This window comes from Zophobas morio, unplaced genomic scaffold, assembly GCF_036711695.1.
Source record: "Zophobas morio isolate AGI-343-1 ecotype UQ-CSIRO unplaced genomic scaffold, CSIRO_AGI_Zmor_V1 ptg000021l, whole genome shotgun sequence".
NCBI lineage: Eukaryota > Metazoa > Arthropoda > Insecta > Coleoptera > Tenebrionidae > Zophobas > Zophobas morio.
In genome coordinates, this window is record NW_026972126.1 from 5143439 (window position 1) to 5287617 (window position 144179).

At 32.7% G+C, this 144179-nt stretch overlaps 4 protein-coding genes across 4 annotated transcripts; 3 read left to right on the plus strand and 1 right to left on the minus strand.

The window, feature by feature from the left end:
- Positions 1 to 18766: 18766 nt before the first annotated feature.
- On the minus strand, positions 18767 to 94507 carry LOC135132998 (homeobox protein unc-4-like). Its single transcript, XM_064061218.1, has 3 exons — positions 93834 to 94507; positions 49480 to 49670; positions 18767 to 19790 (listed from the first exon to the last, which is right to left on the minus strand). The coding sequence occupies exons 1-3, from the start codon at positions 94078 to 94080 to the stop codon at positions 19341 to 19343; spliced, it is 888 nt and encodes a 295-aa protein (XP_063917288.1). The 5' UTR covers positions 94081 to 94507; the 3' UTR covers positions 18767 to 19340.
- A 16442-nt stretch (positions 94508 to 110949) lies between these two features.
- LOC135131617 (uncharacterized) lies at positions 110950 to 111537 on the plus strand. Its single transcript, XM_064059428.1, has 2 exons — positions 110950 to 111016; positions 111071 to 111537. Exons 1-2 carry the CDS (start codon positions 110950 to 110952, stop codon positions 111535 to 111537), a joined length of 534 nt encoding a protein of 177 aa, XP_063915498.1.
- A 197-nt stretch (positions 111538 to 111734) lies between these two features.
- Positions 111735 to 112480, plus strand: LOC135132472 (uncharacterized). The gene is made up of 2 exons (XM_064060583.1): positions 111735 to 111859; positions 111911 to 112480. Exons 1-2 carry the CDS (start codon positions 111796 to 111798, stop codon positions 112414 to 112416), a joined length of 570 nt encoding a protein of 189 aa, XP_063916653.1. The 5' UTR covers positions 111735 to 111795; the 3' UTR covers positions 112417 to 112480.
- A 15042-nt stretch (positions 112481 to 127522) lies between these two features.
- Positions 127523 to 128189, plus strand: LOC135132817 (uncharacterized). The gene is made up of 2 exons (XM_064061018.1): positions 127523 to 127622; positions 127675 to 128189. The coding sequence occupies exons 1-2, from the start codon at positions 127559 to 127561 to the stop codon at positions 128169 to 128171; spliced, it is 561 nt and encodes a 186-aa protein (XP_063917088.1). The 5' UTR covers positions 127523 to 127558; the 3' UTR covers positions 128172 to 128189.
- Positions 128190 to 144179: the final 15990 nt, after the last annotated feature.

The following is a 144179-nucleotide window of genomic DNA, read 5'->3' on the forward strand; positions in this document are numbered from 1 at the left end:
AAAAAGTTTCGGAAGTAACTGTAGCGGTTGCCACTTCCACTCGTTGTTGAAGCTCTTCGACAGTTTCTGGACACAGCTGATTTCCATAAACTAACTGTTTCACCCAACCCCATAGACAAAATTAAAACACAGATTGAGATCTGGTGAATGCGGAGGCCAAGCTACTGTGCCGTTTCTACTAGTTGGAAAAATGGTTATTTAACCATTCAGTTACTGGCCTATCAAAATGTGGTGGTGTTCCATCATGCAAGTACCACATGCGAACTTGTTCACCTAGAGGCACTTCCACATCTAGTTGCTCTTCCAACACCAGTATCATGTCGACACGTTCTGAACTGGATAAATTTACCATTGTCAAAGACGTTAATCGAACACACGACGGCAACCAACTGTTACATGACTTACCCTTATAAAGTTTTTGCACGTTGCTTATCAGTGCGCCGCTTTTATGGTTCTTAATCCTAGTCGTTTGGCGCCATTGATTGAATACTTAGTAGTTAGGGTAGGTCATGAAACACTACCAGTCAGTGGCGTGGGTGTACAACAATTTATATTACATTTCAAATATGTTTTCTAGACATTGCTACCACTTAAGAACGTCAACTTTACACAGTGCAATAAATCTTATTGTGAGCTATTTATATTTTATTTTTTATTGTACACATTTCGAAATCATCCTGTATTTAACTACATTTTTTGGTCAGTCCAACTAGATTTTCTTGATAACGTGATTAAACTGTACATTCTAGTGTGCACAGAATTGGTGAATGGATCCAGATTGCTGGAGGACTAAATTTAAAGTAACTGTGCTCCAAATTTGTGTTCGTTAGGCTCCAAATTCATTTTTTTATACCCTCGTAAGAAAATATTTATAGAGGTCTGAAATTTGTTTGTTGTTCTGGAAACATCTTTCTTCATTATGTCATGGAAAAGTGAATATCTCGGTGGATAACTGACCACTTAATTATTCCAAAAGATTATGTCAATAGTGAAACACGGAATGTGCTGACTACTTTCATTAGATTTGTATTTTTTTATCATCATCTCCCTCAACATTGTTATCATTATCTAACGTTATATTGTTATGTCGTACCTGAATTTAATATCGTTACACAGTAATTTCTGTTATTATAAAAGATCCTATTAAATAATTTTACATTTCAGTTAAGTAGAGTAAGTTAATGACAAGTAAATGTTCTTAACGAAAACTATAGTTCAGAATCTTTTTATTATTATTATTATTATTAGTATACTGCCCCTACAGACGAATCCAATTACAGGGACAGAAATATTTGCACTACGTATAGTTGTCACAAAAATTAGATATTTCACCTTAATATGGTCATCTTAATGTCACGGTTGCTGCAGTTAAACAAATCTATATGATTTTGATATAAGTTGTAATTACGGCACACGGTGAAAATAGGAGAGAACTTTTGTAAATTAATACGCGCAGTTGGTAAATAGAATGTATCATTATTTCTAATATGTAATCTTGGCACATGGAAGTCGAGTTCTGCCAATAAACTACTACAATCAATCGAGCCAGTAACTAATTTGTGTAGAAATATTAGTGATGAAGCAACTCTCCTTTGCTCCAGACTTTCTACGTTAAACATATCAAGCAGTGTTTCATGAGGGTAACCTCTGTAATGACTAAAGCTCAAGAAAAACAAAAATTTCAGAAATCGTCTCTGGATCTTTTCCAGAGCCACCGCATGGATGTTATAGCCAGGCGACCATATTATGCTTGCAAATTCTAACTTTGATCGAACAAATGAAAAATATAGAGACTTCATTGTTTCATAGTCCTGAAATTGTCTACAATTCCGTATAATAAACCCCAGATTTTTTAGTGCACTTGACATTATTTGCTCATAGTGGTAAATAAACGTCACTTTAACGTCGAATGTTACTCCAAGATCTCTAATAACATTTTTTCTGCAAATCTGGATATTATCAATACCATAGTCGAAAATTAAAACTTTTGATTTTAGTAAAAAAGTAACTACATTACATTTAGCAGAGTTAATTGAGAGGCCACATTGTTTACTTCTGTCACAAACTAACTGTAGATCGGCTTGCAATTTTAACTGATCTTCCCTGCTAGTAATTTTTCTAAATAATTTCATGTCGTCCGCATACAATAATGCCGGTGAAGTTAAATTATCTGTAATACCATTTACAAAAAGATTGAAGAATAGAGGCCCAAGAACAGATCCTTGTGGTATGCCGGACGTAACGTTAATTTCTGCTGACTCATAACCACTGCACATAACACGTTGTTTTCTTCCCGTTAGATAAGTAGCAAAAAATATTATTAAGTTGTCAGAAAAACCAAAAGAGCTTAATTTGTCAGGTAATTTGTAGTGGTCCAGTCTGTCGAACGCCTTCGAGAAATCTATGTAAATAGTGTCCACTTGGGTTCCTGCGTCAATATTTTCTGTCACGAATTGTGTGAACATACATAAGTTAGTTTCAACAGAACGGCTCTTGACAAAACCATGCTGAAGTGGAGAATTATAGGAATTAACATGGTTCATAATGACTGGATCCGGACCTGAATGAATTTATTTTTAATTTTACGTAATGCTTTATAAACTTCTTCGCTAAAGTGATTTGTATTAAGAATATTAGGGGTAATAATTTTTTACTGTGGTTTCATATTATTAAAATCAGATTCAATATATGATTCCTGAAAGAACGATGCCAACGTGTTCACAATAGGTTTAGCACCCAATAGCTCTGTATTTTGATATGTCATAATTTTTGGAAAATAGTTCTCTTGTCTTATACTCTGTATAAATGACCAGAAATGAGATGGATCAGTTTTTATTTTATTTTCGATGTTATAGTCTCTATGAGATTTACAGATTTCATTTTTTATTTGAAGTCTTAAGGTTTTGAACTCATTGTAAACATTTTGATCTCTGTGATGCTTATACTTTTTCCACAACTTAAACTTTTTTTGTAGTCCCAGGCTGCATGATTTTCGTCGATAATGAGATCTGCATTTTTTGTTTTAAAGTTGATGCAGTTTATACATTTCAAATTTTCAGCAGAACATTCACCAACTACATGCTCATTTGCACAACGTGGACAACAGATTTTGTTTTTACAATTCGTTGATGAGTGGTTATATCCATTGCAGATATCAGGACCTACTAAACAATATCCAACAGCAACAGCCTTTTTATAAGGAGACATGTCAACTTCGATTACAGCCTGGAAAGATTTCTCTTTTTTTTTACCGGATAAAACTTTAACATTTCATATTCTGTAGTGTCATTATCAAAAATAAACTCATTTTGTTTCACAAGGTAGGATAATACATCTTCTTTTTGAATAGTGTCTGAGATTCCAACAATTCTTATACGAGGTTGGATCTTTTTAACTTCGCGCACATTATAATTCTGTGAGAGCTTTTCTTTAGCAATTTCATTAAATTTGGATACGTCTTCACAACCAAGTAACAAACCGCCATCTTTGAGATTTTTAACTTTGCCTATAACTAACGACGATTCAATGGGATTTACATTATTCAGTATATCACTCTTTGTTTTAGATACATTTTGGGTTTTATCTTTAGGCTTCACTATTACTTTGTTCTGCGAATTTTTTGTAATACATTCGGCGTAAGTTGTTTTAACATTCAGCACTTCCTGATTATGTTCTGACTCCTGCGTATTATTTTTTTCTATGCTTTTACTTAATTTTGAAATTTCAGACTGCTGTTGTAAATTTTGAGTACTTAGTTTTTGAACCTCATTTACCAATTCAGCAACTTGTTCTTTTAATGGCACTACTTGACATTGTACTATGGCTTCGACTAATTTAGTAAACTGATCAACAGGTAAATTAATATTATTATGTTTGAGATCTTCAGAATTACCATCTTTAGTCGTGACATCAACGCCAGCGGCATTTTGCATAGTGTTGTTACTTTTACAGAAGTTACAGACCCAGGTTGAAAGTTTATCTTGCTCTATCAGTTTTTCGTAGGCTTCGTCGGCAAAACCACTACATGTCAGATGAAAGTTTGATTTACATTTTTTGCAGGATCTGTATGATTCGAGGCGTACATTAACATTCCTGTTACATTTTGCACATTTCACAGGCATTTTTATGTCTATACTTTTTAATCACCGTAATGAGTTGTAAAACAATGCTGCAATCACACTGTTCCCCCGAAGGGGGACCCTGGTGGAGCGTTATTTATAGCACGATTTTACAAAAAGTCTGCGAGCGTTACCAAGAAAAAGTATGATAACGTACAGGTGGTATCTACTTAAATGTTAAAAGAAAACGCGAATTTACTACTGATATGAGTAAGTATCGTGATTTTTAAATTTAATAATAAATTTGTACTTATCTTATGTTTGCACACAATAACTGGAAACACAACCGTACTACACCGTATCTCGAAACTTTTTCTAATATTATTTTATACACGATACCGTACGTTTAAAGAAAAAAATGTAAATTTACTCTAATAGAAATCCTTAGTTTCTGAAACAAAATGCTTTAAAGTACAACCACTAGGTGAAACTTTATGACTTGTTACCTTACACCTTAAATTACTAAAAAAATAAAACCTTAACATGCTTCCGTCAAAATTCCGCCTGTCCCCCCATAAACCCGTGATTATGAATTTCAACTTCTAACATTATGCACGCCCTGCAGTACCTCAAGTTACATGATTTAAGGCGGAAATGCGAAGGATTGCGTGCCACAATGGGTCAGTAAGCTTATAGATTCTGCTCAGGGCGCCGTCAACACTAAACAATGACCCCCATAAGGTACTAAAATGAATGGAAATGACGCCCGCAATTGAGTCATTAGCTCCGCAATCGGAACCGGTGAAAATCTGATAGTGAAAATCGACCATGCATTCACGCGACTGCACTTTTCAATTTTTCTATTATTTTATCATTTAGACACGTGATTATTTTGTAACGACAAAATAATGCGACCGAACAGTGTAATCGTCACATGGCAGCCACTGCCCACAAGATTACAATCGTGCAACAAATCGCGTTTGCGTAAACTAACATTAATTAAAACAAATGGAATGACTGTATCAATTAAGTGTACGATAACCACTTCCATACCATCGGTTTAGAAGGAAATTGCACCCATGCCGCCGTCCTATTAATTTTTAATGAGTACTAGTTTTATATTTTAATAATTGTAAGAATTTTAAGACTGCATGTTATTGCAACGTTTTAATAATCGTTATTATTGTTCATGAAGGAATTATTCTAATGGGGTAGCCGTGGTTGCAATTTGTGGAGTAAAATCTAATCAGTGTTTATGGTTTTGAAGAAGTTAAGCTTCGCTGCTAGCCGGTGGACTTATCTGGTAATCGCCCCAAAGAAAAAACTAGTTCCATTCCCCCTCCTTTTTTTATTATCATAATTACAGATAATTACAGTGTTCACTGTTGTTGCAGACATCATTTACATGTCGTTGTGGCAGTAGGTAAATTATCAATCTAAGGAATTGCGTGATGATTAGTTGGAATTACAAAAAAAGAATTTGTTATACAATACGGACGCATAACAACTCGAAGATAATCTCAGCTGTTCTTTAAATCAGCCATATAATAATTCAATTATCTTTAAATAACACAGAAGTCAGGAAAATGGAAATACATTGTTGCGTGCTAGCCAGTCTGACATCAACTATTCCAACTATACAGTCACGGAGGGATATTGAAAACGTCGGCTGGATAATTGACGAAAAATTGGACGGGGCGCCACTGGAGATTCGAACGTACAACATAATTCTATTTCGTGTTTTTTAAATTCTGACGAATTAATTATACTCTGAGATTAGGTTGCATGCTGGCGGTTCTTTTTTTTTCAGAAGAGTGTTTACATGCATGACTAAGTAAACACAAGACCAAATTTTCATAAAAAAGTGCAAATTACGGTTTTAAATATACCTGAAAGTTCTTTAATGGGTTTATAAATTTGCATTTTTTTGTATATATTAGGAGTATTTGTTTTCACGATGAAAATAATAAGCATTTTTTTGTAGTAGGAATTAATGTGATCAAGTTCTATCAATAGATACACGACAGACAGATCAAAACAGAAAACCTGCAATATCGTATTGTGTAAGGTTTCTCATGCTAAAATACAATATTTTATTCGTTAGCTATATATTTTATGTGTACATACATATTTTTGTAGCGTGTTCTCACTGTTGCTATATCAACGAACATGCATTATTCCAATTTTCTTGAATTTTTTTGCCAACAAAAGAGTTCACAAAATTCGCAATCGGGTTATTTTTAAAATCTGTGTCACAATATTTTTCGGAAGGATAAATGATAAATACATAGAAGTATGCACTTTGTCGTATTATCAACTAAAAAAACTTTTAATATACACAAAATTTTACAATTTTTAAACATCTCTATTTGAGTTGTTCAAATAGAACACCTTGTATTTTATTATTGCATCTAATTAGTCTATTTCTTGTTCTCATTATTTTAATATGTTGATGTGTCGCTTTAAAAAAACTTTGATATTCAACTTTTGTCGTATTTAAAGAGATTGTAGGAAAAAAGTGGAGAATTTAAGTTGATTAGGTACTTACTACAAAAATTTACAATTTTAGACATGTTTTAAGTTTCTTGTTGTCGAAATAAGTCTACACTTACTAAAAAAAAAGGCAAATGTAGCCCCGCCCACCCGCCCTATCTCAATTGTGATGATTTTTTTTATTCGTCGTTAGCCATGGGAACGATACATTTTGCCTTTTTGTTTTAATATATGTAGACTTCTTTTCACAACATGCAACTTAAAACATGGTTAAAATGGAAAACCTGTACAAGGAAATGTAGATTTTGCAATAATTACAAAATCCATGTTTCCTTGCAAAAATCATTTTAACCATGTTTTAAGTTTCTTGTTATGAAAAACTGGCTATGCACATTAAGAAAAACAAGACAAAATATACCACCGCCCAGCCGCCTTATCTCAATTCTGACGATTATTTTTACAAAGAAATAAATGTAGTAGGTAATTAAAAAAAAACCAAAAGAGAAGCCCCACCCATCTGTCTCGATCTCAACCGTGATGAATTTTTCATTCGTTGTCAGACCGAGGGGCGGAGCCTAATTGCAAAATAGATACTTTCCTATAAAAATGTACCATTTTAAACATGTTTTATATCTATTTAAAATATGAGGGTTTCGGTGAACAGGTGATTAAATGGCTTAATATTTGTGGATCTCATTATCTCTATCAAAATTTGATTTTCGTGGAATTAGTGCTGTAAACCAGAAAAATGTCCCCCTACTTCAGGGGATTTTCCTTCAAGTTGGCAGCACTGCACATTACTGCAATTTGATTAGTTGAAAACCCAACGTCAACGGCAATGTAACGGCGAAAGTTAGAATCTGGTCATCTCGAACGTCATCCCAACGGCGTGCCAACTTTCAACAGCAACGTCAACGGATGATACAACATTAAATGTTACGAAAATATCATTTATTGCTGTGTAACGATGGTCTAGTTCTCCGTAAAATCTGTCAAGACATTATTTTTACTTTACACGCATAAGCGAACGAAGTATTATAATCAAGTACGTCGGCTGACTCTCTACTTTTACATTTTCTCGGCCTTTCATGACCCGTAGATTACGAAGAAATGGATCTTCCGCTTCCGTCTGTCTGTCTGTCTGGCTGTCCGTCTGTCTGCTGTGCCGATTTTTTTTAAATGTTTTTTCAGAATGATTCTTGGTGTCACCCCTTGTTGCTTGGTACACGGGGTGGACCGCCCCCACCGCCGCCACTGAAGAAAGGCTTCCTTAATGTTCTTAAAATTCTGGTAAAACAATAACCTTCCAGTTTTACATCTCAGAATTGATGTATTTATTTTGATTAAAAACTGGATCATATCACTGTAAAAAAAATATAAAATTTTTACTGGAAGATAGCGTGCAGTGATGTCATTGATGACACCAATTTTCAACGTGTTCAATCTTTTAAGTTAGATATTCGGCCATCCGCGAAATTAGTGCTAAGCCGGTCCTGGTTAAAAGAAGCGTGCCGCTCAAACACAACAACGAAGCGTTATCAAAGTTGGGATGGTGTCATAAATTTGCATCTAATAAAGCTGCATTATTCGTTGACAAGAATGGAGGAGTCAAAGTCGTAAAATATCTATTTTCGTGGATAGCCTATACTGTTTTGTATTTAACTTGACATTGACAGATGTGGGTGTATGCACAAATATTTGCATTTTATGAGTACCTATATAACCTTTTTGTTTTTTATTTCATTCATTTATTTGTTTGAGTCTTCGTTTCAGTTAATAGCTTATAAAATATTTACATAATATAATTTAATTAGATATTAAAAAACAACTGTATTATGTAAAAAAACGGCTACCGAAACAGAAATTTTGGAACAAAGTAAATCAAAATAAACTTTTATCACCCAATTCATTAATGTTACGACCTCGACTACAAGTCCGTAGCATGATAGCGGTCAATTTTCGGCAAAAAAATGAGGGAAAATATATTAGTGACCAGTCATGCGATGTTAAGTGTCGAATCTTATTATTTTGTGCGTGTAGCGTCGTGTTTTTGGAAATTTTTTCGTAATTACAGGTTACGTTGTCGGAAAATTGTAGCTTTGCTTTTTTCTGATTTAAAATGATCCACGTGATGACACGTATTTATTATTTCAATTTTTACGCAATCTCTCGTTAGCGTCAAAACTCGTGTGTTGATAGAAATTCATAATTATCGTTATTAGGACAAGCTAAAATTAAAGTATCATCCTAGAATTTGCTCACTTTTTCGTAATATCATTACACCTTTACAGATTCTGCCAGTACATTGCTTTTTAACAAAAATTGTGGAAAGTGACAAAAAGTAGGTAGTTTATTAACAACTAATCGGTGTTTAAAAAGTTTTACCATCGTTTGGAATTACATTAGCTGCATAATTATCAGTTAAGTTATTAACAGGATTTTTCAGTTTAATTTTAATGTATATTAGTAAGAGGAAGTAAAATTATTAAAAAAAATACTCCAGTTAAATTACTTATTCCATCTATTTCAATTATGCATTACGGAATTGCTAAAATAATGTTAAATTTATAGAGCCTTTATCACAAGAATCCTATACATTTTTTTCTTATTTGATTTATTCTTTTTTCAGCTATCGTGAAAAATTTCGTAAAGCTGTCTCACTCTGTATATAAAGTTGTAGTCGTCAAGGTCGTAACGTTAATGAATTGGGTGATAAAAGTTTATTTTGATTTATTCGGTTCCAAAATTTCGTCTTCGGTAGCCGGTTTTTTATGCATAATATATTTTTTTATAATTCCGTCTTCCAACTAGGTGTCAGACACGCTGTATTAAAAATAATTACTCAATAAAAGTCCGGGTATTCAGACGAGTTCATAAACAAAATGAGTTTATTACCGGTTGTTAAATTGATAATCCCGTCGTGAAATTATTATTATCGAAAATAATGAATTTTTTCGTGAGGTGAAATTTAATTTGCCTGAAACAAAAACTGGACCCTTGACAAAAGAAAAATTTAATAGTTTTTTGGATGATAAATTGGAACGGTGATTGAAATATAGGCGAGTTAATGAGATAAGCCCAGTAGGCAACCGCGACTTGATTACCAGCATAACTTAATTATCGCATCTTACGTTGCACAAGCACCACAAAGCAAACACCGACATTAAAAGCTTCCAAATTAAAATTCACTTGGACGTGATTGAAATTAATTAAAATCCCACAATCGGCTGCTGGGTAAAAAAGCACGGCGGACTGATAGAAAAATAAATAGTCCTTCTCCACGCCGAATTAAGGTGAATGATGGGCCATTGGGTCAGCTTTCTACGAGGTAGAGGGTCACTGTGACCAAAAATCGACCGAAGACGAGCGGAGCGAATATCGAACAATCGCAGCTGCAAAAATTGGCCAATTTTGCAATAATCGGCGTAATTTGTTCAGGATATACGGCTAATTTTGTGTAATTTGACACTTTGAGGGAGATAAATTCGAAAAATAATTAAATCAATTTTATATTACGCTTATGGTCGGAGAAAATGATTAATAAATATTTGTGTTTTGCGTCAAATGGGTACAATCATTTTCACAGTCATAAGTTTATTCATAGCTAGATATCATATTGTACTGATTACACAAACCAAAACAATTGTACATACACTGATAGAAATTAATTTTAAGCTGTGTGTCATCGAAAGTAATGCTTATTAATCCAAGTGATTTTAAAATAATTTCTACATATAATTTATGAAGTTGCAAAAATAGTGTATGACTAATATTTCTAAAAAAAAACATGTGTACACTTTTTCCGCTTGTGGTGGTACTTATTATTATTAATTAATATTTTAAAACAAAATTTACTAAATAGCTTCTAGAAGTGATGTCACCAACTGTTTGATGGAAATATCGTGTGATATGAATCATCTTTCTTCAAAATCAGGGAAACTACCGAGAGAGAGCAATAAAAATAGGAGTAGCATCAAAGACAGCCATCGATATTTGAAGATTTGTCTTTGATAGATAGAATTTTCTTTGCACGTTTGCGGTGAAAATGCAACAATCAAAGATAAACTTTAAAAAATCCAAGACTTTCTTGCTTACTGATTAAAGAAAATTGTTCCAATGCTCTAATCTAATAAAATTTTAATTATAATAATTTGAGAATTTGTACTTTCACAACTTTTGAGATGCTGTAAAACCATCAATGGTGATAATACCATCCAGAAAAATAACACGTACCTATCTCAAAGTGTATAAACTAAGTTACGTCGTTGAAGAAACCGTGAGTTTTTGTAATTTTAATGTCATTACTTTACACAGAACTATATCATTATATTATTTCTAGAAATACGAAACTTAAAAATGCAATATAAGCATTTTCTGTGGACAAAGTATAATAAACCTATCAAAGAAAATCGCTTAAGTTAGGAGAACTTGATGTTTAAATGTCACGTGAGTGGAACATTAACAATTATAAAACCTGTAACAAAAGGTTACAATTATTATACATGTATCACCGAGTCCTAAATAACGCAACATGTGACAAATGTAGTGTTTCCATGTTTTACGTGTTAAAATTTGTGGAAATAACGTGTCATGTTTCTGTTTAATAAGAGTGAAAACGATTATTTAAACAAAATTTTACACTGTAGGTAACAAACGTCTGATATGATTTTCTATTTCTAATCAGTTGAAATAGCGTGTAATTAAAAGCGTTGTTATCACGATTAGACCTCGTAACTCAAAGATCGATAACTTTGATTTGCTAATTTACTGTTTTAAAGATGGTGCCATAAATTTAATTTAATGTTCTTATTACAAACAGGTAGCAGATAATTTGGTTAAGATATAACAGTTCATCAACTCTTCCAACACATTTGATATTTTACACCAGATGTAAATATGTTGTAAGAACTTTGAAATGTAGAAAAACAGTTCAAAGTTCTAATTTAATCTTTTTCGCTCATGATTCAACTTAGATATACCTACTTCTTGCAATAAAGATGAACGCATCTTAAAAACATTCTTGAAGACATCTCATGGTCAACTTCTCACCTGGTTTGTTGCAAATAACCTTTCGCCTAATAAATCTAAGATTGTATCTGATCTTTTCAGTTGAAAGAATATCACATATTTATTAACCGTTCGACAGTTAAATTTCTAGGTGTGCTTACTGATTTTGTATGGAAAATTTTTTACTTCTTCCAGAGAAAAATAATAGACTTCCGTAGTCTCGAAGAAACAGTTGTCATCTTGAATTCTCTAGTGATAGCTCTGCTAATTTTATTATTGGGATATAACAGTTGTCAAAACATTGTCTTATAAGTAAACAGTGTTTGCATGTTTGTTATAACAAAAGTAAATTTATTTTTGAGTGTGTTGCGAAATTTATTGATGTTTGTGTGTGTCGTCGTCATTCAGATCAAAAAATTTTGTGGAACATGTCACCAAAAATTATTTTCGTTTCTACATTTTTCAGTACAACCACCGATTCAATAATAATTCACTGTTGTATAAAAATGTAACTGTGTTTTGCTTCTCCGTTACGAGTTTTGTTATGAAGTAAGAAAGCATGGTGATTAGCAAATGTAACGTTATTTAATCTTTGGTAACGTTGCAAACATTGACAAATATAAAATTTATTAGTTTATATTAAGATAACGAAAGAATAAAAGTTGGTTCCAAAGAACGACATGATGTGTTTGTCCAAAAAAATTAAAAATATGGCTACATATACAACAGACTGATCTCACAATAACTTTTATTTTATGATTTTTAGAAACAAACTGATATTTAGAATGCAGGGCAAGACTTTTCTGAAAGTAAGCTTTACCAAAGCTATTAAAGTAAATTACTTGTTCAACTCACTATTTAGATGTCATATGAGTGGAATATTAAACAATTTTAAAACCTCCAACGGAAGTTCATAATCATATGTATATCGTAAGTACTAAATAACGCAACATGTCACCAGCTACATAGCTTTAATGTTTTACGTGTGACAATTAGTGAAAATAACGTGCTATTAAATAATGTTAGTTTCATAATACTGATATGTGGTTTAAGAATGGTGTCAACAAAACCAGCGCCTTCGAATTTGGCGATTTTTATTAAGTACATTTTTCGACAGAAGGTTGATTACTGTTTAAAACAAAAGATAGTTGTTTAACGAACAAGTTGGTTAATGAAGGCGATTAACGATCGAGGCATTTTAATTACACGAGCGACCGAAGGGAGCTAGTGGAATTAAAAATCGCTGAGATGGTTACTCGCCATTAGTCAACGTGTTACAAAATTTTTCCGACGATCGCCAAAACATTCAAAATTCAAATCACAACATGCATTTTTCGTATGCTTTTTCGTACTTGTTCTTCGATTTTTTGGGTATGAGATTTGTTGTCGCAATGTATCAGTCACTATTTATACCCATTTTATTTTAATTAACACTAAAAAACACTGACACTTTTCGACTATTTCTTGTCGAAAATCGACGTAAATTTATTGCAAAATTTCCTGCTATCTTTCTAGTGAGATTTGAAGTTCGTAAATAGCAAAATACCAACATCTTTTATACCACAAAAATTAAAATATTTAAAATAATGTTTTATTTAATACGCAAATTGATTACATTTACGTATAAATTAATTTGATGTACAGCAGTTTTAAGTGATGTTTTAAGACCAAAATTTCAGACATTCATACAGCATGTCATGTAATGCCATTTAGTGGATAAGTATACACTACCAGACAAAAAACCCGAACACATGATTTTTTTGTGATTAACTGCAATTAGTCAAACTTTTGTAAAAAATAGTCCAAAAAGCAAAACATTAATGTATTCATTAACAGAGAGCAAAACTTTATTCTAAAACATGTGGAAACAAAAAAAAAGTAAAAAAAAATTGTAACACTAAAGATTAGCCTAAAATTATAAATATTCAAGTGTCCGGGTTTTTTGTTTGGGAGTGTATTTTCACTTATTTAACTATTTCATATACTAAATCAGTCTATTACACTTTAGTTTAAAATATTTTGAAAAAGACCAGTGCTAGCACAGATTTTTTAATTAAGTTATTAAATAATATACACGTATTTGAAATTTAGTAGATATTTCTGTAGCTAAAAAGCTTGAAGTAAGAGTAGTGCAGGAATAAATGCATTACCTATGTGTATACTTGGTATAAGATATTTTAAATTAAAACAAATTTAAGCAACTATTTATTATTTTCGAAAATAAATAATAATAAAAGTTAGGTACTCTACTTTGGCAACTAAAAAAGTCCGATAAGCCACATACGAGCAAAAAGTAACAAATCCGTCCACTAGGTACATATTTAAAACACAGAAAGCTGGTAGCATGCATATCAACCTTTTGAAATGCGGGTACACAATTTGATTGATGAGTTAAAGATGATTATTATTATCAATTTTTTTTTTCACAACCGCACATCCAATAATATATAGATACGTGTTACGTCTCTTAAAATATCAATGAAAGTCTCTCGTTTTGCCACAAACACTTTTTTTTACCAATAAATCGGGGGTGGCTCTTTCTAAATTTTTCACTAAAATTTTACCGTCGTGACACAGAGGACGATTTTTTATTAAATATTCAACCGAATTCATTATTACCCGCGATTGAGTTACTGCTGCTGAGCATTGTCGGAAGGGGACCGGGTTCGAATGAAATGCCGCGGCTAGACGCATAGTTTCCATGGTAACGGTGTAAACAAAACGTCTAAATCAGCCATGATTCCATCTCCGTCTCCCGCTTTTATCAGTATTTCATCAGCAATAACATACCATATATCCAAGACACAACATCTTTAGATGTAAGTGGATGTAAGTTTTGATAGTTATGTATGACACAAATTTTCGGATAATTTTTTAAATATTGAAAATTACTATTTTGCTATGTCCAGTGGGTTTACAGACGTTGTGCCCCCCGGCACCAGCCGCCCTTGACATTAACTATTTTTTTGTCTTTTTTATGTGTATATTAAATTAACATGAAAAATACAACACCCACAAAGAATTTAGTTGCAAGCATCAAAGTTTTCGTGTAATAAAAAAAAAATAGTTGAGCAAATGATTAGAATGTCAAAGAAAAAAATTTGAAAAAATGTTAAATGTTAAAATTCAGTAGTCCTGGGAAAAATCGATAATAGAAAGAAAACAATACAAAAACAAAATATCATGTTGATGAGTTGTAGATTTTAATTAATGCTGTTTTTTTCAAATCTTTCTTGAAATCCATTCAACTGACAAAAAACTGCCCAAAAGTCAATATATGTTTCAGTATTGACAAAATTTGGTGGAAATTCATTTTAAAAGTCACTGATCACGAATTGGTAGCCACATTTAAATTAATCAAAATGGCGGAATCCAATACGGCATACTTTTCATTAAAAAAGTGTTTATTCTGAACAGCGGTCCTTCCTTATTCTTTTTATTAAGTTTTACCGCAAGACCAAACAGAACTGTGAATCCAAATCGTTTAATGGTCACACAAAGTCATAATTATGAACGGAATATAGATTTGTATTAAGTGTGAAGAGATATTTAATTTTAAATTAATATTTTGCTATAGAAACAAAAATTAAACTCAAAACTTTCGTAACAGAAATCACTCACATTAGGAAAGCAACAGTTCTATTACGTCTTAATAATAACACAGGGGAACAAAAAAAATCAAATTTTATGCGGTATTAGCTTTGATTGTACTTTCAGTTACTGCTATTGTTGTAGTAATCTGTTGTGTGATCAGAACATTTGAATTGACTCTAGTTCGCAAGATATAGCTCTTCACGAAAATTCATCCAAAAATGTTATTTTCAAACATTTTCCATCAAATCTTTCTTTATTACAGCTTTATCTTAGCGGTCAAAAATTTGTAGGAGAATCATAAAACAATAGAGTATCGCCATTGCGTTGCCAATATCCTAGACAAATATTTGAAAAATTAGGAATTAACATGAGCATTAAAAATTCATTTGTTGCTTAGCCATTTGGACCCATTTCCTAACAGTCTTAGCGAGTCCAACTAATAGCAGTGAAAATGTTTTCACCACTACATAAGGGTAGTGGAAGAAAGGTACTGAGGCCAATGGAAGCGCAAATGATGACAGATTACTGTTGAACTTCAAAAACAAATTGTCTTAATTCGAAATATTGAAGAAAACCCTACAAAAAACATGTTTTTCTCTTTTATTTTTATTTTTGATTAATAATAATGTATACCTAATATATATTAGCAGTTTGGTTTGAAAATAACAGCCTTAAAATAAATTTCATATATTTATTACGTATCTGAGGTCGTATAATGAAGATCCATTTATCTCAAAAACTAGAGTCATTATCTCAAAAACTAGAGTCAATTCGGCAAATCTAATATTTTTTTCGTATTCAGCAGACTTTAAATACCCAAAATCGACTCTCAAAGTGGTTACCGCAGATCCACTGTTCCCCGGTGTAATGAATTAATTAAATCTTCCTCGGTTGTTCGAACTCAAGAGGTTGAAGTAGAGAAGAAAAACTTTATTCAATCATTTTTTTTCCTAGTAAATCATGATTCCAGTTTTGTTGCTCCATTTCCATATTTTTACCATTTTGGCACATACATTTCAAAAGATTTATCCAATTTGTTTGATATTTTTTTTAAATATTTTTTGATGTTCAGCTGCGACAACACAGTGTTTTGAATAGTGATACTTCAGGTTTTTTTCGAAATTTTTAAATGTGTTCAATATAATAATGTCGTGCTTATAGACTCCAGCGCATTATAACAATTTTATTTTACAAAGAAAAGTATTCATAATTAATTGCTTTTTCTCCCAAAAATTGACATTTTGCGAACCCATTTTTATATGTATTTTTTCGAATTCAATCGAGAAATAAGTACATATTTTTCTGACTAGTACGTAAAATAGAGATTTTGCGGACTAATCATTGCTGTTTTTAGGAGAAAAAATGTTGTTTGTAATTCTAACACATATCTAAAAAAGTTTTTTCGGCCTAATCTACTATTCCGGACTCGGCTATGCCTCGTCTCTTAAAGCAAAAATGGTATTTTAGGTACTTGTAAGAAAAATAACTATTTACATACTGTAAACAACTTACCTTAAAGATGAACGAACTGATGTTACCAAAATTAAAATTAAAATTAAAACGTTATAAAAAAAATAGATTTAGATAGATTTAACTGTTTTTTTTAGATTCATAAAATGATACTCAAGCCAGCCCCAGGCATATTAAAGTAGGTCCATATACTGACGTTCCAAAATATTGCTTGCGAGATTATGTCATAATCTCATCAAACCTTCTACTGCCATAGTCATTATAAAACGGATTTTTTTTTTAAATCCACTTTCTAAATGACATTTTTTTTTGGTTCAAGTGCTAAAACAAACCTTCGAAGTGTCAACAAATATAAATTTTGTAAAATCGCCACACCAGTTCTCCAGCGATCTTGAAGATTATTTTGTTTTTAAATTATTTATTTTGTATAAGTGAACACTAAAATCCAGTAAAATGGTGTTTTTGTGAAACTGATTTTTTATTATTTTTTTTTTATATATATTTTATATATCGGACGATAAACATAATTTGTAATCGAGATCTCCTAGGAATTCAACCTGTATGTCTTCTGTGCAATGATATATTTAAGGTTGTGTCTAAATCTATGTCACAGAAATTTTTTTTATCAAAATTAATCTTATAAACCTAATATCTGAAATAGATGCCGAAGAAGGCAAGAAACAAAAATATTTATAAATTGATTTTTTCTTTTTATTTAAATTTTACGTCAATTATTTATGAATCAGTTTGGCTGTACCTTTAACAACTGTCACATGAAACGTCCCTTCTGACCTGAATTTTCTATTTTTTTTTTTTTTGTTATAAATAAATAAATAATCTTTACATTGGTAACAGTTATTTTCAGAACTTTATTTGTCTTTTTGAGTATTCGTTCCAAAATACTATTTCCATTGAAGCAGAAAATGTTATAATTCAAGCGGCTTGGGATGAATTCCGGGAAGAATTTCCCAACAACTATGTTTATTTGTCAACGCGTTATAAGAATATGTGATACAAATTTCCGAGGAACGTCGCCTCTACAAAGAAACGAAGGCGAGGCAAGTTCAAAATAAGGAAACTCTAGAAAATATTCGCAATGTTAAATAGGTAATGGAAGAGACTCCTCCAGCATCCATACAATATTTAGCGCAGCAAGTGGAATTATCCTATGGAACTTGTCCAGCAATATTGACGAAAGATTTAGCACTCTTTCCTTATCGAGCAACGTGTGTGCAAGAATTACATTAAGCCGAATTTCGAGCTAACGTGTGTATTGCCGGTGGTTTCTTGACACAATTAATGACCGGTTTCTCAAAATTTCAGAATATCCGCATATTTATGTTAAGACTCCCTTTCAGTCTCAAAAAATGGGTATTTGGGTTGCAGCTAGTTAACAAGATGATAATTCATGTGGCTAACTGGATTATTTATTGTAATTCTCTTCAAGGTAACCTTACTGCGGCTAGATATAAGCCAACAATTTTGGTAGATCTTTTAACAAAACTTCACGACAATAAAATGGAAGTAAGTAGATTATTTTCAACAAGACCGGGCAACAGTGCATTCAGCTAAAACTACAGTAGCACTGTTACTAGTATTTTTTGACAACCGGATCATTAGTCGAAATACAGAGAATATTTAACCCAACATACCTATAAGATCTTGACTCTAGACTTTTTTGTCGCCATATTTAAAATCAGAAATTTTCGAACACATGTCAATAATTTGGAAGAATTAAGGTTGAAAATGACAAAAAAATTAACGACATAAACAATAATGTAGAGATGCTGAGGCATGTGATCGATAGAGTTAAAACGAAGGGCAGACTTATGATTGGAACAAAATTGGCAATATTTTGTACTCTACTACTGTAATTTAATTTCATTTACTTAATAAAATTCATTGATCTTGTACCAAGTTCCCTTGTAACTTCACATTTCTTTTATTAAAATTCTTGCTAAAAAGTGTTCACAATTTTTGCTTTTACATTATTTGCCATTTTTTGACTTTTATCATGCCTCCATAACAAATTATGTTGTTCACCCGATCTCACGACACCTGAAAGAAATAAAACTCAGACAATTCGAATAAATAATATATTTATCATCATACTTAATAGTTAATTTGATATATTAGTACTGCAGATCACTGAATAGGAATACATTTAAAGCTTGATAACAATATTATTCACTTCCATTTGATTTTTAGCGTTTGATATTCGTTGTTAATGAAATCTTTCTATTATTCGAAAAATGCTAAAAATAATGCAATGACTATTTCATATTTCAAGTAACAGCGTATAAAGTGGCAATAACAATATTGTTACCGAGTTTATGGTACATGAACTTAACTAAAACAGGACGACATGCACGAAGAGTTCAATTCTATTCTAAACAATTTGAACTTGCTGGATGTATTGCTGTACTATGTGTTGTTTATTACTAGTATTAACGAATACAGTACTGGAATGTCTGGGACGTTTATACACAGGGTTCTCATTTAAACTATATTTACAATTTCTTCATCAATAAATATGAGTCATCTTCGCCAAAATTCCGCCATTTCGTCTGAAAACAAGCGTACGTTTGATATGTGTTACAGTCGAAAAAATTGAAACTGTCAACGTCACGTGATCTAGAAATGCCGGAACTCGCCGAAGCCGCCTATCACTAACAATATAAAACATTATTGCACAAGGTTTATGCGATCGTCCGATCTTCAGGTGTTCAGTAGCGACTCTATACTGAACGGGTTAAGTCTTCGATTCTTGTCGTCGTTGGCGGCGGTCAGATCCACCCCCGACTCCGGGACAGAGGAGAACATCCCCTGTTCCCCACAAGAGTAGCTTTCTGATTCTGCGCCCGAGTCCCCCACTACGTCTATATCGCTATCACTATCCAAGCCCTCCGCGCCCCTCTGGGCCAGGTACTCCCGTTTGAGGGCCACGAGGTCGACGGCGATGCCCTTGGCACGCAGCTTCCTCGCCTGCCGTTCGAGAGCTTTTTGGAGCTTTTTCCTGCGACGCGCCCTCTCGCGCGCTCGCAGTTCGGCAGGAGGTATGGGCTCGCCAGAGCAGGACTGGGGGTGAGCGTTGTGAGCGGGTCGACCGGGGCCCTTTTTCGTATGCTCCTTTTTGCGCCATTTCGCACGTCGGTTTTGAAACCACACCTGCAAAGAAAAATGTACGGCTTAAACTATAATAATAAATAACAGTTTAGTTAGATATTTGCACGAAATGGGGGATGCTATATTCAGTAGGAAAATAACAGTTTTCAATAAAATTAAACTGCATGCGCAACAGTTGGCAGCATTCTTTTAATAATTTTACGATGGATTTTATGGATTTTATTCTAAACTAAAAGAAACATTCAGATAATCATATATGTATTTATAATATGTCAACCAACTAAGTTATCTTTTTTACAGATTTTTTGTTTGACTGTATTGTATTTTTGTTCTTTTATTGATTATCTCGTCTGTTTCATGTTCTCACATGTTTTATTATCCTTATTCTTATTATTAAAAAAAAAAGTGGGGAGCAGAGACAGACATCTATGCTCCATCAAAATGGAATTTAATTAATGTACCTTTCGGCCTAATTTGTTGTGAAGCCTATTACGATTCATCGCATTTACGATTTCATTACCACATAAATTGTTGGAATCTTCTTTTATCTCATAACACTGTATGTTTATTTCCCCTATAACACCCAAAATACAAAATCACAAAAAACACCAAGTTGAAACGGAATTACAAAGGACAGGGTGTTCAAAATCTTCATGAAAGTTAGCTCAGTAAGCAAATAGTTTTGACGAAATTATACTAGATGGGTCTGATATGTGGACGATGAAAACAACGGTCCCAATACACAACTCTGCGGGAACCCAGGCACAACCACCGGTTTAGAGGGTAACGAATCGCCTACTCTGATATAAAAAACACCTTAAAATTTGTAATATACATATATATGTACAATACTTTTAACACCATATTAGAGATACACCGTCACACTATTGATTAAGTTCAAGTGCAGAAACACGACTTATCCTTTTAAAATTACTTAAAAAATCACTAATTATAAAACATATTTTTAAAAACTGTAGTAAATTATCTTAGTGAGTAGTTACGCGCCATAAATTGTTAATGATTTAATTTCAAAGCCCGAACCTTTCATCACATTTTTAATTAATTCACTTTAATGTTCTATTACTCTCTTCATAGTTGAATTAAAATTTAATTAGTAATTTTACCAGTAATATACATGCATATTACGGTCTGGCATTTTTTCATAAGAAAACCCATTCAGTTCTCTTCAGAAATCGGCTTATTGCAACACTGAAAACAAGATAACTAGATAAATTATCTAGATAATGTCATGAAGCAGAACTCTGAAAATCGAAAAATGTGGTAGACAGATCAAATTAACGTCTATTCCCTGACGTTCGAGATTTACACCTTACCATCAGATAATTATCTTAATTAGCGTTAACCGATCATTTTAACTCCTGGCTTTAGAAGACTGCAAGGATGTTGCATTTTTTACCGCCATTTGGTGGAGATCGTCTGACATTTAATCTTTCGTGGTTTTCAATTATAATTCCACTGAAGGTAGTACAGGTATGTAATTAAAAAATTAAATCTAACTGTTTTTTCGCATAATTAACGTTTTTGTTCTTACCAAATGAGTTCATATAACGTTTATATTTTTTAGAGGTAGCTAGATGTTTGCAGAACGACGAAAAGTGGTTTTAGTAAGGTATTTCAAAAGCAAAAAAAAAAAATTGAAAAATTAACTGTGGACTAAAACTGTGTATTTTATTAGTTACTAAAGTTTGAAATATGTTTATGCCACGTTGTGCAATTGCGATTAAATAGAGGTCTGAATTTGTCATTGTTTCCTCAGTTTCCAGGAAATTTGTCACTCGAAGTTTCGAGCATACACAGAATGAGCTTGCAAGAATCCGAGAGGCTCTGATATATTTCTAGAAAAATAAAGACCACAAATAATCCAGTTTGTGAAGGACGTATATACTTCCTATTTTAGATAATTGATTTAATAATTAATTGCCGTAGTTGTGTAAAAAGTTTTAAATTGTGTGAAAATTGTGACAAATTAGCCACGTACTTTGCAACTTCATATTACTTAGTGTACAACATATTGCCTCTGTTAATTTAAACGACTTGAAGATTCAAGTGTTGTTACTAAAATTTCAGTTATTAACAATGTTGCCAGTTATGTATCTAATTTTAATGATTAAGAAAAAAGGAACAGTCTGATTACCATGAATTTTTCCAAATTCGGGTGGAAAAGCACGCGGAGTTTCAAATTTTTATAGATTCAAAAACTGTGTGTTTATGAATTCTAGCAATATTTACCACTGACGGTCAACTTTGGTTTCAAAACTGAACAGCAGATCGTGCAAGATGAAATAAAGCTCGGATAATATGCAAAATGCATATTCTGCATATTTAACAATTTTTTTTGCATTTAATGCATACTTACATGTTAAGTGCAATTTTAAACATATTTTAAAATTTTTGCTGCATTTTCGTGGTAATTGGTGAAAATCTGAGCCGGATTTTGTAATAATAAATAGTTCTACAAATGTATTTAACGAGGGGTTGGAAGAGATGGAAAACCTAGAATGGACTTGTAATTATTTTATTATTCGATTTCCAAATTCATTCATCATTCGCCTACGAACTTGGCAGCAGAGCAGATGATCTGACAAAATTAACGGATAATTTATACACGGTTGCCCAAATAAAACGAAACAGACGGGATCGTAGGCGCTGTCCTTGAAATGCTCGAACAGGTCGATTTTTGTTTTGTTTTGATGTTTTGTATGTTAAATGCTACTCCTATTTAAATTTTATAAAATAACATACTCCTGTAGTTGTGTTTTATGAATCCGCTTTGAATTTTTACCCTATAGGCATCCAAATTTTCGGCAAATATTGTACTGTACTGTATAACAACCTTTTACACTAGTGTAAGGGCAATTCACAGCACACTCGAATGGCGCAGGCGTTAGAACGTCGCCCTAATAACCCGAAACCGATCCTCCATAAAAAAATCGCCAAATCAAATTTTATCTGTTTTCTCCGAAGCTGAAGCTAATGTCACGGACAAGGCAAGCTGTCTAAATGCCCTTAAACTAATTTTTTTCTCATGGGTATTATAAAATATGCAAAGAATTAAAGAAAATGTAAAATACCGGCCGAAAATTTTGAAGAAATTAAATCAGCATTTATTTGTCATGTCATTCTCAACGTTAATGATTTTTTTAATGTCAATTTTGACTTAATTTAAAAAAATTGCAAACTTCTTTCGTAACTTCGAAAGAGTTAATAAAAGAAGAATAAGTTTTATGAGTAGACTTGTTGCAATTTTTAGCGCAAAAAATGTAACTGTAGCAAAAATTATGTGTGTATGCCAAGCGCGAAATGTTTTCTCCACTTCCGAAATACTGACTGAGGTCGCCGATTGAGTAACTTTCTTTCGCATGCGACAACAAATCTCCTTGCCCTCTAGGTACACAAAGAGCTTTTGTGAAATATTTCATTAGTTTCACGCTCAATTGAGAAACATTGGAAACTGTAGTCAACAATTCTTGATACAAGATTCACCTTGACTAAGAACTATTTTTTTTATTTTTCTGTCAAAGACAGGGAAGTAAGTTTCGGCGGGAAAGTCAAACAGTAGCGGCGTCAGTCAGCTCATATTCACTTGAAGGTGTGTTGATGTGTGCCAACAACATTACAACCAATTTAATGCCACCGCTGTATGCAAATGAGTATTACACAGGTGCAGAGTACTATAGGTGTTCGACTAGCAATTGATGAGGCAGGTAAAACGGGAGCAGCGAGTTGGTAACGAGTGAGCGAATTTATTCGTCCAATAAAGTAATCATCGCTTTTATGCAGCACATATGAAGTCATCAACCTTAGCACAATCAATTTATATGTATATCATGCAATTATAATAAACTACTACCGTGATACTAGAGATGATAGCGCCAAAATGAACCCTAGGGCGCTGTGTAAACGGCTCAGGCTACACCAGGCTAGCCACTACACGCCAGTAAGACATACAGCCAACATCACGCCCCCAAATTACCATGTTAATTATAGTGGTGTGCCTTTGGGGTGCTAGCTAGCGTGACGCAGAGCAATATTGGCCAAACTGAGGCTAATTTTCATTAATTCGTGTGGCCGCGTCTCGTTTTCTCTTTTATTTTATCGCGCTTCACGCTAATGGGCCAGATAAAGACGTGGCATTCACGTGTGGAACAAAACACCGACGAGCTTTAATATTGGCTAAACTGGCAGCTGTACGTTTTGTTCGTGAGAGATATTTGAGCCTTCACTGACAGGGTTTAACTTTAACCGTGATTTACGGCCAAAGTACCAACAATTAATTCTTTGCTCGTTATCTGATCGTGGGCTGAAATATTAATTGGGCTTATCTTGATAACAATTAGCACGTTTAACTCGGCTGCCATTACCAACAACTTCTTATCGACAATGTTTCCAACTTTTACAGCAGATAACAGCTAGGCTTCGCTACTTCTTCCTCTCACATCCGCTCAGACGAGACCAGTTTATAAATCGATAAGCTCAAATTTTTACTTTGTTGTACATTCACCACTTTCAAGACATAGAAGTTGACTCAAGAAATTATGATATAAAAACATCTAAACAGTGTTATAGGAAGAGAATTTTCACCTAATTTTCTAGCGAATAGAAACATACCACAAGCTCCATGTAACATTATAAAAGATGGTGATTTTTTGGGAGAGCCAACAAGGTTTCTACTTTGACGTACGTATTTTTTTGCTATTTTGCGAAAATTTTGAAAGTTTAGTCTCTTATTTCAGTAGGCTAGTGCACTTCATCTAAGATATTTCAATGCTGACAACGTAAAATTAAGTCTTTAATCCGAAAACACTTGCCAGAACTACATTTCAAAAAGGTTTTTTTACATCCCGAGCAGAAACTAAGCGAAGTAGTTGACGGGATTATTTTGATGAATTAACTTTACGTTTTATCGACGTTTCAGGGCTTGTAAAATACGAAAATGTTCGTATCTCGTTTCCGCCTAGTTGGTGCCTGTTGTCTCCTTCTTGGAGATTGTATCTATTATAGACTAATAATAATAATGTATAAAACCACATAATTACGCATTATATTTAGAGATTTTCTTGTAGGTGCTAAAACTTTTAAAATTTGTCTATATGTTCTCATTACATATAACATCATTTCCTATTTTTTTAAATAAGTATGTCCTTAAATCTCATTAGAAATTTGTAGTGTCAAATGTTCCCGTACTTGAACGTTAACAGCGTATTTACATTTTCAACCTTATACATGCGAATTGTCTTACAATACTAGATATTATTTGTAAAATTTTATAGTTTATTCTAAAAGCTACACCTTGGCCAGGCATTATTAGCATTATTAGATGATTTCTAAACGTCGATTACAAACGATATTTATTGATAGCCTCTGTAACGTTGATCATATCTTGTCAAAAATATATTTTAAACATAAATATTGTATCCGTTAAACAATATACCTTGTTTATGGTTTGATAATGTATTTCTACTTTCCAAGGCAAACGAAGGAATGCAATACGTAAGTATATAGGGTTTCTCGAACGAATGGCTATTTTCATGAAAAATTAGGTCTCTGATATCCTTCTGCATAACAGTCGTCTGTCTATTTATTGTCTGTCTGTCTGTCGCCTGTCTGTGATGATTTTTATTATGTTGATAATTTTCGAAACTACTAGACCGACTGTTGTCAAATTTTATACGTCCGATGTCGTGTAGATAGTAAAATGATAACCAACATTTTTCTAATCATTCTCACTAACACTTTAGTGAAGTCATTTCAAAATTGTATCGTAACTATTATTGAAATTTGGTAAAATAAAATAATCTTGTTCTGATGGTTTATAAATTCGTATTGACTTTTTCCCTTGTGCCTTCAAATGTTGGTAAAAAAATCTAATATGAATAATAAACTTTAATATTAGTAAGTGTATTGAGTAGTGTGCTCTGCTCGGAACGCGATGGTCCTGGGTTTGAATACTTTTTGCGGATTTTTTTTATAATTTCGGGACTTAAGCTAAGCAACTATTGTAATAGGGTCCATACGACGAATGACTACTTCCATGTTCTCGATGTTTCATTTATCGTCTTAGATCTGTCTATCTGTGTCGACACACATTAGATTGTTGTCAAATTTTATATGTGTGTTAAGAATATCGTGAATATGGTCAAACGCTAACCAAAATGTGTCTGATCATTCCCACCAATGATGTGATTGATGTGATGACGTTCCCTCAAAATTTTTCCTAGCAAATAATATTTCAATTTTGTAAAATAACATACTTGATGTCTATGAATCCGTCTTGAGGTGTTGCCCGAAGTACCCAAAGTTTCGCAAAAAAAAGCATTTTTATTTTAGGATGAATGGAACTACAAAAAATATTTTCTTATTAAATATGTATTATTTTTCAAAAAAGTGGTAATTATTGAATTGTATTTCAGGAACGTGGAAATCTCTCTCTACCTAAATAACCTTATCTCAATTTTTTGTTATTTTTTAAACACTGATTTTCACAAGATTTAACTGCAACTTTAGTCTTCACTATTAAATCTTAGAAGATGTTCTGAGATCCTTGGGATACTTTTAACAGATTTATATGTATAAGTGTAGCAGTTCGTGTAATTCTCCATGGTCAAGGAGATTGTTCAACCATTGTTGGCCTAAATGAGATTAACAGGGCTATAAAATTTCATTAATATACAAAAGTGACGTCTTTACGATCCATATTTTTGTCTTCAGGTGTTTTCAACTTTGTAAATGAAGGATAAAAATAATACAGAATAACAAAAATTGAAAAGCTATTCGCTTAATTTTTTTATACATATTGAAAGTTAGAGCTGACGATATATATCAAGTGCAAGTATACAGTGTACATATATGCGCTTATGACGATTCATTAGTTAACAATTCATTTATATCTCAAATTTATGCACAGCGACAGTAAGGAAGTGATACGATAAACGTTTAGCGACTTACAGGCAGTTCAAAATGTGCTGCAGATTCTGAAATTTGCCCTTATTTGCCCTTATTTTCTTTTCGTTTATACAATATATTGTTATAATAAGTGCAAAAAACTAGAGTTACTACTTATTAAAGTTTCTTTGGTTTTACCGACGAACTTGAATGAAATTGAACTGTACAAGCCTTTTCAAAATGTAAATAAATTTCAAGGACCACAACTTCCCACTGTAGTTAGTTAAGATCATAACCAACATAAAATGTTAATAGATTTTAAAAATAATCCTATTGCGATCTTTATTTGTGAATCTTTCCATGGCCAAAAAATTTGAAGAAAATTTTAATAACGTGGCAATGTCTCATTCGAATTTCAAAAAAAAAACTGCAGCTACAAAACTTAAGGAGAGATTAATGAGAATGTGTAAAAATATGTAGGGTGTTTCATTAAAAAAAAACTAAGTTGTGTGTTATGCGTTTGCCTTAAAACCAGAACACTCAGTATATTCTAAAATAATTTCAGAGTATAGTACTCAAAGAAGCGTGCAACTTTCGTTTCTGATTTTTTTATATCCCTAAAATTAATGAGATATCGAGGACCGCGTGCTTGGTGACTCATTCTGTATATGTTCGACTCTTGCTTTTAAAAAATCTTCTTATCGTTAATGATCAATTTATTTCCATATTTTCTGTAAGTGTTTTGTCTAAGATTTTCTTGATCACTGACAATACATACTAATACAATTTTATGGCATAATTTGCTTTATTTTTGGATGACTAGTTTTATCAAATATAATAAAGTAGTTGGAGTAGCTGTTTTAACGAAAATCACAGGAGGTATTATTGGTTACAAATGCGGCCCTTTGCTGTCCTAAGCAGATGGTTTCTGACAGTCTTATAGTTTCCCTAGTTCTAATTCGATTTTATGATGTGTAAAAGTTAGCTTCATAGTCATAAATAAGGATTTAATCATGCCGTTACCAGTATACAGCAGTAAACTATTGTTAAGGAAATTAAGTTTTATACGATCATAAAACCGAATTAAAACTGGGGAAACTATACTAGCATTATTTAAGGTTTTAGAGTTTTGTTGTTCGGTTCTTTGACTTAAGTTGTTTCTTTCACTTAAGCTGTAAAATTTAGTAGCATATATTTTTAGTGATCGCATTATACTTTATGAAAAATTTCCAGGATTTTATTAAAAATTGAACCCAACAAAAGTAGAACACATTTGCTTACCCTGAAGTAAGTTTTATTTTGAGAAATTCACGAAATAAACAAACATCATAAGAATTTATAATACCCTGACCGCAAAAGAAAATTTGCTACTCGGAAATATTTTGCACAACCACTTTAAAAATTATTCATTTAGCTAGTGATTGTTATGTTATTAACGAAACATTAATTCTTGACACAGGAAGCTGAAATTAGCTAAACAGAAGGACCAGCTAAATACAGAATTAAATTTAATTTAAGACACTAACAGAAACAGTGTGAAATTTTAGGGGCGGTTTTTTTACTGGTCAGTAGGTATAGATAAATTAGTAAGTAGTTATGTATCTATACTGTGCTAGCACTATATCTATATAGGCGGCTTTTTTGATTAGTTAAAAAATAAAAATAAAATATCCTAATTTTTTGGAGTAGCTGGATATTTATTTGCGTAAATATGTTTGTTAGGATAATTTGAAATTTAAAAATAATAAAAATATAATTATTAAAATATAGTTAAATTAAATGAGAGCTATATCGCTTCTATTAACAGAATCATGTTTTGTGGGTTTGAACCGTGTCAGTCTTAAAAACTTAAAAATACTTTCTGCGTTTCGCTCACTTTTGTAAACTCCTTCAGGAAGTCAAGGGCAAGAAAAGCAAAAAGTTCGAGGGAGAAGAGAACGATGCTTGCGGTAAATCTCTTCTCTCCAAGAGGGATAAACGTCAAAACGTGTCAAAATTGATAAATCCAACCCGAAAAACGTTTTTCTGTTATTAATTCTCGGCGTGAAAGGCATATTTGCTGCTTTATTATTGCGAATTTTAAAATTATAAGTGTTAAAAACGCAAAGTGTCTTTAAAGGAACAATTTTAAGCTTATTATTATCCGGAAAATGATCGCAGCAGATGCGACCTAATAAGTAGTACACATGTAATTTAAATTCATAAACAATTAAGAGAAATTATACTTTGCTACTTTGCTAAAAAACTTAATAATAGTGTTGAAGTGTGTCCGAATAATACCGGCACTATTTTGTGTATATTTAAAATAATTTGAAAACCGTAATGAAAGTTGTTTTGTTATTTTTTTTATTTAATATATAGACTACCGAAAAACAGCACGTATATCTATTTTGGTCATCTGACATTTGGCTAATTCTTTCTTTCAGTAATTTTAACGCATCTGTTCTTATTTAGTGCTTACGGCCATTTATTAAAAAGAAATTTATATTATAAATTTAAAATATACGAAGGTTAGTGTGCCCAAACAAATACGATGTACGAAACCTGTTTAAAAAATATTGCACAAAATTTAAAAAATTGTACAAATGATTTTTTTCTATAATTCTGTTTGTTGCAAGTTCTCATTTACAACAAAATTTATTTAATAAATCAATGCGTTTTTTTTTATTTTATAAACTAGCGATTTATTGCTGCACATTAGTAAAGAATTCAGTAAGTAAATAAGAATTTTATATCTTGTTATCAACTGTGCGAGCAATGAGAAAAGCAAATTCAAATGGACGACAAAAAATGTTTTTAAGTAAACACAATCGGAATTTAAAATATTTTCATTTATAACTACAATAATTTCTGTAAACATTTATTTTTAAATGAAAAATATGTTTGTTTAGCATTATTCTGTGACGTTCGATGTTGATAGATTCAGCGGCGACTAAGCGGCGCTGTTTTACATATAACAAAATCACTGATGGCGGTAAATTGGCACGACAACACTATTATGTGTGAAAAATAGTTTGCTATATGAATAAAGTCTCTCAAGATATTTACATACAATTTCCTTACAATGAGTAGCGCATAATATGATTACGATGCTTAAGTATGACAAGTACAATATAATTAAAAAGTGAAACAGGGAGTCAAACGTATGTACACAAATAAGTATAGGGGAGAACGTATTGTTAAAAGATTATTGATTTTATTATTATCCCTCAATGACCGGCATTCAGGCAAGATTTTTATCAGTGCGAACACTAAGATCAGTTTATTATTACATATTAATTTTGTAGTAGCTATTTAAATAAAACAGTATATGATAAAATTTACCATTGTGAATCGTGAATCTAGACAATCATCAAATTAACGCTGAACACGATACCAAATAATACAAACAATACTGCCAACCATAAATCTGTCACGTAGGTAACCAGGCGATATTTGGATAACAATGATTTTATCGCTGAGGTCAAATTGTTGTATTTTTGTAATAAACGCGTACCTCTAATTGGCTAATATGACCATCAAATGATAACGCTGTGAAATGTAAAGTAGTTCTCATGTCACTAAAGAAAAGGGCGTAGCAAAAAGAAACAGCGTAGTAGGAAAATTACGTAGTTCCTCAAGCATTTTTTGAAGTTTTTCATAGCTAATTTATACTCATATATCACTATAAATAATGATTTTAGCATTTACTTAAATTAGAAACTTATATTTTGGCTTTGTCAATTTATTTTAGATATTAATCCATTACTTTGTTGTAAAGCCGGAACTTCTTTTCATAAAAAAATATCATAATTAAAGCTGCTGTAACATGCAGTATTGTCACCAAAAAGATGTCGTTCAGCAAAATTAATTGGGGCATTACGTGGACCAAAAAGTACGGAAATAGAATTTGCTTTAAAATAAGGGTAAAGTCATCGGGAAAGATAAATGTAAAGAGGTAAAGTTTTCCGATAAACGTACTGAACTTCGCTGATGCCGGAATTTTCCGGCTATTTTAGATCGTTATCGAACTTTCAGGATTGAATTTTGCGACCGTATTATTAGGGAATGCCGCCGCCTTACAAGAAATTAATTTAGATAAAGTCATTAAAATTGATAAATCTAATTTACATATCCGTAAATTCGTAGGTACGACCGAATTTCTCTATAACTTAATAGGAAAATAATTACAGAGTGCGAGGCGGCAGTGTGTTACAAAAACCATGTTAATAAGAGCTCTTGTAACATTATTAAGTGAGTTACAAACGAGAATAATGGAGAAATAATAACTCATTTAAAATCCATTCCGTAAACTTGCACACGGAAAATTGTGATAAAAATGCAAATAGCATTGACGGTCTTTTCGATTTGTGGTTTATTATTCTATTTTTCGCGGTGTCCCGATAGAAATCTTCGATTTTATTAAAGTGTGGAGATTTTACGACCCACCATAAGTTTGCTGTATGCTTGGATGATGAAAACACATTTCGTTAGAAATACTTGTCAGGCTACAATCTCATGCTTATGGTACTAAGAAATCTTTATTTTATTGGAACGAAATTGTTGAATATTGTGTTCAACTGTTCAGTAAAGAAAATATCCAGAGATGAGTACACATATTTGCTTAGCGCACTTACTTATTTGGTGCACGATTTCAAAATCCTGTGTTCTCGTATAAATAACGGGTTTAGGATTATGATATATAGGTATGATGGATTGTTTGTGGCTACATGCACAACTAGGCGTGAAGTACATATACTAAGTAGAGTTGTTTTTGATGCAAATGAGATGTGTAAAAACAGTGCCTAAAATTGCGTTACATTTTGTGAATAGAAATGTTTATTTAATTTTGTAAGAAAAAAACGTACCTATATTTCGGTTATTTGTAAGTGAAGACATTTAGAGCAAAATAGGCAAATAGCACAGTGACCGAAACGTCAAGTAGGGTGGAAATTTTGGACAGTAGGTACTAGCTATATTCAAAAATCCACTTCAAACAAAACAATTGGTTCGAAACGCTTTGTTGGTGTTCTAAACACATCAATTGTTGAATAAATTTCACTAACAGTTATGAACCTCCAATCAAACAGTGAAAATGAAGAAGTCACTAATTTCCAATCAACAAGTAATAACTAATCAGCTCAGTTCGTAGTTTCAAGTTTGAAATAACTGTAATTGTTATGTTTATTTAAATAAAAATTATTGTCTCTTATTGATGTTCAAATATTTCCTGTTACCCACGCGACTTTAAACCACTAGTGTTTTAAAAGCCTATAATTATGCACGCATCTGCATGTTTTAATCTACGATTATGATGCAGGTATAAAAAAAATAACTATTATGTTAGTAAAAACTAAAAGGTTACTATTTACTGAATTAACAGTAAGAAGAAGTTCATTACGTAACTTCAGCTGAAATTATCGAAAAAAGCTCTAATTACTGTATCACAAAAAAGTCACAGAAAGTGATATAATAAATTTCTATTAAGTCAAGTCATTTTTAAAACTTGAATTGCTCTTTTCCTTCTTGTGCGTAACCCAAGGGAGTACTATGATAGGATTTATTTGGCGAATGATTAATTTCATGTTTTCTCATCATTTTTACTTTTAGACTTCTAGATTTTTCTGAAAAATTCAAAATTCTACAACGTTTTACAAGTTAAATTAAAAACCACAAAACCGACTGCTCTGACAACTTGCAAACAATAAAAATCAGAATTTATGAGCTGTTTATTTTCAGTAATAACTTAATGTTATCTCAAAAATTATTAGGTAGGTCCCACCTAAATTCCGCAAAATATTGTGGACCCTAAATTTCTGATTAATCCAATAAAATTCACAGAATCAAATTTTATAATTTTTTTTATAAACTGGATTTGAGTGACTGGTTCAGGGGGGAGGGAGCTTTTCTCTAATTAACTTCGAACCAATTACTATGTATGTATGTTATATACATTTTTATTTTCTTCAGGTATTGTATTGTTACGATTGATCGGTGAACAAAATCGGCGTGGATTAAACTCAACAACTTATTTCTTAATAACTCAAATTTACACCACTGATTACACAGCGATTATGTACAAAATAAATACGGCGCAACTTCACTGGGTTTTCTCGATACTCGTTGAACTAGACTCGACTGAATAATCCTCGTTCCCGAAGATGGCCTCTATTTACTTCCGTTTTCAGGTTTTTCCGTAGCGAACGCCATTCTGCCACGTGATCGTATATACTAGAACCCATAAGCGTCCTTTTTGAGAGTAAAATAGCATAGCATTTTTCAAGCAAAATGGTAAACCAGAAGTTTTAAGTATTTTGTGCAACCATTTGATCTTTTCTTACGGTTAAGAAACAAATATTCTGCTGCTATACACACATGATAGTATGTATAGTAAAAATGTGTTACTCTGCTTAATGTGATCACAACGCATAATAAAAAAGTTCAAACTGAAAGTAATTTAAAAAATATAGGTAAGTATTTAACTTCTCATATTATGTAACAACAGTAAAAATGTGGACTTCTGCCAGGAACCAATTATATTTTTTTAAATTTTTTATGACAAATTCAAAATCCATATGGCAAAATTGAAAAATATTAATTTCTTTTATTATAAATCTGTGGGATGTTTCGTCTCAAATGATCGGCTTAATTGATTCAACAAGTGTTAATACTTAAAAACCCCAGACACAACAAATTATCCCTTAAAAAGTCTGAAATTAATAAGAGAGTCGTTGTGACCGTTAACGCGCTATGCCGACCTTCACGCGATTCAAACCTGACTCTTATATCGTTTGTGTTATGACCTGATGATCATGAAATGAATGAAGTGATTAATTGTTATTATTATCAAACAAGCAGCATCCCGATTAAACCAGTTCCAAACAAAAAAAAAAAAACGCATTGAAATCGGTTCATCCCTTTGAGAACTATGCCATCACAATTACTTACTTTTCTGATTATTTTTAATTACAAAAGGCGATACCCATTTTTGTTGTAAGCCTGAAAGCATTCTTCCATTCTTTTCTTCAAAAGCAAAATGATTTTCAGTACTCCAAACTCCATAATTTATTGAATTTAGATGAAACCATGCTTCATCAGAGAAGAATGACAAATCTAAAGTTCCGTTGTCGTTCATGTTGTTGTCAATATTTAGCTAGTTAAATTCATGAACTGACGTACTTTATAGGGATACAAAGGTATGTGATGTTCTTTTTAAAATTTTCTAAGTGTAGAGATAATTTCTTCAAATATTTTTGAGGATTTATTTCATCCTTTCCTCAACGACGTCTTCACTAATTGGAAGTCTTCCTGGTGCCTATCGTTCAGAAAAATTTCCAGTGCTGTTGAGTCGGTCCACTATTCTTTTTATGTGATTGTTTAAAGACTACTCCTCGATATTTAAATCAGAAAATGTGGCCAGAAATTCGTCCTCACAAACTTGAACAGAATATACCCAGTCCTCGGTCACATTTAATATCCTATTTTGATAGTAAGACAGAATAATAAACGCATTTTGTTCTACACAGTGTACCCCATCTTAACCTAGAAGAGATTTTTTTAATCTTATCGTACCCATTAATTCGTTTCTAATTGCGTTGATCGCTGTTATGCAATTGTTGCAGTTTTAATAAAAAATGGGTTTTACTCAATTAATTTATAAAAAGTGGATTTAGTAATTGACATCTCATATTCTGACAGGAAAACAAACTATCCAGTTGCACAGTACTGGATAGCACTGTATCAACACTACAGACAGAAATTTCGCTACAACTGCAATGTACTCGAATTAATAATTGTGGCACGTCTTCTCATCTGAATACTCTTTCTTTTCCAACTAGGTAATAAAGCTACGTACTCGTTTCCATACACAATTTTAAAAGTGATCACATCCTCTGAACAAAGATCTCATCTCCTATTTGTCACTAGAGGCCGCTCCAACTTGTCAGTTGTCATATATATATGGTCCTATGATTTTTCAGCACACATTGCAAAAATCAATGTAAATATACTAACTCCCTTTTTAGGTGTAATTCACATTCTTTAGGAAATGTGTAAAATAAAGGATCGCAAACTATCACGTTCGTCGTCTTAGAGGGATTCATCCGGATTTCAAAGCGTCCTTCTTTCAAACGGGAAAATTAAACCAAACCCAAGATTTATCCGAAGATCTTCCATCTCCTCCTGCAGTCAGATTGGAGCTGTTACCACTCGTATACAATATTATATTTAATTCATATATCGTGTATTCGCTTTACAGGTTACAAAGCTTTTGAAACATGTGGTCTCTATTTGGAGACACCAGAAAATGTAAGAGAAAATCAGATTTTCTTGTGTTTTCTTTTCTTGCAAATTTTATACCAGAGTTTTCTATTAATCCACTAAGTACATGGATCAGCCAGACCTTATACGGAGTGGGAACTGACGCTAACGCATCTGCATGCAGCGACTTCCGTACTTGCTCGCAAAGCTTACTGTGTTCAAATCTTACAAAATTGTAGTATCGGCATCTTGTATCCAAATTGAATTCTTCAATTCTATTGTGGATTCTGTTTTAGTACGACAGGTATACCGTTTTTTGTTATACCTTATACCTTAGTAACCAATTCTATCTAGATTGTAGATGCATATGGTTTCATACCTGCGATAATATTATCTTAAACGTTTACCTAGTGCGATTAAGAAAGAGTGTTCGGATGAGAAGACCTATCACATTTAAATATATAGGTCAAAGGATTTTATGACGTTCGACTTTAAGTGTGCTAATCTTCTCATCCGAAGACTCGGTTTCCAACCTTCCCAACAAGCCCTTCGAATATTGTTGCAGATTTACTTTAAAGTTAACGACAATGATAGGTTGGGGCGCCCTCTGGTGACAAATAGGAGATGAGATCGTTGTTCAAAGGGTGTGATCACTTTAAAAATTATGCGTGGAAAGGAGTACCTAGCATTACTACCTAGTTAGACAAACAAGAGTGTTCGGATGAGAAGACTAACACAATCAAGGTCGAACGTCATAAAATCGTTTGACTTGTTTAATTTTGTGTTTTGTGCATGATTGATAGTGATGACACAATGTGTTTCTTATATTGGACAAGTAATATAAAAAACGATAACCGAAATACAAAGTGACAGGTTATTACAGGGACAAGTTTCAACATTACTACTATAAGCGGGTATGTACACAGGGAAATGTGTAAATCATTTTGACACCATTTCTTCTCTAGTTATAAAAGGCACGTATTGAACGATTAATTTGCATCCAAATTTTATAAAACCTTTATTAGAACGACCTGTGGCCTGTGGATACTTAATTTAAAAATATTAGAGAATTATTTAACCAATCAAAATCAAAGTAAAATGATGATCTCACTTAGTGCCAAGTAAATTAAAAGTAAATATTAATTTTTTTGATATTTCAGTATTAACTAGTCAAATTTAATGGACAATTTTTGAGTGTGCCATCATAATAACCATGCAGTTTTGTCATTCAAAAAAAAAACAATTACTTTACTTTGTTGTAATTTTTATGTCTACCTTGTTGAGAAAGCCCCATCAGCTTATCATCACTTTATCACTCACAGTAATAGGTTAAGAGAAAAAATTCATCGCTGCGTGCTCATATCAATTTTATGTAAAAGACCGTGTTTCCTGTTATTCGTAGTTTGATTGCGTTAAATCCCTGGCCGACACTTGGCGAACGATTTGAATAATACGAGGCTGTTGGGGCTAAATCTGCGCGGCCATCAATTTAAAAACAATAGACATATCGGCGAGCTTATGGTGGCTGGAACGGCGGTCAATATAGCGAGTTTAGTGTGTATCAGAGTGTAATCTTGCGGGTTCGCGATCGATCTCCTGGGAGGAAACCTCTTCTTCACCCTCTTTCAACCTTGCTGACCTCAGATCGTACGCTATTGGCTGTCCGGACTCGATATTTTCAGAAACATGTGCTGTTTACACCCTGCTCGGTTTTGTCTTTCGGTGAAAATGTTTGTCGTAGGGGTTGCGAACAGTCATTTGAGGTATAGGGATTATTTTGCTCTGTTGGAATGGTAAGCAGTTAAGGGAAATGTTTATAGACATGTAATATAAAATAACAGGAAAAAATGGGAATAAGAGTAGTAAAATTGTGCTTGATTTTGGATGTTACAACAATGTACTCTATCTTTCTCCTTATATTCTTATTGGACTTCAGCATGTTCTCACATCAGGAAAGAAGTTAAGTATAAAATACAAACACATTTTTTCTTACACCTATGTAGAAAATTATTCGTTGTATTATGTGCAATGATACGCATGACTGGAGCAAAATCTCATTAACAGTTGTAGGAAAAGTATAGTGTATTCGCAGAATTACCGTACGGTATTTATTTTCTTTTTACTTTGTATAAAAAACGGTTTTTATCAAACGTATGAGGCGGTCCTTTGCTATATTTTAATAGATTAAGAAATAAAATTGGAATGTTTCGCCCATTAATCGTACCTAACGTTTGGATGTTATGGGAATTTACCTAGGTGCGTTACGTTGAATAAGTAAATATAATACAATTAGTTGAGCGAGGATTTTTCATTAGTTGCAATGTTTACTACATGATTGATAATATAAAATCCCCCTTCGCTAAAATTATGTCATTAGTGTCATTCGTAACCTCTCATTTAAGTCATCGCTTTTGCTGTTCTAAAGTTTTTCAAGTGTGAATAAGAGTAATTCTCGTTGATCCCAACTCAAAACAACAAAAGACTCGTTTTGAAGAATATCTGGTCAAATACCCTGATTTGCAAATTCAAGAATCATCGTTAGAGGCTCACATTACAGATGTAATCAACAGATATTGGTCGAATTGGCAGTGTCAACAAAGGGAAATCTCCTGGAAAACCTTCAGTATCTGCGGAAGTTGTTAATAATTTGAGACGACTCGAGCAGAATCCGCAAACATCTTTGAAAAGATTAGCTTAGCAATCAGGAGGTTCAAAGCATTGACGAAAGAATGTTAGAGAACATTTTTTAAATTAAACAGAAAGTGTACCTGTTCCGGCTCGAAGACCAATGTTCGAAACATTGGTCTTCGAGCCGGAACAGTACCCGACACAAAATGGTAAACATTTTCAGCATTTAATGTGATGTTTAACCACAATAAATTTGTTTCTATTATTGTAATGAATTAGTTTTGTTTTTTAATAAAATATGAAGAATTTAGGCAAACAGTTATATAGATGCCTGTGGTGTTTGTCGTGAGTCCTTGGGCATTTAGTAATAAAGTGATAGGCGACAGACGTTCATGACCTACTTCTAAATTACAATTCTACAAACCAGAAGGCAATCATGAACGAGTAGTGTCAAGTCAGTCTACAAATTTTAATTTCTTGCTGGAAAAAGAAAGACTAATACCACCAAAAATCGTTTAGTATTAGTATAAGTAACGAAATTTTTCGATATGCTTTGTGTTTTTTTAATTCTTTAATTTTTCGATTTCACAGTAATGTAGTGACATTTTCAGCATTCCATTGCAAGGCTCTTCTGTAACTCTAAATTATGTACCGCAAAAATGAAGAATAAAATACGAAAAATCGTATGAAAATGATAAATTTGTTGAACAGTACAAATTAAAGTGATTATTGTACATGCAATCAAAATCTTACTTATTTGTCATTTGGATTTAAGCAAATAACTCGTTGTTTATTCTAAAAGGCAATTCCTTGGTATCAACTAAGGAAGTCGAAAACGTTTTCAAGAGCAAATATTTTAACAGGTATGATTTTTACGACTGAATGTAACCTGTAATGTTAATTTTGGGTACTTTTCTATTTATTTTGATAGTAGAAAGTACTTCCACAAAATGGCTAGCAAATAGGTCGTTACATTATAGGTGATATCGATATAATACTGGCCCGCTGTTTAAAATAACACTTCAAAACATAAAAACAAAACAAAAAATATAATACACACTTTTTATGGCCATAATAACACAGAAAAGCCTGCACAGAATTTGAGGATTGTTGGAAAATATATGACTCGTAAACCATTTAATTTAGCGTCATGTCGATTTTTCGCTAGTTTAAACTTCCTTTCCTATTCCTCTCACGGTTACAGTTTTCCGCACCTTTGCAAAACAAAATACCTATTGACAAATTGTTTCATTTTGTTATAACAAAGAAATGTAGAGCAGGTTTTCACGAAAATTATTAAAAACATTTTTCTTTATAAGTTACTTCACGGACTCTATGACTGTTCCTACTTACTTTCTAAAATCTCTCTACAGGTTAATTTTTTTTTTTTCAATGATGGTCAACAGGCAATAGACAAATTTGGCGAACACTTGGAGCAAATGTGTTTTTCATATTCCTATATCACGTACAAACGTTGCGGTTACTTCACCACTAATTGAATTGCTAACTGCAGAAAGGGGACATGTCCCATTTTTTACCACAATAACATTCGTACATAATCGTGTTCTAGAGGTCTAAACACATCTTTACTGCAAAAACGGGCCATGTTTAATGATTTAGCTCGGGGCTACAAGCGGATGAAATTTACGGTTACATCAGAAAAGGGATATGTCCAGGAGATATCGACTTTCTGCACTAAACACCGTGGTCTCAACGTCTTAAAGACTAAGAGCTGAAAGATTCTACACAGTACCTGAATACATTCAAATAATCTCTGCAGCATCAAAGAATCCTCAGAAATTTTCAATTGTTGAGGTTCCTAGAGATATGATTTATGATTTTAAAAGCTGGTGGTGAAGATTTTACAAAAAGACATGCCTAAGTAATGAGTCTTACGGGAAGCGCGTACCACGCAGTCAGAAAAAGTCATTTGCGATTGCTTCTTTTCATCAGATAACTATTTCCTCACCTAGCGAAGCTGTTTGTCGAGAGCTGATAAACGGTTTACTCACAGACACTTTTAGATTGAGAAATACAGAAAAGAATTTGGCTTTTCCTACAACACAAGCGTATCCCGAAAAACTAGCCATCAGCCAGAAGAAAATGACGGATATAACAAACACTTTACGATTTATCCCAGACGCTTATAACGCATTTTGGCAGGAGATTGCTACTTGGCCAACTGTAGAACAGGAGCGCGATAATGATTAAGTTTTTTAGTCAGATATACATATAACATGTTTGTGTAAAATTATAACTGAAATAAAGCTGTTTTTTGTGTTTTTTTTACTTTTTTTTCATTTTACTGCAAAAAGGGGATATGTCCAAGTGTCAAATTTGACAGCCAAATTGACCCAAAAAAGAAAACATGCATTTAACCAACACTCGTTGATAACTGAGAACATAGAGAACCGACAATTGAAAACGGGGATCGGAAACAAGTAGTTGTAAAAATCTGAGACGTTTTATTCATTTCCTCAACATTTTGAAAAATGTGATATATCCCCTTTCTGCAGTTAGCAATTCAATTACTCAGATGGTACGGAATTATGCTGACGTAGACGTTTCAGTGATATCTTTTCCTTCAGTCTTGCTGATATTCATAATTATTTTAAAAGGTCTTCTAACTAATAGTGCTATATTCCATATTCGGCAATTAGGAAAATGATTGAATTATTTACTTTTTTTCTATTATACATGTGAGTTTTTAGTTAAGTTACTTTTAAGACAAAATGTAGGGAGATACGTATGCGACTGGAAAGTTCGAAAAGCATAGATACAGTTTGGTCCCAAATTAGATAGGTACTAGTCCTTTTATTTGAAGAAAACGGAGTTTTCGGTAGTATCAAAGTGCTTTCAGAATAGTTCGCTGCTATTGTGTCTAAATTGAGTGTACCTAAAGCTACGTGTCCACTTGAGAGTAACAGTCACGAGAGTTCTGACGTTGATTTCATTTAAATTAAAAACAAACGACGAAATCAGCTGTTGTTTGTTCAACACTCATGAAAAAAAAAAATGCAATTTGTTATTAAATTTACTTAACAGGTGAAAATAAAGTTAGATAAACAGTTGGAAATAATGTCCATTCTCCCGTAGACACAAACTGACACGTCTTTTGGAGCGTAACTGTTAAACAAAAGCAGCTAGGATATTTTTTCGATGTCATGTGCTGCAGATTCCTCAAAGAATGCGAGTCCAATGATTCGCCTCACTGTGCGCCATACACCAATTTTAACAAGATATAGTAGTGTTTCAGGAAAGACATGTCGATTTTCGGCACTCAAACTCTTCATATTTTGCGAATTAACATAACCACAATATAAAGTTCTCAACTGTGATTCAAACTGACACAAACTCTGTACCTATTTGAGAGATGAAACGAACATTCACCTGAGAAGAATGTTAAATCCACCAAGATATCATCAGCCGACAAAAGTTCGTGATAGGCATGGAGTTTGTACCCAAAAAGGAAATTTTCTTTCAAAATTTCATCGTATGAACCCAAGGACAATTCAACTTATTCATACAATGAAGTTGGTGGGTTATTTTTCATGCGTTGTTGAACATCTTCTAGGACTTTATTGGTACACAGTGTTGGTCGTTTGGCACCTTTTTTGCGGTGGAAATACTCGCACAACGTTTCTAACAACGTTGTAAAAATCAGAAACGAGAAAATTAAAGTCTGGAAATTTTTGGTCTGACTCCCAATTGCAAGTCTATTTCGAAGGTACGAAATGTTTTATGTTCTACAGAGAAAACTGTTTTGCACTTTTGTTTTTAAAATATTCTGGAGTTTGGCGTTTCAAATACCAGAGCGGCTAATCAAAGACAATCAAAACCTGTCAATTTACGCACAGATCACTTTTTGGATAAATCAAGAGTGAGAATAAGACTAGTCACTACCCTAACTACCATCTTCTTAATTGAGAAATGTCTAGATTTTGTGTTCTATCTAAAAATTTATCGCTATTAACAGACCCTCTAATTAATAACATTTATTGATTCGGTGATCTGTGCCAGTTTCTGGAAATACTAAAATTTTTTAAAGGCAATTCTAGATTTAACTCAATCTATTTACTAAACAACTGAGCTACTTTAATAGAATCACATCTTTCGATAATAATTAAGAATTATTCTATGCTCCACCATTGATTAAATACATATAGATAGACCCATGCTATTGTTTGGAGCGAACAGGCCAACGGCCGGCGAACAAGAGATGGCGCACCAACAGTCGGCCGTCAAACGTCGGCGAAAAGCTTGGACACTAATCGCGCGCGTAGATAACTCAAATCACAGCAACAATACATTTAATAAAGCTACCACTCGATAGAGGGCGACGAAAAAATGTGTAAAAATCTCATAGTTATCAGTTATAATATATTAAGTGCATCGCAATGTTATCGATAATTTTGAGCAACAATAACTCGAATGCTTGTTGCATTGAAAACGCACGAGTGCTTTAGCACGAGTGCATTTTTCTTAGGCAACAAGCATGAGAGATTATTGTTGTTCAAAATTATCGATTTCATTGTGATGCACGCAATATATTCAACAGATTATTGCAAGAACAAACATTTTAAAAATAATTTTATAATGATTTACGAAGTAGTTTGGTGTGCGATACTATGGCGACGCAAGTAAATAAGAACAGCCATTTTGCAAAATTTGTGTGGGTTTAAAAAACCATGTCCAATTTTCGTTTTGGTCGTAACACGCCAAAAGAAATTGATGATTCTATTACAAACATTACGCCGCTAAATACGAAGAACTCACGAAATTCAATCTGGAGGCAATTTGAGAAGTTTTGCGGTGAACGCAAATATGTTTTTGATGGAAACACTTCCACGGAAAAACTAGCATTCATCCTCAAAGATTGGGGGTACAATATGAAAAAAGTCGATGGTAATGACTACAAAGAAGCAGTAATAAAAACGATGTGGAATGTAACGGCAAAGCAGTTGCAAGAACTGTATTTCAATAAATTTGGTATAAAGTTTGATCCTTTTGTTGACCTGGAATTCAAGGGTAGTAGAAATGCACGCGACGCAAAACGCCGGAACCTACAAATACAACCGGAAAAACGCAAAACTAGTTCCTCAATTTTGACTCTAGAAGAATACAACAAGATTCTAAAGATTTATAACGAAGACACGCCAGATGGTTTACAGAAAATGTTTTTTTATGTGGCTGGATTAGAATTAGCTTGGAGGGGATGTGAAGGTGTTAACGTTACTATCAAACATTTTAAGGAAGAAAGTGATAATTGTGGTTTGCCTACGGGGCGAATAGAATACAATTGTATTTTTTCCAAAACAGCTCAAGGAGGTAGCCATAAATTAACAGACAGCAAATGGCTTGCAACAAACACCACAGATCCTAGAATTTGCCCTGTTAGGTAATTAAATACTTTGTACAGTTGTTTTGACGTTTTTAAAATCACAGACTTCGTGCTAACGACAAATTAAATTCGTCATTTAGGCCGAATCGCCCTGTATATATGTATATAATACATTTGACAAAACTAATTCCTTCAGAACTGTAATATAAAAATTAAATTATGAAATGGTAACACACGATAAACATCGAGTTATTAATAAAGTGACGCTCACTCAGCTTTCGATGAAACCATGTTCATTATCATTAATACATATAAATATTAATGAAAATTGTCAAATTCTGAAAAACAGTAATACACGTAAAAGATAAATAGGTTGGGTCGTATAGGACATTGTTATCTAAAAGTACTAGACAATGTTGAAAACCAGGCAAACAATTTCAGAATCGTAACATCTGAGTGACTACCTGAAAATTACGCGGGAAACACTACCATAAATTCATCTTTCTCTCTGTTGCATTCGTAGGAAGTTCACAATAATAACTACAAAATATTTATTTTCGTTTACAGCTACAAGTACAAATTATGACTACAGTTAGGATTTTTATCGAAAGACGTACCACCTAATACAATTTTAATTTTTTCCTATTGTCATCCTGCTCCTCCAAACAAAAGTTTGCCCAACAAATATTGTGATGTAATTATGGTATTTGTATGTAATGCTCACTGTTCAAGTAAACCGAACGTCAAAAATTTTGAACTGTAAATTTTATCATTTAGGAAAGCCAGTGCGCATTTAATTCTTTATCCTATTTTTCGCTTCATTCTTAAGTACAAGCCAGGTAAGAACTGAAGTAGGTAAGAATTATCAATGAGACCGGCGGTCCTTCAGCAGCTCGTAAATGAAGAGATTTGTAATAAAGTTTCCTAGAACAGCCTGTCTCTTCAATGAAAATTTTAGTTTGTTAACGTAATTAAGTAGGTAGGTAAAATTTTAAACCGGATCCATATTTTTACTATGAAATGTGGGTACAATATGCTATATTCCTTTCTCGCTGCAAGACAGAACAAATAGATGAATAGTTTTTAAAACTGTTCCATTTTTCCACTGTTTATATTCTTGTGTCGAAGTGAAACACTAAAAAGCCGAAAGTCCGGAGATAAAAGAGTGAGTTTTAAAACACATAAAAACGACTTCTTTTTGGAAAAGCTTATTTACTTAAATATTGTTCTGTAACGTCCCGCGACGTGAAATGGAGTTTCTTAATGTACAAAAGTATGTTGGATAATAACCGAAAAATTTTCTTGGTTAAAATTAAAGGAAACACAATTATTATTTGAAATTAAAATAAATAATATCAAGAACTTGTGCTATGTATGAAAAATATTCATTTTAAATAAGTAAACTATGTCAATAAACCATAAAACCACAACAATCTTTTTTTTTGCAGAAATTATATTTCAATAAATTTTCAGTAGCGAGTTATCGATATACTTAATTGCATTTACAATATAAAATGTGAAAGAAAATGTCTTATTTTTTAGTTTATGCGGCATATGTTACCCGTTTTTTAAGACATATATGAATGGATATGTTTTGTCTTTAGTATATATCTGTCCGTCTCTAGACTAATAAATTTTAGTTTAAACATTTGATGCTGATTTGCACGAATAAACAAATTAAAACATTAGCCAAACAGCGGTTGCTAACGATGTCAGAAAAAGTGACTTGATTTGAACTTTTTCCAAAATAGTAATTATTTTATCTAACAAAAAAAATATGTTGAGAGTATGAAATAAAATCCATAACGACATACCTCCGATAACTCTTTTCGCAGAACTCGTTTCTAAATTAAAAACTCGGCTCCCTACGGTCGCCTCGTCCTGAAACATCTCACTCTTTCTATAAAATTTGAGTTACCGGACCGTATTTATAATAATGTTAGCACTAACAAGTATTTAAAATAACAAGTACTTAATAATTTGTTTGTTTTATTTATTTTTATTCATTATAATAATCCCATTTCTTTATCAGAAACTTTTAAACGAAATAAATCCTACTTGGCTAGAAATAACGGCAAATTTGTGTTAGGCTCATCTGGCAACGTTGCAAATTATTTAAATGATAACTATGAGATTTTTACACATTTTTTCGTCGCCCTCTATCGAGTGGTAGCTTTATTAAATGTATTGTTGCTGTGATTTGAGTTATCTACGCGCGCGATTGGTGTCCAAGCTTTTCGCCGGCGTTTGACGGCCGACTGTTGGTGCGCCATCTCTTGTTCGCCGGCCGTTGGCCTGTTCGCTCCAAACAATAGCATGGGTCTATCTATATGTATTTAATCAATGGCTCCACCAAATCTAATAACTTATTCGCAACTAAAATGTTCTTACAAAAACATGATGCGTGTTTAATGTTGTCTCTAAATCTACAGCGACTTCTTTTATCACTTTGAGCATGCTTTGTTTGCTATAGTTAAAAATTTATCTCCAAATTAAACGATATAAGGATCCTGAACGCTTGAACCGGTTAAACGTTTTTTTCGCATGACCCTGAGTTCTGAAATAAATCTGACGTTGTTTTAGTGATGATACTACGAATATGCTTTTAATTACAAGGTTTTTTTTGTAGACATATTTTACAAAGATTTATTGTACCTATGCATGTGTTACAGTTTATTATGCTGTATGGTTTGCCACGAAATTTTTGTTGTCACATCGTCTTTGATAATTGATGTTTTGTAATATGTAATACTTGACACAAAGATTGATATACTGTAATTGCAGCACGTCGTCACTTGCATAAAGAATCTTGAGGCAGAATTAAAGAGTTTTATTTACAAGCAAGATTTGTTGCGCTTATTTACTAATCTAAGTTGACGTTTCAATAACTCATACTTTGCTATTAATTTTATACAAAGCTATAACTCATTTTGAAGTATCATAAGGGCTACATATAAATAGCTTCTTGAATTTTGTCCTTTTGCATGGTGTCTTGATCCCGTTTAGACACCGTCCTACTATTTCGTAACTAATGGTAAAAACGCCACTTTCAGTCAAGTAGGTAGTCCTTGTAATGTCAAACCACAACCTTGTTTACCACCTGTGGCGGCAACCCTGCTGTTTTCCACAAGTTTGTTCACTACTAAATTTTTTCTAGCCAGAAACAAAACACTATAATGCTTGTGAATCAAATCAGTCCAATCAGTCTTGTGGATGAACAGAGGTATCGAAAAAATACTAAACAAATGAAGGTAAGGAGAGCTTAAATCTAACAGCAGTGTGCTTTAAAAGATCTGGGTTACACAAATTTTTGTCAAATCCACAATTTTATGTAAAGACTTACGTATGTATGAAGCGATAACGTTGCTTTCTTTTTTTATATCTTAGACTGAAATTAGGCACTGATTGATTTGGGCAAGGGAGATAAAAAGCGCATCTAGTACGAAGGATATTGTTCTACTTAATTTTGATTTTCTTTGTTCTCTGGTTTAATACCCAATATTGGTGGTCTTTCTCAAGTGTAAACGGTAAATTTCTTTATATTAATAACATCTCGAATTTATTTTACGTTTTGGTGACGAACTTTTCTGGTTTATTTGTAATCGACGTCGATGATACCCATAATTTGCATGTTTGATTCGGGAGCTAGTTGTTACTTTTAACCTGAACGACTGTCGCTATCATCTGCTTTCGGAATTGAGTCGTTCTTTGAGGAGGGTGTTGAAATTTTAGAGTCTGTCAAATACGTGGCGTTCACTTTTGATTTGGGTCTTCTCCTGTGTTGGATAGAACCTCTTCGTTTTCACTGGGGATAGCAGCTATGACCGGCCCCCGAAAGTATCCCGTCTGGAGCCATTGGGTTACAAGTGTTTAAAAATCGGGCGTTACAGACTTCACCATTCGTAATTAATAATTATAATCATTAATCAGAGTGCAATATTAATTCATCTACAGTCCTTATATCACAAGTGGAAAACTTATAAATGTCAGATTATCAAAGTGAATGAGCTTGTGTCTTTAGATTGTTTGCATATTTTTTAGAAAACTATACAGGGTGAACAAAAAATTATGGATGAGCTGGATATTACGTTGTTAAGAAAGCTCTGAAGAACTCCCAAAAAATGGTTAAAAAATTCCCTGCACCAAACTTTTGAAATATGAAACTTCAAAGTTGAAGAATTAACTTGGTAATTTTGATGATTTGTTTTAATGGACTGGATGTCTAATATACAGTTAGATAATTAGGATACCACCGACAACGTTATTTTTTACTATTGGCAGATACCACAAATTAGGGTCAGGAATTTTTTTAACCTTTTAACATTACCATCTGATTTCACGGTATTTTTAATGTTATTCGTTATACCCTCAGCAATAGTTTTATACAAAATTATATTAGATTGTAAAAAAAAATCCAATCGGCTCTATGCAGACAATTGTTGCGACTTCTAATGCATAGTATGACAAGTTACTAAGCAACGAAATTAATAATTTATAATTAGTTGAACAAAAGACCACACTAAACTGAACCCCGTGTCATCTACACTGGTTTACCGTAAAAACACCACAATATTACTAGAGTTTTTGGTATTTAAACCTTATTTCAAGGCTAGTCAAATGGTAGGTATACTACTCTAGTTACAGCTACTCTGAATTCTAATCTTAGTCAAATTAGTGTAGTGCGCATAAGTCAGATTTTATGTTTTCTCGACGTTTCGTAGTTGTTAGAATATGAACAAATAGGTTTCTGATTTTTTAAATTTTAGGTAAGTATATTTTTACACTTATATCAAAAAATTGTTTGATCATCCTCATCCACATTTTGATGACGTCGTCTCAAAATTTTGCAGGATTTGATAATCCATTTCTATTTTTAACTTTATTTATGTAGGTTTGGAAAGAAAAACATAGTTTATAACTTTCTATCAATATATGTATATCTGATATAAAAAATCGATTTTTGAAGTATTATTTAATTAAACTTTTTTTTGAAGTCACATGTCCATCGCATCAGTATATAAGTTAGTATTAGTTATTTTGTTATACAAGGTGATTTCGAAATGTGTGCATTAAAAAAGATGGGGAATAGCCCACAATAAGATTTATTGAACTGTTTAAAGTTCATGTTCCTAAGAAATAGAAAAATTATTTGAAATTAAATATAAATAGTTGAACAGACCACTGGTAGTGTTCCTTGATCTACAATAATGATCATGATACCTTCAATCCTCAAACTTACGATCGTGGCCGTGATAGGACCCAAAGAATACTGCAAACTGAAGAACAAATTTTGGAAGGCGTGGAAGAAGAACCCGACATCAGCACTCGCTGACTTGCAACTGAAGTTGGAGTTTTGCAGTTTCTAGTGCATCCTACATTAAAAGAACAAGGTCTACATCCATACCACGTTCAAAAATTGCAAGCTTTGGAGTGTGTTGATTTTCCACGTCGTGTAATTTACTGCGAATGGTTGCTACAGCAATGTCGTGAACAGTTCGGCAAGAAGTACGATTTCAACGACGGTTTTCTATAAATGTGTGGGCCCGTAACGTTAAAGACCGCTTAGTTGGACCTTATGGTTTACCAAACAGACTAAACGTGGCACAGTATTTCGAGTTTTTAAACCATGTGTAGCTAGAGGTGGAAGTGTCTCGAGGTGAAAGAGTTCGCATGTCGTAATTGCACGATGAAGCACCACCACATTGTGCTAGGCCACTAACTGAATGGTTAAATAATTACCAATCCAACCTCCAACCTCCAACTAGTGGATTGGTAGAAACAGCCCAGTACTTGGCCTCCTCGTTCACGCGATCTCAATCCATGTGATTTTTGTCTGTGGTGTTGGATGGAACAGTTAATTTATAGAGATTAACAGTGTCCAGAAACTATCGAAGAGCTTCCACAACGAGGGGAAGTGGCAGCAGCTACAGTTCGTGAAATTCCCGGATTTTTTTTTTGTATCCGTGCAAACATGTTGCGACGTGCTGAAGCCTGTATTGCTAGTTAAGGACAACATCTTCAAGATTTATTGTAAAAAGGTAGTAGCATTGTAAATTGATTTTATTTTTGTTCTCATAAACAATGTGGAATCGTTGTGGCAAGGACCAAACATCCGTCAGAATAGAAATTCACAATGAAGCATTACCAAAAATTGGTCCTTCTCAGGACCACCATTTGTTTCTATAACAACTAATAATTTTTCACATTGATCTTTAACGACGAATGAATACATGAATGAACGAATAATCAGCAAAAAGTCGCTTTTACATCGTGTTTGCATCATTTTTATTGGAACGTTCTTCCACCCACTGTTTAAAAGGTAGATCAGTGGCATCGCATCGAGGGTGGTGCATGGGGCCATAGTTACAATTATTGCATATATTTAGAAATCACCCTGTATAAGAAAAGCATTATAAGTTTTAAAAATACGTAAATTTGGCTCGTAACCTTTATTGTTATGATTGTTATTTTACATAACCTTTCAACGTGTCATTAAACTGAACTTTTATCGCTGCCAATATCGCACTGTAGGAAAGCTATTACCACATACCTAAGTAAAATATATGCCCTCGAATGTTTTACATTTTAATTCTGTTTAATATATAAAAAAAAAACACTTACAGCCACCCTGCTTTCCTTTAAGTCTAATCTCATCGCAAGCGCTTCCCTCATAAAAACGTCAGGATAATGGCTTGCTAAAAAGGCTCTTTCTAATTCTTCTAATTGCCAACTATTAAAATTCGTCCTACTCCTCCTCCTCTTCGAGGCGGCACTCTCCGAATCCGCTCCTTCTCCACTGCTTCCAGCGCCACCTGCAATCAACCAAAAAGATCAAAATCAATACGATGCTCATATGTAAATTTCAATGAAACACATACAATGAAATTACCCCGGATTTATTTGCTTCTGTTCGTGAAGTTATGACACGGAATTGGATAAACCGGACGATCAATGATTACGGTCTACACCATTTATAATTTGTTGTTGTCGAATTGAATCGGTTTCAATTGTCTGCTGATTTATAGGATTCGCTGTGTAACTCGGCGTTTCATTGGCCGACGGATATACAGTAATGCCAACTGAACGGACAAATCACCATGTTTAGCTGCTAATGCCGGCCTTTATCAATTTGTAACGATTACAGTTAGCACCGTATCATTAACGCCGCTAATAGTTTGTTTAGTTTGATCGTTTTTATGTGATGCAATTGTTGAGCTCGTATTTGCATTTTCCGCTCTAATGGCACCCAATTTCGGGTTTTTTTAACAGTTAAAAAGGTGAAGAGCCGCATTGTAGTTAAAATACAGAACGATGAGATCGAGCTGAAAAACTGAAAACTCAGTAAACTGAAAAAGTAACTTATTCAATTTAGATAAGTTTTAAAATTCTGTTGCAGTTTGAGTGCCTCGAGTCAACAAGTAGCAAATTTAATTTGTGAGTAGGAGACTTTTTGGAAATACTGATTTTTATGACGAAGTTTAGAATTATTACAAAGTTAAATTGCTTGTGGCGTGAAGGCACACCTTTTGAATGGTAACTAATCAATTGCCGTTTTTTAAAAGTCACAAGATTGCGTGCATTTGTTAAAGAACTGATGGTAATGACAAGTTTAAAATGCAGAAAAGAAATACGTAGTTATTTTGCCACCAGAAGCATGCTTATTATTCATGTTCAGGTTAAAATAAGGTAAACTAGTCGTCAGACAAGAATTTTAGAAATTAAAAATGACGTTTATTAATATTAATTTCTACAAATAGTTTTTTTATTTATGGATATCGTATGGACTTTTCTTGTATCATAAATTACAATAATTCAATATTTTCCTCATACTATACGTTGTTATAAAATTTTAAGAAAGATTAATTTATTAAATAACGACGCTCAATAAAAATTGATTTACTCCTCCTAGAAAACTTACGGTAAATTTTGTTTTTTTAAATTTGTTGTTTATATGACATTAATAAATGCCAAACCATTTATCACTTTTTCGTAAATTGATTACCCACAACTAAGGACATCTGCATTCTAGATACAACAATGCCGGATTTTCTCGTTACGGATAAATCCGTTCAGTCATTTTTTTTTTCTTGTCTATTCATTTCTCATCGATTTAACATTACCATATTTCATGAAATCTAAAGTTTTTTATTTTCATTTGTAGCGCTCTAGTAGACGCACTGTAAAACTTATGTACATTCTCACGTATTTTTATTTTTTGTATATAGAGATTTAATTTTGTTTGCGTTCGCATTAACCGAGTTGAAATCTTTTTCTTAAAGCAAAAGCATATACAGGTAAATAGAGCCGACGGGGTAAATCAGAGGCTTACAGTTGAAAAACTTTTGGAGCAGACAAACCGGAGAAATACAGATTCTCCCATCACTTCCGGCCAGAGAGAAAATAATTACTTTTTTAAACATATAAATTCGAAATTGTCATGATTAATATCACAAACAATATCCAATCTTTAATTCTTTAAATGGGACGTACCTACGTCTACGTACTAGCATTTTGTTTGAGTAATGCACTTTTTCTTCACCTTTTTTTCGTATTAGGAACTAGAGTTCATTAATTAATCATAATTATGAAGACATTTACCTCGAATTATAAGAGCTTTTTCATATAATTTACAACTTCTAATAAATTCACTCTAAACCGCAGTTCATAATAGCTGCTTACCCTGCGATGTGAATTCAGGATTTATGGGCTAACATCTGCTAATAGGGGTACTGGTTGTAGCTTTGAGTTCTTGGATCATTTTACTGGTGAATGCATACAAATTTTTCATTTCTTTAAAAGGCCAGAATTTATTATATATGGTCGTTTTCCGGGTTGGGACCGTGTTAATTGAGTTTTTGAGCTCAACGTTTCGCACACTTTGTAAGTGGCATCTTCAGGAGCAGGGTTGACAAATTAGGAATAAGTCAAAATGAGCGAAACTCTTAAGTATTTTATTAATTAAATCAAGAACGGCTCATTTAATTTTTCCGAAAATTTGGAAATACAATACTGTTATCATTAGGACTACACTGTACCCATCTCAAGTGATATACCTAAGTGTCGTTGCAAAAATATTGTTGAGGTCATCACAAAATTTTTTAAGGAAAACTCATTTGAAACGCTTCTTTACATTTATATTAACGTTCTATATAGGTACATATCTTTATTTTAACTTATAAGGGTTCTCATAAAAAAATAAAATTCGCATAATACATTTTATAATTTTTCGAAAAAGCTGGATTTGTTTTATATAGTACTTCGGGGGCGAGGAAAGTCTGCCAAAATAACCTTCGACCAATTTCTATTATTCCGTTTTGTTGATCTGTAATATACTTGAGCTAGCATATTGACAATATAATCTCCCAAAATGTTTGCCGCCTCGTCAAAACATACCCATAAATATTGATTTGCCAAATTCCTTTGTATTGGGTTCGTTGTTTTTGAGTAACATTTGAGTACGCAATTTTTCAGCAGAAGATTCATCAGTTGTGTCTCTTAATGCGTTTTTCAAGAAATTGTTTAAATCTTAAATAATTCATTTTTGATAAAGGAATATTAGCGTAATAAAACGTATATTATTCTTCTTTTTATGGAGATTTTAATGTTACATAACAAATGTTGCAGAACATATCTGCATCATTGACTATAGAAAGGCAATCATGGCCATCTGTCCATGTTCGCAGTGTAATTCGATGTTTGTGGATTTTGTCGTCCAAAAATCTAACTAAAAGAACATTAACTGCTGCAGCTGAAAGAAAAAAGAACGCTCAATCTCAATCCTCAGAGTTGTAATTATAAAATTAGAAAATATACAGAGCCTTATGTTTATATGTATAGACGCAATATAACATTTTGAAATAAGTAGCGACTTATGTTTTATAGATAAAACATAGCTTGATATTCAAAGTACTGTAATAAGTTGGTAGATCTTTAAAACGTGAACTTCCCTCCAATAATAATTAAAGGGTAATTTTAAACGCTGGATCAAAAAACAGCTGGTACGCGAGACCACAGTGCTGCTATCAACAAAAAACCACTGAAAATGCCCACTAGATTACCACTAGAAAAAGAAAAGGAGCAATTGATGGAGGTTACATTAACACAAACTTCCAAAATCAATACGTTACCGACAATCTAGTGGACTAATGGGTTGTACAAACTATATTAAACTTATCTTCGAAACAATTCTGTTCCAGAGCAGTGATTTGATGTGTCTTTCGTCTCATACTAGACGACACAACAATAATTCGAGGTTTAGTAAACAAGCAGTTGGAATAGTTGGAAAGATAACACTATAAATTTGGCGAAAATTTCACGATTAATGTATACAAATATTTAGCAGACCATCCCTTATCAGTAACATAGCTGCATCGCTTTATTATTTCAAATTTGATTTAATTCGCAAAAATTGTGTCATTTTTAAGAGGAGGAATAATACAGCATGTTATTTGGTAATTAATCCTGTACCTACATATAGGTACTTGCAGAAATCCTAGTTAATAGATTTGACCACATTAAGATAATTTGTAAAACAGAACCTTTTGTGACGAATTTTTGTTGGTCACGGATGTCAAAAATAGAATTTCTTTGCTTGACAGATTAGACACACTGGGCATAACAAAAATTGCAAATAGTGGTTAAAGTGTAACGATTAGTATCACCGAGTTTTAAAACGCATAATTTACAAAATGTTCTTTTATGAACTCTTTTCGTCTAATTTTGCACCTAGTAAGTGTAACAAATGTGAAGTATCGTTTAATTTAAAGCAACCTTAAAAATAAAAGCTCATTTCAGATTTCAATTTTGAAATATTCCTAAACTACTTATTAAATTATTGGAATTACACTAAATGCATTAACACTAAATAAAAATTTAGTTATATTATTATAATTATCCCGCAACACCGAAAAATATCAGCACACTGCAATTTCAGTAGCAGCTGTCACTTTCTCGGTCTAGACACGAAAATGATAGTATAGATTTTGAGAAAGTCGGTATTTTTCGTTGTTGTGGGGACAACAATGTGTCTGAGTTAATATTTGTTAACACTGAAGCTGCGTTTTAAGTTAATTTAGAAAAATCCGGCCAGAATAACTCTAAATACATCAATAATTATATATACTATACGATGAATATTTGTTAAAATCTGTTTCTAAAGTTACTTTAATTACTAAAACAATTATTGGCCAGACCAAATGTACTTATTTTCTATCCTATATGATAATTTATTTCAAACATAATATCAACAATACTAATGTGCAAGTAAGTATAAAAGTTTACAGAAAATGTATCGATTCAAAAAACGAAGTAACAAATATTTATTGAAAACAGAAAAAAATGTATGTGTTTTATCTTAATAAATGTTCGATATGACCCCCTTGAACCTCTTGACACAAGTAAAACTATAGTGTGGCTGTTTTCGTGCCCGAGTTAACGTTTCCGCATCAATATTAGCACAAACATCTACTCTTTGATATAAATCGTCCAGTGTGTGGCGTTGTGTCGCATACACTTTGGAATTTATGTAACCCCAATGAAAATATTCATTGGTGTTAAATCCGGTGAACGAGCAGGCCATTCAGAAGGATCGTGGTGGGCTATCCATGTGGTGTTATATCGGTTATTATATTAGAAATTGTCACATTAGCGTAATGCAAGGGAGTGCCGATACCGTCTTGTTAAAAAACAATCTCACTGTCAAATTCCTCTGGATGATTTTCAACAATTTCTACATTTAATGGATCGATGATTGGTTCTAGCCAAATGTTCACTCATAAATAAGGGCCCAATAATGTGGTTTCCAGCCCACACGTTAAATTTTTGCGGTAACTACTATCGTTCTCTTGAATTCAGTGGGGATTTTGACCTGACCAGTAGGTTTTGTTTGAAAGCATTACCATGTAAAAAGAAGGTAGCCTCATCGCTAAATCAAACGTGTTGTAAATATGATGGTCCGATTCTACTCTTCTGAAAGTTCATGTACATACTATAATCATTTTCTAAGGGTGGAATTTAATTTTCTTAAAAGTTCTGAATTGTAGTTTTTGAGACGTCACATGTTTTAACAATATTTTGTACAGTCTGCGTCGGATTGACTGGCACCTCATCAAGAATTTGAATTTGCATCGTGTAAAATTGGGGATTTACTAGATCTTTTCTTTTCGTCCATGCTTCTAATGTCCATGAATTTACTTACAAGATTGTATAGTCGTGGAAATATCCCTGTTCAAAACACTTAGACTGTGATGGCTGTGACCAAAAGTATGTGCTTTCTTGTATGTTACGGATAACTTGCTATGGTAACATATCAATGCAAATTGTAGAAGTTCAGAATTAATTGAATAATATAAGTTTTATTCTTTAATTAGATATTAATTTTTAACACAACTCTAAATCATCAACACTAGTGTCATCATCTTCGCTATCACTACCATCTGAAACGGAATTACTAACATTGATAATGACTTGATTTGTTTCACAGTGGTCCAGAATCTTTTTCGTTTGCCATGCCGACTCTATGATACTTTCCGTGTGCTTAATGTAATTTTCCCAGTGTATATTGGGAAGTTGGTTTATGACATTTTTTCAAGTTGTCAGTACATCAACAGGAGAAGCATTAGTTTTTGGAATACTTTAATCATACTTTCGTTTGCATTCCGACCATACCATTTCAATTGCATCAAAATGACAGTAGTATAGCGGAAGTCGTAGGACACAATTTCCATGTTCTTGTCTAACACTTTCGAGGAATTTCTTTCCACAAATAAAGCAGAAATAATCAAAACTAAAATAAACACCATAAGTCTACTGTAGTAAGTTGCATTATCCATTATAATAAGAGACAGTTCCGGAAGATTGGATATTAATTGCCCTTTAAACCACTTTTCAAAATTTTCCTGGTTCGTGTTACCATGATAATCGCCAAATTTTGTTTTTGCCTTGACACGTTCCTTCAGCACAATTTGCCTCACTGACATTAAATCTATGTATACGATTTACTTCGGTTTTTATGTTTTTTATTTTTTTGTACTCTGCATCACTCGAACCTCTATTTTTTTATAAATTATATAAAGATTTTTCAGAATTTTTAACATTTCGGTTGCCAGTTCTGTTTTTTTTTTTTTCTTAAATTACACATCATGGTTTCTTTCTAGATAATCCAACACATTTAATATAACTTTTTTTGTTTGATCACAAAATTGTTTTATTTTTCAGATTTAAGTAGAGTAATAAAACGTTAAATAAACCAAAGATTCTATTTGTTAAAAATAATTATGATGACAATTTTCAAAATTCGACATAGAATTTCTACGACATAATCAAAATTTGCGAATCTTTTGTCCCACGCAAAGTGCAGAAGCTAGAAAGAGAACAAATTTTACTATTTCTATCGGACGTAGCAAAACGTTAATTTTGGTATTAATTCAATAGCACACAAGTTACACCTTTATTCTTTTTCACCCACACACGTACCCTGAAAACTAGTGATGACTCATTCGTAGTCTAGAAACCTTAAACAACGTAGTCAACTATAAGCTTTATTCATATAAGTGATACGTTGCCTTGAAAAAAATGTACATAATTTGAAAATATTTTAGAGATATATTTTTCGATGCCAGTTTGAAAGAATTAGTTATATTTAGCGTCGAATTCCTTTCTGTTAATTCCTGTTATAACTCTGAGCTTGAAGCGCCTTCATTATTAGACGACACGACCCCATTGACCGAAGGAGTGTAAGGTCAAAAGCTAAACGCCACGTTGCAAGCTTTGCACGTGCGTTTCAGACACTTTAAGCGTTCGAAAACGAAGAAAACTTAGTTGCATTTTAGCATAATTAACTCAACAGAGTGCTGAATTTATTATTCAATTAATAAGCAATAAACTCGATCAGATAAAAGCCATACAATTTCCTTTTATATTTTCGATTTCAGATAAGCGTGCATGTCGAATGCGTATAATTCCATATTTCGTTGACCATTTCTGCGAATTGTAATATGATATATAGATTCAATTCGTCTCGGAAAATAGAATTTTCCAGATAAGTATAGTAAAGGGATCGCGAGGGAATTTCAGCTTTGTGTAGTGTATGATTACAGGAACCAGATTGCGGACTACCGATTTGATTTATTCAATTTTTGGAATTGCCGTCTAGCCAGACGCTGATATATGGTCAAGATAAACTTCTGCTCAGTTATATACGAAATAGAAATGTGCTTATATTGCCCGGGGAATATATGAGACAACAAGATGGAGTTATGAAATTATGGGGCCTAGACGTTAAATTAAAACTTTTGGACTTGTTTCCCATCTAGACGCGTCTTGCTGATTTATCACCACTGCAACGCGAAACTTTTCAACACACTTGTTTTAGAGGCGAGGGGGGTGGAAAAGCGAGACCTTAAAACGAATAGTTTCTCTTAAATCTTCTAAATTACTTTGCTGTAGTTGTGAAGATAAAATGCAAATGTAACGCCACTTATTAATACTTCCAACATAATATAACGTACTTATTTGTGGTTCCAAAAATTGTCAATCTGTTTTCTGGACTTGGTCCATTGGTCGAATCTTTGAAAACATTAAATACTCAATTGCCTGTCAAATATGAGTCTTGCTGTACCCTACAACCCTGTTAAATGTCCGTCGTTGTGTAATAACATTAAAATTATTTGTAGTGTTTCAAATTGCAACAGTAGCTCTAGCTTTAATTTTGTCAGTATAATTGTTCTGCTTTATTTCAGTAGTGGCAATTCTAGTCCAGTATGAATTCTGCCCTTGTCAAACTTCTTTACTTATTACACATCTACTTTCTGACTTAGTTAGTTGCACGTTTGTTTCTATTTGCATGGATTTTGAAACTGGAATTTAAAAAGGGACAGCTAAAATTTATGCAAAGTTTACAATAGATGCTCTTATCAATTTGGACTGGAGTTTAAGATAAGAGATTAAAGCACTCTGGGTACAGTGTAACAAGATATGACCTTGGACAAAAGTTGATGATCGCACCAATTTTGCAACAACAACATTGTTAGCAAGACGATAAACCTCTATACACAAAACAAATAATAATTGTGATGCGAAACACTTAGCTAACAAGTTAGTTTACAATTTACCGTGACCAAAAATAAAACGCAGTCTATACTTTCCTCTTTAAAGAATGATTCATTAACAGAGTCAAGTTCTATGAAATGTTTAGGTCATACTCTACCGATCAGCTTGAACTTTGCGGTATTCCAGTCAAAAAAACAACATATTGTACAATTAGTGCCACTCTAACTTTTTGTTACACTAATTGTAATAGATATAATAAACTATGGTATAATTCTGTGGGGTAATTTAAATTCTAGTTTAGCATCACGAGTTTTTCTCATCCAACAAGAAGCAGTCAGAATTATCTTAAAAATTACCAATCAAAAAACCCATTGGAAACGATCGTTTGAAACATTAAAAATTGCAATGTCGGATTGAGGACATGGGGGTCCACCGGGAAATTTGCAAAGTGGGACCTTATATGGTATTAGACATAGATGTTGTTTGGGTATTATTATCATTGCTATTATTATTATCAGTTCTGCCAATGACATTGGCGTTTTGAAAAAATGATGTTGTTTTTGGAATTTTAATGACACTACCAAGAATAACAAAACTAGTAAAAAAATTATGGGAAGTTTTGACAGAACTTCTCTCGCCCTTGAAGTAGAGTCCGACAAATTCCGTTTCTTTAAAAAGTTACAAAATTAGATTTTACGATTTTCGTTTTGTGATAATTGTTAGCGTCTATAGGGTGACGTAATTAACATCCTCGCAACATATGAATATTTAAAGCAGATAACCAACGGGTAAAAATGTAGACATCCTCAATTTCTCAGTATATGCTTAACTTCGACTGTTTATATTTATGCTTATTGTAAAATATTGTTAAACAATGTTAATTTTTTTTCCAAAAATCTGATTGCTAAGGGTAAAAACTCAACACGGATTCATAAATCAGACATGCGAGGATATGTTATGTTGTAAAATTTAAAAAGCATTTGTTTGGCAGAATTCTAAGATGACGTCATCATATTTTGGGAAGGCCTTAAACGAACAAATTTTAATTAACGATTTGTCAACTTTCCTATAACCTTCAATATTTTTGCAATATTTCAGTACATTCGCTTTTACAATTTTAAAGTTAAATTGTAAAATACATTCTGAATTTTTTCTCAAACATCTCGTTGTCAGGGTAAAAACTTAACACGGATTCTAAATTTCACACTTGTTCTGTAAAATTGTAAAATGACGTCATCATTTTTTAGGAGGGGATAAACGAAAAAAATTTTACTAACCATTTACCACGCTTACGATAGACTTAAAAAGCTTATAAAGTAATTGTAAAATGTTATACATTTTTTATTTTTTCCCCAAAAATTTGGATGTCTAGGGTGAAAACTCGACACGGATTCATAAATCAGACATGCAGGAGTACCTATGCAATCCTGTAAAATTAAATGTATATAATAGCAAAAAAAGGACAAATTAATACTCCTAGTAAGTAAAATGGTACATTTGACCCCACATTTTTTTAAATTTTTTGTGTAACAATCTCAAAGTCTGTGGTTTCTATATGGATCCGCAGGAATCATGGTTAAAATCTTTAGAAATCCACAGCTTAAAAAAAATTATTTTAAAAATTGGAAGAAATGTTAAAAATGCATTAAAAAAATTTCACGACAAAAATTGACTTCTTGATTTTATAAAAAAGCAATACAAGATCTACCGTGAGGTACCGAGCGTGCTCTTTTGTCCTATTCTTAACCCTCCTCCTGAAGATGCCACTTACGAAAGTGTGCGAAACGTTGAGCCCAAAAACTCAATTAACACGCTTCCAACCCGGAAACGATCATGTATTGATTCCGAAGGTGGAAGCCTCCGAAATTATTAATAAAAAATCTTCAACGTCAAAATTGATGGTTGCTTAAAAAATGATACAGTACCTTGAAATACATGAAAAAACAGATAAAAAAAAAGTTGAATAAATGAAAAAAAATGGGTAAAACGTATCATTTTACATTCTACTAAATTCAATTTAGAAATTTCATCAAAAACGTCGGGTAATCGAATTCGAGTTCTTCAGATGAGAATTGGGTTTGAAATAACAAACAATGTTTTTGAAATCACCAAAATTTATACATATTTGGTAAATAAGTATAAATTAAAGTATATTTATTCGGCAAAATTGTAAAATAATGCCATTATTGTTTTAGAGGAGATAAACCAAAAACAATTTGATTAACGATTTATCATGCTTACGATAACCTTAAAACGTTTGTAAAATTTCGGAGCATTCGGTTTTGCAGTTTCAAAGTTAAATTGCAAGATGTTGAAATTTTGTTTTTTTTTTCTCAAAAACTCTGAATGTCTAGGATCAAGACTCAACAGGGGCTCACAAAACACATGTGCAGGAGTACTTTATTTTATAAAATTTAAATGATATTTACTACTCTGCATTATTATTATTATTATTATGAGACCTGCTATACGCCCCTACCCCCATTATCATTCTAAATTATATAAATGTTTCCTGGAGGAACTGGTGACCTTCTATGTTCCACCTGTGTTGGATTTATATGTAGAGGTTTTCTAATAAAACTGTACACCTGTCAAAATTTACTTTCATGTAGGTACCATATGTAGAAGTTGCCTGGAGGTGTGTGCTGTGTGTTTAATTGTTTTTTACCACCCCAGATTTACAACCGCATCCGTTAGTTCTGTACTAACGAAAAACAAAAAAATACAAAACCATGATAATTGATAAATAACAAATTCAATCTTTTATCTAAACTAAAAAAACAAGTGCGAAATAAGATCAAAACTACCAAGAACATGTTTTGAAGTTAATGCCGTATCGATAATTTACCGCACCAGTGAAATATTTTTGAAATCCTATCCTTAAAAAAAAAACGAAAACCTTACTGATGCCACCGGTTACGACTAAGTTTTTATTTTGTCAATTTCGAAATCAAAGGTTAGATCCAAACAAAAGGGACGGCAGATTTACTGTCGTAGAATAAGAGGTCTTTTATTCTAACCATTAAATGATTAAATAATTGTACACGAATGTTATAGGAGTATTACTGATCTGGTGGTTTAAGTTTTGAGTACTGCAGTGTTATTTTTAACGAAAAGTCGACAACATGTGTATTACAAGCATTTTAACATTACGAATGTCGCCCTTTGAAACAAAACTGCCAGCAAGTTATATTCTCGAAAAGCCCCAGATGGTAAGAAAGCTTGTGTCTACTGTATCTCATTTTCAATAAACTCCACAATATTTTTTTTTCTGTTTCTAGAGTTTTGTAAGCTGAAAACACTGATGAAAACCGCGTTCCAAAATTGCCATAAATAATTGAAAACTGATTTTCAAAGATAGGTACGTGATGAAAAATTATAAAAACGTTTAATATAAAGAAATAAGACAATAAGTCAAAAAGAAGTCAGTACATCTGATGATGATAAAAAAATTGTTGCTAGTAGCAGGTGAACAACAACTGATTTTATTAAAAACGTTAAATATCGAGTGACATTCAGTCCAATTTTATTTGAAGAAAATGAACTATACTCGTAATTTCGAACCACGCAAGTAGGTTATCATTAACATGAAAAGAAAGCGGTTTCAAAAAAGTACCTATATGTAGGTATATATATTTCATATATACCACAAATAAATACAGAATGATTTGTTTCTTCCGAGAAATATGTATTTACACTTTTTTCAACAATTGTACAAAATTTCTAGAGTATGATAGGCGTAAACATGGAAACAAGCGTCAAGCAGTGTATCCGATATAACAATAACAGAGAGTTTATAAATGTGATATTACACCATATTACTTCTGAAAATATTTCGCTGTGCCGCTCATTTACTGAAATCGCAAAAAAAGCACAAAAAACTTAAAATAATGCTATGGGACTAGTAATAATCTAAGTGATTACTAACACAGCCTGACTAACCGTTTAAACATCGGCCTAACGACCCTGTTTTTAAATACCTTTACGAAACAAAGACGCTGGCTTTCAATTCAACAAACTACACCTTTTGATGAAGCCATTACACGGCACTCATATTTTTTGTACAAACGCCTCAAAGGTACGCTGAGGCTATATTAAAATCCAATTTACTGCTGATTACACATAATTTCAGCCGGCTTCACATTTAGACATGTTTATAACATTATAAGCGAGAATATAACTTAATATTTCAATGCATAAATTTATTCGCAGCAGACATCTGCAAATTGACTCAAACAAATTTACGATGGAGTAGATGTAATTCGGAATTACACGTGATCGATTCCCATAAAAATCAGTCAAGTGAAAAGACACACGAATACCCTCTGGAGACAGAGGTGGAAATTTCACCGTTTTTGCTAGTCATATTTTTTCTTTATTCGAACCTTGACATTTTGCATTTATATTTCGTATCGATTTAATTGATAATAATTTTGTATTATATACGACTTACTTTCTCTAGTGTGGTTTGAAATCAAATCTAGAAAGCAATTATGCAAATCGACGATAAAGATCGACGCTAATTTATTAATATTTCGCTTTGGTGGATAAGATAAGAAAACGATTGTGAAACTTGTGACAAATGGATTCCAGATAATTGTTTACACATTAACGTTTAAAAACTGTGTCAGACTGATTAATGACGCAAATAATTTCCCTTATAAAGTTATTAAAATTTAAATCACTGTATTTTCAAGGTGTGTTATAATTTATACATTATAATAATTTATAAAAATCAAGATAAATTTACGATTTGAGGCACGACATGCAATGGAAATTATTTTCTTAGTAAAGAACAAGTGGACATCATTTAAAAATAGATTGGACAAAAGTGCAAATTTCCTCGAAAATAATTCTAAATATAAGTATATATTAATATAGGTACACTATGCTATGTCCATGGATGAAATAGGTGACACTGAAAAGTTCTATATAACAACGTGCCATCCCAACAATTTTAACTCTAGCATTTATACCTACAAACCGACTTTGAAAATCAATATTAAGTTTTATAGCACTTCAATATCTTAACTAATAAAACAGCTCTGTGCTGTAAAAAGAAAATAGAGAATCTCGGTACGCAACGCTTATCATCAATTAATGGAATTAACGTCAAGTCACCTTAATTAATACTTCATGTGAGCGAAATTCCGTGAGCATGAAGGTTTATCGACAAGTTGTTGCCCGAGTTAAAAAAATATTCAATAGCGCTAAAGGCGTTCCGAGAATTTGGTACAATCGATTTATCATCAAAATATTAATAAGCGTCTGAATTTACCATAACACCGGCCATACACGTATGTACTTTCAATGTTTTATTTAAAATCACCTCCAGTTTTTTCGCATTTAGCGTTATTAATCGTTTAAATTTTTTATTCAATGTGCGTCTCCGAAATTTCGTAAACCTAAAGTTGTTCCACAACACATAAAAACTTGAACGATCACCATCATTATTGAAACTGCACGGTTAGTTTATATCAATTTCGTCAATCTCAAACACTTAATAATAAGATACAAGCCACTCTGAGGATGTTATTACCATAACATCTCTATTATGAAAGAGGTGTGCATGTGCTCAGATCTGTATTCAAATAACAGCAGTCCTTTTTTCTTCACGCAAGTCACTCTTAATGTTCACTAATGTCGTTTAAATGAGGAATCTGTTGTTATTTTAATCACATTCGCCATAAAAAGAATAAAAGTTCGCATTTAAATATTATCAAGAAATAATTACAACGTGGTCGTAAAGCTTGAAGAAACAAGAAAAACTTAACTTGAATTATGCCTTGAATACATAATTATAACGAGATGGAATCGCTGTAAATTGATTCGGAATCCAGCGTCTGAAAAATAACGTAAAAAATATGCTAAATTATTTATCGTCTTCTCAAAGTAGCTCTTGAATTTTTCATTACAGTTTTGAATTATTGATAAGTGTACAAATTTTTTTTCGATCTAATTGATTTTGGAGGATAGCGTTTTATCCAAGCCGCTACTGAATTAATAAGCAGGAGCGCTCGTTGCAAATTTTTTCACGGTAAACACGTTTCCGAATAATTAAATACACGTACAAACACTTCATCAATAACAGCAAACAGGCTGTTTAGCTGTGGAATCGCTCCATACCCCTCTGATTCTCCCACAAAATAATTGCTTATATTTATTTGGCCATATTTTAATCGTAAATGTATGTATGAATGAATGTATTGCCTTGCTTGTTACTATGTTGAAGAATGACCAACGCAGAATTTACTATTTTCAAGTATAGTAAATCGGCCAGAATTATTTTTGTAACTCATTAATTATATTTTAAAGTATGTTGAATATTCCAACAAAGTTAATGTTTAATTGTTTCTATATATCAAGTTTCAAAGGCGGCAATACCACTTTTCAAATAATTAAATCTACCAAGAAACACTCCATCAATAACAGCACAACAAGCTATTTAACCGCAGAACGCCAACACTCTCCGCCCTGAAAGAACAAGCCCCTGATGCTTTCAGAAATCCCAAGTTACATTTTTATTTCCTGATGATTTATATTGGTATTAGGCCACTCTACGCTAACCTTCTGATTTGTTCTATACAATAATAATAGAGTCTGGCTGGTAAATGGGACCCGGGGGGGTGATAGCTCAACTGGGGGACGAAGCCCTCACTCAATTTACCGCTACATTATAGCAGCGCGTTGGTTAAAACCAACCTCGAGGGTGCATGTCATTAGTACTCGCAGGATTTCGATGGTAAATGAACAGGAATCAAGAGGCTCCGGTTTGTTGTTTACACTGCGATTATCATTTAGTCCACCCCTGTCGAAATGGAATTACGGCAGGGTCAATCTATTTTTCTGCTACTGTGATTTGAAACAATCACTCTTCGCGGAAAACGCAATCAATTTTTTACGATTTAAATCTAAATTCTACTTCTACATAATTTTGTAACTCTAGAGACTACTAATATCATTACTGAACTGCAAAAGCTGAAATCGTTATTTGTTATTTCAGATTAGTACCTTTTTAAATCGTTTTTATTTTCCCTCGGTGTTTCTCACCTAGAACATAGAAATAGGTTTTTGTTTATGACGAAGATGCTTTTACCTGTGTTTTAGTAATTTACCCAAGGTATTTATCACTGCTTTTTTAATAAAAATTTCGTTTCATTGAGATAGGTATCAAATCTATCACTCGAACTTAATTATCGGTTGCCTATATATTAGATAGGAAATATATCGATAGAACTTAGGAATGACTGATGTTTCTGACGAACGATGAGCAGACATCGATCACAACAACGAGGCGGCAAAATTCACTAAATTTCAAAGTCAACTTGATGCAGGATCTTCTATAATCACCTGGTAATCACACACGGGTGTTCAATTTAAAAAGTAATCAAGTTGGCTTTGACTTTTTTTGAATATTATGAAGGTTTGAATAATACAACTTTACAAATTTTGCTATACTAAAAGTACCGCCAGTGGCGGCGTAGCGTGGTTTGGCACTCAGGGCGATTTTCTATTGAGCACCCCCCATATACCATAATAAAATAACAAAATACTAAACGTGCTTACGGGTCTTTATTTTGCCGAATTGTTCTATGACATTATCAAAATTTACTTTCCTCTCTTTTTCAATTGATAAAATGAAAATATTGTTTAGTCGCGCTTAGCTCATTGTGGACCTTAAGCATGATTTTATCAATTTTAATTTTGAAAAGCTTCTTTCACATGAAGCCACCAAACCACAAATGGTTAAAAAATCTTAGACCCAAGGCTAAACTCGGAATAGAATAGTGTAGTCCAGTGAACCGCTTCTTGGGAAGAACTGCTGGCGGCTTCCAAGGGGCGCCTCAGTCGTAAAATTTCCAAAATTATGTCCTCTGCAAAAAATTCATCGTAGATTTGTGTCAGATTTGGAACTATTCCATGAACATCTTTTTTTGATGACGTTGGCAGTGGGATTTATAAATTTACTGTTGACATTGCTGTTCCCGCTGACGTTGCTTTTAGAGTTGAAAATTGTCATCTATAAACTCCGTTGCCAAGTTGCCCTTGATAGTAACTAGTAGCCGTATTTAAAAAGAGGTTGTAGAAAAAAGTGGAGGATTTAAGTTGACTACTACAAAAATTTACCATTTTAGACATGTTTTAAATTTCTTGTTTTCGAAATAACTATACATACTAATAAAAAAGGCAAAATCTAGCCCCGCCCACCCACCCTATCTCAATTATTTAAGGGGACGGAGCTTAAGTGCAAAATACTTATTTCTTTACAAGAAATTAAAAACATGTTTTTGAGTATCGTATGGTTTAACGAATACCATGTACATTAACAAAAAAATAAAGCCAACGATTAGGCCCCACTAATACCCGCCCCGATCTCAATTCTCATTTTTTGTATTTTTTTTTTATATTTTGCCTTTTTTCTTAATATACCTAGTAATCTTTGAATAACATGATACTTAGAAACATGTTTTTAGCTTCGTGTAAAGAAATAAGTATTGTGCAGTTAAGCTCCGTCCTCTTTGCTCACAGCGGTTAATAAAAATCACAGTAGAGATAGGGCGGGTGGGCGGGCTTACATTTTGCGTTTTTGTTTTAATATGTGTAGACTTTTTTTCACAACCTGAAACTTAAAACATGTTTAAAATGGAAAATTTGTACAAGGAAATATCGATATTGCAATTAGACTCCGTCCGATAGTTGCAAAATCCATATTTCCTTGCAAAAAACAAATTTAACCATGTTTTAAGTTTCTTGTTATGAAAAGATGGCTGTGCATATTGAGAAAAAAAGGTCAAATTAAGCCCCGCCCACCCACCCTGTCTGAAGATTCTTTTTTATTCGTCGTAAGCCGAGGGGTGGAGCTTAATTGTAAAATCCTTATTTTTCTACGAGAAATTACCATGAAAAATATGTTCTTAAGTAATCGTGTTATACAAAGAAAACTAAATGTATTAATTAAAAAAGAAAACCAAAAGAGAAGCCCCACCCATCCGTTTCGATCTTAACGGTGATGGGTTTTTCATTCGTTGTCAGATCGAGGGGCGGAGCGTAATCTGAAAATCGATATTTCCCTATACAAATTTACCAATTTAAACATGTTTTAAGTTTCTTGTTGTGAAAAGATGAATACGCATATTAAGAAAAAAAGGCAAAATGTAAGTCTGGCCCACCCGCCCTATCCCAATTGTGACGATATTTTTATCCCTAATAACCCAAGCGGAGGAGCTTAGGGTAAATGTGTACAAGAGTACGCACTTAGTGTAAAACTGTCAACAACTTTTTAATTTTTTTGGATAGACAAATTTTATTATATAGGTTCGTTATATACATGTTTAGAGATCAGATATATTTAATTGTACGCCCCAACACCACTATATTTTAAGAGTAATTTCAATTTTTGTCAAGATGTGTAAATGCGCACTCTTAGACAGTTCATTGCACAAGAGTGCGCATTTGAACGCTTATGAGTACGCATTACATTTTATGAAAAAATATTTGTTTCTAAGGTGAAAATAAATGGGAATAAGTGACTACAGACTACACATAAAACGGGAGACCTATTTCTTCGTACTCTAGGGGTTTTGAAAAGACGAGAAAACCGTAAAAATAGAGAGTCGGTCGACGGACTCGATTACAACACCCTCAGGAAGTAAAAATAAAAAAAAAATCACCATAACCACCATCACACAACTTGAGAAGCAGTACAAAGTAGTAGAGTTAAATAATTCATTATCGTATGATATGTATCTCCAAGACTATTAGACTACGTATTGCAAGCAATGCGCACTCTTATACAATACCTCGCTGCGCACTCTTGTACATTTGTACATAACCTAATGTTTTCGAAGTAAAAAGCTTTTGATGGACAGAAAGTGTAAAACTGTTAGTGTATAACGACACCTTAAAAGTTACAACTAATGAAAATTATTACTGTAAAATAAAAGAACTGGTACGTACCTTACAAAAAACTAAAACTATGAGCGGTAAAAATTACATCCACACAACGTGTGAACATAAAATCGTCAGTACGACCAAACTATAAACTATATTCAGGTCACTTTTGCACCTTCATCTCAGGTTTAACATTAAATTCTGAATGGTATAACTTCATCTTACCCAGATGGCACTAATAAGCAGAAATCATCAGTGCGTACTCTTATACATATGCGCACTCTTGTACACATTTACCCTACCTAATCTAAAAATCCTTATTTCTCTACAAGAAATAAAAAACATGGTTTTGAGTATCCTACTGTTGAAAGAATACTATGTATACCTACCAAAAATTAAGCCCCAGCCATATCCATCCCAAACTCAATTGTGATGAATTTTTCATTGGTTGTCATACCAAGGGGCGGCGATATTTACAAAATCGATACTTTCCTACAAAAATTTACCATTTTAAACATGTTTTACCTTTCTTGTTGTGAAAAGAAGACTACACATACTAAAAAAAAAAAGCAAAATGTAAGTAGTTATAATACTTAATCTGTTTTTGAGACGAATAGCAATAAATCTTATTGATTTAAACGTCGAGAACTATCTTTAACAATGTATAAGTAATGACAGAAAGCTACAGTGTAGAAAATGATATCAGTTACTTAAAATATGAGGGTTTCGGTGAACAGGTGATTAAATGGCTTAATATTAGTGAAACTCGTTATCTCTATCGAAATTTGATTTTCATGGAATTAGTGCTGTCAAGCAGAAAAATGTCCTCCCTACTTCAGGGCATTTTCCTTCAAGTTGGCAGCACTGCACACTACCGCAATTTGATTGGTTGAAAACCCAACGTCAACGGCAACGTAATGGCGAAAGTTAAAAGTTGGTCATCTCGAACGTCACCCCAACGGCTTGCCAACTTTCAACGGCAACTCAACGGCGAATAGCAACGTCAGCGAGAAATTTATGAATCGACCTTTAGGTTGAACAACACTAAATACCTAAATGTTACGAGAATATTATTCATTGTATGATTGTAATCAAGTCCGTCGGCCGACTCTCTGTTTTTACATTTTCTCGACCTTTCTTGACCCCTAGAGTACGAAGAAATAAGTCTCTCGTTTCCGTCTGTCTGTCTGTCTGTTTGTCCGTATGTCAGCCGTCCCAATTTTTTTTTATGTTTTTGCACAGTAATTCTTCTGTAAGTATTCTCTAGCTGTGCGAGTGAGTTGTTGTTGTCCCCCTTGGTACTTGGTACTCGGGGCGGACCGCCCCCACCGCCCCCTCTTTACGCCGCCACTGAGTAACGCTTTTCAACAACTTTGTCAAAGAAAATAATAGATTTTTATTTTATTAGGAGTTTAAGTGATACTTTATGTGGCGAGTATGGACGATTAAACGCCGAGCGATAGCGAGGCGAATTAAGTCCATACGAGTCACATGAAGTCACTTAAACTCCGAATGAAATACAATATTTTATTTTCAAACGATGAATCTTCTTTTGAAGTGATTATTTCCTATCTTCTTGCTTCATTAAGGAATTGCCTTGATTTCACTTACCATGGTTACTATGGTTGACAACCGCTATGATTTCCACTCCGGCGGAGTATAAATGTTGTATTTATTCGCCGGCGGAGTATAAGTAGTACTTATACGCCGCTCAAAAACGCTGTCATAGAAATGACACTTAAACCCCGGTAAGAGCGTCATATAAGTGTCAGTTATATGACGTTTGAAAATAAATGTCATTTAAGCAATAGTATGGATCAAACACATGTGTTTTGCAATTTGTTATCATTTTCAGTTGAACATCCGTTAATACTAATTGCTCCGCTATAATGAGGCCGTTGTTTACGCGGTAGACCTTTTTTGGACAAACTGGGCACTAAAAAAACACTAAAATCAAACAGAATTTACAAATTATGTACATTATGTTTGATTTTGCAAAAACATGTGTTTGATCCATACTATTGTATAAATGACATCTACATCTACATCTACATCTTTTTTACCTCACAAGTGGTTGCTTTGTTTTATAGTAGCTACTAACCAAAGACAGGTGTTTAACACTGAATTGAAGTCACATGTGCTCATTATACATTTTTCTAAATAATTTTTATCCAAGCTGTGTGAAGAATTATAAAGTTTAAGGGGAAAAATGTACTCTCAGTACATGCTTAGATTCGACTGTTTATGTTTATACTTCGAAAGAAATGGATTATTATTTGTGTACAGATAACCAGCATCAGCCGCGACAGATCAAAACTATGCGATTGTGTTAAAAGCAAAATTATGACATTTTAATGATGTCAAGATAGATTCATAAATCACAAGTACAAGAGCATATTAATTAAAAAAAAAAATTAAATATTCTTTACTACGCAAAATGTAAAAAAGAGAGAAGCTAGACATATTAATTATAATCATAAAATTTCTATGTGCAGGAATTTCCAACAAAATTACTGACATTAGTTTAGACCTTCTTCAAAATTACTAATTAATCTTTCCTTAGCTGTTACTGAAAAAACAACAGTATTTTGATATAAAGTAATGAGCTTTCTGAAAAAAAATGAACAAATTTATTTTAGTATACATATGTTTGGCCATAATGGCAAAATTAAGCAATTTTTTTTAAAAATTCGTTATGCCACTTGTGGAACATTTTCAAGCTTCAATTTTTTGAGATGACATTATCAATTATTTATTTAGATGAAATGAATAAATAAATATGGAATATATTATAATTCTCAAAAAATGTACATTAAGTTTAGCTGTGATTTAAAATTTTTTGTCACCTTAATTACTGGAATGCACAACAAACAAAATACATTTCCGTCAGTTGCTTGTAACCTCAATACGTTGATAATTTTATATGACATTCACTCAGTAAATTTAGCAACTGAAAATTATAGTAATTTTTAAATCATGTTGTAATTTTAATCCGAGGTTCATGGGTTTATTAAATTATTGACCGGTGTTATTTTTAAATGTGATATCTTTAGCTTAAATAGTTTAAGTTGTTCATAATACTGCAACTAACCGTATTGTGTATCCAAAGGTGTGAACTGCAGATGTATAAAATTCCGAATTTTTCCGATCCACGTGATCAAAACTGCGATCAATAATTTTTAACAGAAACTTTTACTGTGATGCATATTTTAAAATAGAATACAATCTAAATGTAGTAATAACGAAATGAATTACATCTGAAAAATGGCTAATATTTCGGCTTGACCTTTTACAGAACAAAACTGTTAAGCACGAATTTCAACACTTTTGATTAATGCGGTCAAAGCTGCGATCTCATCAATACATTTTTTTAATGTTAACTTTGTTTGTTGCAGGGGCATATAGTTAAAAAATGGAGTATTTTTGCGACCTAAACCATTTTACCAAGTTCGTTTTAGAGATGGCAACGAAAAATTTATGTAGGATATTCCGTATCCCTTCACTTTTTTTTTTAATTAGCGATTTAAAATTTGACATGTCTGTAAATTTTACTGATATCACTTGTAGTACTCGTAAACCATTCCCTACTGTGACCAGACAGATTGTGACAAAGAGAGTTTGCACGTCCAGCGCCAATTTGAAGACGTTTTTCCTCGAACAATCCAATCTCATATTTATCTAACGTTCTAAAAGAAAAAAAGAAACAGATTCTTTAGGATTGGGCATTATACCTTGTATTTATTTGAAACATAGCAATTAATTTTAATAATATGGGTTTTGTTATTTAACAAGAGATTTTATCGGCAAGAGTAATGGATTTTCGATACCCTAATACGGTAGACCAGGGCAGGCTCGATGCTTTATTAAAGTTTGTTCAGAGTATTTAAATTAATATAAAACAGGCAAAATCATTTGCTCGAAAGTTTATAAACGCCGAAAGAATTCCATTTGGACCTATGCAGTTTGATTTGAATTATTTTACTGGAAGTTTTCACCGCTTTCATTTTATTGGACGTTCCTGTTCTAGCCGTACTGAATTTTTCTTCAACGATGTTGTTGTCCTGCATGTTTGTAAATGTTCAGGGTTAGTCTCAGATAAGAATATTTTCCGCGCATTCCAGTTTAGACTTAATCTTCAACTTTATCACGTTTTGCATAAAAATTGTTGATGTTTATGCGAAGAAGTTAATAAAGTAGGCCATTTAGTTGTTCAACGTGTACACTGTAATCTATCATCATGTTAGAAAATCATGACGTTCACATCATTACTTAGGGAACATTGATATTCAAAGTTAATTATAATTAACAAATAACAATTAATCATATTTATTGCCATATAATTAATTGTTAGACACATAATAATTATTTTCATTGCTATTATTATTTGATTATGAACTATAAATTTCTTTCGCTAACTATATTACCATGTATCAATTAAGTATGTCTTAATTTCGCAAAAACATTGTTAATTCTCACAGCGAAGCTCTCAAGGATTTATAACAAGTTTTTTTTTAATAAATTAATTGAAAGTTATGAAACAAAGATGAATTTTAAATTAAAATTAGTGAGTTTGTGCGAGCAGTTGCCTCAGTTGGCATTTTTCACACTTCATATTTAAGGCTCTTGCGTAAGAAAAGTGTTTATGTTATCAAATATCAAAATTTATCTTCAACTAGTTGGAAAAATAACGTTGGACAAGTTTAGAAACCAAAATTTATATGTAGTTACTTTTATGATGCACATAACTTGATCATTATTTGAACTTCGAAAAAGGTATCGCGTACGCATAATCTTAAACTGCTAGATTAAAAAATTAAAAGTAGATAGTTTCATTAACTCAGTTTTTATTATTATTGTCTATAAATAAATTAATATGGAATGAGGCCGGTTTTTTTGCGTCGAGGCTCTTAATTTTACAGTATATAAATAAGTATATTAATGAAATATTTATATTTAACATTATAAATAATTATTAAAATGTCCTTATAAAATAAACGAAAATATGTTTGTAATAAATATTTAAACACTGAAAAACGAATCACATAAAATTAATAATCATTGGTTTAACGTTTTTCCAAAGTGAAATAAATTATACCATTTATTAAGGAAAAGTGGGGTAACGGGGTGGTATCCCCTGTAGTTTATAATTCAAACATATCAGTCATAACATCAAGGATTATTTGAAAGATGATTATTTTTGCTGATTTTTCGAAAACTTCTTACCCCACCTACCCCTACTGTTTAAAAATTAATTTAAAACTATTGACGAAAACTCAGTTTTATTTACACTAAAGTCGGAGAAACAGTCTATCAACAGTAAAAACATCAATAAATGCCATTAAAACATAACGAGTCTAGAAAATTAAATTGAACATTAGCATTTTATTATCGCTTGATGGTATTATATTTTAATTATTTAATTAATATTTTATTGGACAATTATAATATTAATAAGCTTCATAGTTTGATAAAAAGAAAAACATTTAAAATGTCAACCAACGCTTTGATAAAGACTGCGAAATACGTAGATACCAAACAATCATTTCGAACGTATTTTGCTTTATATGACGCCGGTATTCCTAACAATTAAATTGTAGGTACATCAAAACATAAAAATAAAACCCAAAACTTCGTGTCTTGTAAAAGCGCAACAGATTAGCAGGGAATTCAAAATACGTTACGGTTTAAAAAGCACCCGTAAAAATTAAAAACGTACCGAATCAAAGTTTTTCTTTAATCTTCGGAGGAAATCAGCTCTGCTTTCATTCCTTTTAATAAGAAAATTTCCTTTCACTTGAGCTTTTATCCACCAGTAAAGTTCTCTCAAATTCATCGCGGATTACTTCCCCGCCCTCGAAAATCGGGGTGCGCTCGACTTTCAACGCGTATCAAAGTATATTAGCTTAGGATTACTGTTAATCTAATATTTCCCCACAAACAATGTTTTCGAGCTCCCCATTATTTAAGGGATGCTAATGGGTGCGAGGGAGACGGAAACGTGGTACGATTTCCTCCCGGAGATTGTTATGGGAGAGAGGCTTATCACCGCCAACTTTCGGTTTTCAGGGAGACCGAGACGAAGCTACTGTGTTAACTTTTCCTGCCCGGACGGGGCTGGAATAGAAATTAAGCTTGTTTTCGGTGGTAAATACCCTATTTGTTACGCGTGTCGCTTTTAATTTTATTTATTGGTTGCGGATTAGGTTAAAAGGCCCACGCAGCGCTTTGTTAGCTTGCCGAGTTTAACTTTGCTAATTTATTAATTTTGCCGGGGAAAAAGTCCCGAGGTTTATTTTGCATGTTCCAAATGATAAATATGGTAACTGCAATTAAAATTTGTTCTCATACGGTTTTTTATGAAGATAATGCTCAGAACAAACACGAATGTTGTGTAGGATTTATTGGAATCCTATAACTGGGAAGATTTACGCTTATTACTACAGTTAAATACAAATTTCTTGTTATTTATTTATGAGAAATTAGGACTAAGAGATCATATTATGATTAGAACCAAATTAAGTTGAACGTTTTTGTTTTAGTGTTCTTGGTTAATTTCCCACCTGCTCGTTACCTTACTACATTACTAAAGTAGTCGTATTGTATGTCGTTAATTTTCGTTTTATTTAAAATTTTCTGGAAATTATGTAAAGGTGTTTTGAGCGATAATGAATTTCACCTGTAACAAGTTCCTTGTTTGCATGACAGACCACAAGTACTATAGTACTCAAGGATTTAATGATTATCAGGCATCGCTTTGGCTTCGGGGTTGATTGCAATTTATTGTAATTATTTTGCTTAAATAATAACAATAAAGTAGCGAACCTGTCGAACCGCAAGCAGTTAATTAAGTAATAAAAATTGTTGCCTGGCGAACCATAATTAAGCCATTCATGTGTCGTGAAATTCAGCATTTAGGAATGAATTATAGACATGGCACCGTAATTATGCACCTAATACCATTTGATTATAAAGTTGATGTTACATATTAAATGATATTTTTTAGTTAGCTTGAACAGCAAAACAAATTTACAAACGATTATTAAATTAATACTGTCGAAAAGTGGACCAAAAAGTAAAAGTATGGCCATTAGTTGACACAAGTTATGCACTTGCAAAACATTTTGTTCTTGTTAATTTAGACACAAATCAAAAGTGCTGTGGTACGCTTTATGGATTTTTTTAAAGAAAAGTATATATCTCGGTGTTTTTGTGTAGTAAAAGAAAATTATAGAAATTTTCCAATAATTATGATTTGAGCTTACATAAATTTTGTATCTAAATTTTTATTACGTTTAGTAAAGAAAATTTAATTTATTTAAATAAATACACATAAATTTTCAAATTTCAACGTTTTGACAAACCATCAGGTAACGTTCCGAAAAATATTTTTGTTCGAAGTAATAGCAAGAAAGTTGTGTCAAACAGTGAAGGATGAATTTATTTCAACATCAAGAAAATCTGCTGGAAGACGAGCCTGCAGATATTCTAAATGCGGTACATGAAGCTTTTTGAAGCTGCTCCCCATGAAAAAAAGATACGAGAGACCTGCGGACATTTTTTTAAGTGGAGCTTTTTTCTCAAAAAAAGTAAGTTCGTTGAAAATAATTTTAATCTAATTTGAATATTTAGGACAGAGTCATGTTAATTATAAGTACAAAGTTTACAGTTTTTATGAAATGTGTTTCACATAAAATCTTTGAAGGCTTCAAATCTGGTGCTTGACATACCTACTCAATGTTGAAGAGTACGTTTCAGATTAATGAGAATGTCGAACGTCAGAATGATAGAGATATGAACCAAAAAAATGGAAACATTTTGTCCAATAACTTTTCATGAAAGTGGTACTCATTTTTGGCCTCAATGGAGCATCCAGACAAGCAGGATTATGTAATCTGAAAATTAGTGACATTCAAGCGGGGTTTATTAATACTGTAGAAGAACTGATGAGAATCATATCCTAGTTGGATCTCAAAAAATCGATTTCTATCCAAATATATTAACTGAAATATGATTGGCATAGATGTTTTCAGTTGACAATAATATTTTATAGATGTAATCAAAATAGTAAAAGTCCACATCGAAAAATTAAAAGTCAGAAATTCATTTACATTTCACAGTATCAAAATTCATTAATGTACCACGATTATTAGTGATTTGATGAAAATGAAAAGTAGATTAGCAAAGACCGTGAGTCTATTTGTTCAAATGGAACACACAGGTGAAATATTTCCAAATTTATGATTTTAAATTTGTGTTCATTTTCCGCCCAAACTGTTTAAAAATTCTTCGAAACTCCGGGCAATAACAAAATTTATGGGTGGGTATTCCAAAACTGTTTGAATCATCTTCATGCAAATAGACAAAGCAAATGTTAGTCTATTTTTTTTTCTATTTCTCTTTGTAGGTAAAGTTTGGAAAATAGTCCTAATTAACTAAAAGCCAGCAGTAGACTATGTGCTCGTAAAACAGGTTTAGGTATCCAATAAAAAAGAGACTTAACATACGCATGGCACAAAATAAGCAAAATTATGGTTATCTAGTTTTGGAAGGTTACTCCACATATTTTCTAAATTATACGAAAAAAATTGAAATTGAATTGAGGGAAAAATGAGTGCGTTAAGTTAAAATGTGAGTTTTTACACCTTCCATTATTAATTTTAAAATTTTCGCCAAAATGTTTTTCGCAAACGAAAGCATTGTGTGGTTTTTGAAAGGTTTATAATATATTAGATAGTTTGAACAGTGAATAAGAACCACCAAATTTATTGGGACACCCTTCGACGGCACATTTTTTTTAATAATTTATAAATGCGAAATTGTATTTTGCACTTTAACGACTTTTATCAAACTGATAGTGACAAATGTTAAGTTTTCCTTGTACCAACTTTGCTTGGTATCCACCACCATTTTTTAAAAATTCGAGAATAGGCTGTGGTTTTGAGTTTTAATGCGTAATTGACGGTAATTGACGTAAGCCCCGATTCGAGATAACGAATCCATATTGAATAATACCAAGATGAAGAAGAAACGTATATTATATTATATATAGTAGGAGTAACAACTTCAATGGGTGCGAATTATTAAAAAAATAAGTTCGTCTAAGACCACAAAAGTTAACCATGGAAGATTTTTCTTATACACTCCCCCCAAAAATTATCGCACCACCTCCAGTTCTAGCGAACCGGAATACATGTGGTTACCATATACATAGTAGTGATAAATGTAAGCAAGACAATGCCAAAAAATGACAATATTTGAAAAATATACATATTCTGGGCCTGATTTGGAGACTGTCTTAATGTAGGTACATAAGTTTATAAGCGTTAATTAAATTAATATTGTGTATTTCCACCCTTGGCTTGAAAAACGGCTTCCATCCGTCGCTGCATACCTTCGTAAAAGTGCACAATATTGTCTTGAGGAATATTTGCCCATTCTTCCATAAGAACTGCTTCTAGCTGTTGGAGAGTTCTAAAAGCAATTCTACGGCCCGCAACACGACATTGCAGATCATCCCATACATGCTCGATGGGATTCACATCAGGGCTTCGAACTGGCCATTCCATAACAGGCGTATCTGGTTCTCTGAAATAAGCTTGTACAACGCGCACTATGTGCGGCCAAGCGTTATCATGCGTTTAACAAAATTTGGGCCAATAAATGGTCCCTATGGAATGACATGTGGTTCTAAAATGTCTGTTATGTAACGTACAACCATCAAACGAGCTCCAGGTTATGGTACTAAGACTGTACGACCTTGCAAAGATATGCCAGCCCAAACCATAATCGAACCTCCACCGAGAACTGTAGATTTGGGACGAAGTTACATTGAAAATACCGCTCCCCAGGCCTTCCATACACCGGTATTCGTCTGTCATTTGAGCAAAGACAGAATCTAGACTCATCAGAGAACATCACATTTTCCCAATTTTCAATTTCCAAATTCACGTGCTCCCTTGAGAATTCTAGCCGGGCTACTCGATGAGCTTTGGTAAGTAATGGTCCTTTTGCAGGAACACGAGCTCGAACATTATCTTCGCGAAGACGATTTCTTACTGTCTGTACAGAAATATCCACATCTCGAGCACCAAACAACTCCATTTGAAGCAATCAAGTAGTGCAATGCCTCGTACGGAGCGCTGTTAAGCGCAAAAAGCGATCATCCCATTACGAAGTCACCCTTCGACGACCTTGTCCTGGTCTTCTGGCAACACTCCTTGTTTCATGGAACCATTGTGCAAGTCTAACTATTGTGGAATGATTAACTCCTAAAACTCTTGCTACGTATCGTTGACTACGACCATCTTCCAACAGAGTCAATGCTCGTACAACTTCGTCGTGGGTCAAATGCAAGATTAAGAGTAGAGGGACCTCCATAATGTCGAATATGTATGACAGTAGCGATAGAAGTCTACATCAATGCTTTGCAAATGAAAAGGACGAAATTCGTATATGTGCAAATTTATCCGAAGAACTAGAAACCATCGTTTTAATCCCCATATTGGTTCTTGTTCTGACAAATATATAAATAAAAATATGTTTGGATATGATTTGGCCCCATATGTGTTTTCTACAAATTTTCAAATTGGAAATATACAAAATTTTGAGGGTGGTGCGATAATTTTTGGGGGGAGTGTACATATTATAAAAATTAAAATAACAAATACATGTTACAATCAGTGGGAATAAACAACTTTGCAAAAATGACTTAGAAAATCGCCGAATATCTACATCTTCCAGATGCTGTTAGCTACACGGGCCACTGTTTGAGAAGAACGTCGGCAACCTTTCTCGCCAACACAGTGGGGGGGATATTCATATGTTGAAAAGACATGGAGGGTAATGGAATCGTCGCCGATGGATATGTAAAAGAGAGTGCAAGAAACAAGGTTCAAATTTCCTAAAGTCCAGTCCAGCTTGAAGCCCAATAATTATTGTCTTCAAATGTAGCTTCTATAGTTTTCCATGTATCGGAAGAAAAAGACGACTTGCAAGTAGAACTTTAGAAACTGGATCATCGCATTTTTCAATACCATATGTTGTGAAAAATATTGGGTTTCACGAACTTTGTATAACAATCGTACTTTTAATGTTGGTTAATTATACTTAGTTAAAATAAATAATTTCATTCATATTATTATTATTACTATTAGCGTTTTCTTATTGTTTAACCTCCATAAAAGGGTTGTAATCTGTGGAGCTTGTAAATTAATAATAATAACAATACTAGCATTGTACTGGTATAGATTCTTAGATAAAAAATCTTAAGTAAAATGGTACTATGGCGGAAATTCTTTAAGACAAATTCAAGAATGTTTTTTCACTAGCAGCCATGAAGCATGCAAATGTCGACTCATTTAGAGGTAACAAATTCAACTTTTGCGACCACGGGTTCAAAAAGAAGACTGAGGTTATGTACGAATTACTTGATGTGATTATTTCTTAAAAAATGAATAAATGTGTGCTATTAACATTACTTGAGTATACGCATGGCAGTTGGTAGACGGTGGGAGATAAAATGATTAACTCAGCGACAAGTCTAAACGGTTTTCTTTGTGTTGAAGATTTAGATTATGTTTGATTAGAAATCAAAACAAAATAATGTTGCGTCAAAAAATTGAACGTTTATTTTTTCAATTTATCGTCTTATGGTTTCTACTAGTGAAAAAAATAGTATATTAACCACGGTTGCAAAGCCACTCCTAGACCTCGCGCTTCAGAGCCCTCGACGCTGCGCGGTTCTAATTTGCGCTCGGTCTAGAATGCTTGGCTTTGCAACCTTGGCTAATAATATACTATTTATGTCTTCCAGCCCGAAAAGAAATATGTACCTAACTTGGCGACAATTCGACGAGTTGTTGAAAATTTTCCCTAACACAGAAATGTTAACCAATTATGTAGATCCTAAACTGTTAAAATTGGGCAAAAATACATCACATAACTCTTGAGAATTTTGAAAAAACAACAACCAAAAATGAGTACTCCTAGATGTAAAAAACACCAACAAGAGTTTAGGATAAGGGACAAATGAAGGAATTTTGTGAAATCATGATAGATTATTTTATTAATCATTTAATTTTTTATTTACCGACGAATGTAAGTCTGGTTCAGGTCTAGTAAAGCGGTACCGGAGTACCTAAAATTAACATATTTTGGTCGTACAATGTCGTACCCAGTGCAGATATACTCTCAATATATGGGCTGAAATACTAGGTCACCGCATTATTCTACCATTTTTTATACCATTTCACTTAACCGGTGTCGTTTATTTAAATTTATTGGACGCAATAATTGGTTCAGTAATGGGAGAAATCGTCAGTAAAAATGAAACTTGCCACCAATGGTTGTCCTACAAAATATACAACGCATTGATCAGATTTGGCTTCAAATGATTTCTTCTGTTGGGGTGATTTATTACATGAGCTTCTGTATTTAGGTAGAGTCCCCAGAGATTTGGAAAAGTTGAAAGCTCCTATAAATCAAAAATCCAATCAGCAAATTTGCCAACAACTAGCCCCACAAATAAGAAATTTCAATCGTAGGTCAGTAGGTCTTTTTTGGATAGTAAACGGACATCTAGCTGCACACCTCATCTGATGTTATTTTTTGTATTTTTGTTCATCGAAAGATTTATTAGACAATATTTTTGGGTATTTAAATTTTATTCTAATGAAATTTTAAGAGAATAGCTTTCTTGTGTAATGAAATGACAATGAATTTAGCTACATGTTGTTTCACCTGACTATTAAATAGATTACTTTTAATAGTTATTAATAATAATATCAAAAATGAATTACTGCCCGCATCTCATTAAAGTTTATTTACATAATACCTAATAATTATTAAATAAAACATTAATTTAAGTATATACTTATTTAAATGTACTTTTATGAAACTCGGTTAACTTAGCAGATGAACTAAAATTACAAGGTTTTAATCTAAAATAATGCTCCTTTATAACGCTTTAAAAGCAAAGGAGGGTAAGGGTAATGAATGAAGGAATGAATGTTGTATGTATGTATATATATGTATATGTATGTATGTATGTATGATTGGTTGGTGCGGAAAAGGAACAGTCGCTTTATACAAAATTTTCGGGGATGTTAAGGTTTTTGTCAGTGTTGGCTCCAAGAGACTGACAAGCATATGAAGGGACTAACGAAAAACAACTAGTTTATTAAAAAATGATCTATTTTATTTCTAATTGAATAGTTTTATGATCAAATTTAAATAATAATTAAACAAAATTGCACCTAAATTTAAGTTTAATTCTTATTGTAGGTATGTAGTATGTATTTTTTTAATTTATCATTCTTAAACAGAGACAGCCTTCCATGCTATACAGGGTGTTTCTAAAATGTGCCGACAAAAAAATATCGGAAATCGGTATCGACCAGTGGAAACCATTCAGGAAAGAAGCTGTAATAAAAGTTTTTTAGTTTTTAAGATAAAGTTGATTAAAAATTTGGTCAAAAGAGCATGCACGCCACTGAGTTACAAAAGTTTTGTATTCCGAACTGGAGGTTTTGGACATGTGGGAGAAAATGTAGATATTATCTAGTGTCCGAAGAGTATCCTACCGGGTAGGAGTTTCTCCATTTCTTGTATGGCGAACCTTAAACGAGCAAAGGTTTTACCCATTTCAAGTCCAACGCGTTCAAGCTTTAAAACCAGAAGACTTACCTCTCCGAAGGTAATTTTCAGAAAAAATGGAGAACAGACCAGACTTTGTCCAAAAACTATTATCCACAAACGAACCCACTTTCACCAGAAAAGGTGTCTTTAATTCTCAAAACACACACCTTTGGTCCGACGAAAATCCTCATGCAAGAGAAAAATTTTCAAGGCAGATTTTCTATGAATGTGTGGGCAGGTATGGTTGGCAACCACTTGATAGTCCTACACGTTCTGACTGCTCGTTTAGCAGAGGTTGCGTATTTGGATTTTTTAAACAACAACCTGGGATTACTTTTAGAACAGGCACCCTTGGATATGCGTAGAGATTTGTGGTATTTCCAGGATGGAGCGCCTGTTCATGATGGTCTGGAAGTGCGGAGATGTTTTAACCGAAACTGTCTGAATAAGGGGATCGGAAGGTATGGAACGGTGTTGTAGCCGCCTCGTTCCCCCGATCTCAATCCATGTAACTTTTTCTGTGGGGTCACATGAAACAGCTGATGTATCAAACTCTTGTAAACACCGTGCAAAAATTAACAAACCGAATTCAAGACTCATCTGATCCAAATATGACTAACAGCTGAGGCATATGTGGAAAACAATGGTCACCCATTTGAAAATTTGTTATAAAAGTTTGTTTTCCATTGTGTTAAATTTGGTCTTTTTTATTTATTTTGATTATTGAAGTTCAACATTAAATAAAATTTTGACGGTTGTTGCCTAAAATTCTTTTTGTTGTAAATTTTCACTAACGACAATAATTTATTACTATAATTAGGTGACTTGTAACTAAAAGTATCACAAAATCTTGAAAACGGACACGCTGATCAGTAAGTACCTCGTAGTCAGAAGGCCGTTATTGTCATAACATCCAATTTTTTGCTTTTAGAATACATATTTAGATATAAGCGCTAGCATTAAATTACCCAGTAAATTTTAATTCAACAGGTTTGAATATCGTCCCCAATCCATTGTTTTATTCTGAAACACTAATTGTTATTAATGTCGGCTTTGTATTTTACATTTTTGATATGAGCCAACAGTTCGTACACCACATTTCGTTGTCATTTTAAGGTTTACATGTTTTCACAAAAAGAAAATTAATTGAATTAATGACTTAATTCCCCACCTTTTATTAAGTAATGAAGCCAATGAAGAGTGGATTGAGGTTAATTTCACCTTCCTTCTTTTGATAAAAAAAGAAGGCCTTGTTTAAATCTTTAGGCTTTCGGGAGCAGCATTTCAAAAAGACTCTGCATATTATTATCTTTGCAATCTTCACAATCATACTTTTATTGAAAATTAAAATAACTAAAACGAACATAAACCTTTAAAAACAAACGTACACCTACTTCAATCTTAAATTCAAAAGGCTTTGTATACTCTAAATTATTGTATTTGGTCTTACCAAGAAAACAGAAAAAGTCGCGAGTAATTGATCAGGATATTGTTTAAAATGATTGGCCAAATCAGCAAAATTTGTTTACTAAGTCAGTTTTTTTGGAATTGACAGTGTTTAGCCAAAGAGAATATATTCATTAATAATTAAAGTTAAAATCTCTCTCAGAGTCAATTTGCTGCTTTAAAACATGTCTAGAAAATTATGCTCACCGCTTTGTCTTACACTACTGTCAAGTCGGGAAGGTGTAAAACGCCAATAATAATTCTTAATGACTATGAAGAATAAAAGATATAAAATAAAAGATGAAATAAAACATACATTTTCTCGTCAAATCTGTAAAATTTGATATTCAAATTTTACCTTGTCAGCTGCTTCTGTATCCAATACACATTAAACGTTAAATGACCTGGCTTGGTCTTCATGTCATCAACATAAATTAATCGCTATCGATTCAGAACACACATTTGCAACCTTTTTCATTAGCAAACATGGTTGTAGTCTTTCCTGTAGTAATTCTGAAACTAGCTACATACCAGTTAAATGCACACATAAAAAAAAATAAACCAACCATAATTCTGAACATCAAGATAATCAAACAAAGTCAGACTCAACGACAAAAAAACAGAATACATCAAAATCAAGTCAACTTGAGCTAATGGCACGCTAAGTACCATTTGTTTTCAAATTATTACTTACGTCTTCTTTCAATATTGCGTCGTAATAAGTACCCATCGTAATAACCTGTCTTACGCACGTTACAGTGTAATAAAAATAGATTCCAATTTCTGATCATAATCATGATATGTGCTGCCACCGTTCGGACCAAACTGTACAACTTGTTTCATTACGAAAAGTCTGAATATATTCGTCAAATTTTTGTTCACTTTTTATAAAGCAAAGTTTGGTTAAATTTAAGTCAATTTATGATTACGCTTTATTAAGTTCGGTGACTCTTGAAGAAATCTAGATGTCCTTTCCTCTTGATTAATAGTGTATTTAATTAATCAAGCTTTTTCAGGGAAAGTGTACTTGTTTTTGTCTTACCTATATCAATTTTCTAGTAGGTTGTAAAAATGATATTTACAAAAAAAATCATTTATAACCTATATATCGACTAAAGATTTCGCTTGCTTTTATTTTCCACATACTCTATCCACACTAAATTTACAATGCGGTTTCCTGTATACACTGAAAAAATCAATTTTCCGTGTCATTAGCTTTAGGTGCTAAGTCTGTAGAACCGGCTGTCTCTGGTTCGTTGATCCCCATTTCGCTATTTCACCCACCCGACGAGGGAGTCAACATTATCACATAAATTTCACTCTTCGAAAAATACACAATACGCAGTTTGCAAGACTAACCTTTCCGTATCTCTCGCCTTGATACGAAATGCAGCTAGCAATATCTGTTAATTATATTATAAATGATAGTGTCATTCGAATCCATTTATTATTGCTGCGGCACTTGACAACGTTGGCTTTAATTGAACAGAGTTGGCGCTGCGTTGTATACGTGACTGTATTATTATCATTTCAATTATGCCTGAATTGATAATGCCCTTGTTCGATTTATGTAGGCTATCTTCTACTGTCAGCACAAAATCATTCCGTTGCGAGTGTTTACAATTTCCGTTTTGAGCGCATTTAATTAGAGAATTGACAATGTGTTCGGGTTAAGTTGACAATGGAATACAATCGATTCGGCGAGGGGAATTGATATAAAAATATAGAACTACATAATTCTGGATCAGTGGTTAAATTGACGCAGGAAATGAAAATATATATATATATATATATATATTTAATTTCCTTGATAAGGAATTTATTAAAATGGGGTAAAATTTTTGTTATTGAGATTTAAAAAAATTTCAGTTTTTCTTGATCTCTTGAGTGTGTTTATAGTGTGCATATTTTAGATCATTCAAGTTTTAAGTATAGGTATAACATAAATAAATATTAAGAATGTGTATCCAACTCTAGAAATAGACTTTTTACTTTTCAAATTATCAAGTTCTATAAACAAAAAGTTCAAATTTAGCATTTTTACTTCCCGGCGAGAGAAGTGTTGGAAGAATTGTTAATTTTGTTTTCTTGACATTCCCTTGATTGTAGAATATGAAAAGTTGGTCCCCCCCTTCAATCTGTAGGTACGTCGTCTGTTGGCAATTTATTAAACTAATCATCTTGGAAACTACGTTTACTTGGAAATTTTAAATATACATACTTTATAACAATGGTCAAAAAATCTTCCCGGTAGGGATCTTCGAAGATGACACGTGCTGTTTTAAAATTTGCTTCAATTTCAGGGTTGTATTCACAAAAATAGTTGTGGGTCAGAAATATTCTCGGCTGAATGCTGAGTTATTTTGTTTAGAATACTAAAAGTCAACTAGATACCCATACCTATACAAACACAAAGAACAAGTTAATATTTTGTTACGTAAACGACCCTTACAAACACCTCAGTTAAATTCATTACATAGTAGAGCAGAGACCCTGTCTAACGAACTTAAAGCTTCCACCGAAGGTCTCTAATTTATGGCTTTACGAACCAGCCGCTTAAGCTGTATAACTTTTGGATTGTAAAATTTTATCAGTATACAAAAACAGCGCAAACGACAAAGATATATATTTTTTAACTGATAAGTCAGTGATAACCAGAAAAAAGTTGCTAAGTTGTTGCGAAATACTGTTTGCCGGTAAGTACATCCTTTTTAAAAATGGGGTTTTTCTATAATTTTATTTTCCAAATTGTTGTAACTTGTTTTTAAATTTTAACATATTTATTTTTAAATAAAACATAAACAGTTAAATAATATGGATTCATCTAAAGTGTACTTCATTGTGTCTTTAAAACTTGCATACTGCTGTATTATTAAATTGCTTGGAAAGTGTAATAATAATCACTTTTGAAACAGTCTATTAAGGTTACTTAAATATCAAACAGTTAATGGAATATTGTCGGCACCAGAAATTTAATAAATCAAAAGCGTTTGTAAAAAACATCGTTATTAATGGTATTCGTGTAACTACATTTTATGTTACAAAATAAATTCATTGTGCAAAAATTGTAAGCGCAGAGCGTAATAGTTGACAGAGAAAGATTGCCAACGCAAAACATTATGTCAAACGTAACGGCACGGACAATTTGATTAATATTTCTCTTTACATGTAGTGCTAATCTGAATAGCCAAGTTGTCGCCCTGAATTTTTCATTTTCACACTATTAGAAGTTGATAAATTTGAAATGAAGTTGCCAAATTATTGCCACAAGTTACCAGTCTAAGACCTTTACTGTTCTAATATATAATCATTACCATGATTTATGTTTCACAGATACAATCGTGGTAATGGGTTATGGCGAAATTTCATCCGCGTCATCAGCTGTGTTAAAAGATAATAACTTAATAATGAACTGTGCACGAAAAAGCCAATGAAGCCACAATATTAAATTACAAAATTGGTGTTTGGGTTAGACTAATATTAAACAATATCCTTAAAATAATTTTCTATGAAGCTTAAAACATACACTTTACTGGTATATAGATATAATATGTAGACACGTTTGGGCAATAAATTATGCAAAGATTATATCGACCCGAAAAATTTTCTGTTCGACATTTAACATAAAAAAACAAACTATTATTAAGAGCTCGTGAAATAGGTAAAAAATGGTGTGGTAATCCATCAGTTTCAAATTACTGAGGTGCACTAGAAGGGAGATGCTAAAAATTGTCTACTAAAAAACATATACTTATACGTAAATGAGAGCACATAAAATCAATAACGTAGCTCCAAAGGGGTAACAGAAAAAATGAAAACAGAAGCTTTAATGAAGACATTCAAACTACTTGCAAGAGGAGCAGGATGTTAAAATACTCATTATCTTTAGCTTGTAACTAATTTTTAATTTACACTTTAGCCGGAAATTAATAATTTATTTTTTAATTCTTCACCATTAGACGGCATTTTTAATGATAGTTCAGTGGTGATGTTTCATTACAAATTAATTTTATGGCTGTTCATTACTTTTTTTCCACTGGACTCACCACAGCTTTACAACGCATAATATTAGCATTTCTATGCTCTATAATAATTTGAGACACACTATATAGTTTTTTCATAGTTATTAATTTCAATTTTAATAACCTCAGATACACTCTATATATTTTTTAATCGAGAGCTGACTGATGATTTTATGATTTATATTTCGAATTATTCTCATGCATCGATTTATCCTTGCGTGTTAAAAAACTTGTCGCATCTTAAATAAGATTTTTCATCTCCATGAGAATGCGATTTATCACTCTAACCAGTGTGGATTTTTAATTAAAAATTAATTCTAAAGTGAGGGCTTCGATCTGAAGTGGGGGTTTTATGTCAAATTTTCGGGTTATTGTTTATGTTGAGATTTATCGATAGTTAATTAATTAATTAATTCGTTCGTAGCTTCTTTTCTTAGGCCATGTTCATATAAGCAAGTTGTTACTTGTAGAAAAATTCATCGTTTGTACAAACACTTATTGGTGGGAAAATATTACTTTTATTGTCAATTTTAGATCATATGATTTATTTAAGGATAATTAAATTTAGTACATCGTAGTATTATTTTAATTAAAATTTAAAATATTCATTGTTGATTTTTTTGACACTAAAGAATAAATAAATACTACCTAATTATTATTTATAACGGATTTAGGAAACTCCTCATTTTTATTTAAATTTAGTTTTATCTAATTATATTGCATAAATTAGCTATGCATTTAAGACAACGTTTGTATTTTAATTTTGTTCGCAAAAAGTAAAATTTCAAGAAGTATTTTAAAAAATTATAGTTAATTATAAAAAAAAATTACAGTTCTGTTCTAATTCTTCAGTGTTATAATATTATATTTGAAATTACGTTTTTGTCACCAAAATTTGTTAAAACTTTGGTACCATAAATTAAAAAAAATAAAGTTCAGAAATGTCATCTGATCAAAATGATCGAGGTATACATGTTGACGCTACTTTAATACAATGTATTGATATAAAGGTGTGATGCAATTGTAAGTTGCAAATTGTTACCACTACTTTGCTTGGGTAAAAGAAACTGGTACTTAATTAAAGTACATCCTGTATCTTGATTGGAATAGGTTTTGAACGAGCTTTTGCATATTTAAGTCAACTTCAATATTCTGTCTGAATGTTTTGTAAAATAATGTCAAATTATTACTAATAAATCGATTTCAAAACAAAAATGGAAGAAACTGAATAATAACCTTTGAAAATGTTGTATATCAACGCCGCACCTGTATGATTTGATATTCCCACAGCCTGTTAATTTAGTAGAAGAACATTTTATTTGACTTGAAGAGAAAAAAAAACAATCAGAACCCAACGCTACTTATTATTTATTAGAAATTAAAAATTACTTACTTAATATTAAGCAGTAATTAACAATAATTATTTATTTTATCAAAAATATTGGAATTGGAATATATTGTTTCTTCGCACAATGAACACTGTGTGAAAGGAACTGGTTTACATAAGATTTTCTAGTGTTTAGTAAGCATAAAATCGCATAAAAAATTAAGTATTTCGATTCTATGAAATTTGACTATGTTTTTGCCCGAAACGTTATCAATTAATTTGTTGTATATACAGGGTGTTATTGAAAGGTACGTACAACAAAATGGACAGTTCTTCGAGAAGTCTAAGAAGCCTGAAAAACTTATTTTGTGTTATCAAAATTATAACGGGAAAATTAACCCTTATCCAACCTTTTTAGACGCTACTGAAGGATCAATAGGTAAAATGAATTTATTTTAGTAGATCCTAGCAACTGTAACAATAAAACTTTTGTCAAGACCAAATGTTGCTATAGAAACGAAAGATGATCTTTTTATCAGAGGCGTACAACGAATTTGGACACAAATTTTAATAATTTTTATCTCTAAAAGGAGAACACTTTTACCTGAAATTTTTAACTTTTTGCACCCATACTTCGAGACCAATTGCCGATTTTATTTTGTACGTACCTTTCAATAACACGCTGTATTATCACAAATATATTTTTTATTGGTTTTCAAAAAGTATGGAAATTTTTTTGGTAAAAGTAAATGTTGTACCTATTTATCAATGTATTAGACAATGGCAGAATAATTAAGTGACTATAATAATGGTTTTGTACATGATTTCGGAAGCAAATCAGCTTTTTTTCAAGTGCTAATAAAGTAATTAGGGTAAATGTGTACAAGAGTACGCATATGTATAAGAGTACGCACTGATGATTTCTGCTTATTAGTGCCATTTGGGTAAGATGAAGTTATACCATTCACAATCCAATGCTAAACTTGAGATAAAGGTGCAAAAGTGACCTGTATATAGTTTATAGTTTGATCGTACTGACGATTTTATGTTTACGCGTTGTGTGGATGTAATTTTTACCGCTCATAGTTTTAGTTTTTTGTAAGGTACGTATCAGTTCTTTTATTTTACAGTAATAATTTTCATTAGCTGTAATTTTTAAGGTGTCGTTATACACTAGCAGTTTTACACTTTCTATCCATCAAAAGCTTTTAACTTTGAAAACATTAGGTTATGTACAAATGTACAAGAGTGCGCAGCGAGGTATTGTATAAGAGTGCGCAATACTTGCGATACGTGGTCTTGTAGATACATATTATACTATAATGAATTATTTAACTCTACTACTTTGTACTGCTTCTCAAGTTGTGTGGTGGTGGTTATGGTGATGTTTGTTTTTTAATTTTTTACTTCCTGAGCGTAAGCGAATGAAGTATTGTAATCGAGTCCGTCGAGCGACTCTCTACTTTTACGTTTTCTCGAATTTCAAGACCTCTAGAGTACGAAGAAATATGGATCCCGTTGTATGTGTAGTCTGTAGTCACTTGTCTCCATTTATTTTCACCTTAGAAACAAAGATTTTTTCATAAAATATAATGAACACTTATAAGCGTTCAAATGCGCACTCTTGTGCAGTGAACTGTCTAAGAGTGCGCATTTACACATCTTGACAAAAATTGAAATTACTCTTAAAGTATAGTGGTCTTGGGACGTACAATTAAATATATCTGGTCTCTAAACATGTATATGACGAACCCATATCATAAAATTTGTCTATCCAAAAAAATTAAAAAGTTATTGACAGTTTTCCACTAAGTGCGTACTCTTGTACACATTTACCCTAATTTACCAAAAAAATTATAAGTATTTAAAATAAAATTACCTAGAAATAAAATAAATTTTACAATGAATAACAAAGATCAATTCCTTTTTCAGAAATATAGGTAAACGAAATCTGTTAGGAGGAGAAATATATCTACAGTTTATTGGTGTTATATCATTTTATATTCAAATTAAATTTTTTTGTTCAGTCATCATCCGCAGTCTTTGGAAACTTTCTTCAAATTTTCTGCTTTCAGTGCTATTTTATATTTCACGAAAACATTACATTCACAGATTTAGTTTACACTAATAAACTGATGACCAAAAAATGATAGTTGAGTCTACAATACTATATTTTAATGACCAGTGTTATAACTCATAATATAGTGGGATATTTCAAATGAGGTTCTTGTGAAAATTTGATAAAAATTTGGTAGGGTAAAGTCAGGAGAGTTGGACCAGTGGGAGAGACGGTCCATTAGCAATAACTCTGAACCTATTGCAAAAATTTAAATTTCCTGCGAACTGCAGTTGCATTTATCTGCATTCATGTCGGGACATGTGAAAATACTTTTGTTTCAATTAATTGTCTTGCGTTATTCAACATTAAAATTTTCTTGCGGGCCTGAAATTTCAGCCGCTTAGTTTGCGATAACGTTTGTTGGAAGTCTGGTAAGTTTGTATATAAAAGTTATAGATAGTGCAATTAATGGAAGCTTTATCTTTGATTTTAACCTCACTTTACGTGATTTTATCATCTAGTTGTCCCGCAATGTAGTGGTCCATCTGTCCTAAAATAAAAGGATAGATGATCCAAGGGTGTAACGGAGAGATGGACTTATGTTCCATTTTTTAGAAAATGCCAATTACACACGAAAAACCAACGCAAGGTAGATTTGTATTGCATCTCTATGGCTATTAATTTTTAGGTATAGCGGGCAAAATATGGTTGGCTTCTTTTTTGGATTCAATAATGTGTACTACGATGGTTACACGAGGGATGTACGAGCTATGAGGTCCTTTGTCAAACCTGTGGAAACACTATTAACAAAAAGAAAAAGTAAAAATTTGGTGGTTTATCTATCCAACCTAAAATGGTCCGACTGTCCTACCCTTGACAGGATAGTTGGACCGTTGCAAGCGTTTACCATTTTTTTGTGATGGGTTATCATATTGTGTTGGAACAAAAAAATTACTTGTACCTTAAAGAATAAATGTTCAGCTATGTTCTTGTAAATTTTATATTTTTTTAAGTTGTTAAATAAAGGAATTATATTGAGTTTTTTAAAAGGTGGTCCAACTCTCCTGAAAAAATTAAACTTAGAAACGTCATGTGATCAAAATAAATGAAGTATATCCATATACATGTTGAGGCTACTTTAATACAATATATTTAATTATTTGTATAAAGGTGTGCTGCAATTAAGTAAATTGTTACCACTATCGTGCTTGGGTAAAAAAAGTGGTAGGTAAATACTTAATTACGGTAGTTACATCCTGCATAATAATTTTTTTCTGATATATTTCAGAAGATACATACCTACAGAGCAGAAGGAGTGTAAAGCGTTACCTAATTACATTTTGCAAGAAAACAGTTAAGGGTTAGTTAGGGTTTTGTTTTCATTTAATCTTTACACCATGGCAAAAAGCATTCGTTAAAAGGCACCATTCTTGTAGATAATTAAAAATATCTTAAACAATATATGACGTTCTAACACTGTAAATTATTATCGAATAAAATGACCACAGTAGTTACTGTACGACATCAAAAAGAAAAAAAAAAAAACAAATGTAGGTACAACTCTAGTTGTGCAAGCCTTACTTTAAGTAGGTCCACCTGTTTTCCCAACTAGGTATATTTTGGAAAATTTATTAATATTTTCTTACTTAAAAAAAAACTTAAGTCTTTCGGGTTTAACACTGTATCAAACAGTTTTCAGCGGCGCCTCTCAAACCAGTGTTTCTCAAATTATTGTCAGATTGACAAATTAATAAATATTTTTAAAATATGCAAGACGAGTCTTAAAATTATATTTTAAAAAGATAATTTTATTTGTGATGAATGAATTAATTAATATTAGGTAATTTCTATAAAAATTAATCATTAGTACATTGTATTGTTAATTTTACAACGATGACAGATGACGTACAAAGTGTATCTATATTGAAGTACGGATAAAATCTTTTGTACCCTATTTTATTTGACAAGCCCCTTTGAAAATATTTTAAAAGATGGCGCATGTTGACAGTGACAATTTGGAACGGTATTAACAAATTTCGTTCATAAGAAACTTTAAAAAATATTTAATACACTTTTAAAAAACGAGAGGATGGAAAACACTTGGATTTATTTATGAATTAAGTATTTAAATAATTAGGGCCATCTGTTGGCCATTTGGAAGGGTACCTAACACATAATACTACGAGTGTCACCACTATATTTTTGTTACATTATGGTTATAACAATATAAAAATCAGGTTAAGGTAAAACCCTAAATAGTAGGCACATTAAAGCGCATTTTTATTAAAAGATTTGACACTCCTGTGTGAGTAGGTATTCGATAACAAATACGGACATCGTGTGAACCATAGTAGAATTAAGGTGTTCGTTTGATCTTATAAATTATAAGAAGTTTTATATCCATAGTGTCACAGTAAAAGAATAAATGTATTTAATCTATATTTATTTTTCGGACTGTAGACACGTATTATCTCCCAATTTAACAACCCTAGAAAAATTTTGTTTTCTGATTAAATATAATCAGTTGCATATGATTACAACTACTTGTAGTTAATGTATTAAAAAGTTTAGATAATTTTTACAAAGCTGTTGTCAAAAAAAAGAAAATACCTATATACCAATAGCAAACAAAATTTTTACTTTATATAAAACTGATAGGTCTAAGCTTCCCAAAAAATAACGGGTGATCAAAAATCTTCTTATTAGAGTTGACTATAGAAATATTTTTATTTTCTTGGATTGAACCTGAAAAGTTTACCGCTTTAATCAAAATGAACAATATTTCCATCTGAAAAATTTTAACCGTAAGTACCTATACCTACGTTAGCTTAGTTTTAACATTTTTTCAGATATTATAGTTTTAATTTAAATGTAATACTTATTATAACCAAACAAGCAGTTTGATACAATTCTAAATTTAAGTCTAAATGTCAGTAATTTGATGATTTTCTTTATTCCACAGTACAGGTCGTGTTCGTCCTAAGTTTAGTTTTAAATTTGGCCTGTTCTCATGTCTAGAAATAGCAATTGAGACACTTATTTCTCCAAAATAACGTCAAAAAGATAAGATTATTGTTGTTTTGAAACTTATTTGACTTGGTTTAGCAAAATACAAAGCTGTTAAAACTGTTTTAACCAATCGAATCTCTCACTTTGACGCCTTTCGTGGATATCCATTACTATTTAATGTAAGTCTAAATTAATTATCCGTAGAGTACGTATACCTACTGTAGCACTTTACAATCGAGCTGCTAAGCAAACCATCTACGCCACTGTATCTTCCCCGTCCAGTGATATACTCAAATATTTTTAATTTCCCCGGCATATTACAATTGTTTAAAATCCCCGGCATATTAAAAATGGTTATATTCTGACAGTCAAGTTCACTTTCCGATTGTCTATAAAGGCAGAAAAAAATTCGCCCACCTGAACTTGCTTTAATTTTTCATTGGGGACGGTAGAAATAGGTAACATCCATATGTACATACAAATAACGAATATTTTATCTTTGACTTGTGCGCTTCATTTACCCTATCGCTTCTCTTACCTTTACCGTTGTGCGTTTCGCTGCCGCTATCCTCTGACGGCGGTCCCGGCGGCGCCCTTATACCATGTCCCAATCCTGGTGGGTATCTTGGGCGGTTCAAGGGCGCAAAAGCCCCTGGCATACTCAGCAGACTAGCCGCCCCCGGGAACTGTAACAGAGGGGCCCATGGAGGTCTCGGCGCCAAATGTGCCGCCGCCGCCGCGTACAACTGTAAAGGGGGCGGCAAGACCCCCGATTCCAGCACCATTTCGCTGAAGGGGTTCACTGTGAAAACGACTGCAGTCAATCACTAAAGTCACTCTGATCCAAAGTATCCATTTTCGGAAAGAAGGTAAAATGCTCACTCCACCATGGTCCGACGGGTGGATCTCAGTGGTACATCGGGTGAGTTTTAATTAAGGTAATTTGCGCCCATTCAGCAATGCGTAAATCAATTTCGCACTATTGCCGCCTTCATGAATATTCACGGGCTGTCATTGTCGATTAACAGTTCTGCACAACACGGTACACGTTTGACACTTCCACACGAAAATCGCGATTTGTCATTCTTTTCGATGTATGGCTTAGTTTCTGTCTGATGTCTTTACACTTGATCACACTGTATATTGAAATTGGGATCTCGGTCCATGTGCACTGCATGCAAGTGAACGTTGCGTGTCTGTTTCCAGTGCCTGTTGGAGGTTCACTAACCATAACATTGTATAGGTCCGCGTAGAGGGCGTAACGGTTGCCACCTTTTATTTGAGTAAATTGTGATTGGTTTGCGTAAAGACCGCCTTTCGTGTTTTCCCGCCCAAATTGCTGAATATCATTAGTGAGGTATGGGGTGATGCCAATATGTTCCTGTTATTTATTGTTTAGGGTTTGATGTGTTTTTGGTGTAGTTGAATTTGGATTTTTATTATTTTTTGATGGATTGATAGCGGCGCTCTTTTGTGATTTATCGTTAATTAGATTTTCCGTTTTAATATGGGAAAATTTCATGACTATTTTTGTATTGTACACGAATTAATTTCTCTCATGGCGTAACACTAATTTGTCATTTTTAATATACCAGCTAATTACCATATAAAGTTGTTTGCTATTATTTTTGTGATAAGGCGACCTCTTTTATTTAATGCACTTCGCGCTTTGCGAAATACACATTATAATGAGCATTTTGTGATTAACAATCATATTGTGGAGAAATAAAATTGTAACACCATTTTGTCGCAATTTTAGTTAAGGTATTTTTTGATGTTTAAACAACGAACAAAATACTAAAATACCTGATTAGATACATGATTTACGAAAAAAAAACTAAAGCAAATGCACCTTGTATTTGTAGTGAAAAAAATCACTTTACCTAGACAGTTGAAGTATTAAAATTTTACTCAGTTTTCAATAATCTTTGTTCACAATTTTGTATCTAACCTACACTATATGTGTACAGTTAGATACATAAAATGATATAAAAAGTTTAATGTGGGGCTGTATAAAACTGAAAAATTGTCTACTGCGGTTGAGTAAGTGGGATCTCAATTTTTGAGTGAGATAAGTCTCGTAACACCATAGTGTGATACAATATGCAGATGTAATTTATTATGATTTTATTAATTAAAAACATCACGAAATACCTATTAATATTAATGATACAGTAAGATACGTTAATAATATTCATACCAGCTACTCAGTCTACAATATTTTTCAGTTAAGTAGTAGATAAGTATAGATGAATCTTTATTATAAAATATTCCACTGTAATTTTTTCTTACAGCGATTATGTGATGGATATAGGGCCAAAATCACACCCAGAACTGTTTCTTTATATCTTGCCATTTTAAGATTATTTTTCTAGACGGTGCGCACGAGCCACACTTGTAATACGAGTAAATCCGAGCTATAACAAATGAAATAATTATTATGGTACTTTACAAAGATATAATCGTAGAAAAACTTGTTTTTATCTTCATCGTTGACTAATTGTTGGGCATGTTCGCTTGAGGGTTCTTAATTTTGCGTTTTGCCATTTTTTCAGAGAACAGAATATTCGTCGCATTATTGGTCCTAAATTTACTTGTAAATTTAGTGCCACACCATCGCATCGTCTAAATATTTTTCTAATATTTTAAATTACAAACGTTTTTTAAGGAAAACATAAAACAGGTACCTACTTATTAGAAATCATAAGGGATAATCGATTTTTTTTTAATTTGTCTCTCTCAAGATATTGACGCATTTGAATTTTATTAGAATGAAGCTTTCTCAGTCATATCTGGAGCACCAAAAATTTTGTACTTGGCATTTAGCAATTTTTTTCTGAAATTGTAATATCGCGAGATCGAAAAAGAAATCAGTCAAAGTTGGCCACGGACGACAAGCCGTTTGTCGTAATTTAATTTTTTTTATTAAATGTCAAACTGACAATTTAAAATTAGAATTATGACACCTATACTTTTAAAGCACATAAAAATGAATCAAAATTACCGTTTTCCAGTTTTATCCCATTTCTGAAGTAGGTAAGATTCTAATAGGGTAAATGTGTACAAGAGTACGCACTTAGTGTAAAACTGTCAATAACTTTTTAATTTTTTTGGATAGACAAATTTTATGATATGGGTTCGTTATATACATGTTTAGAGATCAGATATATTTAATTGTAAGTCTCAAGACCACTATATTTTAAGAGTAATTTCAATTTTTGTCAAGATGTGTAAATGCGCACTCTTAGACAGTTCATTGCACAAGAGTGCGCATTTGAATGCTTGTGAGTGCGCATTACATTTTATAAAAAAATATTTGTTTCTAAGGTGAAAATAAATGGGAATAAGTGACTACAGACTACACATAAAACGGGAGACCTATTTCTTCGTACTCTAGGGGTCTTGAAAAGTCGAAAAAACGTAAAAATAGAGAGTCGGTCGACGAACTCGATTACAACACGCTCAGGAAGTGACAATTAAAAAAAAATCACCATAACCACCACCACACAACTTGAGAAGCAGTACAAAGTAGTATAGTTAAATAATTCATTATCGTATGATATGTATCTCCAAGACTATTAGACTACGTATTGCAAGCAATGCGCACTCTTATACAATACCTCGCTGCGCACTCTTGTACATTTGTACATAACCTAATGTTTTCAAAGTTAAAAGCTTTTGATGGATAGAAAGTATAAAAGTGTTAGTGTATAACGAGACCTTAAAAGTTACAACTAATGAAAATTATTACTGTAAAATAAAAGAACTGGTACGTACCTTACAAAAAACTAAAACTATGAGCGGTAAAAATTACATCCACACAACGTGTGAACATAAAATCGTCAGTACGACCAAACTATAAACTATATTCAGGTCACTTTTGCACCTTTATCTCAGGTTTAGCATTAAATTCTGATTGGTATAACTTCATCTTACCCAGATGGCACTAATAAGCAGAAATCATGAGTGCGTACTCTTATACATATTCGCACTCTTATACACATTTACCCTAACAAAAAACCTTTAATTTCGTTTGATAACATGGCAAATTACTTTTGTCACGTGACGTTTAATAAAAAATTATTTTAAACTAAGACAAACAGCTTTTCGTGCATGGCCAACTTTGACTAATTTATTTTTCGATCTCTCTGTATTATCTCATGTTGTTTAAAAATTAACCACCCTGTGTGCACAGGTGTTATGGCTAAGAACATTTTTAACAAATAAAAAATTATAAATAAAGCTATGTTTTAAGAGTATTGATTCAGTTTCATCTTCTAAATTTTAAAAGCTGAACCTAATTTGCAAAAATGGCAATGAATCTGATAAACGTTGGTACAGGGCAAGGAGCTGTTGAAAACTACACTTTAATTAGTGGCTGAATCATTTAGGGACGAAGGTTTTTGTTAATGAGTGGTAGAAATAAGTGGTTAAATTATTAAAATTATCGTTACATATTTTTGTTAATTGTTTAATTGTTTCATTTTTGTGAAATTTTCTGTATTTAGGTCCTGTGTGTTTAGTCATCATTTTGGATCTGACAAATTGTACATAATACATTATGTAAATTCAAAGAGATATTTTTAATTCAATGTTTTCTCCAAAAGACGTCGTTTGAAAAATAGACAGATTTCAGTGTTTAAAAACAATTTTTAAGTAACTTTAAGTAACACGTATGTAGCACTATAACTTGAGTATTGGTAATAAAATATTAGTTTAATACAAATATGTTTTAATAGTTTTTTGCAATTGTCGATTTGTATAATGCTTTTTTTATTAAGGAGTAATTAATTCAGATTGCAGATCAATGGATACCTCAAATTCTTTTTTGTGAAATAATATTGTCTCCTCTAAGGAAAGGTGCTCCATTTGCATAACTCCTACTTGTGATGAATGGCGACTCAAAAATTTTTAGTTTAATTAAGTATTTTGTTTTCTGTTTGCTCGATTAAATTAAATAAATTTTTTTATTTCACACAGTGTATTGTAAATAAGCACCATCAAATACTTTTAGTCAAAGAATCTACCTACTCGTACCTATCTACTGGTAAAATTTTGGTATTTAATTACGGTACTCTTGTATGTATGTAGATATTTATAAGTAGATAAAGTGTTTACTTTATAGTTATACTGCGACATTGGTGTCAACAGAAGAAGATTTTTAGGTATGATTGTACATAGTTACCTATACTTCAAGATGGATCTTCAAAATGTTAAATATGTTTAAATTATATACATAATTAGGACCTTACATATTTTCTGTATTTTTGTCTTGACTCTTTTAGGTACATTTAAAATTTATCTACCCTACCCACCAAATTTTTGTAAAATTCGATTGAGCTACGAAATCGGAGTAACAGAACTGAACTGTAAAGTTTATTTACAATTCATGATTTTTATTTCGAATGTGATTTTATAAATAGGTATAAACTAATTCTGTGGAAATAACGTTTTCACAAGATGTAAAATAAGAATGCTTTATTGCTAATGAAGAAGGAATTTTTCTAACTAGTCCTAGGCTGTTAACATAAGAGACATAGTATTTTAGTTTTATTGTTTGAAAATAATAATTTCAGTGAACTCAAATAAATTTTCAAGTAAATTAATAGCTAGATAGCTTGTCTTAAAAATCCACTGCTGTGCAGTAGGTATATTATTTTTCCTCACCAATAACCAGGATGACCCGGAACATTATGATTAGGTATAATACTTTGCCATTATTTTCATTTTTATTTCTTAAAAATATCTTGCCGTGATTTATTATCTATTCCAAAATTTATTTATTAAATTTAATTATTAATTAATTATTAAATTAAATGCTTGTTGTTGCGATATATATATTTACCTACGGGGCTTATACGTTAATACAGCAGTAATAAAAAAATGCACCTTTTTGGGGGCCAAAGAAAAAACTTGAAATTTATTTCTTTATATACGCATCGAAATGCAACAAGTGCATAAAATAAAGAACTCTGCAAGTAGGAAAAGTCAATTTATGCACGAGTTTCATACTATACTTTTTCTACGTCCATTCTTTAATTTTGTAATAATGAATCCACAATTTGACCCTCAAACACTGCTGACCTCACATATTCAAGCAGTTTTAAATTTATTTCTTCATTAAAACTATAACATGATATAACATTGACAATAAGACCATAATATAGTTATTTTTTGCGCAGTGTATTTTATTCCACACTTAATTCTCTATAATCCTTCTGCAACTGCAGTACCTATATACTTTCCTAGTTTTTCATCCTATGCGATGCTCTAAACTAATTACAATTTCCACTTTTCTATTGTAAAAAAATGTCTGCTTTTAATTCTTTTGATTTGAGAACTGCGTTGGTATTTCCTGTAAATAGCAGATCATTAATTCCTGGTTTCCCAATAATAGTAAACGGTCTTGGGGACTCGGTTTTGAGTCTGATATTTTCAACATACAAAATTTTATATTACTTTTTTTTTTGTCTTCATTGAGCATTTACTATAAGTCATTCGTTTCGTTTTCAAGTACCTATAATTAGATAATGTACTATTTTTTTTTACTTTTTATTTTTGAAACACCAACCTCCATGTTTTAAGGATCAATTCCAAGATCCAACAATTCATCAATTAATATTATATTTTTGTAATCAAGATAGTGTGAAATGTAACTGACAGCTTGACCATCTTCTTTGTATCTCTGTTATTAAAAATCACGCTAGATTAAATACAAAAATTACAAAAAATTTGCAAAATTATTTCCATAGAAATTTTCTTGATACTTGTTTTTGCTATTGTACAGACGCTAAATTTTTTTACAGTCATACCGTATATTTGGACATTTAAACGTATTAAATGTCTAAGGGATAGTCTTCTTGAAGTTGCAGTTTTTTCAAGCTTTGAATTCTTAAACGACTTTTTTTAAAAAAAGCAAAATATACATTGTCGCTGATTCTGTTTATTTTCTACAATAACTTTTATTTTTTCCAAAATTTCAATGAATCTAATAAACAATTCATCATCATTCATTTATTTTGAAATATCAAAAACAGTTGTAATACTGAATTACATCGGAAGTGGCATTTGAGTTATGCACTTGATAAAAGTTTACTAACTGATTTTTTAATGACATTATTGGCTTTTAAAGCAGTACGGTTTTTTACATTTTGTTAAAAAAAATGCTGACGCATTACACTTAAAAAAATAAATAAAATAATAAAAAATAAGAAAAAGATTAACCTTCTGTCTGTAATCAATAAATTCGTGCTACTGTTTCTGAGTTTGTTTCAATGTTAAATAAAAAATAGCATTGGTTTCCTAAAACTGAGGTGAAAGGATTATTAACTGCGCATTTCAAGAGATTCGCAATACATTTGAGAAACTGTTAGCGGTGTTTTATTATCTTTACCACAATTTAATTGTCGAGGAATATCTGGTTGCATAATGTAAGTACATGATATTATAATAATATTTATAATACAAGAATGATTGAAAACCGTGGTAACTGTAGATAGGTTCTGACTTGTCACATCTTGATGATGCAAGTCCAGTGATGATTATTAAGTTATCATTTTATTCTTAAAAATCATTAAGAATTTATTTTGAAAGGTACAATTTTTATAATATTCCATGCAACAAGCATTTTATTATTACTCGATTTATAAAAATTGGCTTGTTATTTTTTGAGGGACATCTTCAACTAAAATTTGCGTACCTACCTCTATATAGAGTGCATTCTTAAAAATTATATTAAAAGTGTAAAAATCCAACTGCATTTCTATTTCCATTGACGTGTGCACACCCAATTAATTAAATGTAAATGTAATGGAATAAAATTATTTAAATTCTTTTTTCTCTTTTGTGAAACTATTAAAAAGGTACGGAAAGCCTGATAGCTCAATATATTTTATGAGATATATTATCTGTTCTTGATTCATTTTGTTTATTTCAGCTTGCTCATTCCACACACACACACTCATTTTTTTGTCACTACAGAATTAAGTAGTCAGTGGCGTGACCAAATGAAGTGGATAAAAAACACGTGGTAAAAACTTATTACATCAATTAATTATATTGAAAAGTTGTGCTTAATTAAATTGTCACAATTAATTACAACGAAGTTGCTATATATTGAAATGTAAATGAACTTTTTCTGACGAAATGTGCACGATAAATTATATATATTTATTTTATGGTTTTTACCTTTCAGATCTAAATAAATTTAACTACTTTATGTTAAATAAATAATGATATAATGCCTGCGTCAAACGTACCAAATGCGGATATGTATCTATAACTACGTTGAGAATTACAATTAAACATGTAAATATAATTCGTTGAAATTAAGTAAGGTATGTTCGTAAAATAATATTCGGAAAGACAAGACTAGCCAAGTATAGCAATTTCATTTGAATGTGTTTAAATATAGAGCGCTTATTTATAATTTAAGCGATCGTATAGATTATTAGCACCCTGAAATCGAACTCCCCTACTACTTTGTTGCCAAACCAGCGATTCGAGCCGCTGACTTAGCATTATATAAATATTCAGAACGATACAACGATCATCAATCATTTACTAAAGTGACCTGTCATTGTCCTATCCCTAACACCCTGATTGTTGCAACATGGATGTCTACAACCGAGGAGGTGTTGGATCAATTTCAAATCAAAGCTATTCGTAACCGCGACACGAAATACTGGTACTTTTTTCCACTACAAAGGACAAATTAGTATTCAACTTAATTGATTAAGTAAGTATAGCTTTTTCTGCTCTACTAACTGCCTCAGTTTATTGGATTTGAAATTATTTTCACGGAGGAAATTGCATTAGGTATATTGCATTTTGACAACTTATTGTTTAATTATGGGTCGCAATGTTGCTGACATCTCATTCCACAAACAACACATTCACTACACTTAGGTACCTATATCATATTATGTATATGATCGCACAGTCAAATTGTTATTTATTGTGTGCTTTTTTTTTAATATAGCTACCAGGCATTAACATTGTAACAATAGGTGCATATATTATATTATATTAACCGTCGTCTTCGTTGATTCACTATTAAAGTGTCTCCAATTGGTTACAATCGTCCGACTTGTCAAAAGGGAAAATATCAAAAGATGTCACCCCCTTCGGGAATTACAGGAACCTGTAATTAATCTGTTTTGTCGCGCGCCAAAACAGTTTGTGCTTGAATTGATATTATCAAAATGTCCAAAAAATATTGCTCTGTGCCTGCTTGTGGGGTAATCAAGGATACTAGAGACCACAAAATAATGCACAGATTCCCTTCAAACACTGTGAACAAAAGGTTGTGGTGCAAAAAGTTTTTTAATGCTACAAGTAGGTACCCCAACATGAATCTTTTACTAAGGGAATGTATAGCCATTAAAACCATTTCAGGTGATAATATTGCCAATAATTTATACATTTGTGGTAAACACTTTTGAGAGAAGTTGTTACTATTCAAATAAAAGACTTAAACCCGGCTCTGTTCCTACTTTGTTCCTCCATGGTTCCAAGTCACCGCTACCTGTTCCTACTTCTTCAAGCTACCCAGCAAGCACTAAACGTGATCCAGAATGCAGATTCACAATTCCCGAGACACATTCCGATAACAATGTAAACACCTCAAAGAAAAATTTTCCTACTGCATATCCCTTTGAAGACCATCCACGCCCATGGCGTTGTGACTTTGGCACCGGTACCGAAATTTTGCCTCTTTTTCAAGTAAAAACCGAAATACATGATGTCAAATTGTGTCAAAAAGTCAGACCATGACAGACATTTAGCCGACATTACAGATTCCTTTCCCTCCCGACGTATGCGCCCTCACATGTCACATTTAAGGGATTGGAGAGACTTTAATAGTGAATCAACGAAGACGACGATATTAACAAACAGTTTTATTTCAAGTAAGTCATACTCATAAGAATAACAGTATTGTACTCCCAAATTTTCGGAAAAATGGAGTGACCCGTTGCTAGTTTAATCCATAAAATAAACTGCCTGTTTCATTAATTTTTTTGAGCCACCCGAGATAAGTAATTGTGAAAAATATAAATGCAGTGAAGAATCCCAAGTATAGACACATCATGTTTTGCACATTTTCGATAGAATTTCTTCGGTAAAATTTTGAGATGACGTCATCAATTTTTTGGAAGGGGATAAACAAATATATAACTTTAAAACGTATACAAGATTTCAAAACATTCGGTTTGGCAGTTTCTAATTTAATCAGTAAAATATATTGACTTACTCATTCATGTTTTGAGTCACTCTGTATAAGCAATTCTAAAAAATATGAATGGAATGATAAATCACAAGTATAGACTCATGTTTTGCACATTTACGACAGGATTTATTTCGCAAAATTTTGAGATTACGTCATCAATTTTTTGGAGAGGATAAATGGGTATATTTTGATTATTAATTTGCCATGACCACGATAACTTTAAAACGTCTGCAAGTTTTCAAAACATTCGGTTTTGCAGTTCCTGATTTAGCCAATAAAACAAATTAACTTTTTCATTAATTTTTTGAGTCAGCCTGTATAAGCAATTCAATGGAATCATAAATTACAAGTATAGACTCATCATGTTTTGCACATTTTCAAAAGGATTTATTCACACGACAACTTTAAATCGTCTACAAGATTTCAAAACATTCGGTTCGGCAGTTTCTGATTTAATAAAAAAAATATATTGACTTATTCATTAATTTTTTCGATTCACCCTGTAGAAGCAATTCTAAACAATACGAATGGACTGATAATTCACAAATGTAGACTTGTAAAATGTTTTGCACATTTTCGATGGAAATTATTCGTCAAAATTTTGAGATGACGTTATAAATGTTTTCGGAGTGTATAAACAAATAAATTTTGAATAACGTTTTACCATCTACATGATTGTACAATATTTGACAACAATCAGTCCAGTAGTTTCGGAGATTATCTGTCTAATAAAAATCCAGACAGACAGACAGACAGAAACGGGAGACCTAACTCTTCGTACTCTAGAGGTCATAAAAGATGGAGAAAACTTAAAAGTAGGGAGTCGGCCGATGGTCTCGATTACAATAAAATGTAACGTAATGTAAAGTGTAATTTTACCGTACGTAAATGTAATAATTATCAATATCACAGAACTGATTTTACATTAATTTTGAGCTGAAATTTTATTTTATTGGTTAACTTTTTTATAGTTCGGTTAAAGGGATAGTGGGGTTACAGGTTGGTTCCTACTCAACTTGAGATAATTTTTTCGACTTCGTCACACCGTTTACCGGTGAAGACCTTTTCCTATACAAAACTTCATTGAGTGATTTGTCAGGCAAAGCGTCAAAATAAGAATGCTGCAGTGATCTTAATTTTGGTTTACTTTGTATTGTAAGATCACTTTAAATACATACCTACCAAACTACTAATAAAATTTTATGACATAATTAGGATTTATTTTTGACTATTTTAATGACATCAGACACCAAAAAGATCACTCTGTACAAAAGAATACAATCCTCAACAGAATTTACATAGTTAGGAATCCTCAAATCATCAGCATACGCAAATATAGGACATTTTAGATGTGAAAGTGCATCATTAAAATATATAATAAACAGTATTGGGCCTAAATTCGAACCTTGTGTTACTCCACTAAACGAAACATATTTAGGTGAACGATATGCGTTATATTCGACAAATTGACTACGATTTGATAGAAATTACTGAAACAGATTGATTAAACTATTACATAGACCGACAGCAGCAAGTTATTAATTGGGATAGAATGATTCAACACATCAAAAGTTTTTGTGCAGCCCACGATCTAACGCTCCTAACTTCTTTGCTTTGTCTAATGAAACGTTTTTCTTATTATAAGGTCATTGGGAATTGAAAAAGCCCTGTTGAACAAAACAATTTAACATTATTGCATCTTTACCTCCCGAGCGGAAGCTAAGGAAATACTGTAAAATGGTCTATTTGTAAAATTACTAACTTCATGTTTTCTCAACGTTTTTTTCTTATAAAAAAGTAGTCTCCTTTTTGGTATGTGTGTTCTTTGTCTCTACGTTTACCTGTCGTCTGTTGGAGGTTTTATCAGACCACTTATATCCCAAATTTCTACCAGATTACTACAGGATTCTAAACAGATTACCCTATAAATAAAAAACACAAAACCAACATTTGTTTCTTTCGATCAAAAATTTGATAGCTTTATGTCAGTTTGTAAATGATACTGTTGCTAATTAGAATTTATCTGGTCACTTTTTGTAAAACTCTGATGACGTTATCTATAGGTAAGAAAAGATTTGAAATTGTAAGACATATCATGTTTTTCAACACAATGTATTTGGCATTTTGCTTTATGCGAAAACTTTTCCACTTGAGTAGAAATATCAAACATTGTGCTAATTACCGTCTCAGTGTAGATAGAGATGAGAAGTTGAAGAACGCCAGGTTAAAACGATTAAAATAATAACAAAGAAATTGACGATGGCACAGATTATCTAAACGAGAAAAGAATGTGGATGATCTCACAAGCAGGGTCAAAAGAAAGACCTTGAAAAATATAAAATAATGCTTAAGTGGACATTTGCAACAAAGGTGTCACTAAGAACCTAATAAGAATTCCGGAGGTCAAGTCAAGTCATAAAAATATCATTGGGAGTGTTTTTGTTCTTTGTAGCAATCATAGTATTAGTGGTAATAGACTAAGAAAGTGCCTTGGCAGCCAGGTAGTTCCCTAAAAATCCTGGTGTTTAGTGAAACAATTTCTCAGTTCGTTTGGTCTGCAAAAATTAAGTGGTTGATTTTGTTATTTGCTTAACCCAATAAAAAAGAGGTGTGAACTTATTTAGAAAAAATTTCTGTAAATATATATTTTATGAAATATATATTTACAGAATTTTGATTTTTTTCCAAAAGTCTGGATATATACAGTAAAAAATCAAGCGGGATTCATAAACTGCAAGAATAGAAATATGTTATTTTATAAAACTGAAATAACATTTATTAGGCAAAATTTTGACATGATATTATCAAATTGCTGATGAGGAAGATCAGACAAATTTTGGCTATCGTTGTTCAAAATACCTACTACTATCAACTTAAATGTTACGTTTTAATGTTAAAAATAAAGAAATAAAAATTGAAATTTTGGCAGCTTTCTTTACATGACTAGTCCGGAAAGTTGAATTTTCCTTCTCCAAAATGTTTGAGTAATTGATCAAAATCAGACGATTTCAGAAAAAACAATTTTATTGAAGGATTTATTTTATCACAGAAATCAAAATGTTTTTTGTCTTTTAGCAACGTTTATGTTATAGTTAATGTATTGGTATTATATAGTATATAGTACAAACAATTTGAAGGTCTCATTTATCGTTAAATGTGCTAATATGTAAGTTCTTTGTATTTCAATATTTGTTCCTTGGCTCAGAAAACTTTGTTATCAATAGATACATATTTTAGTCAAAAATTTGTTAATATCATTTCCGCCGTTGATAAGTAAATTCTACTTTAAATATGCAAACTAATATACTTACGATTTACGAACCCATCGCTTTTTTTTACCATACGCCGATAGGTTTAATCAAATCCAAATTGCCCAACAAAATTTTCCATTTATAATATTATTATTAATAATGATAATAATAATTAAATTAATAGACAAAAGATCTATGTAGATACTTGTACATAACTCCAGATAAGTATACACAAATACATATAACAAAAAAAATCAATACAAAACAAATAATACAACTAAGCACTGATCCCTAAAAAATGACATAACAAGACATGCAGGAACTTCAACTACAGTGACGTAAGAACTGCTTTTTTACACAGATAAGTAAAATGTTTGATACTCTGTAAAAAGATGTCTCCAAGTGGAGGAATATTATTGTAATTTCTGCACATATATATCGGTGAATAGAAATGTTGATTAGTTCTACACCAAACTATTGCAAATGTTCCAATATATCTACAATTTAAGCGCGGTATGTGAAACTTAATATTACTAAGAAGATTTTCTGAAGAAATTTTCCGGTGGATCAGCTTATATAAAAATAAAATATTTGCCACCGTTCTTCTATCCTTCAACGAGTTTAGATTAAATTCATTGAAAAGAACTTTGCTTGAACATGTTCTTACGGGATATTTGCCAAATTTAACATAAAACAAATGTTTACAAAATTTTCTTTGAATACGCTCTATTGAAGATATATGAATTTTGTAGTATAGATCCCATACGACGGATGAATATTCCAGTATAGAACGGACAGACGAATATCTTATACTATTAAACGAGCAAAGTTTGTATATATTTATATATATAAATATATATATATATATATAATGGGTTTCTCGAAAACGGCTCTAACGATTTCGATGAAATTTACAGGTTGGGGGTTTTTTGGGTCAAGAAATCGATTGATCGTAGTTTTAACTTCTGAAAATTACAGCTTCATACATTTTCAGCAATTTTCAGGCAGTAAATTATATTTGTTGCTAGGCAACATCAGTTGACACTATAAGAACATGAGATTGTTTTATAAGAGAAGCTTGGGTGACAGTCTGACAGTACGTTTGACGTACCTTTTTATCTTCAATTGTACGTACCGAAACATACTCCACTGTATAGAGAACGTTAAAATTCACCTTCGGAGGTGAGAAAATTTACGGAAAACTAAACAGTGAGCGGATAAAAGGCACACGAAAGAGCGTTGAATTGAGGTTATTGTCAAGCATTCATTTCAGAGGTTCCACGGTCGGAGTGAAAATGTGATCGTTTTCCGGGATGGGACCGTGTTATTTGAGTTTTTGGACTCAACGTTTCGCACACTTTCGTAAATGGCATCTTCGGGAGCAGGGTTGAGATGGAGAAATTAGGAATAACGCAAAAGAGCACGGTAACTCAGTATGTTAACCACACCAGAGGCGAAACTCTTCTGGCAGTAAGAATGTGGTTGTGACCTTTTTCTAGAGTCGAGAGAAAGAAAACTAGGAAAAAGAAAAGAACGACAGAGAGAGAACTTGGGTAACAAATGAGATTTTAATAAATGTCAAACAATAATTCCAGTTTTCTATTCTTTAATCTCTACATGTCACTCATCAGTATTTAAAACAAAGACCGCTTATGGAATTTCTTTTTAATGTGTATTTTTAAGTAGCGCGTGTACTTCAAAATGCATACTATACCCATATTTATCTGTCCTAATCTGATCTAATACTACCAAACGAGCCGAGTGAAGCTCGGTCAACCAGATATTATGTATAATACAAGCAAAAAATCAACATTGGTAAAGCCCACAGTATTTCTTATAATAAACCCTAACATTCTATTAGCATGATCACAAATATATTGAAAGTGAGGTATAAATGACAATTGTAAATCAACCACAATACCAAGGTCTTTGATTTGGAAAACTCTATCTATTTCTGTTACACGATACATACTTATATTGTGTAGTATTAGGTAATCTAGAAAACGATATTACTTTACATTTGGTTACATTAATATTTTGTTTATTAATGTGACACCATATAATAAAATTATTAAGATCATTTTGAAGCGAGTAACAATCTTCGAGTGTGGTAATAGTTTTAACCACCTTCAGGTCATCAGCGTACACAAAGATGGGACACTTAAATTCTAGAAGTGCATCATTGAAATATATAATAAATAAAATAGATCCAAGGTTAGACCCTTGCGTAACACCATTTGTAGATACAGTGGTGTCGCGATAATTCGGATCAATTAAAACCGACCCGATCGGAATTATTAAATAATCCGAATTACTAAGTATAAAAAACATGGTAATAATGTAAAAAAAAAGATTTATTGATTACAGTGTACGTAGTAAATTATTATATTGCATTAGATTTAAAAAAAATTGTAATTTTTGTTTGGTGAACAGCATGTTGCTGGTTTATATAAGCTTCTTCTTTTAATTTTTGAAGAGTCATTTTATCTTTCAACGATACATTATTTTCTGCTGGACACTGTTTGGCAAGATTAAGAGCTTTAATGGCATCTTCCTTTTTAATTTTTACCGATTTGGTACTTGGTACTGCATCTTCTGAGTCGTCGTTGTCTTCAGGTTCTTCCTCAGCCTCAGTCTCTTTCGCATCGCCGTCGAGCCAGTCAATAACTTCGCTGACATTTACTACTTCGAAATTTCCACTATTACTTACCAGTTAATTTTTTCTATATTTTTTTTTAATGTCACTTATCGTGGAAGTTCCCACACCATACTTTAGTGCCAAATCCGCCTCGGACGTTATTAAATGCGTACACAGCAAAAAAAAAGTTTTGTCTGGAGCCACTTATATGTAATTCTGTGAATTCGGATTACTAAATTCAGATATCCCAATTATAAAATACATTGTGAGAAAATAATTTGATCCGGATTATGGGAACATTCGGATTATCGCGACAGCACTGTATATAGGTTTTAGAGCGAAAACCACGATACTCAACATACTGAATGCGATTACACACAAGAAGGATTGAAATAACTTTATTAAATTACTACACAGGCCAAATTTGCTTAACTTACCAAGCAAAATCGAGTGATTAATTGCATCGAAAGCTTTAGATAAATCTGTGTAAATAACATCAACTTGTTTTTTACTTTCAAGAGAATCAGATATGTATTGGATGTGTTCACAAAGATTTGTTAAAGCTGACTTTCCTTTTATAAAGCCATGTTGACTAGGACTAAGTTGATTAGATACGTGACTATATAAATTATTAGCTACAATTCTTTCAAAGAGCTTACTATAATTTGAAACTATTGCAATGGGCCTATAATTTTCGATGTTATTACGTACACCAGATTTGAAAACCGCGATATATTTAGTTGATTTATTAAAAAGGTGAAAATATCATTTAAAAATTTTACTGCAAAAATTCTGTCGAAAATGTATAAATATAATACTTCTTCACAAACATTTTAACTTAAATGTAGTATCACAGAATTATTGCTGAAACAAATTTTAAATTTATCTGAGAAAGGATTTTAAAAAATCTCTGCCACTTTATTATGACGAAAATTACCTATCTTAATATCATCTTTAACTGCAACAATTGATGTCAATTTATATTGTCTGTGTAGATCTTTTAGATCCTCCCTGGCTTTTATATGTAATGTAATCGAACAGCGTATCACAGAATGCCCCGTGTACGGAGCATGATTTGGCCAATTCGAGTAGACACTAAACAGCAAAAGAAGGTACACAAAAGAGCTTCAATTTACGACAAGTTCTTAAATATGGAATATTAAGACACAAAATATTAAGCAATATACTTATTTAAAACATGAAAATTTTTGGGGCATATTAAGATTTCTTAAGATTTATTATTCATTATTTACTTCATAACGTGTTAACGTACAAATATTTCAGACAATAATATAAGGACACCTGTATCATCAAGAACACATTAAACATTAATGCCCCATTAAGGCAAAAGATACCAACACCTGATATTAAACAAAACTTCTCCACAGTTAAATATGTTGTTATGCCAGAATCAACTCAGTATAACTCTGTGACCAATATCACTTTGCGCACTGATAAACCCAACATTTATAAATATTAACCTTCGTATCTCTCACAGTGTAAGATTTATTATTTTATTAACAGAAATCGCAGCACCATGAAACATTTAACCTCCATCGTTTTCGTTTTTTCTTTGCTCACCACACTTTATTCTGAGAAAATAGGTACAGTCGAATCATTACACTAAACATTTCTCACCTAATGTTAGTACATTTCAGACTACTACTGGAGAGATTATGAAGGTGAAATCCCCGATGACGCTTTGCCAGCAGGAAGTGATCGAAATCACAAAGCAACGTATGTAGGACAAGTCTATATTGCAGAACATGGTTTACTCCCTACCAGAATATACGAAGGAAAACAGTCAGTGACAGCTTCTAAAAATGGCATTCACACTTCAGACGTCTTCGTAAAAATTCTGTGCAGTAACCAGTCAGGCAAATTGTCCTGGATTCCTACTACAGCAGCCAAACTTCATAACGACACTGCTGGAAAACATGTGGTTATAGGCGGAACTGAAGACGAAAAAGTTTTGAACATAGGAAGAGTGTCTTTCCAAGGAGAAGTTATAGTTGGAAAAGTATGTAGTTACAACACAGGAAGTGCTAATTTGTATTTTCCATATGACGGCCAGGAAATTGGAGTTGCCTCTTATGAAATTCTGATATATGAAAAAACTTACTGATGTTAATATTTTTTATGTTTAAAACATATGCATACCGAACAAAACAATAAATTTGTGTTCATTTTCTACTAGTTAAATATCTTCCTTTTAATCTCAGAAACTGTACATAAAAAACATGTTTGTGTTATTGGTACACAACTAAAAATAGATTCTGCTGTATTTTGCTTGTGCGCAGTAGCAAATGCTGGTTAAGACACAAGGTTAGTGAGTTCAAACCGCTTTATTAGCGAACGGTTTCGCTCATTAGCTCAAGTCAAAATGTTTGTGTCATTCAATTTAATATTCCTCTGTTTATTTTCTTTTTCGTGCGCCACGAAAATCGGTAAGTTTGATATTCCATGTTTCATTAGTTTTTTTACATATTTTATCTCAGATTACTACTGGAGGGATTTTACTGATGAAATTCCTGACGATGCAGTTCCGGGTGGAAAAGATAAAAATGGCAAAACGACCTACATAGCTCAAGTGTACATTCCAAAACACGGTATTCTTACGACGCGATTGTACGAAGGGCAAAAATCTGTTACGGCTTCTAGATATGGTATCCACACATCCGAATCATTTATAAAAGTCTTATGCAGTGATCAACCGGAAAAACTGTCGTGGGTTCCATCCACAGCTGCCAATCTCCATACAGATACCATTGGTAAATATCTGGTGCCGGGTGGAACAGAAAATGGAAAACTTCTCAATATTGGAAGAGTGTCTTATCAAGGAGAAGTTATAGTTGGAAAAGTTTGCGGTTACAACATTGGAAACGCATTGATGTTTTTCCCATATGGCAAAGATGAAATTAGCGTAGGGTCCTATGAAGTGCTAGTGTATGACGATAATGCCATTCCTCAGATAGACGAACGAATTTCAATTACGTCTGAGTAATCCTAAATTTCTTGTATCATCAAAGAATTTTCAAAAATAAATTACTAAATATTTCAAACAAAAATGTGCAATTTTTTTATGTAAATATTTATGTCGTATCAGTGTTGTATAAGTTAAAGCATTCTAAAGTGAATTACGAGTGCAACTGTAGCCATAAGTTCTTAATAAAGACTTTGTTTTCATGATTGGCATTTACAGTAGGATTTATTCAAATTTGAAATAAGAGAAACACCCCAAACCTGTAGCAATAAACTATTTATTTTTCATTTGAATGTTGCATCGCTTTCAGACGTCAGTCTATTTTTATTTAAAATTAGTCAAAGGTTATCTCACGGATTTTCCCTAGTTCGCGTGAGATTAACACTATATCTGTCTTCTGGAAACTCCAACTGAATGGTCTTACAACCTCTGACACTGATAACTTATCAAATGATTAAAACTTTAAAAATACTTATTATTTTTACTGCAGCTACATTAAATTTAAATTCACGAACATGGCTTTTGTTATATTAGTTCTGATATTTTTCTCTCAATATATGTTAACTATAGCTAACAAACCGAACTGCGTTGGTAAGTTCTTACTAATAATTTTGATTGCGTCTTATCAGGTCTTAATCTTGTCATTAGACTACTACTGGAGAGATTACTATGGTGTTATTCCTAACGATGCAGTACCAGCTGGTAAAGACCACAACGGCGATACACTTTACATTGGTTTAATTTATGTACGTGGTTTTGAGCTACTACCAGGTACAATTTTTCCCAAACAAGAATCAGCTCGGACTTCAGCTTACGCCAGCGTCTTTAACACCGACAAATTCGTTAAAGTAAGTTACAGAAAATCAGCAACCGAAAAAAATACAAGATAACAATGTTTAGATTCTCTGCAGTCCTCATAAAGAAGCTTTTGAGTGGATTTCCATTGAGAGCAAAGATCTACACAAATATATGAATCGCAACCCAATCCCAGGAGGCAGTGAAGTGGGGGAAAATCTTCACGTTGGAAGAGTTTTTCGAAATAATGACGTTATTGTCGGAAAAATTTTCAGACATGATCGAGTAGTTGGGAATGGAATTTGGTTTCCCGTAGGGAATACTGTTTCCAGTTCTTTGTCATATGATATTCTGTTATATAACTGTGATAAAATAGCGGTTCCTAAGATTGATCAGAGAATTAAAACCTATTGAACTTTGTAAAGTTGTTAAATAAACAAGTTTTATTGGCGTTTTAAATTTTTGGTATGTCAAAAATTTCATGAATTTATATATGACAATGTTTATTTAATATGGTAGGTGGGAATATTAATAGGTATTCCTGGAGCAATGACTCAATGACACGTCAAAAACTCTTAAATTTGCCAGTATAGGTAGATAGTATTTGAGATGAAAGAAGTATTACAATAGTTATTAACGTAAAAGATACAAAAACCAACACTAATTGGTCTTTTCTTTTGGAAGTGTGCATCTCTTAGACCACCACAAAAGTCAACTAGTAAGAAAAAATAGTTTAGGCAAAATATCACCGATGATTGTGACCTATTTGAAGTTTCCCGATGCTAAATTATATACAGGGCACTGTATGAGAAGAACATCAGCAACTTTGTTGTCTAGCGTCGGCGGCTCAGTGACTCGTTGGTGAGCCGGGTGGTGCGTTCTATATATTTTTTTGTGAGTGCCAAGTAACTTACCTTTAGCTTGCTACACCAAGCGTAAGTCACTGAAAGCGTCTAGCTGATGCAAAACTTTCTGTTGCAAATGGGGACAAGGAAATTCAAAGAAATTTGTGCTAAGTAGTAACTAAGTACCTAATTGAAATTACAATTGAGTTATGATTAAAATTAAATATTAATTCTACATTGGAAAATATGAATAATGAAGATTTTAACAAAATAAATTACTTACGATATTTGGATAGGACGTTTCACAAAATAATGTAGGAGTACTTAAGATATTAAAATTAAGTAGATAAGAGTAGGTATAAAAAATTGGTCTAAAGAGTTTAGACAGTACTTCCCTCGCTGTCGGAAACGTGACGACTGCATGTCTATTATGTTTTTTCTTCACAGTAGATTTCAAAGCATTCGGTTTTGTAGTTCCTGAGTAAACCGATAAAATAAATTTACGCAATCATCATTTTTTTTGAGTCAGCCGGTATATGCAAATTCAAAAAATATGAATGGAATGATAAATTACAATTACAGACTCATCATATTTTGTATATTCTAGATAGGATTTATTCGGCAAACTTTTGAGCTGACGTCATCAGTTTTTTGGAGAAGATAACCAAATATATTTTGACTAAATAGCTATTTATGGTATAAGTGAATAAAAGTGAATTTTATCCAACGAAAAAACAGTTTAGCACACGAGGCGAAGCTGAGTGTGCTAATATTTTTGAGTGGATAAAATTCGTTTATTCACGTGTATCATACAAAATTTTGTCCAATTTCGCAAAATTTTTCAAAAAAATTATTGTTTAGGTAATCCACATACATAAATATTAATTGTACTATTACTAATATGATGAACATTTGAAGAAGGTAAATTGCCTAAGCTGTCTGTACTTTCGTCACGGTCAAATTCAAACGATGCTCCTGGACTTTCATTAGGATTGTTTTACAGGAGGTGGACTATCAAGCGTTGCAAATTTTAGTTGAATATCCACACATCCATAGCAACGAAAATTTCAGTGGTAGTGCGAATTTTTAGTTTTTTTACTTTATTCGTGTTGTCAATGACAGTGTGAATAAAGTGTTGTTATAAACATTTTATTCATCCTTTCGATTAAACTATTGTTTTAATAGCGAGATTTAACATACAAAATGAGCATTTTATTAGTAGAAATTGGAAAAAATTTATTATGCTCTTTATAAGCTTAAAACATTTGCAAGATTTCAAAACATTCGGTTCTGTAGTTCCTGATTAAATCAATACAATACATTTACGCATTCATTAATTTTTTGGGTCACCCTATATATGCAAATCCAAAAAATATGAATGAAATGATAAATCACAAGAAGAGACTCATTATATATTGTACATTTTAGATAGGATTTATTCAGCAAAATTTTGTTGTGACGTCATAAATTTACGTATTCATTAATTTTTTTGAGTCACCCTGTATATGCAAATCCAAAAAATATGAATGGAGTGATAAATCACAAGTACAGACTCATCATATTTTGTACAGTTTAGATAGGATTTATTCGGTAAACTTTCGAGTTGACGTCATAAATTTTTTGGAGGAGATAAGCAAATATATTTTGACTAAACATTTATTATGCTCTTTATAACCTTAAAACATCTGCAAGATTTCAAAGCATTCGGTTTTGTAGTTCCTGATAAACTCAATAAAATAAATTCACGCATTCATTAATTTTTTTGAGTCACCCTGTATATGGAAATCGAAAAAATTTGAATGGAATGATAAATCACAAGAAGAGACTCACCATATTTTGTACATTTTAGATAGAATTTATTCAACAAAATTTTGTAGTCACGTCATAATTTTTTTAGGGGGGACGACCAAATACATTTTGATCAAAAATGTACCATACCTATGATAATTTTAAAACATCTCCAAGATTTCAAAGCATTTGGTTTTGTAGTTCCTGAGTAAATCAGTAAAATACATTTATGCATTCATTAATTTTTTTGGGTCACTCTGTACATGCAAATCCAAAAAAATATGAATGGAGCAGTGGCGGCTCCTCAGAGGAGGCAGGGGAGGCTGAGCCTCCTCTGTTTTTTGGAGCTGAGCTTCCTCTAATTTTTTTCGATGAAAGAATTTATATTTTTGTAGACATTTGTTATTTTTCAGAATATTTTGCTGGATTTCATTTACTTTCATCATATATCAGGTTAAAATGTCGCAAAAATTTATATTTACAATCATAATTCACATTCACACCACTCCGCGTTTGGTTTCAGCGGCTGAGGCTTGTTAGCCGCTAGCCTCCGCCGAGAATGCATCTTGCTATTGAGACCGTAGACCTTGACGCATCGTCAGTCTGTATTGCATTGGCTAAAACGTTCACCGGACTGCCGCTCCAAGCCGCTAGCCTCCGGCCAGTTCATCTCTTTTCAGATCAAGTCGTACAGATAACTTTATCTCTTTCTTATTAGTTGGCGCAATCGGGTGTAAGTAGGAAAAACTTTGAGGTGGTTTCGCGAGCTCCCTGTTCAGTGATGGTGATGTTTAGGCTTTACGTAGGTAAGGGTACAAAAGGGGAGACCAACACCATCACTCCCATTAATTGCATTGACAGTTACAATTAGAATAAAACAGAGCATTTCATGAAAATAATTATAATAAAACTAAATAGTTAACGGCTTCGGTTTTAAGAAACAAATTATACTGTTGGAATTGTGTATTATTTATAAGTGATAAATCTTCCGTTTGGGGTAAAACAGGCTAAAATAATTTACAAAATTTGTCACGAGCTATAGAAAGGCATGAAAAATCATAGGACCACATATTTTCTTCGATTAAATTAGAAATGCTTGGTAAACAAAACAATGCCAATCATTTAGATTCGGCTCATAAAAGGGAGAACTATTACGAGAAAGTTGGTGAAAATTGGGCAATTTTGAAAAGACTAATCGATGCAAAAGTTTATTTATCTATCAACGCACGAGTGTTCTTTTCGTGGGCATGACAAAAAAAATATTCAGATAATGAAAGATATAAAAAGTAGTGCTTTTCAAATTTGAGCCTCCTCTGAAGAAAACTTCACGAGCCGCCACTGGAATGGAGTGATATATCACAAGTACAGACTCATCATATTTTGTACATTTTAGATAGGATTTATTCGGCAAACTTTTGAGCTGACGTCATCAAGTTTTTGGAGGGGATAACCAAATATATTTGGACTAAAGATTTATGATGCTCTTTATAGCCTTAAAATATCTGCAACATTTCAAAACATTCGGGTTAGCAGATTCAAAATTAAATTGCAAAATGTTGTTTTATAATTTTGATTTTTTTTCCAAAAATCTGGACGTTTCGGGTAAAAACTCCATTCGGAGTCGTAAACTACATGTGTAGGACTATGTTATTTTATACAATTTAAAACCCATTTACTATGTACGATTTTGAAGCGACGTCATCGCATTAGTGGTGGGGATGATTAGACAAATTTTGGTTAGCGTTTTACCATCTACATGATATTCCTAATATAAGTACAAAATTTGACAACAATCGGTCCAGTACTTTCGGAGATTATCTGTCTAATAAAAATCCGGGACGGCAGACAGACGGACAGACGGACGGACGGACAGACGGACAGACGGACAGACAGACGGAAATGGGAGACCTATTTCTTCGTCTTCTAGGGGTCATGAAAGATCGAGAAAACGTAAAAGTAGAGAGTAGGCCGACGGACTCGATTACAATACTTCCTTTCGTAAGCAGTTTTAGCGGGAAGTAAAAAAAGGTACTACTGTGATAACTGCTAACCATAGGGCATGAAGAAATATGAGGCGTACAAAAAATTAGAACATATGAAATCGACGGCAGAGAAAATTTATTTCTAGCCACCTCAAAAATAACGGTTCAGTACTGAGTGGGTGTATTTTTTTTAGGTGCTACGAATCCCGTGGTACGAATGAGCGATTTCTATATAAGATAATAGGTAGTGAGAAGCGATGTAGGAATAATTAGAAATGTCAGGCAGTTACAGCTAATGGAGAGAACGCATGAAATAAAGGCCTTACACCAGTAGCTGTGCCTGCGATATAAGAAATCGACAAAAACACGATAAAGAACTTAGCTTGCGCTTCCACGACGTTTTTGTTAAGTGGTTCTGCGGCAAGGGAACTGCAAAATGCGGCAATAGACTATGGAGGAGACGCAGACAGCGATACGGTGATTTCTTTGAGGTAAAATCAGTAATGTGCCCAAAGTGCACGAAAATTAAGCCAAAAGAGACTTCAGCCACCCTTCACGGTAATTCGACAATAATAGGCCGTCACTTCAATGATAAATTGTCCTCACGGCAAAATTCCCGCCAAGCGATAACGATAAACACTTCGAAATTTGCCCAAAATGCACGAAAATTTAGCCAAAAGAGGCTTCAGCCACCCTTTACGGTAATTCGACGATAATAGACCGCCACTTCAACAATAATAGGCCGTCACTTCAACGATAATTTTCTAAATCCACTGCACTTAACGCCTTGGGCACTGCCTTCCCCCGATCGTGCGACCTTTCACCTTCGGAGCTCACTCGCTCTTCTGGATCACCTACCATTTCCATCCTCATTTTGAATCCGTTAGTGACGTTTTCCGGATAAGAATTTTGAAGAAAAAAAGAGGATGTTTTACATTTGTTGAACGGTACTACTTTCTAGGTTAGACAACTGACAATGGGCTGTTATTCTTGCCGAGATATTACGCAAAGATAGACTGAAAGGAAACTCTAAGAAGATAGAAGTTTAAGGGATACGGCTCTAGGGGTCCAATGTGACGCCCCCTGCTTCTTTTAGCAGAAGGCCGCTCACATGTGTGGGGTGAAAAGCATTTTCCAGCGGCCTCAAACCGGCTTGATGCGGAAAATAAAGAATGAGATGGAAAATTGAACACAAATGGTATCTAGAAAACGAAATTAAATAAGCAAGCAATTATACCTGAACAAAATTGAAAACTTGAAGATCAATACGTATTATCCCAACAACCCTCAAAGTTGGCACAACGGAACGAAAGCAAATGAGAATATATTTGATAAAAAAAAATACTAATAATAGTGGATTCTTCTTAGTTGAGACGCCGTCCTTTTTTCAGGTTGCCATCAGGTGTTAATAACAATTAGATGTTATTTACTACCGCGAGCTTTTTGTAGGATGCAAGCCCTCCTACAGAAGGCAGAGCATATAAAAAAATGTAGGGTGCAAAATGGCGTGCTAGAGTTGTCAGACAGTGGTGCTGATTTACAATTATTATCAAACGTCTTGGCGGTTAAAAATGTGTAAATTTTGCGGAAGGGTTTTCTTGATAATGTAATCTTTTTACCAGCGTTCGAAAAATATGGCGTATATAAACGTGAGTACTGATGTTTCTGTTACTGTTGTATAGATTCTATTGTGACTTAATTTTTGAAGTATGAATTTTACATTCTACTTTGTCTTAATGCCCATTAATTTAGCTTGGTGTGTAGAAAAAGTATGCGTTAGAGACATTTCCAATCTCACATCGTGTGATCTCGGTATCATATATATATTTTTTTAAATAATGTGTTGAGATTTTTCATTTTTAGACTATTACTGAAGAAATTTTACAGGCAAAATTCCACCAAATGCGATCGAAGGTGGAATGACAGCTTTTGGAACATAATTTTATGTTGCCCATTAGCAACGAATCAGCAAACATGTGATGATTTTCATTTTATGCACTACCTCAACCGACGCGATGTACCTATCGGATACAATTTTTGTTTTCATGAATCCGCTAGTGGGATAAGATACAATTATAAAAATACAAGAATAATTAACACAAATTATTCAGATTTATTGAATAATTACTTATTTACATTAACATTTATATTTAAAGTAACACACATATCCCCCTTTGATATTTTGACTTCGGTGTCATTGATGCGCATCTTTTGCTCGACATTTTTGGAAATTGGCATAGTTTTGATGAATTTGTATAAAATGCGAATTTGCCTTTTTGGTCGGAACAAGAAGATTTCTCTTGAATTTTCTTTTCTATATTCAGTTTATTTGATATGGCGTCTTCGATGTAACTTTCTGCTATTGCTGAAGACCGCCACCCACCATGTTTGATCGTTGTAATATCAGCACTTTTATTCGCAGTGGCGTATTAACCTAGAAGCCTAAGAAGCCCGGGCTTCGGGCGCAGAATCTTTGGGGGCGCTCGACATAACAAAAATTGTTTAATAATAAATAAACCAATGCATATGAGGGTCAAACTCATTCTATAGGTCTGATCGCGCCACTACATTGAAGCCGCAATGATACAAACTGCCAGCTAGCATTTGCGCGTCCATGCTTAAAAGAAACCAATCTGTCGGGATGAGGTGTCTATTAAAACGGTGAGTTAGTAATCACATCTAATGAAAACAATCTATGAAGAAACTCTTTATTAGAAGAATGTTCTTCTTAGAGTAGTGGAAACGATAGAATCGTTGTGTTTCCACGGTTTAGCATTTTTAGCAGATCACATTGTTAGATTTAGAAATGCTGGCAGAGGTATTCCGTCATATATGTCTCACACAACTGTTGACGAATTGCCTATACAAACAGGAAAGCAATTCGAGAAAAAAATAACAAGTGAAGTACGGTTAGGGACACGGAATTTCAAACGACAACCAACTTTCTGACATTTCAAAACATTGTAGTCTTACACCTTATTGTCATTATGATTGACAGGTCGTTTGAAATTCCGTGTCCCAAACTGTACAAAAAGCAAAATATTATTCAATTATTGTTGATTCCACTTCTGACATAAGTCATGTGGATCAACTGACTTTTATTATTCAGTATATTATTCCGAATGGCATACCAGTGGAGCGCTTCATGTGTTTTATTTCTAACGCGGGACACAAATCTGAACAATTATCAGAAATAATTCTACAAAAACTCAAGGACCTGGGTATTCATATATTATATTATGGACTGTCGGGGACAAAGTTATGATAATGTAGCAAATATGCCTGGATGCTATTCAGGACTCCAAGCGTGTTTGAAAACCCTCAATCCCTTAGCCACGTATGTTCCATGTGCACTTCATTCGCTGAGTCTTGTTGGAACCTCTGCAGCTGGCTTTTGTGAATATTCTTTAACTTTTTTTAGAGTTGAGCAGGAATTATACAGGGTCATTATAAAATATTGTAGTCAACTCACCTATGAAAAACAAATGAAATTTTTCTCGTGCCGCTAATCACCAAAATGATTTGAACTGTTTTGAAATGTCACGAACGGCCAAACAAATCTGTCAGATGTGTCAAAAATTGAAATGCCCGGTTCGCGGTTTAATTTCATTTTAAATAGACACGAAAAGACGCCAGACCAGAGCATTAAGGGTTGTAGTGTTATCGAGCATTTGTGAACGCCACTGCAATACATTTCAGTTTCAAAAATTGTAAATTGTCAGAAAAACGTTTAAGGGCTTTGTCATGAATTACACCTTGGAAAGTCGATTGGAGTTGAACAGAATAAATCTGGTCTGTTTTGCAAAGAAGCAATAATTTTTCAAATAATGAAATCCAAAAGTGAGGTTAAGTTTGTCGAAACCAATGAACACGGTAATTATTTAAAAAATTACATTTTTATAGGTACCCTGAAGGTAAAAATTGTGAAAAATCACGTAATGGACAATGGCAGAGCAAGTCTTATCACAGTTAACGAACACTATGAGTACCTAATGAGTTTTTGCAGTACATAATTTTGCCAAAGTTGTGATCCCGTGAAAATTCTGTTTGTAAATTGTAAGGAATCGTCAAAATATTGGTGCAGACATGGTTTGTGACCGGTGCTTTTCTCTTGAAAAAACACAACTGAAAGCCTTGATCTTCATCCCTACAATAGGTGAAAACTGCTATGTCCAAACATTACCTTCAGCTTTGCAGTTTCTAGATATCTGAAACATGCCAGATCTGCATAACAGGAATGTCAAAGAGGTTCTACCCAAAACACGCCCACATGGCCATCCTAATATCAAGATTTTTCAAAATTTCTATAACAAAAAAGATGAAAAAACCAATAAAATTTCAGGAGCATAGTGTTAAGAGTTCTGTAGATGATTATGAGATCTCTTGAAACAACAGAATGTTTAATAAAGATTTTTAACTTTCCTAATAGTAAAATTACAATTATTACTAAACAGTAAGTTGAAGTAAGTTTTAAATTAAGAGAATGCAACTAACACCGAAAGAAAAATGAAAGTTACTGAAAATAAAAAACTTTATTGCAGTACCTACATACACTTTCTACATCTAATTTTGTTTATTGATCACATTCATTTACTTGAAAAAGTATCAGGCCTATGAATCGTCGTCTGGAAACAGCTAACCACACACCAACCTTCATTGCGTGTGATGGTGTTTCTTCAAAAGCGTGAGTATTTTCTATACACCAAATTCTGAAGTTCTGTCAGTTGACATAATAGCCTAACAGATGAAACCAGGCTTCATCAGAAAAGAACGACAAATCGAGAATCCCGTTATCGTCCATATCAGCTTGAAACCAACTACAATACCCAACGCGGCAAGGAAAATCAGCTGGTTGCAGCTCCTGAACCGACAAAATCTTGTATGGATGCATATGTAACTTCTCTTTTACGATTTTCTGACATGGGCTGTATGGTACTCCGGACAGTAAAGATTTTTGAGAAAGCTTTATTCGGACTTTGTTCCATTCTCATCCTTAAATCTTCAACAACGTCTTCACTAACTTGAGGTCTCCCCGTCGGTTTTCACTTAGAAATGCTACCAGTGTCGTTAAATCTGGCCATAATTCGCCATATAGCGTCTTCAAAAATTCTTCATCAATGACAGCAGAACATTTCACTAGATACTCGTTTTTAGACGCCTCCTCAGAGTACACTCCATCCCCATCCTCATTTAACACCCCATTACGGTAATAGGCATGATGATTGCGCCAAAGAACTAAAAAAATCATTTGTAACACTGACCATAGTTATTCCTCTCTGTTCATTACCTGAGATTATTCGACAATGATCTGTAGTTTTGATAAAAACTGTTTTTTGAGACACTTATTAAAGTTCTAACAAAGGGGAAGACAGCAAAAATGAAAACAAGACAAGTCAATTAACGCACAAAGTGAGGGAAAACGTACCAGTACAAACGAAAAAATTATTGACATCTGACAGAATTTGATGAAGCGTTGAAACAGTGCAGCCGCTAATGTCAACTAATGTGGCGTTAAAAATAAAAATTCCAATATTAGTGTAATCCTTTCCACAAAACTGAAAAAGGCGGCACAAAATGTCACCAAAATCATGGCCTTCTTCGACTACAATATTTTATAATGACCCTGTACAATTTTTTACTGCATCTGCCCAGAGATCGTCTAAACTTGAGTCTAAATCTTCAGTAAAAAATTTGTGCCTTACTCGTTGGAGTGCACGTGCAGATGCCAGTAGAGCATTATACTCACCATATTCTGAAATATAGCAGGTCCTTCAGATAATAGCTAATAGTGAAAATGAAAAGCCTATACCAGATTTGAAGCAACAGCATTAAAAACTTGAAATAGCAATAATGACTTCTTTTTGGCATAAAGTATTGGAAAGGTTTAACCTGACAGGTAAAACACTTCAAGCAGTTGATGTTGATTTAGAAACAGCCATTATATTGTAACGATTTTTAAATCTAAGCGCGCTCGGTGAGCAAGGTCGCGGTTACGAGCGGAGAAAAAGGGGAGGTGAAGAGCGTTTTTTGAGCCAGTTGAATTGCGGTGACAAGCGAGATTTTGATAAAATAAGGAACCAAGAACAGCTAGGTAAGTGCCTATTTGGCCTAGAATATTTAAATAGCAGAAGGAATTAGGTTCTATGTACGGGTGCCGTCGATTCGTGGTTGGTTGTCTCCGTCGTTGCTGTCCCATACCATGGTAACATCTTCTAGGTGAACTTTGAACACAAGAGGATCGCCCTGAAGTGCTTCACCAAGAAAGAGCTTATGTAAATTTGAGGAAAGTAGCATGTAAGATCGTAGAGGTGGTCTGGATTCTGGATTCTTAATTATGGGGGCTGACCATAGCCAGCCGGCACTTAGGCCTCGCCTTTGGGCCCATTGTACCTTCCCCAAATCGATAGCAGGGTGTTTTCCCGCTCCTCTACTCGTCAAGCCACCCAACTGCTTGAATGTACTTGAGTAATGCAGAGGGTGAAAATTCCCTGATTTTTGCCATACTAGGCCAGATGTCCCCTAGTATGGATTCCCTGTAGGAGGCTAGGGCTGGACACTCACGAAAAATGTGCTCAGCTGTTTCCTCATCTTCATTCCATCCACGACAGATTGGGACTGTTACCACCCCTATCGTATGTAGATGTTTGTTAAACTGGTAATGTCCCGTAAGGAATCCTACCAGTTTACGCAGTTTGTAGCTTGAAAGTGAGAGATAAACTTTCGTCTGCACTCCCAAACCAGCCCGGATCGAACCATACAGCTGTCCAGGGCTAGTAGTGCAAACTTGCTGTCAGTAAGTATGCGTATTGATTTGTTGCCGATTTCACGTTCAGCAACGATTCTAGCTCCCAGCATTATTCCCACCAGTTCTGTTTGTAAGACAGACGTGTGGGTGCCGAGAAGTACACTGATTTGTGCGTTCAGTTGTTCGGAGTAGATGCCGGCTCCTGAACTGTTTTGGCACCATCGACATAGATATCGATGTCGGCTCTTCCTTCTGAATTATCATTCGTTGATATTCTATATGTCTTCTCATATATTAGTTTTGTGCCGATTCGGTCACAACCCATCCTTAACAAGGGTATTCTGTTGAACGGCTCCGTTAAGATTCGAGTGTGCTTCGTTGTGCGGCCTTGCTTGTTCCATACTCCCACAGAGTGAAGTCTTAGAGACGTCCTCATTGGCGCTTCCTCTATGTAAAGGTTAAGAGGTGATAAGCAAAGAAGAGTCTCCAGAGTTGCTGTGGGAGTAGTCCCCATTGCTCCTGTAACATTGAGACACGCCATTTTCTGAACGTGTTCAAGTTGCAGGGCTGTTGTTTTTTGTCTGGCTCTGGGCAACCAAACTTAAGCTCCATAGCACAGCATCGGTCTGACTATTGCCGTGTAGATCCAGATGGCGATCTTGGGATTTAAACCCCACGACCTTCCTACAACGTTGCCAAAGAGCCGAGCGTGCTTTTTCCTATCATCTACATGCTTCTTCCAATTCAGTCGCCAGTCCAATACAACTCCAAGGTATTTGACTTCGTTCAAAAGTTGAAGTGTTGTGTTAAATATTTTTGGCATCTGTAGTGTGCCAATTTTCCATTTCCTAGTGAACAGGATTAGTTTCATCTTCTCTTCATTAACGGAGAGGGTCGTAGAGGTGGTACCATTTCGCGAAGAGCGTTTGTTAATATAGAGTTACCGAAAATTAGTCTGTTGTCCGTTCGTCAATTCCCCTTCCTCGTTGGGTTAACTACCCAGCTGGCGCCCAAGGGACCACCCAATATAAAAAAGGCCGGAGAATGTCTAAAAATCGCCACAATATTATACAATTCTTTGCAAGGATATCCCAATGGTATAAGAAATAAATTGGAAGTGTTTGAACTTGAAGGTTATAAATATTTGTAAAAATAGTACTCCTACATATCAATATGATGTAATACGAAAAAGGGAAACAAAAGTTCAATTTGATGAAGCCAAAGGAGAAACTTCGTTTTGTCATGCCAAGACTAAGTTTCGAATAACGGTTTTTCTACCCCTAGTAGATAAATTAATAACAGAAACAAAACAAAAACTTTGGCTTCTTAACATAACTGACGTCACTCAACCACGCAGAACTTCAAAAGAGTTGTTCTAACTTAGTCAAAATATATAACAATGATCTTGAAAATCAGTTGGAAGATGAGATTCTTCAATTAAAAAACCTACCTGATATGTTATCTTACAAAACACCTCTAAAACTGCTCCAAACAATGAAAGCAAGTAACATCGCTGAAGTGTTTCCAAATATAGAAAACGCATTAAAAATTTTTGGCTGCAAAGCAGTCACAAATTGTTCCGGAGAGAGGTCATTTTCAACTCTTAAAAGAGTCAAAAATTATTTGCCTTCAAAATTAACTAACCCAAAATTAAACGATTTAGCTACGATGGCTATAGAATCTGATTTATTGGACAAACTAGACTTTACAGAAATTATTGAAACGTTTGCTGGAAATAAGTCTCGAAAGAAATCTTTCAATTAATACACGTTTCTTGTTTTTTTCTTTAAAATTGTTTCGATATTTTTTTAAAAACGTCTATTCAATGATATTTTTATTTTTATTCTCTTGTGCAGTAATGTAATCGAATAAAATTATTTTTATTTATAAAGTGTCTGTCTTTATATTAAGATACTAACTAAAAATACAACAAATATCGAAGAAGGGGCGCAAAAAGTGTCTGAGCTTCGGTAGCCTGTATTGCTTAATACGTCATTGCTTACTCGCCAACAAAGTTGTGGAAGTACGTCTCATGCAGTGGCCCGTGCTGGTTTTTACGTTAGGAAGGTTCAAAAATGAAGCAACTTTGAAAGGTACTTTTGCTAATGTGTTAATTCCAACAGCCATAATACAGTACATTTTTAATTTATATATCATAAAAACAATCTGCGGTGGAGCAACTCCTTTGGACGTAGCAAAATGTACTTTTTACGAAGGCTCACAGCGTTGATAAAAAATCATTTCTCGATAATGGTGAACCTACGTGAAATATTCGTTTTGGTATCAGGTATTGAAACCAATAAATATGAGCCAGTATCTTCGTCTTGCGAGTCCCATTATGCAACATAAAATAATTCGTAATTTATACCTAATATTGCAAAAAAATACTTAAATGTTTACCTTAATCATCAAATACTGTTCATGAAGAGAATATACGAAGGAAAACAGTACAGTGACAGCTTCTAAAAATGGTATTCACACTTCAGACGTCTTCGTAAAAATTCTGTGCACTAACCAATCAGGGAAATTGTCCTGGATTCCTACTACAGCAGCCAAACTTCATAACGACACTGCTGGTAAACATGTAGTTATAGGCAGAACTGGAGACGAAAAAGTTTTGTATATAAAAAGAGTGTCTTTCCAAGGAGAAGTTATAGTTGGAAAAGTATGCAGTTACAATACGGGATATGCTATTTTGTATTTTCGATATGACGGCTAGGAAATTCTGGTATATGAAAAAACTTACTGATGTTAATAATTTTTATATTCAAAATATATGTATAGCGACCAAACCAGTAAATGGGTCCTCATTATCTACTAGTTAAATATCTTCCTTTTAATCTCAGAAACTATAAAAAACATGTTTGTGTTCCAGGTACACAACTAAAAATAGATTTTGTTGTATTTATTTTCCTTGTGCGCAGTAGCAAATTACTGGTAAAGGCACAAGGTTAGTGAGTTCAAACTACTTTATTACCGAATGCTTTCGCTCATTAGCTCAAGTCAAAATGTTTGTGTCATTCAGTTTAATATTCCTCTGTTTATTTTCTTTCTCGTGTGCCACGAAGATCGGTAAGTTTGATATTCCATTTTTCACTACTTTTTTTTACATATTTTGCTTCAGATTACTACTGGAGAGATTTTACTGATGAGATCCCTGACGATGCAGTTCCGGGTGGAAAAGATAAAAATGGCAAAACGACCTACATAGTTCAAGTGTACATTCCAAAACACGGTATTCTTACGACACGATTATACGAAGGGCAAAAATCTGTTACGGCTTCTAGATATGGTATCCACACATCCGAATCATTTATAAAAGTCTTATGCAGTTCTCAACCGGAGAATTTGTCGTGGATTCCATCCACAGCCGCCAATCTCCACATAGATACCATTGGTCAAAATCTGGTGCCGGGTGGAACAGAAAATGGAAAACTTCTCCATATTGGAAGGGTGTCGTATCAAGGAGAAGTCATAGTTGGAAAAGTTTGCGGTTACAACATTGGAAACGCATTGATGTTTTTCCCATATGGCAAAGATGAAATTAGCGTAGGGTCCTATGAAGTGTTGGTGTATGACGACAGTCCTAAAATAGACGAACGAATTTCACTTACAGAATAATTCTAAATTTTTTATAGCACAGACTCCCTCACCTCCAAGAATTAAAGTTTGGCAATATAATAAAAATTGATGCACATTTAAAATCATATTTATATTTTGATGGGAACATATGTTATCAATGTATTATCTACATTTCTATTTTTTTTTTTTGATAAGAAGTTCCTGTAATCATAATTATTTAAAAAAATCTCTGATTACTTATTAGATTATTATTATTATTATTATGCAATAGTTTGTAGCTTTTAAAAAACTGTTGCTGTTTAATTTTCGTAGGTAATATTAATTGATATTTTTATGTTAGGGTTCATTCATTACGAAAACCATAAATCTTTAAAGAACCTTATGAAAAGAGTTCTTATTTGTGAGTATATTGTCCAAACATATCGTAAAGAAAAATAATAAAACTTTTTATATCTTTGACTATTTTGCATTTAAATTTGACAACAATTTTTGTCTTAGGATGTCTGAAAAACCTGCCACAAATTATTTTGTGATGTCACTTAATTAAGATGACAGATATTAAAATATTGTTGTTACTATTATTATTATAATTTGCGAAAAAATTTATTCGAACACTAGATTTGTTTAGAGGCCACTCAGTATACGTTGGATCTACATTCTCGAATTCTGCAACAGATACATTTATTAGAATACGCCTTGGCTTTTCCAGAACCATTAATCTTAACAGTATCCACCACCTAATTGAAGCCCCCAAATGTACGAAAAGGCGAAATGGACCCGATTTACTTTCCCCCCACAGCGAAACTCGCTGAGTGCCGGATATGAAAGATAACACCACCTAGCACTGGTTAAATATAACAAAAGTGTTAAAATGGCAGGAAATGATACTCCAGTGCCATTAGTCGATTTCCTGACATTCGAGAATAAATAAATAACAGTTACACTAGAACCGTCCAATTTGCACAATAAAATTTAATTTCCACAATACAATACAGAAACGTCTGTTTCTTCGGATCGTATTCCGCGAAAATTGTTGTTCATTTTGGTTTTCGACTAACGTGAAACTCGAGATGAGATTTTATCTGAGAAGGGTTTACGTGATCGACTCAAGTTATACAGGGAGCAACAATTATTGGAATCATTGTTGAGTTTAAATTGTTGGATTTTTCTCACGATGTACTGGCAGAGTAGTTTAATTGCAAATGTTACGGTAGCAGCTCTCCCAAAAAAAGGATATCAACAGGGAGTCCGAATTAACCAGGTGAATACATACTGCGTATTAAATTAAAATAACGAATTTGGATAGATTGTTTGAATAATTTATGGGAGTTAGACGTCGGTTTTAACAGGCAAAAATTGACTAAATTCGCATGCACCTGCTGGGAAAAATTGGAAGTGGTTGTTTATAAGTGCTCGTTATAAACATTCAGCAAAATATTGGCAGTTATGAAGTCATGCTTAATTTTTTTATTAAAACAATTTGCCAAGTTTTCGAATATTCTCGTAACGAAATTTAAATTATAATGAAAGAATTCAGTTTGTGCCTATTATTAAATTTGGAATATTTAGTTGTTATTTGATTACAATTTCAGTAAAATTAAATCCCTAGAAGTAAAAATTATTGCCTTCGAAAAAATATCCATGAAAGACAGTTGGGTTGGCTATATCATATAAAGAGAATTTCACAAGACAAATTAATAAGAAAAGTATAAAAAGCAAAATCAGAGGGATAAAACAACAGAGGCAGGCTAAGGGAAGAAGAAGAATTATATATTATCTATACACGAAATTTCTAACATACATACAAATTTTGACAACACTCGGTCCGAAAATTATCTATCCAATAAAAATTGCCACAGGATGACAGACGGCAAACAGATAGACAGACGGAAACGAGAGACCTGCTTTTTCGTTATTCTACTCTGGGGGTCATGAAACGTCTAGAAAATCTGAAAGTAGCCAGTCGCACCTTATTACAATATTACCGTAGCTTACATTCGGGAAGTAAAAATTCATAGAATGTTTGCCCAAGTTGTTCGTTTTTTCGAATGTTCGATTCTTTATAGATGGTTCTCAAAAAACCCTAGTAAAAATTCGAACAAAATTTCCAATGATAAAGGACAATTTTAACACAATGTTATGAATCTATTATACCCGAGTTGAGCATCCTTTTTCACAGACCGGACTCCAGCCTAAGTTAGATTTATTTCATAAAGTAGACATCCATCATCCTCTTTCAGTAAGTCGAAACGAAAAATATTAATTAAACTAAATAATTAATATTCCTTATTAATTAAAGTGCAATAAATAATATTTTATCCAGCTTATAATTATGGCTGGTAGCGGCTCAAAGCGACATTAACAAGGCGACAAAATTAAATTCTCAGGACATTAATAACTCGAACTTGAACCTGTGGAATCTTAACGCGACAAGGATAAATATTTTAACAGTTAATTTTACATTCAATTCAGATTAACTTAGCCAGTTGACAAGTTAATATTACCAGTAGTTAGGAAGATCGCCCGATGTTGAACATTGATATTTATGTAAAGCTCCTCATAAATTTATATTTAATTGTCACATTGAAACGCTCATCTTAACGCAAAGCACAAAATGTGGCCTTCACACTCTAAATGGATTTCAATAAAATCGAAACTTCTTTAGTACGACGAGTTCATGCTTTACTTCGGCGAACCCGTCCGCATTAACTTTAAAACGTTGCGTTCGCGCGATTTACGGAGGGTTGGGACCCCATAAATTTTTTTAACGCCACTTAAAATTAAACGTCCTGTATAATTTCAGGTGACGGAACGGCTGTCTGCAACGAACGAATAATTAAAGCATTCCGTGCCGCTGAACTAAAGTAACCATATTCAGATGCAAATTAATTGAGACATTCGTCAAGTTGGTTTGTTCTTATTTGTAAAGCATCGCGTTACATTGTAATTGTGATTAATTATTTTATTTAAAAGTCGGTTTTGCATTTGGGGGGTATAATGATGTTGGTAAGTTTATCAAATAGTGGGCGAAGGCTGAAGTAATTTAATTTAAATAAGCCAGGGGCGTAACAAGAGGTTGGCCGATCGTATCCTATTTCGCGTCATTAACCTAAATTAAAATAGAAACTCAAAAGTTTTTTATTAATTTTTGTTCGTAGATGTGTACTTAATTAGACAGTCATATAGTAGTACATAACAAATTTGGAAGTCACAGTTGTTTTTTAAATGTTTTTTTGTTTTACTTTTTGAAAAATATTTTGTACCATTTTGAAAGCATTCTTTATTAAAAAAAAATGTAGAACAACATACACGTAAAAATTTAAACTGTTCACCTTTTTTAAAAAATGTAACAAAATGGTCTCTTTATTTTAAAATTTAGTAGATTTGGACTTTAATTATACATTTCGTAAATTAGCTGTGTGTTGTAACAGAATCAAGTATAGATTTAACCCTCTGAAAAACAAAAAAATTGTAACACATTTTTTAAATTTGTAGTTTTTTAAGTATAATTCTGAAACTGCGAGATATACTTTCATATTCCAACATAAAATACAGCATTATTTTCTAACTTAACCTAAATATAGTGTTTTTAACTTTACGGGGATTTCTGTAGTGGCAAGAAAAGGATCCACTGCTTATGTACTGAAGGCCAAAGATAGTTTTTTTTTGTTTAAAATACTTATATTGTTACGTTGATCGGTAATTAAAATCGGCGTGGATAAAACTCAATAATTTATTTCTCAGTAACTCAAATTTACACGACTAATTACACATCGATTATGTACAAAATAATTCTGGCGCAACTTGACTGGATTCTCCCGTTGACTGACTGGATCGTTCCTGAAGGTGGCCTCTATTTAAACGCACATAACTTTTCTAGATATTCCGCAATCGAGGTTTTTCTGGAGTACCCATCGCGACTTCCGCTTCCAGGCCCTGCCGCCGTCACCAACGATGAGTCACCCATCATCTCTGTACATACTAGCAAGCCCTCGGGAAAACTCACAAGCGTGGTACCGGAGCGGCCTGTGGGTTTATTTCGTAACAATATGTATTTATATCTTCCGTTAGAACTTTACTAGAGTTTAGTCTTTCGTGACAGATTTATTGTGAAATTAATCGAATAAATTTTCTATCTAATCTCCAAAGCAATACCTGTGATACAAAAAAATAATGGCTATATTATATTCCTAGTTGAAGAACTACAATTTATACGAAAATTTTTACCTACTTGTAAAATATGAAAACCATGTAGAATTTATAAAGTTTAAAATTTGAGATTTAGCTGGAAAACTTATACCTGATAGAATAAAATTTTCACTCTTGTGTTCAGCATAAAAAATATAAGATAAAAAATAATTTCAGTACAGTATCAAAAAAATTGTCTAAAGAGGTTATGGGGTACAGAGGTAATATTTTACACATTTTAAATAGGATTTAGAAATGTAACATAATTTTAAAGTAACGTCATCAAATTGTTGCGGGGAGAATCATTAGACAAATTTTGGATATGTTACTGTAAGGCACTAAGGACGTGTTCTTCGATATATCATTAATTATTATTAGAAATAGCAAAAAAGTCAAAAACCATAGTTGTACGTTTTTTTGAAAACCACACTCTAAAATTATGTTCAACTGTACAGAGGTTCTCTTTTGAAGGCGTAACCGCGTAACCCCAAATTTGTTTTTTTTTTTTAATGATTGACTTATTCTTAGAGTTTACAACGACGGCTGATTTTTGAAATTCCGATACGATATTGCTACGTTCATCCAAATTTTTTGGCAATGGAAGGGTTCACAAAAAATCGCAATAGAGTTATTTTTAAAATGTGTATTTTAGAAGTAAAAAATCGCTAAAATAGAAAAATACTTAAAAAACAGAGAAAGAAATTGGAATAAAATAAAGTAAAAATTACGTAGGTATAGGTACTATTTAAAAAAACCCTAGTATCGATATCTGAAAATTATAATATGTAATTAATTTTTTATATAAAGACTCTTATTATGAAGATTCAATTTTATTTACACTACAACAAAACGCGTACCTTTATTCTTCTTCTACAAACTATTGTAATACAGATTGTAAAAATAACACTAGGGATTGCGATTTTTTTGTAAAGCCTTCCATTGATTAAAAATTTCAAGAAAACTGGAATCACATGGCAACGTGGTATTGAAATTTAGAAAATAAATCGTCGTTGTAGAGTCTAAAAAGAGGTCAATGAAAGTATGTAAAAATATATAGACTATTTTATTTAAAAAATTAAGTTGGGTGTTACACCTTAAAAGCGGAATACCTACTCTACATACATTGATAGTAGAAAATAATTTTAGAATATAATCATCAAAAACTGTACACCTTTGGTTTGTGATTTTTTTCTATATCGAATAATTAATATGTTGAGATATCAAGGAACGCGTGCTAGATAAAACTAATGGAATTTTGCAAAAGCCATTGTCTTTAGCTTGAAGGAGAAAGTTTAATTTAGTACATCACAAATTGACGTGTTTTTTTTTTCATCTAACGTATATTTTTTTACGACTTTTGGTGGTTCATTAAATTACAATTCCTACACGATATAAAACACATGGGTGTTTATTTCATTTTCAGGGCATAAAAAAAAGTTCTAAAATAAAAAAAAAATAAGTTGAGTAAATTTTTAGGGGTTCTATTTATTTGGTCAGTATTTATATAAATAAAATGCAAGTATTTTTAATAAAAATGGTCAGTATTTTGTGTATATTCCGAGCGGTATATTATACATCATTATCATTTATCAGTATACCTAATATTGATTTGAGTAAAATAATAATTCATGTATGGTCAGTAATTTTATATCCTTTTATCAGTAAAAACTTTAGATACTGTTAGTAAAAAATAATTGAACGTCTTTAAAATATAATTTTATTTATTATATTAAATAAACAACAAATAAATGGTAGTAAATACATTTTTATAGGAACATACTTTAAGTGCAATTTAACGAAAAATATCATTGTCTTACAAATAAACGAAAAACTCTGTATCAATAAAACTTAACTGTAATAAATTCTTGTAAGAACATAACAAAAAATATAGGAATAATTGTATTAAAAATGAAAAATAAACAATAAACTCTAAAATACAAGCAAATGTAATAAAATAAGACATTACAGTCAATCAATTAAGAGAGCCCGTGTTGCCAATTTGGGTCTCCCTCTTGACCATTTTTTACCTATAGGTACTTGTTTGGCACTGGGAGGAGGTGCGACATATTTTAACCTAATGGATAATCCTATTATTATTATTATTATTAATATTATTATAAGCTACAATGTCCAACGGGCAAGAAACCCATTTACGGGACAAGGTTGAACATGAAATTATTTTGCTCTAAGTGAGATGTTCAAATCGTCTTTTAATGTCAACTATTGTGCAGTTGAATATGTCCAACTGATTTTCGATGTAGGTGTAGTTCTGCAGCATTTGAAAAAGTGGTGAAGCAAGTCCAATATCAGTCCGTGAAGCAAGTAGATAAAATGTGTTCTTAATACGCGCGTTAGGTCTATTAATCTTAAACCTGATGTTAAACAGAATTACCGGACACTCTTGTAACCCGTGGATTACTTTAAATAAAAAGATTATAGAGTGAACAATACGTCTTGATGCTAATGAGGATAAATTAAACCGATCAAGAAGCGTTTCTTGGGGATATCCTCTTGGAGGATAAGTACCATCCAACATGAAAGCTGCAGATTTCAGAAACCTTCGTTGTATACGCTCCAACATAGATATATAAACATTGTATAAGAGAGACCAAACAAGAGAATTATATTCAAGATGAGACCTGACACACGCAATATACAAACTTTTTAATGTCTCTACATCATCAAACTCACGACCATTACGTAAAATAAAACCCAGGGACTTGAAGGCAGCTTGTGTTATGTTTCCAATATGCATAGCAAATGACATTTTTGGATCAAAAGTAATACCTAGATCTCGTATGGTGTCCGGTCGAGTGAGTACAATATCACCCATGATATAGTCAAACAAAATGGGTTTTGTCTTCTTTGTAAATGTCATCACAAAACATTTAAGTTTGTTGATTAAGAGGTTATTTCTGTCTGCGTTTTTTTTTGCCTTCCTTTCTGTGTAGGAACAGAACTTGCAGCTTCATCGTCGGAGGTGTAAGCATTAACATTATTAAGAGTATTTTGAGACATCATGTTGACTTTCACGTCACTCTTTTATATGTTATGTTTCTGCCGCGAAACTACATACTGCCACATTACATTATAAAAAACAATTTTAATTAATTTACAGACGTTACAAATTAAAATACTGCTAGTTTGTCTTTAATACATTACCTACTATTTAAAATACTGACAAAATATAAATTTTACTGACCACATTTTCACTGATCATAAGCTACTGACCTCATCCAAAACAAACTTATTTTAAGCTATAAATTACTGACCATTTATTAAATTTACGAACAAAAAACAATCAAAAATACTGACCACATAAATGACAGCCAATTTTTAGAGATCCATTCTGTTCAAGTTTTTATTTATAGTTGGACTGTTTTAATTTTATCATTGTATTCTCTTGTTTTAATATCAGTTTACTTTCGTTATATTTAAAATTTTTAAGTAATCGGATGATATTTTTAAAGACAGTTTCCAATAGACAGACAAGAAACAACGGAAGACTGAAAAATATGTATAAAAATTTGCAAGCTTCGAAATTTGAGCACAAGAGAAAAAAGTCACTTATAAAAATTTATAATTCAATATTCCAAAGATTAAGTTAAAAAAGAGGCTTAACAAAATTACGTAAAACAATATAAGTAAATTTTATTAATTCAAGCTTTAAGAATTTATAAAAACGATGTTTAAAGTATCCTTTTCGCACTGGTAACATTAAAATACTGACTGATATTAAAATTATTATGCTAAATTTCTTATAGTTAACATTCAGACAATAATAACAAATTTTTAAATAGTTTTTAATTTTTTATGTTTTGCCAACAGTTTTTAAGGCGTGTGTCCATTTTTAAGCAAAATAAAATCTGGGTTACGCCACTGCGTAAAGTAGCCCGTAATTTACTATAATTGCAAGGCACCAATAATAACCCGCAGATTTAATTTGAAGCACTGAATTAAAAACGAACACGTTCGCATATACAGGATGATTTACTTTGACATTTATGGCTTTATTTTTGCGGCCTTATCGCCTCGATTTATACACTAAGATGTGTAAAAATTATGAAGTCTTAATTAGGGAGTACGCAGCCGAGATTGCAATGGGATTACTACGCGGAAATTTATAAGAGCCATAAAGAAGGGAGATTATAAGATGTATAGGGGAGAAAAATTACACAGGGTCAGATCCGGCAAGATAATGGCCTTTCGTAATTGGATTTTTATCTTTATCTCCGTCAAGATACAAAAATTGATTAGCTAAATTATAAATTTGTGTAAAAACAAGACAAAAAGACGCGAGCAGATTAGAATTATTTTGTTTCAAAATACACAGTGCACCGAAGAAGATTTGATCATGAAATTGTTATCAGATCGGACAAATTTTGACGATGTTACGCTTGCAACAAATGAGCAGCGGAGAGCATTGAATAAAACCATCCCTCAGCACAACCCCTGCCACGAGGGGATTTATATCTGATGGCAGCAAGTGAGCGAGTTTTTACGGATAAAAGGCTAAATTTTGGGAGTTCAACCCCTGTAATCGAAAGATAAACGACAATGGCTTGCTGAAGTTCAATTTAAACGTTAGAAATTTAAATTTTATTTGTAAAATGATTTTATTATGAAAACCACTTGAGCGATGATTGTTCGGATGAACACAAAGAATTTGTTCTCCATAATTTTCAGAATAGAATATGTATACGAATGAAAGAACGAACTATTATTGGCAAATAGTGCGGAAGACACAACTTAAGAAAGAGTTTTTTTTATCTATTTTTTTATTTAGATTGTCGTTAAATTTTGTTTTCATATTTTTACTCAACAGTTTAGAACTAGAACACTTAAGTGTATAGTGAAACGGATCGTTACGTTCACATATTTCTGCTTTGTAGGGATCACTCACCCCGAAACGGTAGGTACTACCCACATGTTCACCACTAAGAAAACGAGTCAGTTTTAGAAAAAATCCTCTATCTATATTTACCATTTTTCCATTTTATATATTCCACGTACAGATGTGTAAATATAGGTATTTATTAGTGAACCACATGATTAGTTTCAGCAATATCCACTGTGTAGAGTCTTTTGGTGTAATCTCATATATTGACGACGGGGTTTCTGGTATAATGGTTTATGAGATAAATCAGTACGTCATAATTTACGTTTAACTGGAAGATGTTACACACTTTATACTCAAAGAATTATGGTCAGAAATGCAGACACACTATTGACCGCTATTCGGAAGAACAGAACGTTGGACGTTATACCACGAAATTGCTGTAGGTATTTCTATTTTTTGAGTTATCCTTTACAAACGCGTGAAAATTCTAAAAAATTTTACGACTGGCATTCAACATACTCATTTTTTAATATGACATCATCACCTGTGGGGAAGTAATATTTTATTTAGTTTTTGTTATTATTTGATGGGTAGTTAAACTTTTTTGTTATACATTTTTAAATTTAAGTTCGGCTTAATAAAGTATCCTTAAACAGAAAATATTTTAAGACTGGTACCATGATAAACATCGAAAACATGGAAACTGCATGAAAAAAAAACAAATTTTAAAGTCATAGTTGCTGTTACCAGCAAACACTAACGTGCATGGGAATAAGAAAATGTAGTCTTGCAGATAGTGTTGTAACCTAGTTTTTTGGAAGTTCTGAAAATGGGTAGAGAAGGAATATTAAAGAAAGAGTTATTTTTTTGTCTTAGCAACTTCTGATAGTCAAGAAGATGATTTTTAAAAGTTGCATAAATTATACGTACCTAGGTATCTACTAATTTTTTTGATATAGTCTAATATGGATTTTGTTCTTTAAGAATAAAAAGTTATGAGAAAGGGTGTATGACTTCAGTAACATATCTCGTACCTTCTTAGAGACAACAGAAAAATCTACACTTTTAAATGTAATTTTCTACAATAAACAGTTTCCGAAGGTTACACAGTTGATTTGTTTTACTTTAATTTTAGTAGCTTTGTTTATACTAATTTTTACTTAGAACATAAATTACCGAAGAGTAAAGAACATAATAAATTTCAATGAATTTGCTTCTTATAAAATTTACCGTAGTTCTTGGTTTCGATTTCATTCCTGCACGATAGTCTCGAAAATTTTTCAATGCCTTAGTATTTCAATGAATGATGTCTCAGAAAATTCTGAATAGAACGTTACATACCTAGCAACAATTCAAATTTTTTAATCTACTCTTACATTCGATCGCATTTTTTGGAATCTTATTATTCATAGATGAATAAACATGTTCCTAATAAGAAACAGAAGCAAAGGTCTTCTAACTTTACCCCAGAAGAAAAACATGGCTCTTACTTACTTTCAGTTCACGAAGAAAGGGACAATATAGAAAATAAAAAAACAGACGCCGTTTATAATCGGGATAAACGGAATTGTTGGGACGAAATAACAAGGAAATTTAATTCTTCATCTCCTGGAGGCTTTGTAAGGTCATGCTGCAAAAATTTTATACTAATAGAAAAAGGAGGCGCGGAAAGAGATTTTAAATAGCAAAATTTATAAAAAAAAAACAGGCGGAGGACCTTCAGAAAAGAAAAAAGAATACCTAAATATTGAATTATTGTTGGCGACGATGAATAAATATTCCGTCTATAGATTGATGGACCATTGGGAGGGAGACAAATCTTACAATGAGGAGGAGGATGGTGACGAAAATAATCATGTTAATGATGATGAAGATTACATCTTTGTAAGTATACCTTCCGTGTTAATATAAAACTGACATAAGTACTTACTATTAATGTAATGTTACCTTTCAGAATAATTCTGATCATCTTGCAAATATTGAAAATAATAATGAGGCCAATAGTCAGGATGATTCAGAAAACTCAAAAATATGTTTGTTTTACCCTTTTTTTCTGTTAACAAAACCCAAAACAAATTTACATCAATTTAGGTTGATACTCATCATTAGACAGACATCAAACCAACAACGACTTTTTCAGCTGTTGCCTCCAATAGCAGGGTTAGTAGACATTTTTTACAAATACAAATAATTACTTGATTTTGTTGTCCATCTAGGTTGGACATGATAACCAAACTATTCAAAATGCCGAAAAAAATCAGGTGAGTTTCTATCGGTTAAAAGAAAACCATACCCATCAATAAATTCTTATTTTTTTATCATAGACTCAAGAAAAGGCTACAGATTGCTGCTACAAAACTTAAAAAACGAAAAGCTGCTGAGTGACGACAAACAAACTATACAAAACGGCATAGACCTGTATTGAAAACATTGCACTCCAACAACATTGACGGAAAGAGATCAAATTTTTATTGGAAAAATGTCTTAAATTAGATATTCAAATAAAATTAGAATATTTGAACAAATTAAGAAACTGTAAAAATTGAAATGAAATTGTCCCACCTTTTCTGAAATAAATTTGAAATATGTAGTTTTATTTATAAAAATGCTTTATAAGTTTTTTTATTTTAATAATTGTAATTGCCCAAAAAATGGTTGATTAAATTTCTTCGCAGCTGTCCAGCAATATTATCGTTTCCACCCAGTCCTTCAGCAACTTCTGGAATCTGACCCTCCTCAATTAATATTTGCAATTCGTTATTATTAATTTCTTCTGGCAAAGGAGGATCGACTTCACCCATTCTCCTAGCAAGATCGTGTAAAACTGCACAAACAGTTATTACAGGCAGTGTTGTTTCCAATTTTAATCAATCTAATGCCATATGCTAGAACTGGAAAGGCTCGTTCAATTAGATTCCTACTCCGGATATGTGATTCGTTGTAGAGCTGCTCACTTCGAGTGTGTGGGTTCAGAAGAGGTGTAAATAAATAAGGTCTAACATTGTAGCCAATGTCACTTAAGAAAATATACATGTATCTAATTTCTTATTATTTCATAAAATATATTTTTTTAACTTTTACCTAACAGTTTAAATTAGGATAAAGTCCCTCTTCAAACTGTTTTCTTATGTGAGAATTATTAAATATTGTGACACCATGATCTGACCTTACCTGACCTGGCCATCTGGTAGCAACATTACAAAATTCTAAATTTGCATTACATATTGCCTGAACATTAATAGAAAAGTAGTCTTTCCTACTTCGAAAATCTTCTGGATTTTCTCCACCTAAAAATAATAATAAAAGTGAAGTGATTCACTTTTTCTTTCTTTTTTGTAGTACCTGGTGACTCAATTTTTACATGAGTACAATCTGGAGCGCCAATTACTCTGGGAAACCTTGCTATATGGTAAACATTATTTTGTGCTTCTCTTATCTCTAGTTCATTCTCGGGCATCTTTACATAATCATTATATTTTAAAGCAACGACTCGTGCCACTCTTCGAATAATTCTGGAGGTAGTTGAGGTATGAATGTCCATATAGTCTGCAATCATTAACAAATGTCCTCTTGGTGAATAAAAGCGTAGTGTGGTTAATAATTCGGAGATACAGCGTCATTTCTAAAAAAAATTAAATATTAAATATAAATATATATGTATTTTACCGTTCGTGAATAAAAAGTATACCTATATTTACTTATCTGTAGGAAGCTCCAGCTCCCCCTCGATTCGAATTAATAAATTTAAAACAGTCTATTTTGTAAGTCTAAACCTTTGAACAAGAAAATAATCACTCCTTATATATATTTGATGTGATATACCCACTTCCACTAGTTCACCCACCTCCAAATCAACTTCGAATGCATCAAAGTCATTTTCAAGTTCCATCACTTTTCACAAATCTCGTAGTGTAAATGGAAAACAAATAAATTTCCGAACTTCAACTTAGGATATTGTTTGAGGTTATTACGTTGGCAGTGTAGCCAATAGTATAATAAGTTTTCATAAAAAGCCCAACAGAAGATTGGCTTCGCCAAACCATACTTAGGTTGATGTGGTGCCTGGCTTGTTTTAAGCTTTACTTGTGCAAGGCTGGCTTAAAATGTAGGTATGTTGTTGCAAACTGCCATTACTAAATTACCTAAGAACGAGAAAAAAACAGCTAAAACCAACGTATGTAAAAAGTTTTAAACAAAAAGATTGTCAACTTTGGTCTTGAATGGTTTTTAATAACAGAGCAAGCTCCGGAGAATAGCGCTACTAGCTAATTACTAGGCGACCCATCCTTGCTGAGAATTCCCATTGCCGCGCTAATACAAGCTGTGGACATACTTCATTTGTCATCTACGCCAAAACGCTTGTTGCATATGTTGAACTAACTGCCATTTAAACAGCTTTGACATCTTCAGTTGGGATAAGTCGGGGTTTGGAGGCGATGTAAGTGGTTCCATGGTTAAATGAGCCTGTTTTAGAGGCGCCAAAATTGGTACTAAAGTCGGTATAGTATATTAAGTATTAAGAATGGTAAGGAGTGTTTACTGGTCGAAGGCAAAAGTTTGGAGACGGAGCGAAGCGACGTCTCCAATTTGTCTGAAACCAGTAAACCCCTTAACGTTCGTGATGCTTATACTATTTTTTGTACGACCATCAAAAGATTTGCGTCTTTTTATCAAATTCATAAATTGAAAGAATTTATATCAAACATCAACAAGGTCGTTTTTTAATTTAAAATTTGTTACTATGGTTTCGATTAATATAAACAACAATTTTAAAAATCAGTTTCCATTTTGACTGCTGTCGATTTAGGTTTGGTCTGGCTTGATTTCGAGTTAATTTTCTTTCCGCGACTATTAGTGAATGATTTATTTGCTTAAAATATCAATCAAGAGTGATTCTGAAAGCGAAAATGTCGAAGTCGAACACGCATGGAATTTAAAATAAAAAAAATCTTGAATGGATCATTACTTACCGTTCAGATGAACAGTAAGTAATTTACTTACCGTTCGCCTCTTAGTTGTTAGTCGTAGCAACCCGTAAACTGAATTTACTGCAATGGAAACCTATACGGTAAATGATCGAAAAAGCAATGGTCGTACAAAAAATATACTTAGGTACGCATCGATCCCGACGACTACCGCATCGTCGAAGTGTCGCAACAGAATGCATACGGGGATAAACTAGATGGTTCCAAGTAGTGTACCACCTCGGTGGCAAAATAAATGAATAAGCACAAATACGCTTTTATAACAGATGCTTCTCTAATTCTGGCAACCGAGATGGAAAAGAGTCCACCATATGACCATGATTGCGAGGTTATAGGGTGAACTATAAAACACAATCAAAATCATCTTAACGAATCTGATGAAGTGATGAATTAACACATTAATGACACCATGCCTGATGGGAAGTAATGACGGACGAAGACGACGATTTTCCTAGTTTGTGTCGGATGAAACAACATTCGATTCTTGAAGCCAATACTGCGCGCGTAATCTCAAAAATGATAGACTCGGCCACCAATGGCGAGCTTAATACAAAATCTTCGGGTAATAATCCGCGTGGTGTTACATCGGCGGGGCTACTAGAAATAAGTACGTCAACAACTAGAAGTACACGATCGTGAATATAGGAAACTAACTCTATTGTCTATAAATATCTTCCAGCTATAGATAGATAGATAGATTTCAGGGGCTCCATCTTCTTCCAATACGAACTTATGAAACTTAGGTCCTTTGCAAAGTTAGCTCTCAAATATTGCATTCTTTTGCGAGATAGGCGGCCGCATATACAGAACATATCTGTTATGCTCACCTAAAATAAATCCTTTTTAAATTACCTAATATAACTGCAACTCATACCTGTGGTTTATGATCTTCGTTTTTAACTTTAAATGGCATCCAGATTTTCGGAAAAAAAAATTAATTTTAAAATTTTACTTAGACAATTGTAAAACTTTAAGGTTATAATGTAAACCACTAATTAAAATGTATCCGTTTATTCGCTCCATAAACTTGATGACGTCATTTCAAAATTTTGCTGGATAAATAAATCATAAATAAAATGTTCAAAATATTATGATTCTACACTTGCAGTTTATCAATCCTTTTTTGAGTTGTTTAATATAGGATGAAATGAATTAATCAATTTATCATATTGTTACACTGTACTTATTCAAACTAACATATTTATTTGTCCTTCACACAAAGTGAAATCTAATAAAAATGAGCGTTTAAAATACTAATATTTCGAAAATAAATGATAATCAGCATCATTGACTTGACTTTGAAATCGAAGATCAAGGAAAAAACGAGATTTCTGCATTACAACCTATTTTTAACAGCAGCAGCGTTGACTAGGCAGATTCGAGATTTTAACACTTAATTGTATTTTCCTTAATAATGGACCAGGAAGCCAAATATTATTCTTAACTAAACTCGGCGTAAAAAATCTTGGAAACCAACTAAAATTTTATATTATAACAAAAATTTCACGACACTTGTTACTTATTAACTAATTGTTTGCAACTTTACAAGGTCCACCTTGACATTTTTTAAGGTATTTAATTATAAAATCAAAAGTCAAGAGATTTGATATCACTTGTGACGCCTCAAAATAATGAAAATGAAAGCAACAATGTTGTTAAAATCGATACAGCGCAACGATTTTTACCTACATGGAATTTTTTACATTTTTGACTTGAAAAACTAGAAAAAAATTGTCTGTGCTACAATCAGACAATCTGTGCAGTTTGTATGTTTCCATGTCGAGTTTATGCCCCAAGTGTTTAAAAATTGTCGAACAAATTTACAAAATTCAGATTAACCAAACGAACACAGCAGGGGTATTGTGGCACAAAAATGTCAGTGTATGTGACGAAAGTTTCGGCTTGATGCCCCATTGTGTTACATTCACACCGTGCTTATAATGATAATGAAATGGGCCGCGATACAATCAGAACATAACACCACAATTCATTACAATTTCCAAGTGAATCCCACCCTTAAATCCCCAATGTAAC

Excerpts from the sequence above, each read along its gene's own strand:
- LOC135132998 (XM_064061218.1), bottom strand. The coding sequence starts at position 94,080 with ATGGTGCTGGAATCGGGGGTCTTGCCGCCCCCTTTACAGTTGTACGCG. Across the intron at positions 49,671-93,833 it reads CGAAACGCACAACGGTAAAG|GTGGCGCTGGAAGCAGTGGA; the intron begins GTAAGAGAAGCG and ends GGTTGATTGCAG. Across the intron at positions 19,791-49,479 it reads TAAAGGAAAGCAGGGTGGCT|GTGTGGTTTCAAAACCGACG; the intron begins GTAAGTGTTTTT and ends TTTTCTTTGCAG.
- LOC135131617 (XM_064059428.1), top strand. The coding sequence starts at position 110,950 with ATGAAACATTTAACCTCCATCGTTTTCGTTTTTTCTTTGCTCACCACA. Across the intron at positions 111,017-111,070 it reads ACTTTATTCTGAGAAAATAG|ACTACTACTGGAGAGATTAT; the intron begins GTACAGTCGAAT and ends AGTACATTTCAG.
- LOC135132817 (XM_064061018.1), top strand. The coding sequence starts at position 127,559 with ATGTTTGTGTCATTCAGTTTAATATTCCTCTGTTTATTTTCTTTCTCG. Across the intron at positions 127,623-127,674 it reads CTCGTGTGCCACGAAGATCG|ATTACTACTGGAGAGATTTT; the intron begins GTAAGTTTGATA and ends ATTTTGCTTCAG.
- LOC135132472 (XM_064060583.1), top strand. The coding sequence starts at position 111,796 with ATGTTTGTGTCATTCAATTTAATATTCCTCTGTTTATTTTCTTTTTCG. Across the intron at positions 111,860-111,910 it reads TTCGTGCGCCACGAAAATCG|ATTACTACTGGAGGGATTTT; the intron begins GTAAGTTTGATA and ends ATTTTATCTCAG.